Genomic DNA, 144,179 nt, shown 5'->3' on the forward strand with positions numbered 1-144,179 from the left:
GGTAGAGGTAAGATGAACACACAGGCTCAACCAGGCTGCATGGAGCTCCAGGGTTGGTCCTCCTGGCAGAGTCCCTAAGCTCAGGCAGAGGAAGACAGTCCCATCTATCCGTCTCCCTATGCAGGTTGGGTGGCTAGGATACCACCTAAAGCGTGTAGCATGCTGGTCAGGCCTACCTCAGGAGCATGACACATGGAGCTTGCAGTCCACCACCTGTGTATCCCTCCTCTCCAAATGTTTCTGCTGTCTTCCATGCAGGCTAAAGGGACATGGTCTTGTGCCAGCCCCATGCATAGGAAGCCTCCGGGATGTGTGGGATAGAAGAAACTGGAAGTGACCTAGACATTTTGCTATCCAGGCCTCAGCCTTTTTCAGAGAAATGAGCATGTCACCCTGCCAGAGGACCCTCCTCATCTCTACTGGAAGGCATGTGGTGTAGTTTGCTGGCCTTGCCCTACTGCAAGCATTCTCTTTTATATTTTTGATTGTGAGCCTAGCCTCTAATGGCTGAGCCATATCTCCAGCCCAAGCATTCTCGATGTGTGTGCACTTTATACATGGGTGTGCAAGCACATGTGTACCCGTGGATGCAGAGACCAGAAGTTGATGTCATCTGTCTTCTGTCACCTTCCTCCTTAGTGTTTGCGATAGGGTCTCTCATTGTCTTAGGTTTTATTGCTGTAACAAAACACCATGACCAAAAAGCAAGCTGAGGAGGAAAGGGTTTACTTGGCTTACACTTTCATATCACTGTTCATCATTGGAGGAAGTCAGGGCAGGAACTCATGCAGGGCAGGAACCTGGAGCAGGAGCTGATGCAGAGGCCATAGAGGGGTGTTGCTTACTGGCTGGCTTCACGAGGCTTGCACAGTCTGCTTTCGAATAGAACCCTGGATACCAGCCCAGGGATGGCACCACCCACAATGGCCTGGGCCCTCCCACATTGAGTACTAATTGAGCAAATAGATTTCATGGAGGCATTTCCTCAGCTGAAGCTTCTTCCTGTCTGATGACTCCAGCTTGTGTCAAGTCGACACAAAACCAGCCAATGCACTCATCAAACTTGGATCTCACTGACTGGCTAAGCAGGGTGGCCTGCAGACTCTGGGGATCTGCCTGTTTCCAAGTCCTTTCCGAAGTCCAGTGCCAGAGTTATAGAAATGTACCATCAAACCTGAGTTTTACTTGGGTCCTGGGGATCCAAACTCATGGCCTCAAGCTTATATGCCAAGTGCCTTACCTACAGGTCATCTCTCCAGCCCTGAAGAAAACATTTCTGCTCAGTGTAACAGAGACCAGGCTAGGGGCAGCAAGCCTGTGTGTATGTGCGGAGAAAGAGGCCTGTCCCCTCCTCTGCAGTGACAGCTCTGCCTAAGAACCTCTGAAGTCCAACACTGTTGTATCTCATGAGGCATTTGAGGGCGTATGCCCGCTCCCTCTGCTGCCAGCCACATACTGTTCTGCACACGTCAGGTGCCTTCCTATCAGCTTTCCAGTGCTTTCTGATAGGCAGTGCCCAGCCACAGTGGGGGCCATGGTGCTTGACTTTCCAGGGGAAATTAAAAAAAAAATTATAGCTATGAAATGTGACTCTAGATTATCAGTGCCGGAAGTTGGGCTTGAGGTCTCTGATGTAGGCAGGCTGGGATGCCCTGGTCAATGGCACTTTGGGGACGTTCCAGATGAACAGGTGAGCTTGGGAGAGGACTCTTGACAGCTGCTCTCAGTCAGGAGCCCAACACCCTTCCAAGGACTGTGCATGGGAGAGGCAGGCAGGCATGTGAAGTCTGGGAGAGATGAGTTAGGTTGGGAAGGCGCTCAGACCTCCCTTGCCCTGAGCTATCCCCAAAGACAGATTGCAAGCTATATGTGGTCATTCTCCAAACTCAGGGGTCTTGGCCAGACTATAGAATAGGGAGGAGAGGCTCAGCAATGGGGCAGCCACCTTCCCTCTCCTTCCCCTTCCTCTCCTCCCTTCCCTTCTCTACTCAACTTACTTCTTGCCCACTCCCCTCTTCCTTCCTCGTTCCTTCCCCCCTCTTCTTCCTGCCTTCCTCCTCTGGCTCCACAAAACTCATGTCATCCAAGAGCCAGACCCATGATCCTGAGAGACCACAGGTGTTCCTCCAGCCATCCAGAGGCTCCTCCACACCCTTCCACTTCCAGCCCTTCCCCGGGCTCAGGGGACCAGAGCTGCTTTTGAAAGGCCAGCTATACCCCACACATCTTCCCTTGGTTTCATAAAATTTTATTAACTTGACCTTTTCCAGCTCAGCATGTGGTGTGCAAACCCATGAAGACTCAGGGCCCACCCAGAACAACTGTGCCCACATCTCCCGTCTGTTGCCTTCTTTGGGTTTAAGACACCTCAGCTCCATCCCACTACGGCACCTGCCTCCTGCTCTCCTGCACAAGGCATGGAAGACTACATGGTGATCTGTTTGGGGAGCCACAGCATCCAGAGTTCTCAGTCAGGGCATGAGGCAGAGGAAGGCTGAGTCTATAGAAAGTGATGGACATTCACCCCAGGAAGGAGAGCCAGGGTGCCTCTGACTTCAGGACATATGTGGATGGTGACACAGGGTGGGAGAAGGGGCTGCTCTATCTCACAGAGCAGAGCTGGAGCAGCCCCTCACTGGAGCTTGAGCAAGAAGCCACGCATCTGTGATAGATGAGAAGCCCTTGGGAACGTGCCCTGCGGCACCCATGCACAAGAGCAAGCTTGGTGTCCTGGACTCACGAGCAACGGCTCGAGGGGAAACTGAGGAGAGTATGTCACTTCTTTGTAAGTAAGGGAGGTTCCTGATCCAAATCCCATGCCACAGGCTGGTGACTCTCAGAAGGCTTTCTTTCCTGCAGAGCTGGAAGGCTAAGACAAGGGCCTTCTTACCCTTCTCCTCTCAGGTCTGAAAGACAGCCATTCTGAGGAAGGACCGCCCCAGTCCAGCACCTGTCTCTGTGCTCTCCACCCTATACCTATGGCAGACATTGCGCATCAATCCCTGCTCACTCTCCCAAGCCACTACTCTTTAAGCACTCTAGCTAACCATTGGCAGTCAGCCGAGAGAGAAACAGAGGGGAAGCCTGCCTGCTTTATGTCTTCCACCTTGAGTTAACTATACACCCAAAATACTCATGGGACCTTGAGCCAAAATATCTGCAGGGTGCATTTTGGGAGGATTAGAGTGGATTGGAGACCACTGTGTGGTCCGTGAGCAGGAGGAACACGGTGCTCCATCCGGTCCTGATTAGGAGCTGTGGTGGTTAGCAGGACCAGATGGAGGCTAAAGGTGGGGAAGTCTGTGCTTTGCCCTTACCCTGGGTCTCAGGACACAGGGCTGCTTGTGCAGTGCAGGAGTCCACAGGCAGTGTGGGAAGTGTGGCAGTTCCCAGGGGCCTGAGCAGCTGCAGCCTCCACCCTATAGCCCATCAATAGATTCCCTTCACCCGCTTGTTGTCAGGGTCAAAGGGAGACTTCAGGTGAATCTGGGCAGCATAGGTGACCCCCATTCTCTCCAAGGCGTACTCCCCATTCTTCACAAAGTCCAGAGAGACCTAGAAGCAGAGGGTTGTCAGGGTTACTTAGTTCTTACAGGGGTCTATGGTTACCCACTTCTACCTCACTAATAAACCAACCCCTGTACCAAGGCCTCTGGACACAGAGAACTCCCAAGAACAGCAGATCACACACCCTGTGCTATGCCAGACAGGAACACCTAAGCCCATCAAAGCCTGGGTCCAGTAGCCAACAAGACCTCTTTCTCTTCACAACCTGCTCCTATGACCTGTTCTCAGCTCCCTGGGAAGATGGGTCTGAGGCAGGAGCCTGGGTGGATTTCAGAGCTAGACAAACATATCATTGCTATAGGGCAGGGACCAGTGGCCAGATGTGTTCTCCTGAGGGACAGGGTGAATGGAACAGCTTTCTGGAAAGCTTGGCCGTGGAGCACCCGCCACCTCTCCAACCCACATCTGGCTCCCTCTTCTTAGAAACCCCTCTGGAGCTGTTAGGCTTGGGAGCAGGCTGGGAAGAGCGCTGTGGCCTGACACTCCACTGTGCTGGATGGAAGACTCTCCTAGGCCACCCAAGGAGCTGATTCACAGTGAGGACTCCAGGCCCAAGCTGTAGGGGTCTGGGGTTTGTTCTCCCCACCCCCCTATTCCAGATGGCCTAGGATTGCATCTAACAAAAAGAAAAGAAAAAAAAAAGAGCAGAAAGGAAAGAAGAAAGGCAAAACACCCTTTAAAGCCAAGGGATCTTTAGGGGTGAGGCCTCTGGCATGTACTTCCCTGTGTGGTGGGGAGGCTGGTGGATCTCAGCACAGTAAAGGCAGGTATTCTGGGACCAGCTCAGTCCAGATAATAAACACCCAGGAGCCACAAAACTTGCCCTGGTTCCTTACTCTTACTTAGAAATGTGGCTTATCTCAGCCCAGCACTGGTTTATAAGCAGGATGGGGTTGCTTTGCAGCATCTGCCCACACTCATGGCATGAATATTCTAGAAGCCTGATCACATCAGCAGGGCATCAGCTTCTCATACCTTTGATCACCCTCAGTGTGGGCTCCTTGTCTGTGTGGGACTTATGCTGGGGCCCCTGGGCTCTATTTATCAGAATCCCAGAGTTCTTTTAAAGAAAAGGCTGTGGATTCTCCCCTGCTCACCAAATCTGGGCACCTGTAAATGAATTTCTAATTTTGCTTTTTCTGGGACCCAGGCTGTGACCTCTCAGTGGTAAAGTCCTGTGTAATCACAGAAGGTCCCAGGCTGGTTTACAATGTTTGATACCTGTCAATCAAGTTCCACCCACAGTACTGGTCCATACTGGAGGGTGAGAGCCTGTGCCCTTTCTATAGGCAAAGCTGGGGCTCTTAGAGAAACCCCTAGGCTACAGTCCCAGAGCAGAAAGAGTTAAGCCTGTGTCCTGAGCCTCCTGCTCCAGCATAGGACTCCTTCCTCCTTGCAACCACCCCCATTCTCACCCTCATCCCCACCCCCATCCCCACCCCCATCCCCACCCCCATCCCCACCCCCATCCCCACTCCATCTCCACCCCATCCCCACTCCCATTCTCACCCCCTCCACCCCCATCCCTACCCCCTCTCCACCTCTATCTCCACCCTCACTCTCATTCCCATCTCCACCCCATCCCCACCCCCATTCTCACCCCCATCTCCACCCCCATTCCCACCCCCATTTCCACCCCCACCTTGGCTTCAGAAGTCAGTCTACCCCCAGGCCTCATGAGAGTCACTAGTCTTTGCCTCTTCCCTAGCCTGGTCCCTCCTCCCTCCATTCAGCTGGACACTGTGGTCCAACTTGTCTTAGTGTCTGTCAGGCTAGAAGGCAGAGAACTTCTGGGGCTGGAGTTAGTGCACAGAAGACCTCAGTGAGACTTGGGCAAAGGTACACATCCCTCTAGGAATGCTTAGGCAGTGTGAGAAAATACAGCACTACCCATTGCATCTCTAACCCACGGCTGGAAAGTAGGAAGCAGGGAAAGCCCATCTCCTTTTCCCTGGGGACATAGCTGGAACTCTCCTTGTGGCTGGCCAGGCTCCCCAAGAATCTACAGCCCAGGTTTGGCTTACTTGCTAGGGTTGAGGTATTTAGGGTGGAGGAAGGGCGGGGATGATCTGCTAGCTTCTGGGACCAGAGAACATTTAGGCCTTGCAACTCCTTTTGATCAAGAAAATCCTGGGGGCACACTAGTCAGTTTCTTTTAGAGATAAAAGAAAAAACAAGCAAGAAAACTCTGCTGGAGACCAGGACTGGGAGCTTATCTACCCTTTCTGGCTTGCTTCCTCTTGTGTTCCCAGCATGCACTGAGGATCTGGTTGGGAAGGGATTAGGGAACAGGGTTTACTCACTGGCCCACCACTGGGGTCTCGGATGTAGCCATAGGCGATGGTCTTGTTCACAGTAAATCCAAAGTCAGCCCTCCGGACATGGCCCACCACTTGGCCATTTCTCCAGATGGCCTCCAGGCCAAACATAGGCACTTCCCTAGAAGAAGCAAGAAGATGTTTGGAACCATTAGTCTTTGCCTCTTCCCTAGCCTGGTCCCTCTTCCCTCCATTCAGCTGGACACTGTGGTATAGACTGTCTTGGGAACACAACCTAGGGAAATGAGGCAGCTGGACCATGCCTAGAAGCCCCACATGGGTACAGTACCCTACCAGGACAGTGTAGTCCCCACATGGGTACAGTACCCTACCAGGAGTGTACAGTCCTCACATGGGTACAGTACCCTACCAGGAGTGTACAGTCCTCACATGGGTACAGTACCCTACCAGGACAGTGCAGTCCCCACATGGGTACAGTACCCTACCAGGACAGTGCAGTCCCCACATGGGTACAGTACCCTACCAGGACAGTGCAGTCCCCACATGGGTACAGTACCCTACCAGGACAGTGCAGTCCCCACATGGGTACAGTACCCTACCAGGACAGTGCAGTCCCCACATGGGTACAGTACCCTGCCAGGAGTGTATAGTCCTTACATGGATACAGTACCCTACCAGGACAGTGCAGTCCCCACATGGGTACAGTACCCTACCAGGACAGTGCAGTCCCCACATGGGTACAGTACCCTACCAGGACAGTGCAGTCCCCACATGGGTACAGTACCCTACCAGGACCGTGCAGTCCCCACATGGGTACAGTACCCTACCAGGACAGTGCAGTCCCCACATGGGTACAGTACCCTACCAGGACAGTGCAGTCCCCACATGGGTACAGTACCCTACCAGGACAGTGCAGTCCCCACATGGGTATAGTACACTACCAGGACAGTACAGTCCCCACATGGGTACAGTACCCTGCCAGGAGTGTATAGTCCTTACATGGATACAGTACCCTACCAGGACAGTACAGTCCCCACATGGGTACAGTACCCTACCAGGAGCATGCAGTCCCCATTTGGGTACAGTACCCTACCAGGACAGTGCAGTCCCCACATGGGTATAGTACACTACCAGGACAGTACAGTCCCCACATGGGTACAGTACCCTACCAGGACAGTACAGTCCCCACATGGGTACAGTACCCTACCAGGACAGTACAGTCCCCACATGGGTACAGTACCCTATCAAGACAGTGCAAGCCCCACATGGGTACGGTACCCTACCAGGTCCTTGCAAGAATAGCCCAATAACTGACCTGGGATGACACGGGACAGCATGGGAGTGAACAGGGAATGAGTAGAAATCTAACTTTTTGCAAAGCTGACCAGAGCCCTGGGGCTTCAGAAAGGACCAATTTTTATCCCTGTTTAATTTAACTTCCTTTTAAAAGTCTATATTAATTATAGAAAATAGTAGGGGTAGAAAAATAGCTCACTAGTTAAAAGCACTTGCTGCTCTTGTAAAGGGTCATGGTTTGGTTCTCAGTACACAGGCCAGGTCTCATACTCTCCAGGGGAATCTTATGTCCTCTTCTGACCTCTGTTGAGACTCATTCTCATATGGTATATACTCACACAAACACATACACATAAGTAAAGTAACATCTAAAAAGGAAAATACTCTATTTTATTGTGAAATCATCATTCATAGACATATATACTCTGCTCACAATCACCCAGCTACCCTCTCTCATCCCCTGTCTACCCATATAGTCCCTCCCCTTCTATTTTCAGGTCATATATGTATGCATGCATGTATATATGTATATACATATATACACACATATGTATGCATGTATGTATATATACATATATGTGCACACGTATATATACATATTTGTATACACACACTAACCAAATGCAGCATCTGAGAGAAAACGTGAAGTATTTCTCCCTGAGCCTGGCTCATTTCTCTAAAGTGACCCCTAGTTCCATCCATCTTCCTGCAGTTAATACAAATTCAGGGCTGGGAAATGGCTCAGTGGGTGGGAGCAAGTGTACATGCATGAGGGCCTGAGTTCAAACCGTAACAATGGAAAAAGCCAGGTATGACTGCAGCATCGGCCTTGGGAATGGAGACCAGCAGATCCCGAGAGCTCCCTGGCTGGGCAGCATAGCCAAACCAGTGAGCTTCCCGGTCAGTGAGAGACAGCAAGGTGGAGAGTTAATAGAGGGCGCCTGATGTCCTCTGCTGGCCTCTGAGTAGACACTCATAGACACACATCCCATACACATGCACAATAAACACACTTCACAGAAATAAACGAACAAGTAAAACAAGCTGGGGGTGGCACACACCTTTAGTCCTAGAACTTGGGAGGCCATCCCATTGGACTGTGCATGGTGGCATACTCCTTTAGTCCTGGACCTCAGGAGACAGAGGTAGGCAGACCAGCATGAGTTCAAGGCCAGTCTGGTCTACATAATAAGTTCCAGACCGGTCCAGTCTACATAGTGAAGCCTAGTCTCAAAAAATAAATAAAATAAAATAAATAAAATAAAGTTCATCCACTGATGAGTACCTACTCTGGTTCTCTAGCTTGGCTAAGGGCTGCTCTCTCCCTGCATCCACACTGCCAATGGCTGTCATTCCTTTCCGTGGTGTCAGCCACTCTGAGGAGTGACATAGAATATCAGCATAGTTCTGATGTGCATTTCTTCGTGAGCCAAGACCTTGAGCAATTTTTCATATGTTTACTGGCCATTTGCATTTCTCTTCTTTTTCAGGGTCTGTCTTCACTGGATTATTTGGATTATTTGTGGGTTTGGTGTTTAATTCTGTTGTTGCTGTTTGCATATTCTGAGAATTCACTGCCTGTCAGAGGAATGGCTGGCAAGGATTTCTCCCATCCCTCATGCTCTTCACTCAGATCATGGCTTCCTTTGTGCAACCCATTTATCAGTTCTCGTGCTGAGTTCCTGAGCTGCTAGAGTCTCACTCAGAAAGGCATGGCCCATGTTTATATCCCGAGGCACCGTCCTGCAGTCTTCCTCTTCAAGTCTCAGAGTTTGAGGTGTTATATTAAGAGACCAACTACTTTGGGATTCTTTCCATGCAGGGGAAACAGGGGTCTATTTCATACATCTACGTGTGACTGTCCACTTTTGCTGTTCACTACAGAGGCTGCTTCTGTCTAGTGTGGCTTTGGACCCACCTTTGTTGAGAATCAAGTGACTGTATGAGTTCTGTGGTTTGTTTCTGGGTCCTCTGTTCTGTTCCATGCGTCTGCGGCTCTGTGCTTGCACCAGGACCATACTAGTTGTGTCACTATGGTTCTTTAGTATAGTTTAAGGTCAGGTATGAGGATACCTCCCTCATTTTAGTCAGGATTGCTTTGGTTATTCTGAGTCTTCCTTTTCCATATAAACTTCAGGATTTTTTTCTAGTTCAATGAAAACTTACATTAGAGTTTTTGATAAAGTTTACGCTGAATCTAGTTCATTTAACCAAGTGGACTTATTTTATACTGCTCTCGTCATCTACTTGTTGTTGTTGTTCTTGTTGCTGCTGCTGCTGCTGTTGTTTGAGACAGGGTTTCTCTGTATAGTCTTAGCTGTCCTGGAACTCACTTTGTAGACCAGGCTGGCCTCGAACTCAGAACTCAGAGATCCACCTGCCTCTGCCTCCCAAGAGCTGGGATTAAAGGCGTGTGCCACCATCGCCCAGTGGTCATCTGCTTTTTATACTACATTTACCTAAAGGATTTTTCTTTAGTCAGTGTACTATATTAACACTATAGTTTTCAAAAATTCAAAATGATAGACAAGATGATAAAGAAAGCCATTAACACCTAGAACTGTCAATGCCCAGATATGATAACACTTGGTGCCATCTGAAGACTGTTCTCTAGGGCTAAACTATTCTCAAAAATGACAAAGGTCAAAGCAGGTTCATATGCCCTCTTGGGTCTCCATCTCAGAGCCACACCATGTGGGTTCCACCCAGCAGATGACAGGGTCAGGATGAAGGTGTGAGGAGCGTGTCGTCCCCTGTCCTCTCCCATTTTCCATGGGATACAACAGAATGACTGAGCTTCCAAACTCGCCCATGGTCCCTCAAAGCAGCAAGTATATGACATCATGTGCCTGCAGTCAAGAGTTGCAGAGACAAGAAGGGAGCCCCTGAACAGGACAGCTGTCAATCTTCTGCCCTAGATCTAAGCACTGGCTTTCAGAAGCTTCACAGAGGTTCAGGGGACCATGATAGGGGCCCCACCCAAGAGGAGTGGGGAGTAAGGTGAGATCTCAGGAAGAAGTCACAGTATGATGACAAATCTTAATTCTTCTCATTCCCTCTTATCACATTTGACACCCTGAGTGAAGTGGCAGCATTTGTGGCTGCCTGTCAGCTGCAAAGCAATGAGCCCAAAGCCATCTCCTTTTCCTGGAGACAGTTGCTAGGAGAATTCCTATGGGTACCATTATAGGCTGCCAACACTATTCAATGTGTAACTCTGGCCCAAGTGGAACCCAGGCCTCCAGCATCCAAACTCTCGAAGTGACACGTTCTCTCCTTTCACCTCTGCCACATGACTGGGTATGAGTCTCTGTCTCTGGGACATTGTGAGCACCATTTATAAATGGAGGACATTCTACCTAGTCAAGATTTAATGGAACAGGTCAGGAAGTAGTTGCAAAGGAAAAGGGCCACCAGCTTGTAAGTAGGGTTTGCCCTCCTAAGTCACCAGGCCTGACTTTACTCAGCCCAGAGGAGCCAGCCCAGTTACAACACCTTTCTCTTTTCAATGGCTTCTTTAGAGAAGGTTGAGTGTTTTCTATGTCTCTGGGGCCCTGCTGACCACCCCCATCTCTGACCCACTTCTGGCCCACTCTGCCCTACGGGATCTGGATTTGCATACAAGTTCTGCTCATACCAACACAAGATGCGAATCACATAGATCTTATGTTGTAAATGTAGCTAGAGCTCCTGGGTCTCACTCTGTCTGTCTGCACTTGGATACTGTGAAGGGGAGGCAGACCTAAGGGATCTGCCAGTTCCAGGGGCTCTAAAAATGGTAAGTACCACCCTCACCCAGGGCCAGGATACTCACTCTTCCACAGTGAAGCATACCAGGCGTCGGCGGAGGCCTGTGGCACGCTGCCTCTCCAAGGCTTCGCGGCCTAGGAAGGGCACGGAGGTCTTGAGCTTGCAGGTGAAGGCCAATCCTGCCTCCAGGGGACTGTCATCGGGCCTCAGGTCTGCATGCCAGTGCCGATAGCCTGCAGGACAAGGAGGCTACAGGTGAGTGTCCAGCCAAGCTGTGCAACAAGTCTTTAGAAAGATATATGTGGATGCTGCCCACACCCACCCTGGCCAGTTCCTAAATCTCCACCTTCACTATTGCTTAGCAACCTGGACAGTCCAGGGAGATGGGATGGATCCTGGTCTCTAGAAGGTTCTCTGGATGAGCTCCTGGAGCAGACTAGTCCCATGAGATTTCTAGATTTCTATTTCCCTTACACTATTGGGGTGGATGTGGGATGGACCTGGAAGGTGGACTGAGCACCCCTAGGGAAAAAGCAGAGCCCACTCTGAACTTCTATCACTGTTTAAAGCATGCAAGGTGGCCACTTGCTAAAGTCATCCTGCTCTGGTCTTTACCTCTCAGGAGATACCTAGGTGTCAGTTGTGATAGAACCCCACCCCACTGAGGCTGCTCCCTCAGGATTCCAGGCAGTGCCTCACCTCTCTGAATCCAGGTGTGTGCAGGTATTAGCACCATTTCTGAGGTACAGCATTGGAGACCTCATGCATAGATAGGAAGTGGGGTTTGAGAAAATGCACAAGGCTGAGAAATATAGGGACTTATGATGTGAAAACATCAGTGACTGGATTGTCCCCAGCTTCTTCCTGGTGGCTTGGCTGGCTTCCCAGGGCCATAGCAACCCTGTGCTCACCTTTCTCGATGCTCAGGGAGTCAATGGCACGGTAGCCTGCATTGACTAGGCCATGCCTCACACCTGCAGCCATTACAGCCCGGTACACTGGCAAGCAGGATGCACGGGGGACATGCAGCTCCCATCCTAGCTCCCCAACAAATGACAGCCGGATGGCGCGGACCTGGGAAGACAAGGGCGTGGATCAGGCTGTTGATGCCCAGGCACAGACTGCCACTTGCCAGCAGTCCCTGAGGAGTGGGGCTTTCTGAGGAGTGTTCACATAAGCTGGGCTGAGGCTCTTCAAATGAAAGAGGAGAATTCAATGTAGAGAGACGGAGACAGTCTCCACCTACTGGCCTCAAACCTCAGGAGTGACCAGCAGGTTCCCTGTGGTCAAGCAAGTGACCAGAAACTGGGTGGGCTTAAACCAACAGAAATGAGCCCCATGTCTGTTCTGGGGGATTTGCAGCCTTAGATCAGAGTATGGCTGAGCCATGCCTGGAGGCTCAGGAAACACCTTCTTGGTTTCTTTCAAAGCAAGGGGCTCCAGTAATGCTCCACAGGTCCCTGAGTCATTCAGCATCTGCTGCACTCTTCCCACTACCAGTCTCTGTGCTGCTTCCAGCTCTTAGCAGGACTCTGACACTGGACTTTGGACCCACGGTGACTCCTTAGAGCCACATCTTAACAACTGGGACAATTGATGTTATCAACACGATAGAATTAAGAATCGCGCCAGGCATTGGTGGCGCACACCTTTAATCCCAGCACTTGGGAGGCAGAGGCAGGCGGATTTCTGAGTTTGAGGCCAGCCTGGTCTACAGAGTGAGTTCCAGGACAGCCAGGGCTATACAGAGAAACCCTGTCTTGAAAAAAAATAAACAAAAAAAAAAAAAAAAAAAAAAAAAAAAAAAGAATTAAGAATCAATCACCTCGGGGCCAAAGTTCAGGCATGTTTGAGGAGTTTCTAGATTGCGTGAACTACGGTAGGAATACTCACCTGAGTGTGGGTGGTGCCATTCCATAGGCTGAGCTCCCAGACTGAATAAAAAGAAAAAAGTGAGCTGGGTGCCCACATCTGTCTCTCTTTCTGTCCCTGACCATGGATATAAAGTGATAGCTGACCATCGTATCTTCCCCTCATAATGGATCTGACCTTCAAATTGTGAGCTCAAATAAATGCTTCTTTTCTTGTTCAAGACAGGGTTTATCTGTGTAGCTCTGGCTGTCTTGGAACTCACTCTGAAGAACAGGCTGTCCTTGAACTCAGAGCTCCACCTGCCTCTGCCTCTGCCTCCGCCTTTGCCTCCGCCTCCGCCCCTGCCCCCCCCCCCCCCCCGCCTCCTGAGTGCTGGGGCATGCACCACCACTGCCTTTCTTTCCTCAAAAATGATTTGCCAGGTACTTTGTCACAGCAGCAAGATGGTTGACTATGCACACTCCCTCATTCAGTCCCATCTGCCAGGACCTTATTCCCAATACAGCCACAACCACGAGTTCTGCCTTCATGAACCCAGGCTCTCATTTTAAAAAGCCTCAAGCCTCTTCCACCCATGGGAAGCAGGTGGAAAATTGAGATAGTTCGTGTCCTGGCTGCGCCAATTAAGGGTGCCAAATCCATCATTCTAGAAGCCACATGAATGAGCAATGTGGGTTCCAGAAACTGAGGCTCACAAACACGTGAATGATACCTGCTGTCCCTGGGCTGAGGTCTTCATACACATTCCACTTACCCATAGCCATGCAGGAAGGGCACCGAGGCCCATGTGGGAAGAACTGGGGTCTGGGAAGGCATAGCCATACCCACACAGCCAATGTGAAGGCTCCCTTTCCCAGAAGATACAATCTCTCCAAATATTTAGCTTAGGTACATGTACCAAGTCCAACCTACCCAACAACTGATGCCCACTTCCCCAGCCTTCAGGCAAGTTGTGGGATGTGTGAGTGAATGTCCCCAAGAGCGTACACTAGCCCAGGACCACTGCTCAGCTCATCAAAGGGATATGGGATGGCCCAAAACACCTCACAAATAGAGGTGGCCTGCTAGTGCTGCCGCCCCTGTGCTGGTGGGGGAATGGAGCCACCCTGCTGTCTGACCACAAAGGCAACACCTTATAAACCTGCCAGTCTAATCACACAGACACAGAGAAACTGGGTTCTAGAGGCCTTTGAAGCAGCATCACTTGCCTGGCCTTGTGAAAAAAGAAAACTCAAACTGATGCAGAAACTGTGCTGTTGACATTTCCCTGCCTCCTGTACAAGCTGTGGGTCCCTGACAAAGACCGCCTTGTCACCAGGGTGCTAATTTTAGACAGCCCCGAAGGAGCTTGGGGCTCAGAGCCAGCATCATTTTGAAGCAGGGAAAGTAATTTTTAAAGTGCACCCAACCTCCCTGTTGAGACATGCCTCATCCAGCCAAGCACACAGGTGGGGGATGCCCATGGGTGCTTGAGATCTGCTGACCTCAGTGGGACATAAGGTGGCTAACTTCTGGGTCTCCACTATAGAGCAATGTGGCCCATGGCAGATACCAAGAAGAAATTCCTGAGAGATGGTAGGTTCTTCTCCCAATGGCACAGTGAGAATTTGGAGAAGTCTGTGGGCCTTCCAGGTCCATCGATCATGAGTACCTACCTGGGTATCTTCCATGTTTTCCCCTTGAAGCAATAGAGTTAAGGGCAGGTCTCATTTCCTCCCATAGTGACACACAAAAATGGGACAAGGCTGAGAACAAACTCATTCTCCTCACCACTATGAGCCAGGCACCTCCCAGCCACCTTGAAGGCTCCAGCTTTGTGCCCTATCTAAGCACCGTGCTGCAGGCAGGGTTTGCGAGCAGCAGGGTTATAGAAAGCTCCATGCCTGGCATGTATTCACCTGCCTTCAAATGTTGGCTCAAGCACTGGTACAACTATGTTTATTGCTGCTTGAGGCACTTGGAAGGAAATGGAACCAGTCTAGATGCCATCAACGGATGATACATACATTCAATGGAATTTTATTTATCCATAAAGAAAAAATGAAAATATGAATGGATAGACCTGGAAAATGCTGTGTTAAGTGAAGGAAAGCCAGGCTTGGGAAACCATCAAGGACAAGGACAACATTCTGGTTCAGGTAGCTTTAGAGTTAAGAGAGTGCTGAAGATACAGCCCAATGATAGGACATCAAGCATGTCCTAGTATGACCTAACATGACCTAGCATGACCTAACATGTCCTACTATGACGTAGCATGACCTAGCATTCCTAGCATGACCTAGCATGTCCTAGCATGACATGTAATGCTAAGACACCTAGCATGTGAAAAGTTCTGGATTTGATTCCTCAAAAAGTACAAAATAAAGAAGGCTTAAGAGGAAGTAGCGCTTCTTGAAAGATGCTGCTGGCCATGGATGGAGCTAGAATTCTACACGGTTGACAGGAAAGGCCTTGAACCAGGTTTTGATAAAACCCTGGCCCACTCTAAAGATTCCACAATAAATAGAACCTTCAGTTTCAAGATACAAAGCCAACATACAAAATCATCTGCTACCAATGAACAACCCATAAATAGAAATTAAGCCAGCAATGTGCCATCCCATCTGCCATCCCAGAGATTAGGAGGTGGAGGCAGGACGATTGAGGAGTTTAAAGTCATCCCCAGTTACATAGGAAGTTTCAGGTCAGCCTGGGCTTCATGGGGGTGTCTCAAAAGGTTGAAAACAAAACAAAACAAAACAAAACAAAAAAGGAAATTAAAACAATGTCAGTCATACCAGTACCCAAATATTTAGGAATAATCACAGCTGAGAGGTGAAAGGATTTTAAGATGACAAACAAAGACAACCCATGTTTAGGGATTGGAGGACGTATTACTAAAATGCCTGAGCCGCCCAAAGCAGCAGGGAAGCCACACAGTCCTGGCAGAGTCTCACTGGTGTTTATTAAGTTGCAGAGGTAGAAAAACAACCTCTTAAAGCTCATACAGATTCTCAAATGACCCTGAGAGCCACATCAGATTTGAAAACTGACAACACTGAGGAATTCATTGGTCATTTCAGAACAGTCAGCAACTAGGCCATAGCAGTTAAAGCAGTTTGGTGCTGTCGTAACAGCAGAGAACCAGATTAACGAAACTCAGCAGAGCATCTGGAAGTAAATTCCCACGTAGGCAACTCAGTGAGCTCCATGCACACCCACACTTGGGGATACACATAACTAAAACACAAGTCCTGCCTGGCAGTGGTGGCAGATCAGGAGGTAAAAGCAAGCGGATCTCTATAGTTTGAGGCTAGCCTGTTCTACAGATTGAGTTTCAGGGCAGCCAGAGCTACATAGAAAAATCCTGTCTCAAAAACAAAACAAAATGTTTGTCTCACAAAAAATAAAAATTAAAAAAAAAAAATCTTTCAAACACAGCAGTAGTGGTGCATGTCTTTAATCAGAACAGTGGGAAAACAGAAGCAAGTTGATCTCTGAGTTCCAGGCCAGCCTGGTCTACAGAGTGAGTTCCAGACAGCCAGGGCTACACAGAGAAACCCTATCTGGAAACAAAACAAAACAAAACAAAACAAAACAAAACAAAACAAAACAAAACAAAACTCCCCCCCCCCTTTTTTTAAGCAAGCAGGGTGGAGACGGTGACTCTGGATAAAGGTGCTCCTGAGTTCTACTTCTAGGACCAACACGGTGGAAGAACAGAACTGACTCCTCCAAGTTGTCCTCTGGTCCTCACAGACAAGCCATAACCCATGTGTCCTCACACACAGAAAATAGTAATAATAAATGTAGTTTAGATTTTACAAAAAGCCAGACAAACAGAAGCTGCCGAAGAGGTAGAGAAATCAGAAGCTTTGTATTTGTTGGCAGGGCCATAAAATGGTGCTGTCACCATGAAGAGTGTGACACCCTCTTGAAATTTTAAAATAAACCTAGGTGGTATGGCCCAGCTTGTGTGTAGACACCACCCCAGGCCAGCCCCCAGCATGGGAGGCAGAGCTCACAGAGGGATTTTGCACTGCTATCACACACAGAAGCCCAAGAGTTCATTCACACAACAGAACAACAGTTACCTGCATGGCAGGAAGGATGCCCTGATGCCTGCTGGGATAAGGACAGAGCCCAGGCTGTGCTGAGTCAGGACAGTCACATAGGGGCTCTGTTGCAGGGTCCCCAGGGTGTTTGTTGCTCTCCAGGACCAGGCTTGAGAAGTGCTTTGTCTGATGGGTTTGAGTTTCAGCTCAACAATCTCACAACAGGATGCTTGTACTCACATTACTGGATAGAAGGCTTAAAATGGTTGAAGCCGGGAGTAAATCCAGTTCTCAGGAGACTGAGGAACAACCTTGCCTTTATAGATGGAGCCCATGTTCCTCCCTTCCCCCCCAAAAAAGTTAAGATGGTAAAAACCAACAGATCCCTTCTAGGGAGAGAAAACTGAGGCCTGAGGGCCTGGGTGAGGTGTGCTTTGTCAGTGTCTCAAGTACTAGAGGCGGAGAGGACAGATGCAGGCAGCAGAGCGAACCCAGGGAGTGGAACACAGTGGGAGCTCCATGCTGCATCCAGTGGTGAGTTATGACACAGATTCTGGAGGGAAGAGGGACAAGCAGAGCTACTGTGTGTCCCAACAGCTCTGGCGTATGTTTTGGGAGGAAATAAAAGCTGTTTGTTGAAGATTTGCCTATACTACTATGTTCATTGCAATGATGTTGTAATTCATGTAACCAATAGAATAATATCCAGCCAGGCAGTGGTGGTTCATGCCTATAATCCCAACCCTTGGGAGGCAGAGGCTGGTAGATCTCTGAGTTCAAGACCAGCCTAATCTACAGAATGAGTCCAGGACAGCCAGGGCTACACAGAGAAACCTTGTCTCAAAAATAACAAAACAAACAAAAAAGATAGTGCTTGTCCTTGTTAAATACAAAAAGCTAGCCACTGGCAGGTCAGTGCTGATCTAACTTGTAAAGTGTGGCAACCAGGCTTACCTCAGGGCATGAGAGGTGGATCATGCAGTGAAGGTGCTTGCCACTCAGCCTGGCAGCCTGAGTTCAGTCACCAGAATCCGTGGAGTGGAAGGAGAAAACTGACTTCCACTGACCTCCCTCCATGGTATGTGCATACATGTCCATATACTCACACACACAAACACACACATGATAGACAGATGATAGATAGATGATAGATAGATAGATAGATGTGGAAATGAATGAGTAACTGAGGCTATGCTCAGTTGGCAAAGTGCTTGCAGTGCAGGCATAAGGACATGAGTTCGATCCCCAGCTTCCATGTAACAGGCATGCAAGGAGGTGCACATCTGTAACCTCAGCGCTAGAGAAACTGAGATGGGAGGATGCACGGGCTCACTGGTAAGAGACCCTGTCTCACAGAACAAGACAGAGAGCAAATGAGGAAGATATGACGTGATCTCCTATGGACTCCACATGCGTGCACATACCCACACACTCCCATACCTGAATGTCCATGTGCACATATACACAAATATGGACAGTCACATACAATACACATACAAGAAAAATAGATATTGAGGAAACAGCAGTGGGTCGCCTGATGCAAACAATATACTTTGTGTCCATACATCAAACTAGCAACTGTGCCCCCCTATCACATGGCACCTTGCCACAGTACTTACCGTGGCACTACATCACCACACAGTACCTCATCACAACATGGTTACCCAACCACCACACGGAACCTACCATGAAGTATAAAAGAGGTACCACATGGGCCACACAGTACCGTACCACCACAGAACCCCACTATCACATGGAGCCTCATTAATATGTCAGTTTTTTTGTGTTCTATCTATTAAAATTAATTAAAAAGGACAGTGGTGGGGAATTCTCTAGGATTGAAGACAGTGAATGAGACTGTGTGAGCAGAAACCCAAATTCCTGCCCAGGAGACGCTGAATGGGGCACAGCCCTGGGGAATGGCAAGGGAGAGCTGTCCTGAGGAACCCCTAGTCTCACTAGAGCACTTCAAAACACAGCATCTTTAATTAGACCCCGAGGAATATCTCCAGCATGCCTGTCACCCAGAAGCCCACCCCTAAGTGACTGAACACTCATCAAGCTGAGCATAGGCTCAGGACTTGGGTTATTTTGGGAGGATACACTGATGAACAGAAAGAGAGAGAGAGCCCAGACTCTGATGGCGAGACAAGCCATCCTGGGGGTGTCCAGGCAAAACATCCTGTCTAAGGCTAGCTCTGCCTTCTGTTTGAAAATGGGCACTTTGAATTAGACCCATGAGGGTGAGGCTGCAACGAAGTCCCTGTCCCCATGCAGGGATACTCTAGAGTTATCACCTGGTATCCGTGTACAGACAAAGCACTGTAAATAAAAGAGCAACTTTCATGACTCAGTGGGAGGTGATGCTCTCCTGCCCCAGCTAGGACAATGGCCTGTCAAGGACCAGAGAGGATCTTATGTCAAGCAGAGCCACAGTGGCCTCCTGGGCTCAGAGCCTTGAGTGGTAGAACGCAGCCGGTTGAGAATTGTCTCTGAAGAGGCTAGTAAGTGGGTTGAAGCCTTGGAAACCTGCACAGCTAGACCATATCACTGTCCCAATCATCCAGGATCCTCTTCTCCTGGAAGGTCCTGGGTGTCTTGAGGGGAGAGTTCTGTCCATTCTCTGTGTTACTGAGGCCATCCCAGTGGTAACAGTTGCTCATTAGAATGGGCACAAGAGACCTCACCTTGCCACTCAGCACCATGTCTTTGCTGGATGCCCAAAAGCCCCCAATATAGTAGTCAACAGACTCAGCTCAGCCCAGCAAGGCGAATGCCCAGAATTTACAAGCAAATCTTCCAGGTCACCAGCCCAGGGCTCTTCACAGTGGAGGTTTGGCCTTATCTGTCCATTCTAGACAGTAACACTGAACCAGACACAGGTGTCAAACCCAGGGCAGAACAAGGCTCTGAGTCCCCATTCCATGATCACCTACCTTCAGATATCCCATTGGGTTAAAAACGCAGTCCCAGGATTCTAATCTTCCACAGTTCAGATACACTGTCTAGCCCTCTTGGCAGTCAACTGATAGGATAGGTGAGGAGCCAGCCACCCTGCCAGGGCAGATGCCATAAGGGCCAAAATCATAGGATGGCACAAACAGAGCTTTAAATTAGAGTCTGCATGGTTCTCCCCTGGCAACAGACCTTGCCTTTGAGTCTCAGATTTTGCCAGAAAAACTGTAGAGAAACAGCCTCTGCCTCCCAGGGCTCCTAGAAGCATGTCACAGACAATCACCCTGAAACACAAACAAGTAAGGAGCCCACTTGCTCAAAGCCTGGTAACATCTATGGAGGCATGCGACTATGAGGTGTTGGGAGGTAGACGTGTTCTATAACCTCTACCAATCCTTCTGGTGTAATGTTAGCCAGCATGGCTGCTCTCAGGTGACTTGTGATTGAGCCGATATCTATTGATAACACTGGTTCTATGCTGGATAAACACCAAAGTGGCCTCAAAGACTTTGGTGGGAGAACTGGATTCATCCTGATATTCCCAGATCCAAAATCTGAGCTCTGAGAGACACACCTCTACTCTTGAGTGTTGACCTCTTTGGTAAGAGAGGATCTGGGACTTCGGTCAAATGGTGAAGGACTCAATCATACATCTGGTACACTGCTGAGCTTCACACCAGCTATGTATGGAGAGGTTCAGAATTGCACTCAGCCTAACCTCAGCTTGAAGACCATAGTGGTGTCAGGACAGGGAAGGCCAAGCCATTCTTGGGAAACTCCCTGAACATGTGCCATGTAGAGAGTGGGGGCTCGAGAAGACAGGTCCTGTCTAGGCCTTTACAATCTCACTGTCCCACAGTAGTCTCCGTGTTTCCAGAACAGTAGGTGCATGCGCCAAACTCAGTCATTCTTAAACAAATGAGGACCCCCAGAGGCCCAAACCCACAGGAGAGGGCAAGGAAGTTGATGGCAGGACTGGAGGAAAGTCCATCCTAACCCTCAGGAGACAGCCAAGACACTCTAAGTGTAAAAACACTACCCTGGGAGAGAGCTCGATGCAGTACACTTGTCTGACTTGGATGCCCGTAGGGTGGGAGGTGAGGATGGTAGTGGTCCTCATAGTGATGGCACCAGTGTGCTCATGGCAATGATGCCGGTGGTGGCCACAGTGATGATGAGGGTGGGGTGGCGATGGCATCAGTAGTGGTGATGGTGATGGTGCTTGCGGTGGTGAGAAAGACAATGGCCATCATAATAATCAACACAACCATAATGCTGTTGGTCGTAAGGATGGTACTGGTGATGGTGGCAGTAACAGTGCTATGGATAGGGGGTGGCGATGATGGTAATGGTGGAGTTAGCGGTAATGATAACGATGGCAGCGGTGGTGGTGACAGTGATGCCGGTAGTGGTAATGGTGGTGGTGGCAGTGGTTGTCATAAAATGTAATAGTAATGATAAAGACATTGGTGGTAGTATGGTGTTGATGGTGGCTATGGTAATGGTAAAGGTGGTATTGGTGACTATAGTAATGTCTTTGGTGGCAGTGATTGTGGGACTGGTGGTCTGATGGTATAATATGGCAGTGGCAATGATCGTAATGACTATAATCCAATCTTCTAGAAATGGGCATAAGCAGGCAGTGCTTAACCCACACTGCTTGAAGACTCTCTCACGTGGCCGTCAGAGATCCAGCCATTCCTCTGAGGAAATTCCTATTCCAGCAGCTCTAACCTGAGATCCTTAAATCCAAGCAGCTAGTAAAAATGCCTGCATGCACAGACAAGAGCACTGGATCACAGAAACCTGGAGAGAAAGGACACATACTACTCCCAAATTAGTTCTAAACTCAGCACACACTGGGGTCACACAGGGTGACCCCATCTCATTCCAGCCATGCTGTGTTCCTACATTTTTTTCTGGCAAGCATTTATCCTCCACTGACAGCTTGAATAGTGGCAGGGAACACATGCCCAGACTGCGGATGCCGTATCTTTCTTGGCTGTGTCACGGAATTAGAGCATAACATTGTACGGCTGTCTAAGGAAGGAATCGGCAGATCTGTGCTGGCCTCATAGCACAAGTTTCTAGGCAGCTGTACTCTCTGTGAATGTGTTCTCACTGGTGCTCCATAGTTTATCAAATGCATGGGGTGTGAGCCTGTTCTATCCTGAGCAAATGGAGTCACAGCAGTGACAAGCTAAGGCTTCTTCGATGCCAGGAAAGAATCCAATTTCCTCCTGATTTGAAATTAATTTTCAGAGGGAAATTGCTTTATTGTTGTGCCTCATGGTGACTCCCAGCCTGGAGCCTGCTGGTTTGCTAAGAGAGGCCTGTTCTCTGCTTGGGGCGTGGGGTGTCCTCGGCCAAGGTGCCGAGAACACCATGTCTGACCCAGTACTGGCTGAGCCGAGCTCCTCCCCACTGGGGAATCTCGCTGGCCTTGAGGCAAATATGTGAGGAGCAAAGACAGCTGGTCTGTTGGCTGCTGAGTGGACACTCACTTTCCCCAGCCCCCTTCTTCCTCTAGGAATCCAAAGACTGTAGATGTCTGGCCCTCGGACAAGTATCTCAGAGAAGCACTATTGCAAAAGTCAGTGACGTGCGACCAGGCATCTCTGACCAGGTCCTGTCATGAGTGGAGTCTGGCATCCACAGCAGGGTCCTGGGCCTTGATCCACGGGATAGGGTCTGCGGAACTTGGCACTCACCAAAGTCATTGCTCACGTCTCTGCTTGACCTGGCATTTGCTGACTACACAGACACACACATTCCTCTCCTGCAGCTGGTGGGCTAGAAGCCAACTGATCTATAAATACGTGGCCTGGCTCCATGGTCTGGCCCCAGAGCCTCCACATGCTGATGGACAGTTCATCAACACAGTTGTAAGCCAGCACAAGATATCACTTAGAATATGAAATTTCTTCTAGGTCTCAAGAGGATTCAGTGTTTGAGTAATTATATGTGATGCACCACAAAGCACTTTGACATTGTCTAGACTTCGTACTACTGCCAGGGAAACTGAGGCCTAAGAAGGCTAGCATAAGACTTTTAAGACCAACATCTACCTCCCAGCTCTGAGGGTCAGGGTAGCGCAGAAATGTTGGTGTATACTAACCTTTCGTATCTGAGGCTTAGCTCCCTGTTCCCCACTTGCCTGTGAGCCCCACCTCTGGGACCAGGACAGCAGCTAGCCAGCTTCTACAGCTTGAAGTGCCACCAGAGGCTAAACTGTCACTTACTGTTGGCCAAGGAATGGAAAGGCTTGAGCCACTGGGATTTGTGTCCTGGGCCACACTAAGAGACAACTTTCCAGGTCAGCCCAAACCACAGCATCAACGCCACAGGAACAATCTTGTTCTCTTTGGTCTAACCCTCTTTCAGGCCCTTGGGAGAAGGTGGGGTCACCGGGACAGGAGTCCCTGGCAGGGCACAGTCTTACATAACCTCAGCTGCAGCCTGTGCCTCTACTCCTACTCCAGCCTGCCTGTCCCAGGAGCTTTGCTCACTAGTTACCTGGCAAGCCCCGTCTTCAGAGATCCTCCCAATCTGTGTGGCCATGACCTCTGAGGAAGCAGGAAGAGAGAGAATAGCTGGCTGTGATCAGGGACAGGCGTCAAATATTTCTGGATGGAGAACACACCATAGCAGACTTTTTTTGTATGTTAGTGAACCACGTGCTAAGAGGCTGGCTTATCTTCTTGAGGAACCAGCCCTCAGGCTCATGACTGCTGGCAGTCAAGAAACAACAGGACACTAGCACTAGCATCTCCATGTCAAACTTATCTTGCAAAGACCCTGTGAGCATTTCCAGGGACTCTCAGTCCATCATCCCCTGGGCAGTGGCAGCCATTCTCCACTGCCCTGAACTGCAGCTGCAAGCTCCCTTGAGCCTGTGGGTGGGGATGCACTCACAGAGAGCGGGCTGCACCTTCCTCCTCATCACTATGTTTGGCCCAGTCCCACAGGTGCTCCCAGCCAACACATCTGGAATTCATTCTAGAGCCAGGGGAGGGGCTGCTGGGGCGGGGCAGCAGTAAAATAGGAATAATACCATGGGTTCATATCCAAACACTAGAACTCTCTGATGGTCCACAATGGTGCCATATGTACATGGTACCAGGGGGTACATTGGCAATAACTGTCATGGGCCCAGCTTTGATGAGGCATTGCTATGTCTAGCCTCAAAGGCATGGGCCCATCCGATGGGCCCATTGTGTGACCAGATAGTTGAAATAGGACCCAGAGTCTTCCCATGTTGAATGTTCTCTCGTGTACCATGTTTTCCTAGGCATGTTATCCTCAGGAATCTGCAGGATTCAAGGCTTCCAAGCTCACTGCACGACCAGTCTCCCCAAGATAAGAACCCTGGTCTTGAGAGCATTGTCTTTTCCTATCCTACCAGATTTTGGACTCCACTGTAAAGGGATGTGGCCAAGAGTAAGTGGGTAGGGCAGGCTGTCTCTGACTCAGTGGGTTCACTTATCAGTTTCTTTCTTAGGACAGAAAATGCATAGCACTGTGTATAAGGATATCTGCCTTATATAGGCTGCTTCCAAGAGAAGAAATGGACCCCATGATGTTTGAACCTGGGTACCACTAAGGCAGGGGAGTGGGCACAGGTTCTTGTATGTTGCAAAGAGCAAGCACCATGAGAGAACAAAACGATGTGCAGACCACAGTCACTATGCAGAGAGCAGGGCTGGCATGGTTACAAACAGGCAGATGTTGTCACACAGCCTCTACGAATGGATGGATGAGCTTTCTTGAGTTTTCTCATGTTTTACAACACAGCTAAGAATTTGGTGACATGTGTTGGTCACTGTGCCTTTGCCACATGGAGAAGGCCATCTTTATGTAATCATGCCATGGGCTCTGGACCGTGACCCTATTCCAGGGCCGAGAGAAGCAAGGCCCAGTGAGGACAAGGTTGTGTCCCAAGGTTGTGCTGCAGAAGTGAGGTCTGGCTTGGGCTCGGTACTCAGTCTTTGCTGCACAACTATGGTTGGAAACAGAATGATGGTGTTTGTAGTGCTTGCTCGCTTGCTCACTTGCTTGCTTCTGTTTGTTTTTTACAATGTTGTGGGTTGAACCTGGGCTTTTACACATGCTAGACAAGCACTCTGCTACTGAGCTGGTAGAGCGGCTCTCTTTTTACTTGTTATTTTGAGGCAGGATCTTACCAAGTTGACCAGGCTGGCCTTGAACTTTCAATTCTGCCTTGGTCTCCTGCATGGCTGGGAAGACAGGTCTATGCTGTGAGCCAGGCCATGAGCATTGTTTCATATGTTTTTTATGCCACCGTGAGTCAGCTTGGCAGGAGACATGAATAGCCAGTGAATATATCCTCCCCAAACCAGACACCTACTTTGGGGCTTGGCCTGCCTATGACCCTGGGCAGGATGAGCTGTGTTGGCTCAGCCTGGGCTCTGGCCTAACTTCCAGGACCCAGGTGAAGACTCCCAGGCAGCCTGGGAGGGCCGTGGAGGCAGTCATGGCCAGGACAGGGTCCCATGGGAGGGAGCAGCTGGAGTTGGGAACCCCATGCCGCTCCCCCCCACCCCCCACGGTGGTCCTGCTAGTGGTGGGAGGATGCTGATCTTGACAGGAGGGAATATATTCCCACCCGGTCTTCCCTCCATGAACATCCAAACCACACACAGGCTGCGGCTATGCCAAGCCTCAGCACAGTGGAAGAGAGACACAGCTTTCCTCTCCTCCATACAGCAGAACCCAGCCCTGACCAAAACTGGACTCTGGATGCTGAATACACCAACACAAATACTACCAGGATGCCCTCATAAACAACCAAGCTGGAGTCGGAAGGTCTGGAGGCTGCCATATCCTAGGATCCCACCACACTATTCTTTAAGAGCACCTACCCTCTCTGGTCCCAGCGAACAGCTTTGCACTAATGAGGCCGGAAACAAGCTAGACAGGGAGCCCCCACCCCACTTCCTGAACCCTGGTGCAGCTTCCAGAGGGGAGGCGGAGTGCAGTCCACGTGACGGCCTTTATCACCCGTTCTCTCTGGCAGCATCCTCCCTAGCACTCAGCGCCACTCTGTTTATTTGCTGACAGGTTCCAGCCTGGTCCCAGGATGTCTGGCCCCTCTGTGGGCAGGAATCTTATTTTCCAACTGATAATTCTCCAAATCTCTCTACAAAAACCTAGAGATGGCCAAGTAGAGAGGACAGGACATGCCCAAGAGTGTCCTTGCAGGCATGTGTGTCACCAGCACAGAGCTTTGTTTTGGGGGGCATTGTCATTTGGGCAGCCTGAGCAAGACATCCAGATTCTCTAAAATCTGTTTAGAGAAGTAACCCTCATGCAGCCCAGCCTGGAATCCCTGCAAAAGCTGAAGAAAATAAATGATTCAGGATGACCTTAGTGGACAAGCCAGCCTTGCCAGGACTACAATACCAGGATGATATTGTAAGGAAGGTATTGTAAGTAAGATATTCCAAGGAAGGAGATGTAGCCTCCCCAGGGGATGTGGGAACCTGCATAGAACTGTCAGCTGTTCCCAGCCCTGCTGTTTCCAGGGAGTCAGAAAAGCCGTAGTCACTCTGGCTTAGACAGACATCATCTGCTGCTTTGAGAAGAGGACACTAGCCTAGCCGGGCGGTGGTGGCACACGCCTTTAATCCCAGCACTTGGGAGGCAGAGGCAGGCGGATTTCTGAGTTTGAGGCCAGCCTGGTGTACAGAGTGAGTTCCAGGACAGCCAGAGCTATACAGAGAAACCCTGTCTCAAGAGAGAGAGAGAGAGAGAGAGAGAGAGAGAGAGAGAGAGAGAGAGAGAGAGAGAGAGAAGAGGACACAAAGGTATCTGTGCAAGCAATGAAGGCTCTCCCCAGATGAGACTGGCACATGCCAGTCACCAAGAGGAAAACACATGACACAGCATCTTGATTCCATCATGCCCCTCTGAGCTCCCTCCAGGGTCAGCCTGGCCGTCATCATCTCTGACTGGCACTGGGAGTTGAGGCCCAGGGAGATGAATAGAGTTGCCTGAAGGTACCAGACTCCCAGGTCCACCCTACCTTTGCTAAAAGCTGCTGCCACCACACTCCAGACCCCAGAGGCCGATGGCCATTGCTACCTACCAGGTGCCCAGCAGCTCTCACCAGCTGGTGGGTGGAGAAGGGGAAGGCCTCATTGCTCAGATCAGCATCAAGCACATCCTGGAGAATGGCACGGCTGTGAACAAGGACAGTTAGTGAGTCACACAACCTCAGGGATTCCTGGCCAGTGGGGCCAATGCTAGAGGGAGGAGGACAACAAATGCTATTTAATCTATACAATCTGTTAGGTACAGGCCACAAGTACCACCAAGTGAAAAAGCCACCTTCCTGGGGGCTGTCAGGGAAGCCAGGCTATAGGTGAGCTCTGGTTGCAAGATGGCCAACTAAAATCCAACCACCCAGCACTCTGGATCCCACCTAAGTCACCATGGTGGTCACTGAAAGAAACTGGCAATGGTGCCTCTGCTTTATGTAGGAGAGTCAAAGGTCAAGCCCTGGCGAGTATACAGGACCCAGCTGGGAGCATAGGACACCTTACTGCACCTGCACCTCCATTACCACCACCATTGCTGTCACTGCCACTGTCACCGCCGCCGCCACCATCTATTGTATCCCCCATTGTATCCCCCAACCAAACCCAAGGTCCTGCCTGGAGTGGGTCTCAGCCTCACAGGTGTCAGAAGGATGTAGAGAGATTACAGTCCCATCCTCCTGGTGAACATGAGAACAGGGCCGTACCTAGTACTCATGGCTGGGTATCCTTACAGCAGTGGGCTCATCTTCAAGTGTCTCATCACAGTGGCTCATACTGTTCTGTTCACTGTTTGTCTAAACCACAACACGGTCCATTCTCACATTTCCATTGCCACTCTGAGAGTACCGTTGAGGTGCATTGTATTGTTCTGCACTGGCCTCAGCCAGTTTCCCTTTCCCACCTCCCCACTCCTCTGCAGCCCAGCCCCGGCCCTGCTGCTGTGAAATAGACAAAATCCTGCAGGCCCATGCCCCAAGGTCACCTACCACAAAGCCCACGTGCCTCCTCCCAGGTCACCTCTCTTGTGTCCCTCCATACTCCCGCCCTGCTCCTCATCATATTTGACCCTCTGTCACCCCTCAGCTCTTGACTCATCCAGCAGTCACCTCCTCTAGGCAGTGTCCCTAGATTCTCTCCCCAGGGGTCCTTGTGTGACTACAGAGGTGTCTGCCCGTTTTCCTCTCCCTTTGCTGTGCCCAGCCTTTTAAGCCTGGGGTTCCATGCCAACAAGACCCTACACCACCTACTGCTTGGTATGCAATTATCTGGTGAGTGGTGTCAATTGCAAGCATCTGGGCTCAACACAGGCAGAAGAGCAAGTACTCTAGGACTGGACACACCCCCACTTCTACCCATCAGGGGTCCCAGAGGGCTGCTGCAAGTGCTCAGAAGTGCAGCCAGCCCAAATCCCCACCCCACAGAGCTGGGAGCTACCACCCACGCCTGCCTGAGGTGCTCAGCCCTGCCTTCTGCCAAGATCCTTATGTAACCCCAGCCCCACGTGGTGCTAGCCCTAGAGGTTCAGTTGGGCTCAGCTCTGCTGCCTCCAGACCTCCTAGAACCCAGGTTCCCACAGCCCTGGGGCAGCCCCACAGCAGAGAAGTAGCCTGGCAGAATACAGGGCTGTGTTGTCTTCTTCATGGGGCATAGATGCTACAAACAGCCTCTCAAGAGGGGCTTGAAGAACTGTGACCAAGCCTGGGTGTCAGTCCCATAGGACAGCCACCGAGGTCTGCCAAGGGTACAGTCCTTCATTGGAGAAGAACAGGAGGCCTAGGGAAAGAGGCCACCTGGAGTCCTAGGGGCAAGTCCCAGCACCTCCTGGGCCTAGACCCTGGCTGCTAAAATGGAGATTTAGAAAATCCTCATAGAATCACAAAAACATGTATCTAGCACCCAGGGCCCATGCCAACAACTGTGACCATCCCACACAGCTTGTGTGTCCCCAGCAACTACAGGAGGCTGTTTGAACTGAATGAAGCTCATCAAATTGAGAAATGCAGCTGACAGAGGGGTCACGAGCCAGGTAAAGGCTCAGTAGCTGCTGTACTAGCTGGCTTAGGGATAGCTGATTTCCAGAAAGTTCTTCTGAGTAGCAGTTCATACAATACCTCCCTTGACCCAGGTGTTGTGCTAAGTGCTCCCTGCATGGCTTAGGAACTAGACCTGTTTGTGCTAGTGATGTTACTACTCATAAGGGGAAGAGGAGAGTCTTCTGGAAGAGGTGAAAAAGAGGTTGGGGAGGAGCTGCCAGCCTGGAGGCTGTCACCCAGCTGTCCCCTGGGGTTGCACCTTGATCAGACTGTCTGGTATCCTTCTTCCTTGCTGCCCCCCCAGCCCCCGCCCTGCACTCTAAAAATAGCCTGTTCCTGTCCAAGGTCACCATGCAATGAAGCTGGAGTCTCCTGCAGGCCAGGCAGGGCCTCTAGTGCAGCAGGTGGGACTTCACTCCTTCAAGTTGACATACAGGCTCCACTCACCCAAGGGGGAGTATTGGAAGCCACGCCCACAGCACCACTGGCCCCTGCAGCCAGATGCTAATCAAACCCTCTAAACACTGGAATAAACGGTTTGCTGGTCCTCACCCCTGTCCCTCTTTCCTCCTGGCCTCCAGAAAGGCGCTCAGCAAAGGGTTTGTCTGACCTGGCGTCCCTCCTGCTCTCAGAGCAGTGAACAGGATCTGGACTCAGCAAGAAGGGACTGGTTTGGTCAACCTCAAGGTGCCAGAAATAGACAACACAAGCAGGGTCTAAGCACACTAATCAGGGTCCCAGCAGGACACCCAGGGAGGAAGAGGTGTCACCAAACAACCAAGTTTGTCATACTGATCCCCTGGGGCTCTCTACTCCCAAGAAGTAGCCCCCTTCTTTCCTGTCTCTCCCTTCTTCCACTTCAGTCTAGGTGCACAGCTCCACCAAGCACGGCTGCATCTCTGGGCCCAGCACATGGCAGGCCCTGCTGGTTACCAAGGAACATCATCTAGTCCAGGTGCAGCTTCTCACGATGGTTTTGACCTGGTGACTAGCGTGTTGATAAGGATATGAGCACACCTGTCAAAAGGTTCCCCCTGTCCTTCTGCCTCGATTCCCAGAAACTGTGCGTCCTTGGCAAATGTCTCTACCTCTGTTCCATCAATAAGAAAAAAAGCATTCACAGCCACTGAGACGTTAGCCTCGTCACCTTGCTTAGACTGGGGGGAACTAGGAGATTCAGAGGGGGAACCTCCTAGTGCTGTCCCTGGAGTGCTGGATGAGGGCAGCATCGGCACCAGATGGAAAGGAAGCCCTTGTCACAGGATCTCCTTCTCTCTTCTTCTTTCCCCTTCTGCTCTCCCCTCTCTTTCTTTCTCTCTCTTTCTCTTTCTCTCCCTCTCCTCTCTTCTCTCCTTTCTCTCCCCTTCCCACTCTCTTTTCTCTCCTCTCTCCCCATCCTCCTCTTCTCCCTTTGTCTGTCTCTGTCTGTCTGTCTGTCTGTCTGTCTGTCTGTCTCTCTGTCCCCCCACCCCCTTGATCTTATGACTGAAAACAAGCCCTTCATCCCTTAGGTCACTGTTTTACAGATATTTCATCACGGAGCACCTCCCCCACCCCTCCCCCACCCTGTCTCCCAGCAGCAGCAGCAATGGAGGCCAGGCCACTGGCTGGACTTAGTTGGTGGCTGTTCACAATGCATCCACATCCTTTCTTCCTTCCTGTTTCCCCACACTGACCCTTCCCAGGCTCTACCAGAGTGGTCTTTCCAAGGTGCACGCCTGCTACACATCCTTGTGCCTGAGACCCTCAGTAGCACCCAGGGGTCCTTATGGGACTCCTGCATCCGGAGCAAGCCTTGCTTAAAAATTATAGGGTACTTGAATGGTGGATGGCCTTGTCTGGCATACAGAGAGGACCAAGCAGCCTCTCCTTAGCTCTCTATTTACAAATGGGAGGGGTCCACCCCTGGCCTGGCTCTGCCAACTTGTGGGGATGAAGATTCATAGCAACCAGAGACTCCAAGGAGTCTTCACAGAACACAAGGTCCTAAAGTCAAGCTGACGCTGGTACAGGGCTAGCCTAAACCTCATACTTTGAAAATTGCTCAGTCCCAAGCTGTCAGAGCACCCAGTGTTCAGATTATACCCATGAGCTGGGCTGGAGGGACTGGGGCCTAAGTGGACCCAGAGAACCCAGGTATCAGGTCCCTGTCCTCTCTCACCTGGCTGGACCCTGGATACTGAGCATGCCCAGATCTTCGGAACTATCCAAAAGCTGGCACCGGAACTCCTGGTCCTGCAGCACTGTGTTGATGTGGGACCAGTTGTGCTGGGCCACAGCCCCACCCACGGCAAGGTAGTAGGCATCCCCTGGAGGAGAAGCAAGAGGTTTAGAACAGGACCTTGGGACAGGGAACACAGTGAGGGACCCTACATTCTTACTGAGGAGTGTGTGTAGTTTGCTTCTGGCAATGAGCGGTATCAAGGGCCTCTACCTGCTTCTTAGAAAAAGGGTTAAAACTCTGGGACCTTCACGTCTGGGAGGGGGCACCTATCCTGCCTCAACCACTAAGGCAAAGTGGACTCAGATAAACATTTCTCCCTCCTCGATCTCACATCCTTACTAGTTCCCATCGTAACACACCCCTTACCCTTGGACTCCATGCCTTTGCCAGTTTGAAGCCCACTGGGCTTAGGGATGGGAGAGTTAGAAGCAACGCTCCCTGTGGGATAGCTCATCTTGACCTAGGAGATTAGCCTCTGAGCCTGTCTGAGGGAGTTTCTAGATTCAGTTCCTCACAGTAAGAAGACCCACCCAGACTATGGGTAACAGCATAAACTGGGGTACTAGACCAAGTTAAAAAGAGAAAACGAGCTGAGTCCAGCATTCATCTCTGCTTCCTGAGTGAGGATGCCACGTGGGCCAGTCTCCTCAAGGTCCTGCCACCACATTTTCCTCACTGTGCCCTCGGACTGTGAGCTGATGACTCATTTTTCTTGTAGATTCTTTAGTCACAGCAATGAGAGAAACAGCTAACACAACCCCATCACCCAGGGTGTTCACAGAGCAAACCCACCCTCCCCCCGGCTTCAGAAAAGATGACAAAAGTTCAGAGAGGAGACACGTGCTGGGAATACATGGAACCCGCCGTCCCTATGGCCATGGGGCATCTACAGAGCCACACAGGCCCTGGGACTCTGCCCTTGGACACCAGCTGGCTTCCACCAGACATTCTGGGAAACCACTGCTCCAGAGCTTGATGACCTTGGACAACACTGTGGCCTTAGATCCAGCAAACAAGCTCACCAACCTCCTGGTCCCATCTGGGATTCAGGGTTCACAAAATTGTCCGTCATTGGCAAGCGTGCTAGGGCTTGTGGCCATCAGGTATTTTTGAACCTTTCATTGTGTTTACCACACCCTGGACCTGGGTGGGTGGAGCCTGGCACAGGGGAGGCAGGGTGGGAGGCTTCTATGTGCCCCCATCTTTCTGACTTCCTTATTCACTGACTCCTAGAAGTTCCTCTGTGTCACAGTGCAGGTCCTGGAAGTCCCTGAGCCTCTGGCCCTGGTCACTTGCTTAGGCAGTGGGGATGTAACTGGAATCCCCTTATTGGGCTGCTGGGAGACAGCAAAGCCACGGCAGGCACAGGAAGCAGTGTCATGGAGGCAGAATGGCAATATTTTATCCACTCTGCTCCACATCCCCTTTAAGAGTCCCTTCCTGTTTGTTCTCCCATCTCGGGTGCTAATTTCTGTGGAGGAAAAGGGGAGGCTGGGACTCACTGCCCCAGTCACACACATAACAGAAGGAGATAAGCTGCAGCCTAGAAGATGCAGAATCCTGAAAGGGTCCACAGGCTGCTGCCTGTGAGGACTGGCACCTGAGCTGCTTTACTGTCTAGGGAAGGGATGGCTGACAGAAAAAGCCAAGAGTCTTGGCCTCTACCCAGGAGGTCCTGATGGAGGTTCTGAGGCCAGGATGACCTAGCCACCCTGCCTCAAAGCTTCAAGCTAGTGAGTCTCTTCCTTCCTTCCTTCAGTTGAGAAAAGGAGCAAAAAAAAAAAAAAAAAAAAAAAAAAAAAAAAAAAAAAAAAAAAAAAAAAAAATGTATCCAGGGAGCTATGAGCCTAGCACCTTCTTCCTTCCTGCAGACCAGCCTTGACTCCCCCTGACCCTGTCATTGTGTGCTAGAACACCTTGCCTGTTATTCCAGATCCATGCCAAAGGCCTCAGCCTCTGGGAAGCATCTTTCACAGAAGAACTTCTTGGCAGCACTGGTGCCTCCCTCACCCCCACATCCCATGTGCACCCCAAGTGGCTCCAGCCCCTGGCATGTTATCACTGGTATGGTCAGCCCATACTCACACCTCATAGCCTAAGGACCACCCAAGCTTTCCCAGAGAGCCTTTGGAGTCTTTGTTACCAGCCTTTGGAGCCCCTCGCTGTGGGAGGTGGCTCTAGTGAGCTGTGCTTTGACCCTGCCCAGTCCTTTCCCTTGTTCTGATCCTTGAGCTCCATGGCCAGGTAGTGTCTTCTCCTCCTGGACCCTCCCACCCTGCAGAGCTCAGAAGTAGTCTGAGTCTATGACAACCAAACCCAAGCACTGTACCTGTCCCTCAGCCAGTCTCTTCTCACCAGTGATGCACCGCTCAGAGTATCCTCTGAGCCATGGGTGGGCAGAGTCCTGCTTCCTCAAGTCTGACACCTTTATTTTGGAGATACCTCACAGGCACACACATCCATGGAAAGATGCAGTCTCGGAAGGCACACAAGCTCTGGCCAGCCTGTCCCACTGTAATATCTGTTTATCTTTTGGGGTTTCTCCTTTCTCCCTTGTACAATGGGCCTGGCCACACAGCACAGGGAGCCTTCAGGGGCAAAATAGCAGAGACACTGTGGGAGATATGAGAGAGGGAAGGAGGGGAGAGGAAAGGGGGTGAGGAAGACAATGAGGGAGAGGGGGAGAGAGAAAGAAAGAAAGAGGAGAAGGGGAGAATGGAAGGAGAGGAAGAGGGGTGATAGGTACAGAGGAAGAGAGAGATGGGAGTAGGAGAGAGGGAAGGAGGGGAGAAGGGAAAGAAAAGGAAAGGTGGGGAAAAGGGACAGAAAGAGAGGGAGGGGTAGAGAGAGAGAGAGAGAGAGAGAGAGAGAGAGAGAGAGAGAGAGGGAGAGGGAGAGGGAGAGAGAGAGGGAGAGGGATCACAAGCAGAAGGCTTCCTGTGGAGTTCCCAGAGAATGGTTGAATTCTGGACAGTGTCCTCAACCCCAGGCCAAAGGATATCTACCATGACCAACTCTCTCTATATCTATCTATCTATCTATCTATCTATCTATCTATCTCTGTCTCTCTCTGTTTCTCTCTCTGTCTCTCGTTCTCTCTCTGTCTCTCTCTGTCTCTCTCTATCTCTCTCTCGCTCACTCACTCATGTATACTTCAGCCCACATTCTGTTACCAGCCTGAGTGCCCTACCAGTTGGCATGACAGTGCTGGGCCTGCTTGCCCTGGGCAACCATCTCCACTCTGCTGCTCTACAGAGGAGACAGTGCAGGGCCCTGGACATGGCAAAAGGCAGATCCGCATGAGCCAAGGGGCAGAGTCCCACCCCAGGCTCCTCTCTACCATTTCCAGGTCTGGGGTGAGCTTTGTGGGTGGCAGGTCTTAGATGCCATTTTCATTATGTCGGTGTGTTTCTGACAAGCAAGTACACCTTTTATAATATTAAGAAAGATGGGCCGGGTAGTGGTGGCACACGCCTTTAATCCCAGCACTTGGGAGGTAGAGGCAGGCGGATTTCTGAGTTAGAGGCCAGCCTGGTCTACAGAGTGAGTTCCAGGACAACCAGGGCTACACAGAGAAACCCTGTCTCGAAAAAACCAAAAAAAAAAAAAAAAAAAAAAAAAAAAGAAAAGAAAAAAAAGATGAATTGAGATAATTTAAAATTGCCTCCAAGATTGACAGCTGCTTGGTACACAGCCTTGATCACATGTAAAATGTCACATTCTCTTGCTTTACTGGAGCTCTGAGTCATATGCATAATTAACATACATATTAAATATACACATACTTAATGCAATACATATTCACCACAGGACCTGTGTCAGTGCAGGATCTGTTTTCTCTGTTTTGGGCTGTCCCTGGGATCTACAGCCTCTGTGGCATAGTGCTCACTGGATCATATGGTCACACCCCCTGGGTGTAGCCTCCCACAAGCACTCAGCCCCAGGGACTCTACCGGGTGGGAGGCACAAGGTAATAGATCACAAAGCATTTTCTTGACAGATTCCAGCAAGGTCCCTATTGCCAAGATAAGGAAACTGAGGCTTGGGGGCCTGCATGCAATCTCCTGGCCCCTCTTAGCTCTTACTCATTCCTATAGTAGCTGAGGTAGGTAGGTTCGCCAGTCCCTACCTCACAAGTAGGGAAACTGAGGCTCAGAGAGCTAAGGTCTCAAAATTTAAAAATTACAAGAAAGGGTGATGAAGATGGAGCTCTGGGATAAAGCACTTGCTGAGGTGTGCTTGGTCCTAGGTGTAACCCCCAGTTAAATCAGACCTCCGGCCACAGCACACACAGGGATAAGGATTCTGACTCCTTGTGAGCATCCTCCTCTCCCCCTGCCCCTCCCCATGAGAGGGTCTCACTAAGACACAAACAGCAAGGAGAGCTAGGAGGCAGCTAGATCTCCATGGGTCAGCACTGCCCACTGTCAGCTTCTCACACAGTTGATACCTCCTCCCTGTAAACTACCCTTTTAGAAGTACCAATGCCTTTCTTAGAGAAGACATGCCCTCTCTGTTCCTTCTCTTCTCTGGTGAACACAGGCCACAGGGCAGGAGACGGAGCTGCCCCTGTGGGAACTAACAGGTAAGATCCAGGGTTGGGGTGACGGGAGGCGGTCTTGTGTAGAGGTGACAGCTAAAGGACTAAAGTGCCAAGCTGCCTGTCATTATGGGTATGCAAGGAGGAGTCGAAGGATACAGAGTGGGCACTGAGCCAAGCATCAGGGGACCTGCCAGGCCTGAGACAGGCAGTGGCTCACAGACTGAGACTAGCCCAGATGGCAGAGTGGAAAGAGACTGAGCTCTGAGGGGGAGATGTAGCCTGCCCTGGGCTTATGCTAGCCTGGGCAGCTGGACTGAGTGCACCCACGTCAAGGCTGCTCCAACATGCCACAACACCAACAGGTTCAAAGGCATAATTACAGAGTGCTCGGAGCAACAGCACAGCCACCGGAACATAGCCTGCATTTAGCCTGAAATGAGACAACTAATCTCCAGGTCCTGACCACAAGTGGACATGACAGGTAATTACATAGTCAACCTGGATAACCCTCCCTGACCTTCTGGACACTGGTGACTTGCCAGTCCTCTGAGCAGGTCACATCTGTACCAGTGCTGCTTCTCATGACAACCTTACCTTCAAATGCAGGGGCCAGGGGACTGGCCTGGGCGCCAGGGGCCAAGCGACTAACGGTCAAGTCACTCTCGGTGCCTCCCCGTTGGTTCAGCATGCATGTGTACACTGTTGAGCCTGGCAACAAGGACCCAGATGTGATCTCCACCGAAGCTCATTTCTCCTCAAAGCCTGGAGGACCCCACGATATGAAGTCTCCCTCACAAGGCCTCCTACCCTGTGACTCTATTACAGCCAACCAGATTACTGACGAGGTCATCCATGGCTGTCATCTGGGGAGGATTTCTTTGAAAATGTATGACTCCTCCCTCATCCCCATCATCATCACCCACAGCAGTGTGCCTGATATGGCAGAATCAATATCTGTGGTTATCCCACAGATAAGTGGTCATGTGGATGAACCGTAGGCAGGGAGAGGAATGGATGAGGTGAGTGGGGTGGGTAGACAGGTGGGCACCTGGGGTTAGTAGATAGGTAAAGTCTGGTAGAGAGGGGTGGAGGTGGTGTACAGGAGGTGAGCAGGTGGGCAAAGCTGATGGAAGAGTCACGAGAACAAAGCCCAGCTGCACATGGGGCTGCTGGGCTGTTAACTGGCTGCACACAGGGTGGCACAGGTTGAATCATGCCCCACACATCGACATGTTAGGGGTCTGACCCCAAAGACTTGTGGGTGAGACCTTATTTGGAAGTAGGGTCTTTATAACCCTGTGTGAGGCAAGGTTATTCAGATGGGCTCCAATTGAGTAGAACTGTTTACAAAAAGAGGAAAGTTAAGGCCTGGGGAGGGGACACTGTACATTCAGTCCACAGGAGCCACATGAAAAAGCCAAGCACGGTGACGTACACTTGGAATTCCAGTGCTGGGGAGGCAGAGATGGGAGGATCCCTGGAGCTCACTGACAACCAACCCTGCCTACTTGATAAGTTCCCAGTCAGTGAGAATACTTATCTCAAAAAACAAACAAACAAACAAACAAAAAAAAAACCAACCAACCAACCAACCAAAAAAACCTAAGATAGATGGTTCCTGAGTGGTGACACCCAAAACCACCCTCTGAAGCCCGTGGCATCAGAGACAAGGATGGATGAAATAGCTACCACCTAAGCCAAGCCAGTGATCCCAGCCTCTACCAAGCTGGAGGACACAGGCAGGAACCCACTCATAATCTCAGAGAAAGAACACTCAGCCAGCACCCTGATTCTGATCTCTGGCCCACAGGATCAGGAGTTAATCCATCTCTTATTTGAAAACACCCAGCTTGTGGACTTGTGACAAGGACTATGGAAAAGTGATGAAGATGAGGGCGGGTGGGTGGATGAGTAAGACAGCTGGGTGGGCAGGTGACAAAAAAAGTAGATTATCCCAAATATTTCATAGGATACACCACAACAAAAAATTGTTCACTATTTATGCAAGATTACATTTTAACTAAGCTTTATGGATTTTTAATTCTGGCAACCACACAGGGAAAGCACCATAATAATGGGGGGTAGGGGAGGGTGACTGGGCTCAAGTGCCAGGAGATATCACCAAGTACTTGTGGCCCTGCATCCCTTCTATGAGCAAAAAAGAAAGGGGTCTTAGGAGGGAAAATAAGGAAGGATGGAAGAGGGGGAAGACCCTGGGGTTGGGGTTAGGGACAGTGTCTAGAGGGCCAGCCAGCAGACTGGTTAGACCCAGGGGAGGAACAGCAGGCCACCTGCCTGCCCCCTCATCCCTGTGTCCATGGATTTCCATCTGACACTGAAGCAGGAGAGCAGTAGATCCATCCCACCCTGGGCCCAGTACCTGGGGGTCGGTTGACATCTGCTGAGAAGAGCCAGTCTGCAGCCTTCCTGGCGTCCACCCCCAGCAGGTAGAACTTCCCAAAGTAAGACATGTTGAATATGGCAGCAGCTCCTCTGCAGGCCAGACATTCCTTCTGGATCTGAAAGGCCCAGTGGAGGAGAAGCTTTGTCTGCCCCTGGGAACATGGGCTGGGCCTTTCCTGACACACCTATCCAGAGCATCTCCACCACAGCCCTCCCAGTCCCTCCGTCACCCCAGCTCAGGGGCTACCACAGAACAGAAAGCACACAGAGGACGTTGGGTACCAAGTCATAAGTAGGCTCTGTCGTTCAAAAGAATTGCCCTAAAAACCAGGTATGGTGGCACAGAACTAGGGTGGTAGAGGCAAGAGGACCGGAAGTTCAAGCTAGGAATGCAGCCTTCCTCTTCAAGAAACCAGAGAGAGAGTAAGCTAAATACACAAGCTAAAGGAAAGACGGCCAATACACAAAACCTACTACAGGTCTGTGCATTAACATAGAACAATCTAAAGAGAAACCAAGAAAATGATTCTTTCTTCATAGCCCCCAAAACAATAAAAATAAATAACTAAAGCAAGCTTGACAGCAGAAATGCAAAGTTCTTATTATAAAGAGTTAAAAATGTGTGTGTGTGTGTGCACATGTGTGTGTACGTGTGGAGACCATGGGTTGATATCTGGTGTTTTCCTCAGTTGCTCTCTGTGTTACTTTTCAAGACAGGGTCTCTCACTAATCCTGAAGCTTGTTGATTGGCTAGACTGGTTTGGTCAGTATCCTCCTGTCTCTGCCTCTCCAGTACCTGACTTTTATGTTCAGTCTAGGGATCTGAACTCAGTTCCTCATGCTTATTCATCAAGCCCATCATTGACCATCTCCTTGGGCCCAGGAAGGTTTTGAAAAAAAAAAATTATAATGACCAATGTCTTTTCCATTGGGAAAGACACCATAAGTGTGTGGCAAGCTAACCACACACTTGGGTTGATCTATAGATCTGACTTAGTCCCTACCACAGCCTCAGCTGGATCCTATACAGGTTAGCTCACACTAAAATTCACATGGAATTCCAAGGGCCAGACTATGTTAAGCAACCTTTAAAAAGAAGAACAAAGTTGATGTGGTCACACTCCCTGATTCCAACACTTGCTAGGGAAGGGGGAGGAGGGACTACAGTAGACAAAGTCTACTTTGTGGCCTAACGGGGTGAAGCTCCAGCTAGAAGTCACCTTGACTGAGGTGGAGATCAGCTTTTCAAAGAGAACCCCTGGAGAATTCATGGGGATACCGAGTCATCTCAGCAAATGGATACCCACAAGCAAAACAATGACATTTGAACACCTAATTGTGCCATGCACAAGACTCCAGACAAAAATGACAAACTTTTAACAGAAAACCCGGAAGTATGTGTGTGTGGCCCCAGCCAACTCTTAGACATGATGCCGAAGCCGTAGGCAACACAAGGCTAGGAGATGAATCAGACATCATCAAAACCTTACACATTTATGCGAAAGAACTAGTTTGTGTTGCAAATAGTTCCATAATGACAGCAAAAAGGGAATGGGAGAAACATATGGACTCTGCATCAATCAAACAAGGGGCTTACATCCAGGAGATGTATTTATTTTAGGCTTTGTGTGCATGGTGCATGTACATGTATGGGCTATGCCAATACGCAGTTGCAGGGGCCAGAGGACATTGGGTGCCTTAAGCCATCCATTTCCATCTTTTTCTCTTGTTACAAGGTCCCTCACTGATCCTGTGTCTGGGATAGAGTGGGGGATGGGGTGAATTCTGGTGACTGTGGGGCTTCCTTGTGGAGAGATGAAGCTGCCCCCAAGAACTTGCTGGGAACAGTGAATGTAAAGTTTTCAATCAATGAACTGGGTGCCATGTCTCAATAAAGCTGTTAACAACGAAAAAGACTACACACCTCTCCTAGCTACTCCTCCCAGCAACTGCTCAGCTGTGCCAACCTCACTTTCATTACTGAGGATACAGATGATTGTGGTGGGAGCCACTGCCCTGGGGCTGGACAGCCAGTGTGTGTCTGGAAGCTGGGCCTGTCCTCCTCTACTCATCAACAGTGAGATGGTTGCTACCAACTCTTGGTATCCCCAGGGCTCTGGAGTTCAGAGTAGTGCAGTGAAAAGCCTCAGAAATGTTCCTAGCATGGCCACAAAGAGCCCCCAATCATAAGGAGGATAGTGGAGGTCTTCAGTACCACACCCATGGCTGAGCCAGACAGAGAAACCAGCCTTTTAGACCTTGTAGTAGGTTTCTGGGCAAACACCAGACCTTGGCACAGCCTGCAGCCTCCTGAGGCCTCAGCTCCTCTGCCTCTCTCCAGACATCACTAAGGACTGCTCCCTGTCCACCAGGATTTGAGGGGCCTTTTCTGGCACTGTTAGAGCTGCTGACCCAAACCCAAACAGCTCTCCACGCTGACACTCGCTGTCTGCCTGGCTGGGGAAGCTGCCAATGTGGAGAACAAGTGTGTTTTTCATGCGCGGGGACTGTCTCTGGTGCAGTTGCGGAGGCTAGATGGAGCTGCTAAGCCAAATTGGCATCTCCCCCAAGCCTCCACACCCGCTGGGCCGAGTCCCACGGGCTGAAGAAGCTGCAGGTGCTGAGGTGCCAGACGCAGCCATGCACTCCCTAAGGGGTTGTGGGGACTGGGCACCAAGCTGGCCTGCAGCTGCTTTGCTTTATGGAGCTCCTGGCTTCTGCAACCACTTCAGAGAGCTCTGACCTGCTTTAATAACCTGTTTGCTTCTCACACAAGCATAGGAGAAAAGTGGTGGGACAGCTGGGCCCTTGCCTTCAGCATTGGCCATAATGTGTCATTTGAGTCTGGAGAGACACAGATACCAGTGACAATGACCATGAGGGTCCTGAGTGATGGCAGTCCCTGCATGTGAAGCCATATCCTAACGCTTTGCCCACAGTCTAGGGCCCAGGCTGAGGGCTTGGCTCTGCACCTACTTAAGATGCATCATGAGACGTCACATCACATGCATGGGATCACAGGTGCCTCTGGCATAGTGACATGCCCAGAGACAACTCTAGTCCTCAGAGGAGCTAGGGAGGCATGGTACGGACATGACCATTGCTCACTGTGTAAGCTGCCTGTGGGATGCAGGTTGCTGCTGCAGGAATGCCTGGCCCCCAGGCCTCAGCACCTCACCACTCATAGGCAGAAAACCAAGTACATTGGAGAAGGACCACAAACTTCCTGGACAGCTCACTTGGCCAGTTTTTGAGTCAATGAACAGATTCCAATGGTGCAGTCATCTCATCCCTGGTCCCTTCTGCTTTGTCTTTCCAGTGGCCTTGGGCGCAGGGCTAGCAAGCCCACCTTGTTCTAGACCTACTCCAGAGTTATCTGGGAAGAGAAGCCTTGGTTGATAAAATACCTCCATTCAGATTGCCTATAAACAAATTTGTAGGACATTTTCTTGATTGATATGTATGTAGGAAAGCCTAGCTCAGAAAGGGCTGCCCCACCCATGGTAAGTGGTCCCAAATCGTAGAAGATAGCAGACCAAGTAAGATGTGAGGAATGAACCAGTAAGGTTGGTCCCGCCATGGCCTCTGCTACAGTTCCTGCCCCCAGGGTCCAGCCTAAGTTCCTGCCCTTCATGATGGACTACAAGCTGAAAAATGAAATAACCCCTTCCCTTAGGTTGCTTTGAGTCGTTGTGTTTTATCACAGCAATAGAAACTTTAACTAAGATGCCACCCAAGCCAGGGCCTCAGTCCGGCCTTCTGCCGCCCTCCAGCAGCGGTACTGAAGGACCCTCGGATCTGGCTGCTGGCAAAAGTCCGGTGCAGAGTAGAGGGGGAAAGGAAAACATCACACGGCTCCCACACATCTGTGCTAGCCAGAAAGGGGGTGAACTTGCTGCAAGCAGAAGCCCCTCAGAAAGCCCAGGACCCCCGCAGGCAGCTCTACAGGAGGGACAGAAGGCAGCTGTGGGCTCGACCCAGCTCAGGCTGCTTACCATGTGGTGGTGGGGTGGGAAGTTGAAAGTATACTCATCACCTAGCAGCCTGCTGTAGGCGTAGTCCTTGTGTGCCTGGTTTCCGTAGGCCCCATAGTAGTCGTAGTCAAGGACCTGTTACAGAAAATGAGGCCATCTTTTACTCTGCCTTTCTCTTCCCTCCCTGCTGTAGCTTGAAGGTAAAATGCCCCCCTCCTCCACAAGCTCACATTTGAGCACTTGGTCCTCATCTGGTGGTGCTATTTGGGGGTTCTGGAGTGTTTCGGAGGTAGAGGATGGTAGGTTGAGACTTTATAGCCCAGCCCCACATCCTTTCTGCTCCCCACTTCCTGTCTGAAGACACATTGTGACCAGCTGCCTCCAGTTCCTACCACTATGCCTTCCCTACTATGCCGCTCTGGCCTGCTGATATGGAGGCCCCTCCCTTAAGCTGTTTCCCATGGCCGTTTGGGCACAGCAGTAAGGACAGTATCTCACACACTCCCTCCCTTCTCTCTCCTCCCTCCACAAGCAGGCTTGGGCCCACTGCTCAGCGAATGCTCACTAGACTCTGCAGATGCCAGGATGAACATGACACAGGCCTGGTCCTGTCCTCGTAAAGCTCCCTTGGGGGAAAGTTAGTGGATCTGTATGGCTCAGGTAACACAAGGATGCCTGTTCAGATAACAGCTTAATCTCTGCCTTGCTGGTTCTAACTGGAGAATGGAGAAAAGTCTAGATACCAAGTGAACTGGAGAGGAACTTAGCAACTGTGAGGGCTTCCATCTGATGCCAGGACATCAGGTGGAGGGTGAAAGTTATGGGTAGGAACCACCACAGAGATGGTGTCATGAAAATTCATGACACTCCAACCCCCACTGAAAGTGCCCTCAACTCCCAAGGAGGGCAACCCATTTTTGCAGATGGAGAGTCTGAATCCCAGATAGTTAAGTTCCCCCCAAGGTACAGACCAAGCTATGGAACCAAGGCATGAAGCTAGGCAGGAATGATTGGTGTCTGTGGCTATTCCCAGGAGATTCTGGGAAGGCTCCAATGTCTGGCTCCTCTTCACTGTCCCACCATCACCAGAGTCTGTCACATCGGTCAGATGCCTTCCCTGTCCCCGTCCTCTGTGACCTCAGGCTCTGAGTGGCTTCCTCCCCATGGTAGAGGTGATTAAAGGAGCTATGGGTCTCATCTTCCACAGCTGCAACTCTAACCCAGGCTTTACTCACTTCTCAGGGATAAGAGCTGAGCTCCAGGAGTGGGGGGATCTACCTTAGTCAATCTGTCATGCCCAGTGCCCCTGCCAGCCATGGCATCTTCCCCTGGTCTCTGAGGCCCTAGAAGGAATATCTCTTTTAGCCCTACAAGGTTTTCCAGACTGGATCCTAGGTAGGGTATAGTCTTCCCATGTGAGGACCAAGGGGCTTCCCATCCCACTGAGTACCTCTCCTAGCCTAAGACCTCTAGGACAGAGGCTCTGAACCCATCCTGCCTACTCTGCCTCCAGGACCAATGAAAGAAAAAACCCTGTCACTGAGGCCCCAAGTGTGCCTTTCAATGAATTGTGGACCTCGGTAACTGAGGAGATGGATGAGGGTCACACTGGAATGGGATGGGACACTGCATCAGCAGTCAGGGGTTAACTTGCACACACCTAGATATGTGCCTCAAAGCTTCTGTGGTCTGCTCCCAGGGGCTGTTCCTAGGAAGCTCTGGGGAGGCCCCTACAGCATCCCAGAGGCCAGCATGTAGGATGGTTCAGGGGATAAACTGACACACTTAGGCACAATTCCTCCCACTAACAGCAACTAACAGTTGGTGTTGCCAAATATACATTCTTGAACGATGTGTGGAAAGGGCCTGAATTCCTTCCAGAACCAGGGGGATCCTCCAGTCTGTCCACACTGTGGGTCTGTGCTGGCATCCAGCGCTTGCCCACGTGGGCACCCAAGCAGTCAAACCTTTAAATGAGCCTCACCGCTGAGGTGCAGAAGACTCTCTCAGCTTCCTGGGTCCAGACGACTGACTTGTTGCCATAGCCTGAGGCACACTGGATCAGCCTGACTTGGGAGCTGGGAGGATGCTCAGATGGGGAGGGGTATACATAAACTGGTGCTCTTTGCTCACCTGAGCTGTTTCTTGGGGGTTAAACCATCCTGGCCGTTCCCAGCCCTGTCGCTCTTGAAACACACAGCCTTGTCCAAGCAGTTCCTGGACGAAGACAAGAGACGGCCCATCACACAAGGCCAGACGCCACACGGGATGCAGAGCCAGGGCATCCACCACTCATACCCAAGAGTGCTCCAGGAAGCAAGGTCCCCAGCTTGTCACTGCTCCTCCCTAGAGCTCCCACTGTGCCCTGACCTCACAAGAATCCATAATCTAGAGAACGACCTGCTGAGCTGTGCCCCCAGAAGCACATATGCTGAAACCCAAACCACTGTGTCATAGTCCGGAGACCGAGCCTACAGGAAGAGCATTTAAGGTTACGTAAGGTTATAGAGTGGGTCCCAGTCCCAGAGGCCTGGTCCCCTTCAAAGAAGATGGGGACCTGCTGGGATGTGCTCTGCTCTAAGAGGACATAGCATGACAGTGGTTGTCCTCGGCCAATAGGGCCTTAGTCAAGAACCATGGCAGGGACACCTTGATCTTGAATCTTCCAGAAAACAGAGATGGTATCCCAAGAATACTGATAAAAAGTCTGTCTCTCCACATGCCCAGCCTGGCTACTCTCTGACACATGCCTGTACTAGTTAGCATGCCCTCTGCCACCCAGACCCCGCCTCCTGCACTGTTGCAGCACTGGGGCATACGCCCATGTCAATCCCCTGCACGTGTGTGTGCATGTGCGTGTGCGTGTGCGCGTGCGCGTGCGTGTGTGTGTGTGTGTGTGTGGACAGAGGACAATCTTGGAAGTCCTCATATACCATCTACCTTGTTTTATGAGACAGGGTTTCTCATTGAACCTGAAGCTCACTGACTAGGCCAGGATCCTCCTGTCTCTGCCTCCCCAGTACTGGGATTATTGAGGTACAAGGCCCATTTTTATATGTGCATACTTCATGCTTACATGCAAACACTGTACCAACTGAGCTATCTCCCCCACCCTGAGTCTGTTTTCAGGACATCTGCCTCTCCACTTGGCCTAAAGCCCTCTGGAAACTAGTCTCTTCCACCCAAACCCTGGCACAGCACCCCACACAGAACTCAGTAGAGTATCCCACAAGTGTCTGTTACCCCCATAACCCAAGGCCCTCCAGGCTCCTCAGCTTCTCCATGCCTGATATACCTCATGCAGGGAGTCTTTCCTCATATTGCGGCCTGCCAGTGGCTCATCGTGTGGAAAGACAACTGAGTAGTTCTTGGCATAGGACTCATGGCTGCGTTCTCGGATCCAGCGGGGGTGGTCTGTAAGCGAGTGATGGAAACGCCTGCCACCAATAAAGGGGATGGATCACCACTTGTGGACAACCTGTCAAGGACCCAACCTGCACCAAATCTGGGCCAGGGCTAGCCTCTTCACTCAGTCACAAACCACCTCTCTCACAAGTAACCCAGCTAAGGACATCATGAGACCAGTCCACAATTGATCTCTGCCATGTAGCGTAAGGCAACCATATGTGTGGGCTCAAGATACCCAGGTGTTGATATTTGGTCTTTTGCCATGTATTGTAATGCTAAATACTGGTCCTGATTTAAATTAAATATTTCTACACCAGCAGGGGAGGTGGGTGGGCCATCTTCTCATCTTACAAATGCAGAAATTATAGCTGAGAGAAGAAGGAGTAGCCCAGGGCCACACAGCTGGGGGTGTGGCCTCAAAGGGACCCATCTGCTCTGCTATAAGAGAAGCATCTGCTGTGGTCTGGGGGCCCCTGGTGCTGAGCAAGCTCTGGGACCGTCCCTTGCAGCTGGGGTCTAGACACACCTAGGACCCAATGCTGGCTGCTCTACACAAACATGTCCCTTACTGGGGATCTCTCATAGATGAAGGTGGAGGAGCATATTATGTCCTTGACCTAGTTATAAACAGGTAACCCATAAGGAAAAAATGGGCCGGGCAGTGGTGGCGCACGCCTTTAATCCCAGCACTTGGGAGGCAGAGGCAGGCGGATTTCTGAGTTGGAGGCCAGCCTGGTCTACAGAGTGAGTTCCAGGATAGCCAGGACTACACAGAGAAACCTTGTCTCGAAAAAACAAAAAAAACAAAAAAAAACAAAAAAAACAAAAAACAAACAAAACAAAAACAAAAAAAAAAGAAAAAAAAAAGAAAAGAAAAAATGGGTACCACAGAGAGACAGGCTTTGGTTCACACTGCCCCACTCTGGCTCTCTCTGTGTGTCTGTCTCCCTTGGTCTCTGTCTGTCTGTCTGTCTGTCTGTCTGTCTGTCTGTCTCTCTTACACACACACAAACTTGTAGTCTACAGTGGGTCCCCAGGTGTACTACACAGGTACAGGTGACCCCATCTAATCTGGTTCTTGCTGCTGGAAGAATAGCCCTGTGGCTCTGCCCATGCTGGAGAAGGACAGGTCATCTCACTCTGTTTTTCAGTGGGAGGAGTGTGAACAGACCCTTCCCTAAAGCCCCTTCAGCTGTATCATTTCTAGAACATTCATCTACGGGAGGAAAGCTTACGTGTGGCTGCAGTCTCTGAGGGAATTTAGAGCAGACCTCACAGTGCCAGAAGCCGTGTAGGGGGTAGCATTCTGGGGCTTTCAGAGCCGGCCATCTGTCTTTCTGGTGGCAGACATCACCTCCCTCATGGGTGCAATGTTCTCATGCAGCCAAGAGGAGACAAGCTGGCGAGGCTGTGGGACATCCTGAGCTGAGCCAGCAGTCCCTTCACCCAACTTTGTCCCTGTATCAGGTCAACAGGCAGCTGGGTTCCTTCAGGGGACTATTGGCCAGGAGCACATACCAACTGCAGACACGACAGGCCAAAAAACATCCTCTTGCCCAGCTGCTCAGTCCCTACGGTGCCCTGCAGTGCCTAGTATGGCCCCAGCAACAGACCACACTGCACAGGTCAATGTAACTATTCTAAGAATGGGACATGAAGCCTGGGTCAGACAGACCAGGCAGTCTCCTGCTTCTTGCCTGGGAGCCCTTGCAGCAGGCCATGGGGCCCTAGGATGTCTTCAGGCTCCTCCCATCAGCATTGACTCAAGATACATGATTCAGTGCTCAGAGCTTCCCCGCAGACCCAAGTCACTCTCTGTACCCACACCAGCCTGTCCATGCTGACTGCCCTGCACCATGGAGCACAACCTGCCCAGTGTTGAGCCTGACTCATGTCAGGCCTTGGATTGAAGGAAGAACCACCAGACTCAGCTCAGCTCCTAGTCCTACACACTTACAGTGATCCCAGCTGGGCCCTTCTCCCAAGCCTCAGTCTATGGCATAGACTGATGGGATTCTTTTGATGTGGATAATGGGTCAGATAGGACCTAGGTCAGGAGATCTTGGACACCACAGAAGCTGTGGACTGCCCAACCCAGGTGCTCCTCCATGACACCTACCAACCACTGCCTTCTCCCCTTCCACCCTTGATGCTTCTACTTCCAAGAGATCATCTGGATCTCAAGAAAGGATCCTTCCTAAAACAGCCCTCATTCCTTTGTCCTGCTGTCCCGACCCAGCCACCCTGCTTTCTGGCTCCAACCATTACACTTGCCTGATGTCGTAGCTGTACATGTCCTTCTCTGGGCGCCCATGCACAATCCAGTGGGCCAGCTCCTGTCCACAGCCACCTCCCAACATCATGCCTGGTGACACAGAAATACAGGGCTACAATCTGCTCCATGTGCCCCCACACATCCAACTTTAAGACCTATCTCCATGACAGGCCTACATAAACCCTGTTCTCATACCTGGGTTGAGGGGGCTACATGCCTTCCAGCAGGGCTGCACTCTTCCAGCAGCCCCCTCCATCTCTATACCTCCAGGGGATGCCTCCTAGGCTCAGGGATATGGAGCCTCACCCTCACATGCCCCCTCACCTGCACTGTTGAAGCCACAGCCAAGGAAGAAGCCTCGGAGCTCAGGAGCCTCCCCCATCAGGGGCTTGTGGTCGGGTGTGAAGGATTCTGAAAAGAAGGGAAGGCCTCAGACTCCTCCAGGTCTCCAGGACACTTGGGGTAGTCTGTCCTAGGACAATAGAGACTAGCAAGCCGCTCTTGGATATCTCCTTTGTTGAAATCTCCCATCCTTATAACCCAATGTAATACTGTTACCTTCAGGGAGTCTCCCAGATTGCTCCTGTTCTTGTTCTCCTAAGCACTTGACCTATGACCTAACCAGCTCTACCTCATGGGTCCAGATTCATCTCAGGAACAGTGTCATCATCCCACCAACAAGTGGTATTCCTCTGACCCAGCATAGTCTACAACTCCCCTCAATGAACTACCATCTTTCTGTGTCAGTCATTGTCAGCCATTGACCAGTGACCATTAAGGATGAGGACCATACCTTGCTAAAGGCCAGGTATGCAGGCTTAGCATGGAGGCTAGTCAAGTGCTTCATATGTGCTCTTGAATGAATGAATGAATGAATGAACGATTACATTTTCTTTGCTACCAGGGTGCCTCAGAGATTAGAGGAAATTACAGCCATAGTCATGAATTCTCTGTTTAACTCCTCAAGCAAGCCGACTTTGCCTTAGTTTCCTCTGTTGAACAATCAAGACCCAGTACTGACTCTACAGGGCCGGGTGAACTTACAAACAGTTGTATCCCACATATCATGTGCTTGGCCCTGGGAGGAAGCCTTGTTTAGACAAGACAAATTCCACCCAACAGAGTTGATCGAGCAGCAAGAAAGACAGAAAACAGATAAGCAAAAAATGAGGTTGTCTCATAGAAAAAAACCACGAGGTAAGCCAGATGCTCTCCGCAATCCTGTATGCTATGAACTACTATTACCCAATGTTTTATCACAGAAGAGAAAGCTGCCTGGCAGGGGTCAGATGCCTCCAGCCACTCAGCAAAGGCGCACAGATCCAATCCCAGGTTCTTAGCATCTGCCGGTAGAGAACTCACATACCCATCCTGTTCCCCAAAGGGTTCTTGGAGCCTGAGCTGCTGGTAGGCAGTATCTGAGCTCAGGGGCAACCAGACATGGAGCGAGAGGAAGGAAGCTTTCAAGTAGGGAGCTGAAGGACCAAGGGACCAAGCCCTCTTTCCTATGGAGACAGACTTTACAGGAAGGCCCATCTCACTGGTAAGACATGGAAGGCCAAAGCTGGACACCGTGCTGGACAACAAGAAGTAGTCCTTATACAGGCTGTGTGTGAGAGGCCAAAACAGAGGGTCTCCTGAGTGCTGCACTGCACACACTGGCCAAGTATGAGCTCAGCATTTCTCCCAAGATTCCACATCAGCCCGCACGAGTTCCGAAAGGACTTAGGGTGTGAATGAGCACACTCTGAGAGAGGGCTCAAATCCAATGCAGACCTGGAAGAGTCAACTGAATACGGTGGGGATCACAGAGAGGCTGCATTGAAAAACCAATGGACAAGTGGGAGAATTTTCTCCTCAGGGACAATGGCCTTTTACCCTCCTCGTAGAAAGTCTCGTCGAGGGGAAGAAGGCCTAAGATGGGGTTCAAGTGACTCTCCAGTGTCCTGTGTGAGGCTGGACTGTCTGAGTGAGGGTAGGGGCAGCCCTCTGAGTAGGACCATGTTGGCTGGAGAGGTGATGAGACATATGCCCAAGTCTACAAAGATTTGTGGGAGGTAGGTGTAGAGCTTTGGTCAGAGGGGAGGTGTGGAGTATAGGGTCCCTTAGATTTTAATATAGGCAAATCTGAGAAACTTAACTAAGGATATGGGAACTCCCAGCAGCATGGTAGAAGGATTTGCATTTGCCACCTCGGCTCTGAATTCTCAGCCTAAGCCAGTGAGCTCCATCTGCCCTAAGCCTCCCCAGAGTCTGGGACTGGGACATCTTTGAATCCTGGAGGCTCAAGCCTCTGAGTTGTCTGGCAAGGAGAAAAGCTACCCACCCCCATCCCTAACCTACCCTCACTGCTAAGAGACCAGACCCAAGTTGTCTCTGCAAGCATACTTCCCCAAAATAGGGCCCCATGGGGGAGTGACAGTTTCCAGGCTAATTAGACAAAGAGGGCCGCTGGGGACATTCATGCCCCCTGGGATTCTTCCTGTGTTTCTCACCATTGGTCCCACTCTGGCTGAGCAGGGACATGAGTCACAGCCCTCGCCCACATACCAGATAAGATGTGCTCTCAGCCTGCTCATGGAGGCTAGCTACCGACTCCATTTGGCCTCCCCGGGACTGCACCCAGTGCTACAGACTGAGCTGGCTCTATAGTCACAAGCATGCCCAGACAGTGACGGCTGGACTTCCCAGAAGGCCACAGCACCTTCCATCTGGGACCCTTTGTCTCTTGTCTCTCCTAAGATGGCCTGGCCACTTTGCCCCAAGGACGTCCCTTGGCCTCCTGGTTCCCCTTTCATCCAGTGACCAGCCTGTCTATGACTTCTCATCCCTATGCTACCTCTGCTGAGAGGTGTTCTGTCCCTGACTCCCAGGTGACACATTGTGGTGCCCCAGGGTTCCCACATGTAGACTGCTCTCGGTCTATCAAACTGAAGACAGTTTCCTTTTGGGCTACCCTGCATCTGAGCTTGACTTTCAAGGTCACCCTATAGAAGGGAGAAAACACACCTAGGAGATTCTGCTGAGCCATGTTTTTACCTGGCTATGTGTAGTTTCCACCTCGGCCCAGCGCTGACTGGCTCTGTGACAGCTGATGGTGATCTTCAGCTTGGCAGGATCTAGGATTACCCAGGAGGCTAGCCTCTCAACTGAGAGGAATTATCTAGTTTAGGTTAGCTTCAAGGCATGCCTGTGACAGGGTGCAGAAAACCTGATCTAAACAGGGACAGCCCCTTTCCCTGGGCAGGGGTCCTAGACTGAACACTAGCATCCATCTCTCTGACTGTGATACAAACTGACCATCTGCCTCAAGTTCCCCATCCAAGGCTTCTCTGCCATGACAGGCTGCATCCTCGAACTGTTGTGAACCAAAATAAACCCTTTCTCCCTTTAGATGCCCCTTTGGCGGCATTTTGCCACAGTAATAAGTAAAGTAACTAAGACAGGCTCCTTCCTTTAGGCAGACCTGTGTCTCCCCTGCCAGGCTGGGAACCAAGAAAAGGATTGACTTTGACAAGAAAGAACACAGCCCCTATGTGTGTGGGGATGCTGAGCTGTGCCACACTTATCCCAAAGGTGTGGCTGCCTGAATCTCACATTATATGTATCAGACCGTAGGGTCAGCACTGCCTCTGTTCTAGGACCCTCACTGTGGGATGAAGCCTAGGGTGCCCTGTGAACGGTGGCTACTCTGTGGATAACTTAAAGAGAAAGGTCTGGGAGCTAAACTCACCTTCTTCTCAGCTCCCTGGAGACCAGAGAGAAGGCCGGTGCTTGGGAACCCCTGGCCAGAGATCTCCCCATGCCCAGCTCACCTGAAGGCACTGGCATCCAGACTGACTAAAGGATGCCTCTCCTCTGGGCTCAGCCTCCCCACTCACCAGGGCCACAGACAGTGGACTTGATCCCCGTCTTCTCCAACACGGGGACACGGTTAATGGCACCTTCAATGTGCTGGGTGAACACATCCCAGTCCAGGTCAAAGAGGCCAAAGGCAAATTTGTCTGACACCTGCAAATGAAGCACAGAATCTGTCAATCAGCCAGGAGAAAAGCACTGATACTCCCAGGCCCACTTATGATGAAGCTTCAGCCCCTAGCCAGGTAGGGAAGCAGGTCAGACAAGACAGAGGATGGGATTTTAGGATGGGCAAGCGCAGCCAGTCATCGTACCACACACCTTTAATCCCAGCACTCAGGAGACACTGGTCTACACAGTGAGTTCTGGGACAGTTTGAACTACATAGAGACCCTGTCTAAAGAGAGGGAGGGGCCCTATCTCAGGGGCAAGCTGGAGCTGCTCCTAGGCCACCACAACCTTGGCAACTGGCCATCCAGCCCACCTGTGTCTTCAACCTGCCCTCTCTGACAATCCATACTACTAACTGTGCTGGGGTGCAGTCACCACCCACATCACACTACTCAACCCTGTGAACTTTTGCTTGACTCCCTACCTCTAGGCAGTCAGTCTTCCCAACCCTTTCCAGAATTAAAGAGGCATTTGGCCCAGAACCGCCATCTAATCAGTCTGTTTGTGGACAATATAGTGGACCTATGGTGTCCCCTGGATTGTCCTCTAGCCCTGAGGCTCCACTGTGGCCTTGGAGAGGGGCAGGAGGGGCAAGGAAGCCTCAGAAGGCCCATCATTGCTGCTGGTCAACCAAGGGCTGGGTCATTTCTAAGCTCTTCTAGAGTCCAGCATGCTGAGCTGGGAGGCAATCCCACTCTGGCTTCTGGTATACCTGAGTGCCAGCTCTCAGAAGCACTCAAGTTGGGTGAGGCTGAGGCACCTCTGTCTTTCCACCATGGGACCCTTGAGGGCATGTCTTACCTCATCCCAAAAGATAGGGTTGGCCTCATAGCCACCCACAGACAAGGCATCCCCCTGCAGACGGAGGTACACAGAAGCATCGTGATCCCGGACATTGGGCATGTTCTGAAAGGTAAAGAAGAGAGGCCACAGGCGTCAAGCAGCCCTGTAGCACTGCTCTGGGTGGACCTGTGGCACCTTCTCCTACACTGGAGATGAACAGGGAAGGAGACAGGCAGAGACAGACAGGAAGCCCTCGAAGAGACCCGGCTCGTTTGTGAGCAGCAATGACAGTGTTCGAGTTAAGGACGGCTTTCAGAAGCACTGTCATATTTGCAATAGCTAAGAACTCCTTTAAAATAATAACAGTTAGCCCTGCCAGTACCATCAACGGCAGCATTAACACGCCAAAGATTGCAGAGCAAAATAGCACAGGATTGTGGAGACCCCTGGCGGCCAGTGAAGCCCATGTTCCTGTCCCAGCAGGATGGTTCCCTGCCCCTCGGTACTGCCTCTTGGCCGCAGCAAGACACACATGTCTGCCCAGCAACTCCACTGCTCTCCCCATACGGTAGTCAGCTCTACTCTGGTGAACAATATGGCCCTACTCCAATTCTGTCCCCAACTTCTGGCCCCAATTTATTCTCCCCCCAGCTGCTTCAAACCCTGCTGGCTGCTTCCTTTTGGAAGTCAGAGTGACTGCTCCTCTGTTCTTGGTCCTCTGAAACACCAGCTAGATAAACATTATCGTAGCTACAGCTACCCCATGAGCTCCTGCTAGAGGCTAGTACCTTGCTCACCACATCACCTTGCTCTGCCTCAGCACAGGCCCACACACAATTACCACTCATGCTGCAGAAAAGGAAACAGAGCTGAGGCCACTCAGTTGGGTAGAGTGCTTTGCCAGCCAGTTTGAAATCACCAGTAAGTTCAATCCCCAGCACATTGCGAACTAGGCGTGGTGGTGCATAGGGTGATCGGGGGTTCCAGGTCATCCTTGTCTATCAAACTAGCTTGAGAGCAACCTGAGCTACATGAGACCCAGACAGTGAGGATGCACACATAAGTGATTTCAAACTGTGATGAAAATTTAAAGAAAGAAAAAGGAACCCCGAGGCTTAGAACAGTGACTGCGCTCTCCTAGGCTGAGTGGGAAGATATGGACTTCTAACCCACAGCCTGGGCTGTGGCCTTGTGTTTGGGATCTCATGGGGTAACCATCTCCCTGCAGAAGCAGATGGGAAGATGTTGAAAATATAAGATGGACAGAGACATACCTTGAATGGCCACCGGGAGGTTAGGACAGATCTGGCTAGAACCAAGGCAGCTTCTCAAAGCTAGGAGACTTTAGATGCCACAGAAGATGAGACCCAAGCCCTGATTGAGCCCTTGCCTGTAGCTAGGGCCACTACGGAAAGACAATATCCTGCAGCACATGGCTGCCATGTCCAGGGAGCTTCCTGGGCTGAGATGGGCAGGAAGACACATGGTACAAGCCCCAGAGCAAGCTCTCAGCCTCCGACTTTCCTCAGCAGCGTAAGACCACAGCCCTAGGCAAGCAAGTATGAGGCCTGGCTCTGCCTCCTGTCTAGCCCAGCACTAGGCATGGCTAAACTCACAGAGCCTTCTTTATGGAGGGATAGGGCCTGACAACTCTCTCATCACACCAGACAGTACCCTGCATGTCTTGAAGCATCAGGGATGGTGGCCTGATCCATGTACATACCCATAGGCACCTGGGGACCTTGCAGCTTGGCTCTGACTTTGAGATTCATGGGAGGAAGATAGCCAGCTGCAGGCTGTCCTAAAGCTTCCCAGACGTGGGGCTTTAGCTAGGAGTGAGGGGCAGTGCCCCTCAGTGGATACACTGTGGCTACCCTCAACCCAAGACACATCCACTACCCCCATTTATACCTCAGACTCAGCCTGGCTCTGGTAGAGCCCTTCATGGCTAGAGAGTGACCCCTGGTGGCCACATGAGGAGTTGGTTCTCCCCGCAGCACTGAACTTCAGCAGTCAGTATGGCCAGTTTTCCTTGCACACCAAATACAGTCCAAGGTAGGTGTCTCTGTAAATAAGGACCTACTGTGTGTCCAGAGGGAGTTACTCTGGGAACAATGAAAAGAACCCACCAGACCCAGGTATTTTCTACATTCACACTATGAAACATCTAGGCGTGACATCTTGGAGGCAGGAGGGAAGCCAAGATCATGCAATGGGGTGGGGGTGGGGGGTGGGAGGCAGGACCTAGGAACAAGGCTTCCTAGCATGGGCAAGAGGGGGTGTGCAAGGGTCCAAGACTCTCATCACTGGGCCCTAAACAAGAGCGATGTGGCCTCTCACATCAAATTCAAAACTAATGCCATGCTCTGTGACCTTCTCCATCATCCTCAAATCCCCACTGAGAGGTGTGGCCTTCTCCTTCTCCAGAGAGCTATCAAAAGATCAACTGGTCCAATCTCAGCTATGGAAGTCAGGCAACCCATGCCCAGCCACATTTGGTTGGCCTAAGGGAAGTCAGGTGAGTGTCTTTGTGTGATCCTTTAGGACAGGCTCTGCCCTGCACTGGGTCTCTGAACCCTGAAACTCTGGGGGGGGGATTCCCTTCCAGAACCCTTTGCAGCTTCTTGAGAGTTGCTCCTTTGCGTGTCTGTAGGACCCCATTTTCTCTTCAGGCAAAAACTGGGTCTCTCTCTGTTTTACCCCCACCACCTGGAGCAGGGCCTAGAACATGAAGCTGTTCCAGTCAGTGCTGGCTGGAGACAGGATTAGATGCCCATTGGGGAGGATTAACAAGTAGATGGATGATGGTGGAATAGGGGAATGAGAAGGTGAATGGGGAGGAGGGATGGGCCATGGGTGGGTGGACAGAAGGCAATGAAGAAGGGATGGAAAGGTGGACAGATGTACAAGGAGATGGGTGAATGGCTGGATAGATGGAAGAAGGCGTCGGGGAGGAACGGAAGGTGGGAGGGTGGCAAGAAGGATAGAGGGAAAGAAATGAATCGCGAGATAAAGGATGGGAGAGGAAGAAGAAGAAAGAGGGGCTGCAGATGGCTCAAAGTTAAGAGCACTGACTGATTTCCCAGAGGACTGGGGTTTGAGTCCCAAGACCTGCATGGCTGCCATGTAACTCCAAGATCTGAGCACCTTCACACAGACATATATGCAAACAAAACACCAGTGCACATAAGACAAACTTTTTTTAAAGGATAAAGGGATGGAAAGAGAAGGATGGGGGATAAAGAGAGAGGGGAAGGTAAGAAGAGGGGGTGGGAGAGTGATGGGGAAGCAGTGGATTTAGAAGGAGTGACGGAGGAGACACATAACTCCAGATGCCTGCAGGTGCACACGGCCCAGGGGTCACTCAGCAGAGGCTCTCAGAGAGGTGCTGAGTGCCAGGAACCAGAGTCATAAGAATGGACTCATCATGTTTGACTTCTCTGAAACTCAGGTCCAAGATGTTGAACAAAGCCAAACTGGCTGCCTATAGCAGGGTCTAGTAACTCTGGTTACAAGACCAGAGATATCAAGGAGAAGTCAGGCCCTGGTGACCAAAGTAGCCTGCACCATCAAATTTACAGCAGCATCTCATATTATGTCTGCCACCCCCCATTACACAGAGGAGGTGCCTAAGGCTGAGGGCTGTGCCATTTTACTATGTCCAAACTGGGTCTTAGGGAAAGTCCCGAGCTCATCAGCCACCGTCGCTTACCTGGATCCCCTCAATCCGCTCTGTGACAACATAGGCGTGGTGCATGGCCACCAGTGGAACCTTCACTCCTGCCATCCGGCCCACGGTGTTTGCCCACACTCCTGGAAGCATAATGGAGAGCATAACTCAGCTGCCACCAGAGTAAGAATGGGACACCTCAAAATTCCTGCTATCCTGACTTCCCACCCCAGAAGGGTGTACTTTATGGGTGGGCCCCGAGCTGAGAGCGTCAGAGGAACAGCGTCTCACCTGCACAATTGACGACGCAGGGTGTCTGAATGGATCCGTGCTCCGTCTCCACAGCTGCCACCCGCTGCACTCCAAAGTCATCCGTCCGCACACGGATGCCAGTCACTGCACAGTTTTCAATGACCTGAGGTGGGAAAAAACTGCACCCTAACCATGTGGGGCTCTCTGTCAGTCTGACCTCCATCCGTGACCCACTGGATGGAACCAGGATATTGCTTCTGTGAGGAACACTTCCTGATTCATTTGATCAGAGACATGGAAGCCACATTATAAGACAGCAGAGCCTACTCCCTTCCTTAGTGGAAAACTTGTGCAGATTGACAGGCGGGGGGGGGGGGGGATACTCATCCAGAATAGCAAAGGATTGCTGGCTCTTCTAGTAGGTAAGATTCGTTTGAAAAATAGAAAAATATCCGTACATCACTATGGTTTTTAATAAGATGTGTGTCTGTTTTATTCCTTCATGGAAACAGAAACACGCTAAAATGCTCAGTGTTGTGGGACTCTTTTTTTTTTACTTCCTCTATGCTTATTTGTCTTTTTGTGTGTGCATCTATGTGGTATGTGCATGTGCTGTGTGTGGTGTCTCAATGTGTGGAGGTGTGTACAGCTGCGTGCACTGTGCTGGTTGGCTTTAAATGTCAACTTGATTCAACTTAGAATCACCATGAGAGAAACTTAACTGAGGAATTATCTAGATCAGGTTGGCCTATGGATGTGTCTATGGAGAACTGACTTGGTTGTTAATTGAACCCATGATGGACAGCACCGTTCCTTATGCTGAGTCTAAACTGCATGAGTGAAGATAGCCAGGCATGGGTGTACTCATATCTATCTCTCTATTCTCTCTCTCTCTCTCTCTCTCTCTCTCTCTCTCTCTCTGATCCTGAGTGTGAGATGCTTTGAGTTTCTACCTTGTTTTCTCAACGGTTTGTAACCTGATTGTAAGACTAGTCAGTCCTTTCCTTCCCTAAGTTATTTTTTGTCAGGGTGTTTTAACACAGCACCAAACATGAAAGTGGGGCGTGAAAGCACATTTGGAGGTTAGAGGACATTGGTATCCTCCTCTGTCACTCTACCTTGTTCCCTTGAGACAGGCTCTCTCACTGAACCTGGAGCTCACTGCTTCCACGAGGATGACAGACAGAAAACCACATGGATGTTGGAAATACAAAACTAGGTCCTGAGAATCAAGTACTCTTATCCAGTGAGCCATCTCCCCAGCCCCTGTTTATCATTTTCGACAGTAAGTTTTTCTACAGTAAGTGCAAGGTTGAGGCAAAAGAAGACAGAATAATAAGAAGGGATCCAGAGATTTCTTTTGTGACAGAGTAGGATCCTTGTGAAGGGATGGGACAATACAGTGGACCCAAAGGCCGAGCGGTCCCAACTGGCCCAAGACCGCTTATATCAGGCCAAGGATAAAGCCTGTTCTCCAGCCTCAGGGTTTGTAGGGAAAGGAGGTGGGCTCATAGTGAAGACCCATAGTTGGCAATTATAGGTACCTGAGCTCCTCGAGCCACTGCTGCTCTGGTGAGGGTAGAGCAGGTGCCGGCGGGGTCCATGGTACCATCCTGTGGCACATACAGGGTCCCATAGAGGTCGTCCACATTCATCAGCGGATACAGATTCTTGGTCTCTGCCGGGCTCAGCACATGGGATTCTATACCATAGGCCTTGCCCAACTAGAAAAACCCAGAAAAAGTACCCGAGCCCATGAGAAGCAGGTAATCAGGCCACTTACCTGACCCAGGGCCCAACTTGCTGCCTCTAGAAGCCTGGGCAGGTCTCTATGCCCAGAGGACCCCTTAGGTCTTCTCCAGCAAGAAAATGAAGGGGTGGAGCCAGTGCAGAGGCAGGGTCTGGAGCCACACCCCTTTGGCTCTAGCATCTGCTCCAGTGGCAGCTTTGTAAGGGAAATGGGGGTGCTGAACACCTACTCCCAGAAATGAGCAGGTAGTAAACTGTGTGGTTGATTAGGAACTTAGACAAGAATGAGCTTCAAATGCTTAGTGTGTCATACTACAATCAAAATGACCCTCACAGTCTCTTATTTTAGGTCTGATGATTCCAGGTTTTCCCCAAGAAACACCAATATGCTCTCGGCTTGATGGTGCTGACAAACAGACCATGCCCCCATATGTAATTGGACCAAGGACAACCAATCCAATGGAGGCGATGGCCTGTTTAACAGAGCTCCACCCAGTCAGCAATGAGACTCTCTATGAGGGTAGTTTTCTTTTTGAGACAGGGTCCCATGTGTCACAGGCTGGCCAGAAACTATAAAGCCAATGATGAGCTTAAACTCCTGATGTTTCTGATGGGGTAAGAGGCTTCAGATTACTTCAGGAGTAAAACTCAGTGACTCTGAACAGTTCTAAATCTGAGAGCAGGTGAACCAGAGAGTTGGGGTGGAACCCAGGGCTTTGTGCACACTGAACAAGCACCCTACCAACTAAACCATACCCGAGCACTCTCCAGGAATTTTGAATGAAGAGTGTGGCCAAGGCTCTCCACCCAGGTAGCCCAGCCAGCAAAGAGCAGTGACAGGGTTTGAACCCTGATCTGTAGGCACTGGCTTCCAGTGCCAAGAGATTATTGTATGTACTCACTGCTGGGTCCTCCTTCATCTGGATGTATGCCCACAAAGAGCACAGCATCTATGTGCGCTCCCATGAGGTATGTCCCCCACTTTTCCCCCTACAGAACACAGTGCCCCACCTGAGCCCCCATGCAGAGAGCATGCCCGGCTTTCCCTAGGGCCAAACCCACCGACATGAGCCTCTTGTATTCATCCAGGCGCTGCCGGTTAGAGGCAATGAATAGGCCACCGTTCTGTATCCAGCCTGTATGCAGCCCAGTCTCCTTTTCCAGATCATGGCTCACCACTTGCCTTGTGTGAGCCAGAAGCTCTACCTCCACATCACTGGGCCTCAGCTGCCACAATAAGCCTGGGTCAGAAAAGGACACCATCAATCCCCTGCAGGGTGGTGTTACACCCCACCTCTTACAGAGAAATAATGAGGGACAGTGAGGAGCCCAGGGACATTAGGTAGGACACAGCCTACCACAGGTGGAGGTTAGGCCTATGCTGGGGCAGCTCCTAGTGACAAAAATCTAGGCCTCCCATTAGCAAGCATCTATGCTCCAGGCCTGGTAGAGTCTACCTAAGGTCTTGAGAGGCCCAGGCTAGCCTCAAACTTGCTATGTGGCCAAGAATGAACTTGAATTCCTCATCTTCCAATCTCTGGCTCCCAAGTGGTGACATCATAGGCCTAGGCCACCGTCCCTGGCTTTGAGAGGTTATCTCATAGGTAACCCTCATAAGCACCAAATAGTTGACTTCAAAGTCAGAGAGCAGGTGAATGGTGAAACTGAAAACTGACTGCACTCAGAAATCCCAGTCTCTAAGACAGCAGAGGCTGAGGCACAGAGGTCAGCAATGAAGCTACTGTGGCATGGAGGGGCAAGGCCTGACAGCCCAGCCGGCCTGGCCTTGAAAGATGGGCTTAAAGCAGTGGTTCTCAACCTTCCTAATGCCAAGACCTCTTAATAGGCTCTCCCTAGAACAGCTCTTCGGAGATTGAAGTCTGGCTGGCCTTCCACTCCACCATCCATCTTTCCTCTCCAACTCCCCTGCCTCACCCAGACTGACCCCCAGCTGTGTCCACCTGCCTGCCTGCACACAGGCTCCCACCTGCTGAGTGCCAGGTGGTCCCCGAGGTCAGTCGTTCTCTCTCCAGCAGCACCGCTCCACCTACACCCAGCTTAGCCAAGTGGTACAGAGTCTGGCAGCCCAAACTGCCCCCACCAATGATCACAACATTGGCTGTGCTAGGCAGGGGCTGGCTTGGTCCTTGGGGCACCACGGAGGCACCTTGGACCTCCTCTTTCAGGGTCCGCTGGTATGGAACACTCTTCTCAGTGGTGGGCCTGGCCTCCCTGGCTAGGGACCGTAGCCCCAGGTTCCGAGCAGATCTCCCTTGAAGACAGGTGGCAGCTACACGTAGGACCCGGCTCAACGAAGCCATGGGGACTAGGGCTCCTGTACCTTGAGGAGCCAACAAGAGAGTCAGGTTAGGTGGGGTGCAGTACAGACATTGTGGGGGTTAAGCCAAGTGCATGCCCATGTGCGTACCTGAGGCTCTCAGGCTACATCCTTGCCCTTCTTTCTGCTGTTTCCCTGTGATGTGTGTTCACTTACTAATCCACTCACCACTCCCCATTCACTCATATATTCCCCATTCACTCCCTCCCTCATTCATTCATTCCTTCACTCCTCATTCACTCACTCTCCATTCAGTCCCTCCCTCCCCATTCACTCATCCACTCCCACTTTCACTCACTCACTCCCCCATTCATTCATCCACTCTATTCACTCATTCCCTCACTCACTTGCTCCCCCGTTCACTCATCCATTCCTCCACTCATTCACTAACCCACCCTCCACTCACTCACTCATCTACTCACCCACTTCTCCATTCATTCATTCATCCCCCCCCCCCCCAATCCCCGATTACTCCCCCATTCACTCTCCAGCAAGCTCTAGCTGGCCTCAGGGGAGACAGCTCTGAGTAGGGAGTGGGTGTCAGAGAGATAGAGTTGGTGCAACTGGGACATATTCCAAATGAAGCCAAAGAAAGAGAGGTTATCCAGAGAGAAAGGGCATCTGAGGATAGAGGGATAGGCATAAGGGGCACTTGGAGGGGCACTGAATGTCCTCTCAGGGGCATTAGGGACACAGACAGCATGATATAGGAGTGAGAACATCCAGGGCCTGGTGAGCACAGATCAGAGTTTCCTGAGCATGCTGAAAGCCATGTCTAGCTCTGAGGTAGAGGAGGCCCTAGAGCTGCTGAGCAAGGATTGAGGTGAAAGACTGCAGTCCCAGAAGAAGCAAGACTATGTTGATAGGAATACGTGGGGTCATCTCCACATAGGGAGAGCCAGACAGCGGTGGGTAGCCATGGAGGAGGCAATGGGGCAAAAACCCCAAACTGGCGCTGGCAATAACAGACCCAGACAAGACCCTAGAGTAATCCCCCAAGACAATCCCCACCCAACCCCACATAAGCTGTTTCTCTTTCAGTGGCTCTCAATAAAAGCCACTCCCCTATTCACTCATCCACTGTGGTATCTAGACACTTACCCCAGGCATCTGGACTTCAGATGGGACTCCATCCTAGCTTAAGGGGTCTCACTTCTGTCCCCTCCACAGTCCTCCCTCAAGAGATCAACAAGAGCCTTTCCCCCAGAAAACCCACCCCACCCCCTTCTCCCTATTCATCAAAATGTAATGAGTTTGCTAGGAAACCAGGTGGTGATGGCACACACCTTTAATCCCAGCACTTGGGAGGAAGAGGCAGGCGGATTTCTGAGTTTGAGGCCAGCCTGGTCTACAGAGGGAGTTCCAGGGCAGCCGGGGCTACACAGAAAAACCTTGTCTCACACACACCAAAAAAAAAAAAAAAAAAAAAAAAGTCTACTAGGACTGATGGTACCCAGAGTGTCTCCTGGAGAGGATCCCTGCCCAGCACAGGGAAGAATGAGAGAGAGAGAGAGGCCTCGGTAGGCTTTCTCAAGCCCTTTCCTGGGTTCGGCAGTAAAGCCAAGGCTTTGGCTGAGTGGGGCTGGCTTCTTTAGGACTAATGACTGTTACCAAGTAGCCAGTTAACTAAGAAAGTCACTTCCATCATCCAGTGTGGATGACAAGCTCTGTGCATTCACTCACTCCCACAGACTTCTCCGAGGCCCGTGACTCTTACCTCTATTTTAAAGGAAGAGACAGAGGTAAGGGAAGCTTCCATCATGGACTTCTGTATGGCTGACTGAACATCCCTGTGTCTGAAAGCCCAATATTCCCCTGGTCCCTCCCAGCCTGGGGACCTGTGGCACCATGTCCCACTTGTGACCATGCTGAACCCTCACTGGGCACAGTAGGAGAACGAGTGGGTCAGAACCAAGCCACCCACCTCTGTACCCTACTCCAATAAGGCTATGCTCTGAGAGGCCTCAGGAGTAGGGAGGGGTTGGATTTTCAGGCAGGAGCTGTCCTTGCCCTTGCAGTCTCAGGCCGTCCCCATCCCTACAGTGACAGCTGTCAAGTCTTCTGTGGCTTCCATGGATGAGACAGGAGGTATTCCTCTCAGCAGAAATCTATACATACCTTTGTCCTTCAAGGTCCTTGGCTTTCCAGAAGCTCCTGAGAGGTTCCTAGCAAGGAAAAGTCAGCATGATATAGACCCAGTCGAGGCTCTGCAAGTCCAAGCAGTGCTTCTACCTTAGGGCACCACAGCAGGCACTGCATACCTGCCAGAGGAGCCTGCTTCCTTTCCAAACTCTGCCTGGTGCCAATGCTGCTGGCCTGAAGAGCTGCCACGTGCTCCTTCCTTGCCAATCCAGCTAACCACGGCAGGGGTGGGGGATGGGGCAGCCAGGCCCCCAGCCTGCTCCTCCTCCTTCAGAACAGATTCTTCATTAACCTGCCCTCTGGCCTCTGCAGCTCTCTCCCTCAGCTTCCCAAGGGCTAGGCGCACAGGATATGGGGAATGAGAGCCCAGTCACAGGCCTGAGGCCTCAGACACAGGGCCCTTTTGGAAGGCAGCATCAGGGTAGTAGGGAACCCAAGAGGGGAAGGCACTCCACAGAGCCCTCCCTAAGAGATCCCCCTCCTGCACCCCCACAGTTATCCATGGCCTTCCCATCTACCCCACGTCCTACAACCAGAAGAGGGAGGTCCCAGCTAGTGAGCAGCTAGCTCCAACCCTGCCCATGAAGAGGCTGTCAGAACACTGCCCCTCCCTTTTTTCCCAGGCTGCATCTGGGTCTAGCTGAACAGGCCACACACTCCCTTGCTGCTGGTCCAGCCTACAACCGGGGCAGAATGTACCTCCCACCACCCCAGCTTCCTGGCCAGCCCAGCTGGGACAGCTGCCAAGTGGGCAGTTCTCCTGGCTGGCCAGCAGAGAAGAGCTGTGAATCCGGGCCCAGCTCTGTGGATGATCTCTCTCTCTCTCTCTCTCTCTCTCTCTCTCTCTCTCTCTCTCTCTCTCTCTCTCTCTCTCTCTCTCTCTCTCTCTCTCTCTCTCTCAATTCCTTCCTCATCTCCAACCCAGGGGTCTCCATACTGCTGGGCAGCTCGCGTTCTCAGCCTTGCCTATCCAGGTTCCCCATACCCCCAAGCCAGCTCAATCTATAGTTGGCTTCGTGGGTAGAACCATCCCTCCTTGAACTGAGGCCCCTGGTGAGGTCATCTTGGCACTAGCCTGTGTTTCCAACCTCAGCTTGCTTGCTCCTGGGACCAGACAGGCCATGGAGGAAGCCAGGCAGCTGCCCACAGTCTGCCTGTGTCCAGGACATTGTGCCCATTCCAGGCATGAGTAGATGTCCTGAGTGAATCCAGGAAGAACCAGTATGTTCCAAAACTTCTGGATATCCAAAGAATCAGAGGCAGTACTACAGACGGGGTGCTGGAGTCCACAGCTACTTTGACTTGCATGGAGTTGTCCAGCTGTGTGCCTTGCTGTCAGCTTGCCTCTTGTGTGCATTTACTGAGCACCTATTGTATACAAAGTAGCTCCTGGGAACCCAGAGATACCTAAGACCCAGGTCTGGAGTACAAGGACTTATGAAACAGAAAGCAAAGATGGAGGGGAAAGGCCCCTTCATGGCTGCCTACGGAGCTGCTCATTTCAGAAGCGGGTAGCACAGACGCTGGTTAACCACTCTTGCCATAGATTTCAATCTCTGCCTGGAAGCTAGTTGGTTACTGGCCCCACAAGCTTGAGACTTCTCTAGGACAATGTGGGATTCTGAGATAAGGGAGAGCGAGCTCCCCGGTCCGCCCAGATGTAGCCTGTCCCAACAAACACAAACAAAGTTGAAGTCAGGCTCTGCTCACCAGACTGACAAGCTAATTAGAGAGACGGTAAAAATATTGCCCAAGTCTTCTGAGTCCCAGCGTCCCTGGTGTGTGAGGGAAGGACACCTAGTTAATATAGCCCTGGGGGCAGTGGCTGGGCCAGGCTAACTCTAACAGTTGCATAGTCACTGAGACTTTGGACAGGGGTGGTGGCTGGAGGCTGGAGGCTGGAACCAGTGGCTGGTCAGCTCTGTAGTTGTTCTTGACCCCAGCATGTTACCCTGCGCAGGTCAAGGAGAGATGGGAGGCTGTGCCTGTGAGTGCTGAAGAGCACAGGCAGGGACTGACGGGCAAGGTCCTGTTGACACTTGCATGGATGTAGGCTGCTCTCCTCACCTCTCCTGCCACCCTGGCAGAATTGTGGTCCAACCCTACCCTATTCCAACCCCCTCCACCCCACCCCACCCCCACAATCCCATTCCACCCTAGCTCAGCTATGTTAGACTAGAGTCACAGAACTTATGAAATGTCTCTTTATATTAAGAAAAATTATGGAATGACTTACGGTCTGCAGTCCGACTAACCCAACAATGGGCAGCTGTGGATGGGAAGTCCAGGAATCTAGTAGTTGCTCAGTCCCACGAGGCTGAGTGTTTCAGCTGGCCTTCTGTAAAAGCTGGAATTCTGAAGAAGCAGGTTACAAAAGATGCACTGGCAAGCAAGTGCAAGCAGGCGAGAAGTGAGTCTTCCTTCTTCCAGTGTCCTTATGGAGGCCTCCAGCAGGAGGTTTGGACCATAAACACCTTTGGACATTAAAGGTGTGCACCACCACCACGCCTACACCTAAGCTGTTCTTTATTTGCAACTTGCTCAATTCCAGGCTGGCCTTGAACTCAGAGATCTGTTTGCCTCTGTTTCCTGGGATTAAAGGCATGTACCACCTTGCCTGGGCCTAAGCTTTTCTTTCTTTCTTTCTTTCTTTCTTTCTTTCTTTCTTTCTTTCTTTCTTTCTTTCTTTCGAGGACCAACCTCTTTTTTTTTTTTTTTCAAACATTTGTTTATTTCATGCATGTGGGTACACTGTAGCTGTCTTCAGACACACCAGAAGGTGGCATTGGATTCCATTGCAGATGGTTGTGAGCCACCATGTGATTGCAGGAATTGAACTCAGGACCTCTGGAAGAGCAGTCAGTGCTCTTAACCTCTGAGCCATCTCTCCAGCCCAGGCCTAAGCTTTTCATGGCCACTATGCCTCAAGATCCAGACCAAAAGCCTGTGTCTTCCAGCCTCAAGATCTGGATCACAGGTGTGCCCTCCATTTCTGGATTATAGTTCATTCCAAGTATTGTCAAGTTGGGAACTGGAAATAGCCACCACCCCACCCCACACTATACTATCAGTTTTATAGCTTTCTTAGAACTTTCTGAGTATTTTGACTCTCCTGGTGTATGGAGGTTGTGTGTGGGGGGCATAGCCAAAAAAACGCACAGCTGTGTGGGTAGAAAAGCGAGGTGGGAGGAGGGTTACAAGAATGGGTATCTGGGAGAAAGGGAGCCTGTAGGCTGGACGGGGAGCTTTGAAATGTGTAACTACTTGTGAGTAGGGGCTGAGAGCACCTACAGGCTAGCAGGGACCTTGATAAGCTGATAGGCACCACAGGCATATGCTAATGGGAGAACCATATGTCCCTTTTGCCAGAGAGAAGGGAAATGGCCCCTTTTGGTAAGTGGGAAGCAGTTTCACAGGCTCCTGAGGAATGCTTTTATCTGCCCACCAGAAATCCTCCTGCATCAGGGTTGAGCTCATTTCTAGACATTTGGGCTGCCCTTTGGAGTTGGGGGGATTGAGTTTCCTTTGGAGCTGACACCATAGCACACTAGGAAGGGAACACGCTACAAGCAGGGTCACGGTTGATTCCATTCTCCAGAGTGGGGGCTGGCTCCAGGCCACAGCCTTTCCCAGATGCCCAGATGCCCAGATGCCCAGATGCCCAGATGCCCAGACGCACAAACTCAGCAAGGGTTGTGGCAGACTGGCTTCCCCTGCCGTCAGCATCCTGAGACTTCCTTCTAACCCAGCGGGCTCCCACCTGCTGATCAGCCTTGCAGGGCAGAAGGGTTGCAGACCACCCCTAACAGAGGAGAAGTCCCTAGCAAGAAGGTGCTGGAGGGAGAGTCTTCTACCAAGCTCCACATGTGGCCCTGCAAAGAGGACACTAGCAACAAGAAGAAGCAGCCTGTGGATGGTTCCCTATGACCCACCCAGAGGAAAGTAAACTAACAACAGGACCGCTCCATGGTTTTTATTGTAGCTATGAGAGAATTAACAGCAGAGGTAACTGTGAGAGTCCAGAGCAGAGAGAGAAAGAAGTAACTTGAACGTGGACAGAAGGTGGATCCTGGCCATGAGAGGAGCACAAAAGCGTGGGAGGAGGGGGAGGGATAGCAGGGTTATAAGGAGAAAGAGGCCCTGAGGGAGGGAAGCCCTGGCACTGGAGGGAGTTTAGAGCAGGGGAGGAGGTGGGAAGAGTCAGGAAATGTTACATTGTTACACTTTGAAATACATACTGGGCACTTGGGACACGCAGGGAGCCTGGAGGTCAGCATATGCTAATGGGCACCAAGACAGACATTTATCCCTTCTGGCTTTTGGAATTTGGAGAAATGGAGTCTCCTTTGGACGTGACAAGGAAAAGGTGCTCAGGAACCTGGATGCTCAACTCCAGTTGCTCAGTGCTGGTGTGAAGAAGCAATAGGGCCGTCAGCAGGCAGCTGTACATGTGACCTCTCAGAGGGAAAGGAATGGCCTAATTGTAGAGATGAGAAAACTGAGGCAGGACACAGCTTTGGGGTGCCATGTTTAAAAAAAACAGGCAAGTGGCTCATGTTTGTAATTCCAGCCCAATCCCTGAAGTTTGATCCCCAAAATCTATGTTTAAACAAAAGTCTGGGCACCATGGTGTATGCTTGTGATCCCAGCACTGTGGAGGTGGTGACAGGGGCTTGCTAGCCAGCCAGTCTTGACTATTTGGTGATTTCCAGGCCAATAAGACCCTGTTAGGGGGAAAACAAAAGGATTCCGGGTAAGTCAGGATCTTCCCAAGGAGCAAGTGGCAACTATCCCAGGACAGCTGAAGCTCCTCATGGCCCAGACATTTCAGAGAATGATGCTGGGCATCTTCCTGGCCTTGGCCAGTAGGTGTGAGAACTGCACCTCCCAGAGAACCCAGGACTTCTTGGCACTGCATCAGCCCCCACCTCTGGGTCTCTGCCCAGCTTGAGTTCCTTTGATGATGAACTGTGGAACCATAAGCAAAATAAACCCTTTCCTCCCCAACTGTCTGTGGTCATGGTGTTTCACCACAGCAATGGTGACCCTGGCTAAGAAGGCGCCCGCCCATCATTTTGTCCTGTTACATTCTCCATTAGCCTTGGGAGCTTTGCCTTCCCAGCTATTTTCCTGGACTCTGGGATTGCTTAGTTACCTGTGAAGAACACCTCTTGGCAGCCAGGGAATTGCACCACACAGGCAGGGAAGAGCACAAGCATTGTAAAGCTCTTTCTCTTACTAGGTTCGAATGCCCCCAGGTTCCTAGAAAAGGGAAGAAGCACCAAGAGTTGGGGCTCCGGTCTCCCCCAGGAGTCAGCCATTCCTGAAGAGGACACTTGGCAGGAAATACTGCACCCTGGTGGTAATTTGTGAGTTCTACACCTAAGAGAGAGGGACCTCATTAGGGAATGGGGCCATGGGTAAATAGGCAGGGCTGACCTTCCACTGGACTGTCAGCCTGGGCTCTCATATAGCCCTGCAGACACTTGGACCAGTCACCACCTCAAGGAAGTACTATCCACAAAGCAAGACAGAGAAAGGACCAATGAGAAGCGAGAGGAAAAGAGAAGCAGGGAGCCCACTTCAGTGTTCTCCCTCAGCCCAACCAGTCAGTTGGAGGGAGAGAAGAGTCAAATGATCAATGGACAACTGGAAGCTTGTCCAGTACACCTAATTCTGTGTGTTACACTGTATCCATTCCAGTATGGCATGTACTGTGGTCCCGTCCTTATTACCACCTATTGGTTCACACTTAGTAACGAACTTATGAATCCATTGGGAAGTAAGGCCTGCTGCCTGCTTCACACTCTTACCTTATGCTTTGCATGGTGTGAATCCTCCCACTACAGCCGAGAGTTCAAGCTACAGTGGGAAGGACAGGCCATTGCTGACTGTGGATGCTGAGGGCACAGCTCTCTGAGCCAGTCTGAGCAGTTCCTTCTGTCCCTCTAAGACTACTTTACATCTTGGGGCAGTCTGCAGGGTCTACCTGGTTATGCAGTACAATATACAGTACAAGCTCCTGTCGACACCCACCAGCGAGTCTTCCCACGCATCTGTGGAATCTCTGTGGCACCAAGTCATGTCCAGGATGCCCATGTTTAATGCAGTACTTGGCTGAGGTCTTCCACACTTGGTGGAAACAACTCCTCACATAGGCTGAGTAGAACTGGGGGCTTGGTGCCTCCCTGGCCCACCTGTCTTTGTCACTTATCTCAAGCCTGGAATCACATTGATTTTTGACTTCTCTAGTGAATGCAGTCAACCCATCAAAAGGATGAAGAAAGGTGGATGTGTACACTCAGGCATGCTGGGATAAGAACCCAGGGCTTAGAAACGAGACCACTGGGCTTGCCTATTCCACAAAACATTAGGCTCAAATGGCACCGGCTGGGTCTGCTCAACTTAAAACCTGTCTTCCCCACAAGAACAGCTGGCTTTTAAAAAATAAAAATGGACTCTCCTCCCTGGTTTGAGTCAAAAGCTAGTCAGAGTAAGGCAAAGGTCATGGTGAGAGAACCAAGAATATTCATGCAGCACAGCTTTCTGATTACAAGAGGCTGGACCTAATGATTAGAAGAGGCTGGACCTTGCAGAGTCAGTAATGTTGTTCTTGTCTGCTGGATTGTCTGTGACCCTTCTCAAGCAAACCATAGTCCCAACTGACCCAACTGGCCTTCGTATGGAGCTGGGGCTCAGGGAGGGGGCTCTCAGTACATCCACGTGGATCACTGTCAGGGAAGCATGTGAGAAGACACAGGGTAGTACCAGACCCAGGTGAGTACTGTTTGTCCCACAGAGCTCACACATGGAAATATGAGTTTAATTTTGTTAGGACACATAAAAGAACCAGAATGGAATCAGGAAGGAAGATAAAGATATCAAGTTGTGAGGGCAGGACAGTAGACAGAGAGGCAGACACTGCAAGATCTTCTCTTGAAGAGAGGCCCGCCTAAGTGCTACCTCCCTGCCCCAAAGCAGAGCCAGTCTCAGTGAGACACAACTACCTCAACCAGCGCATTTCACAATGAATACATTTGTTGCTCAAACTCCTTCCTAGGAGAGACATAAATATCTTCCCCTAAAGTTCCAATGACAAACCCAGGTTCAAAGCCACCAAAGTTCACCCATGGGAAACCAGAGGAAGGTGGGTGGGTGCACCCCACAAAAAAAGTTGCTCTGCAAGGTCTTCCCCAAGCTTTCCCATGCCCACACGCTGACCCTTTCCTTCCCCAGTCTCTCTAGTCGATATCCGCCATCTCCTCCCCAAGACCATACATGATCAGGACAGGACTGCATACAATCAATATAGGGGGTATGGAGTGGCCAGAGGTCCCTGCCTCTGTTAAGGGTTGTAAGCTCACCTATAAGGCCAGTTAAGATGGTCTTTTGAAAGGACACAGCTGAACTCTCAAAAGTGGCAGCTTTATATGTTCTGCCCAGAGAGAAATTCACACAGTTCACTTAACTAATTTAAAAAAGAGAGACGGTGGATGCCATGCAGGAATAACTGCAGTGGGCAGGTGAACTTTCTGAAGATGGTCCACTGTTTTGTACCTTGGAGAGGCACAGCCCTGGGAGGGGTTGTCTCTGGATTGCTTCTTGCTGCTCCTGTTTCTGTCCTTGTTTATCATTGCTGTTTTTTCATACATCTAACACGGTGTGTCTGGGCAGAGACCCTCACTGCCTATAAGATTGCCTCCTGGGAGACAGCTGACTCCACTGGGCAATTTCCCTGTAGATCAGTATGAAGATGAACTTTCATAAAATAATGTTTATATGAATTAATTATTTTACAGAATTCCTTCCTAGTTTTAGGAAGTTAGGGTAGTTGATAAAGAGTTTAAGTTGTGTTGCTGGAAAGCTAGAGTTAGAATTAAGAGCAGAATGAGCCCCTCCCTTGTAGAACAGTGAGGGCTGCTTTGGTTAGGAGTGCCTTGAGCTTTCAATGGCTTCAGGCAATGTACGGATGGGGAAATGTCGGGGGGCCACATGGGCAGCAGCAAGGCAGCTTTAGAAGCCATGGACTGAGAGAAGCCCACTAGTTAACACAAGCACCTGGAGAGGCAAAGCCCTGAAGACTTCGCACTGTGAGACGTTTCACTGCGCTTGCTACCTTCACGGTCACCACATCCCTCCTATGAGGTATGAAATCTCTAAGGGACATGCAGCCCCTCCCAGGACAGTATCATTGCCACTTACAATAGTGACTGATCTTTTCCCAGCATTGCTGCTGCGACAGACTAATGATTCATCCACCACGCTCAGAAAGAGATGAAATTGTTAGGTGTTGCGGCTCTCTCCACTCCACACTTGGCGGCCACTGTTTCCCAGTCTTTGGGTCAGGGTCTATCGAGAGAGAGAGAGAGAGAGAGAGAGAGAGACGGGATAAAGGGGAAGAGACTTGAAGAATGGAGACAAGACAGAGGTTCTGATCAAGTTAAATCTGGGGTATTTATAAGCTTTTGACACGTGCCTTGTAGGCGCGTGGATACCACGTGCCTTGCAGGTGTTGATATGACGTAAGCCTTACAGGCATGGATACCATGCGCTTTACAGGCATATATGGCATGGATAGCACGTGGACAGCACGTGAACTGCACGCCTTGCAGGCGTGGCTACCACGTGCGCCTTGCAGCTGGGGGCAGTAAACAGCAAAACAAGATATGTGGGATATCAGAGTGTGCTTCAGCTGTTGGAGGCTGTTGAAAAACAAGTCTCACATCAGGGTATATGGCTCAAAATGGCTGATAGCCGCTTTCTGCTAAAAGTTGGCTCCTAACAGTTAGCAATGACCCCCCCCCCACGCCCCCTTAGAAAGAATTTAGAGAAATAAATTGTTAGTGAAGTTAGGTTAAAGTTTTTTCTAATGGCTTTGACATAGAAAATTCTAGAGGACAATTTAGAGTTCAGAAAGGTACACTTTTGATTACTGAACAGGGATGCTTTTAAAGGTCAGGGAACAAGAACAATGGCACCCCGACTGCCACTGATTCACATGCCTGTCTTGTTCAGGCTGGGCTAGTGATCAAGGTGATGATTTCTTTCTTATATCCCTTTTTGCCCTCAGCTTCCTGATAGGATTTAATAAAAAGTTGTTAATGAGCAGGTGTGCACTCTAAGGATTTAAAGTAGAAATGATGGTTTTGTGATTCTCTTAAGATTTTTTACGAGATTTTTTAAAAGATAAATAATAAAACCATTGATCCTTTCTTTGAAACCACAAATTGCAGCCTGCCAGTATGAGAAAATTACCTTGCTTGCTTACATTTTGTTAATCTATAGCAAGTTGCTTAGTTACAAATGTCTGTGGATTCTTGGGAATATGTTTTTAACTTGTACTGTCATCATGTTCACTCATGTGCGGGTACTGGGAACAGATTTCTCCATGAATAATCATTGTAACTGATCACTTAACAAAAAATAGAATGTAATCACATTGTGATTTTTGTACTGCTTTAAAGATTTTGTTGAGATATATAAGCTGTGGGAGAAAAATAGTCACTGAAGCTTTGCTCCATCTGCCAAACGTATGCTTGTGTATGTATGTATGTATGTGTGTAGTGTGAGCTTGTTGGAGCCTTGCTTCATCCACTGTGTGTGTGTGTGTGTGAGAGAGAGAGAGAGAGAGAGAGAAAGAGAGAAAGAGAGAGGGAGAGAGAGGAAGAGAGAGACGAGAGAGAGAGAGAGAGAGAGAGAGAGAGAGAGAGAGAGAGAGAGAGAGATATTCTTCCCTCCTTTTTTTCCAGCCAGCCTCAAGGTAGTATTGCTGGTCCCAGTGAATCAAGCTATATTCCCTCAGAGAAAAGTCTGCCGAACGATCAGTCATCAACTCTACAGCCCACTTCAGTTTGCCTTGTGATGTTGAGGCTGGTCTTTGACATATTGCTATGATAAAACACCATGAAAGACAGAAACTATTTAGAGATGAAAGGGTTTATTTCAGCACAGTCCATCACTGAGGGAAGTCAGGGCAGGAACTCAGAGAGGCCAAGGGGGAGTGCTGTTTAATATTAGGTCTGCTCACACTGCAGTCAGGACCACCAGCTCAGGGTGGAACCACCCACAGTGAGCCATGCCCTTCCACATCAATCATGGATCAAGAAAACACACTATAGGCTTGCTCACAGGCTAATATGGTGAGCTTTTCTCAACTGAGGTTCCCGTTACCTGAATGACTGTGGCTTGTGTCAAATTGACCTAAAACTTTTCAGCAGAGAGGCTGGGCTCTGCCAGCCTAGAGGGTACATCATCCAGGGAAAGCACAGTGGCCAGCTGCCTGACAAGACAGCACTAGCCCATGGGCCAGTAAACAGCAGAGACAAAGTATTCCATAGACCATTTCAGGGAACAGTGTTTGCTTTATTGCATGTGAGCAACCACTTACAGAGTGGAGAGCCTATCGTCTTCGACTGCTTGTTAGTTAGGGACTGGAGAGAAGGCTCTTCCATTAAGAGCATTTGTCTATACACAATAGGACCCAGAGGGCAGTTAACAATCCCATTACTCTGGCTCTAGGTGGAAGGCCATGACCTCTTCTGGCCTCGGGAGGAATTGCATGTGTGTGGTGCACAGACATCCAGCAGGGAAAGATACATATAAATAAAAGAAAACAAACAAAACCCTCCAAAACCAAGCAACACCACAAAAGCTCCAAATGTGTAGCCACACTAATATTAGCTACAAATAAAGCCACGTCTCAACATGTCTGGGTTTTCCCAACATGAATATTTGGGACGTCTCAATCTGGGAAATCATTTCAAGTTTACAGTTATTACAGAGGCTGTATTTCAGGGAAATGAGAGGCAGATGGCTCTGGATTTCCTGGTTTCTTGTATACACCCAGAATGAATACTCCTTTCCTAAGAGGCTTTAGAACAATACAGTTGTGACTCTCATTAATTTGGTCTGCATGACTAGTTCAGAAACATGTGAATTCCTGCACCATATTTTAGGGGTTTCTAAGTATATGACCTAAAGGATAGAGTATGGATACATTTTTTCATTATTAAGTGGGTATCCACAGAGTAGATCATGACATCCATGCCCCCTAAAAAGTACTGTGTAGAACTGGCTGGCTGGGAATCCACCATGTAGCCTATGGTGCCTGGAGCTCATAGAGATCCATCTCTGTCTGTGAATTCTGGGCCCACAAGAGTGTGACAACACACCTGGTGACAAGAGCAGTCAAAGTGTGAAGACTTAGAAACTGATTTTTTAATTTGTAAAAAATTAAAATTTGTAAAAATTTGTAAAAAAAAAAATTCTCTTAATAGGAGCTTAAAGGAATCTCTAATCAGCTAGATCAATATAGTCAGTGTATATAGCTACAGCAAAAGACCAAAATAATGACCAGAACAAAAGAAAGAAAAATAAATATCAAAACAACAAACCAATGGAACAAAAAGCCTAAACCCAAAACCAACCCAAACAAACCCAAACCAAAATCAATCAATCAATCAATCAAACAAACAAACAATCGAGTTGAGCAATATTTTCTTGCTGCAGTTTAGCAACACTGAACTAAAACATGTGACCAGCCTTGAAGACAGGGTATAAAGGCAGTTTCAGAGGTAATAGCCTATCAGGACAATGGTTCTTATGCTTCTTTTGGGGCGTTTTAGGTGAAGCCTTCCCAAGGCTAAGGATTAAACATATTATAGGCTTTTGCACAAAGACTTTTAACTTTAGTTAACACATCTCATCTAAAGATTATTGGATGGCAGATTAAAACAAGTATTAATTTTTACTCTTGAACTTTTTCTCCTGAATTCTGGGCCGCTATGGATGTGCTTCTGCCTTCTCTGAAGCCCTGCCTGGTGCAAGCTCAGCAAGAGGGGTATCCAGCACACCTCTCTGTACAAACAGAATCTCTTGCCTATCTGGACCCTCATGTTACCTCTGCTCAAGTATTTCTACTCCTAAGAAGATGAACTTCTTCTTTATGTACACCAATAATTTTGTAACATAATATATAATATAATGTACACAATATAACATAGACTATAATTTCTACCATCCTAAGGGTTCTTGATGCTTTTCCTGGATACACAAAGCTCTCCTCCTGCTTTTTCTGACACATCCAGCACACAGCAGCACTGACTTGGATGTGCTATTGCTTCCTTGGCTGTGGAATGGCTGTTGAGCCTAATGCTCTTAAAGCTTTGTTCATTCCCAAGTAGGCACTTTTTACACTAGTTGCAAATAGTGAAGTTTCTTAGGTTCTTAGCTTGAACTATGATAGAAGCTCTTACTGTCCCCACACAGGTATGTCTAATAATGACTTGGTCTAGACCTATAACATTGAGAAATGAATAATGGCAGTTAAACAGTTGTAGCAGTAGAATTCTCTGAAATGCTATTTCACAGAAAGTTTTACAGTTACACTTTTCAGATGATCCCTCTGAAACTCTAATATGTCATCATTTATCAAAGGCGTTTTAAGAGTGGAGCAGGAATCCTAAGTTCTGTCTGTGACACTGGGTTTAACTTAATTGTGGATGATGCACTTCATATCCTGGACACATCCTTCATACCACACACAATGGACAGCAAGTATGTAGAAGAGTCCACACTATGTCATGCTCCATAATTTTAGGAGCACCCATCTTGAAAGAGAGCATAACCTCCTCTGTTATACACTTTATTAGCACACCACATCACCCCCAACTTAGACCATTTGCAGACATCCTTGTGGTTCAGATTAACCACATACTACTGATCATTATTCTCTCCAGTGGGATTCATGACTGCATGGTAAATAATTTGTAGTGTCCCTAGGTTCTGTTTTCCACCAAGATTCAGCAATATTGATTAATCTGAGAAGTTGAATTTGTCTTTCACATTGATATTTTAGCCATCTGAGGCTCATGTGTGAATCTCATCAGCTGCAGGTACAACACTGGTTGAAAGCTCAGGTCGTTCTCCCTGAAGGTCATGTTTGTTGTTGTTAACCGGTTGTACTGTCACGTGATTCAAAGATGAATTCCATATATGATTCCTTTATTCTTAGCTGCATCTCATCAGAATTTCAGGGTCTGGAGGCACCATCTTTGCCCTGAATGTACTACATCATGCTGCCTCTGGATACTTTTGGAATGGTGCCTTCTGTCCACATGCCTTTAAGCTGGCTTCACATTTTCTAACAATACTCAACATAGTTCTTGAGTGTCAGGGAGTTACCTGAAAAATTTCCAACCAAGTAACTGTTACTTCCCACGGGGTTTAACATTGTGTGGTAATTCATAGAATATACTTTATTGACCTAAGGGATGCTTTTTGATAATTTATTGCTCTCTTCTGGCATAATATATAAAGCATTTGATATCTGCTCTGTGAAGAAGAATTAAGTCTAGAGCAGGTATTCCTGTAATATGTTGACCACTGTGTGATTCTTTCAGCCAATTCTTTCATGCCTGTGTGCTAATTCAAGATCCAACAAATCCGTGGGGATTATCTTCTGTCCAAAGAGGTCAAATGTACTCAGAAGTACATGGATGCACTCACACACACACACACACACATACACACACACACAGAGACCTACAGATAGACATATCCATATTCACACACTAAATGGTTACAGCAAAGCTCCACCATGCAGGCTCTAAGTATTCCACACATACATACATACATATATAAGTAACACAATTGGTGGGGAGTAGGAACAATGTTCTAAGCCCCTCTAACACAACCTTTACATGTACACACATGGTCGATGGATGGAAGAGACAATTCTCCAGCCACACCACACCATGCTTTATTCTTTCCTCCATTGTTTATATGTCCCAGCAAATTCTTTCAAGCAGTATACAATTACAATGTGATTGTGTTTTAGTTTCCTTCCAGTAAATGATTATGAAAAAACAATGTGTTAACACATTGTTAACATTAAAAGAAATAACATTACTTATTAAGGTAAAAAAAAACAAATTATTCTTAAAAAGCTACTTACATTCATAACCAAGCAACTTATTATAGATTAACAAAGTGTAAGCAAAGAAGGTAAGTTTCTCAGCTAGTTTCTCTTACTTGAAGGCAGCAATTTGCTGTTATAAAAAAAGAAGTAATTATTTTATCATTTATTTTAAAGTAATCTTATAAAATTTTATTTATTTATTTATTTTTAAAATACATTTCAGATTTTATCCCCTCACCCCATTCCCCCCACCCCATCAAAGCCCCCCTCCTGCCTCCACAAGGGTGTGCCCCCACCTACCCCCCACTGCCCCCCACACCCTCGAATTCCTTCCTGCTAGTTGTTCAGCCTTCGTGGGACCAAGAATCCCCTCTCCCACCCATGCCCAACAAGGCCATCCTCCCCTAAGTATACAGCTGAAGTCATGGGTGCCTCTCTTTCTGATCCCAGGCTGGTGGTTTAGACCCTGGGGAGCTCTGGTTGGCTGGTACTGTTGCTTCATGTGGTCTGTTAGTTGAATCTTCATTGTTTCAAACTTTTGGGCTAATATCCGCTTAACAGTGAGTGAATACCATGTGTGTTCTTACCTCACTCAGGATGATATTTACTAGTTCCATCCATTTACTTAAGAATTTCTCAAATTCATTACTCCATTGTTGGTGGGAATGCAAGCTGGTACAACCATTCTGGAAATCAGTCTGGCGGTTCCTCAGAAAATTGGATGTAAGATTCTTAAAAGTATCACAAATCAAAACATTTATATAGTAATCAGTCATATCTACCTTAAATCCTCAAAATGTGTATCTACTCCTTAGCAATTCTTAATAAGTCCTATCAGGAAGCTGAGGGCAAAATGAGGGTATACAAAATCAATTAGCCCCCTTCCATCCTCAGTGAGAGTCCTGTAAGCCAGTGCTACCATGGTTTTGTTCTCTGAACAAAAAAGGTCCGTATCTTTAAGTATGCCTTTGATCTTCATGGTGTTCCCTAAAGTTTTCATATCAGAGTCAGTAGTACCAAACATGGCTACAGACCTTCACTAAAAACTTTATTCTCCCAAAGGTTTTCTAAGGGTGGTGGTCATTGTCGACAATCTACATCTTTTTTAGGGTGGGGACTGAATCATGATGTGCTCCACCACCAATGTCTGAAAGAAATCAAGCATTAATATTGTGAATGCCAGAGACACTGTCAGGTTAGGGACAGGAAGCACCCCTAATGTTTTCAAATAACTCATAGATTCAGAGGCACGAAGCAGAACAGTATTTCATAACAGCATAATGTCCTCAGGACACAGAGTCTTAAAGGCCATGCCACACCAAGGCCTACCCCTGTGGCTGTGGTAACCCATGGGCTGCATTCCATAAGTTTTATGTTATTTTTCATTCCTCCTGCATGGCTCTTGGCAAGTCACTTCACACAAACTGTGAAACTGGAGAATCTCCAGTTGTTTGCCTTTGGAAGAGCAAATGACTAATACAACGAGAGAGGAACTGTCCTCACCTCTAACCTACATTATCTTCAGCAACACTTGTGAATAATATGGGAACCACTTCAACACAGATCAGAAGAGATAGTATGATGTTATTGGGGTTTACTCTGTCAGGGTAGCATCATGATAGCATCACAGTATACCATGCTGGATTATCCATAACATATGGAGAGCTGAGAACCAGACAAATGTTAAGAAACTCAAAAAGGACAAAGATATAGGGGACCCACTTGGTTTTACCCCTCCTCCCAGCCTGAGCTCTTAAGTTCTTTTGGAGGACACTCAAGTGATGCTGCAGTTTTACTGCCAATAGGTGGCCAACTCCTTCTGCTTCAGCAGGTACTGCACTCTTTCCTCCAGTCTGTTATGCTCTTGTTGAGTAGATAATTGTGATTTGATGGAAGATTATAAGCACATGTGTGTCTATGTTACAGTGCGCTTGCACAGATACATGTACACTTGTGAACATACACAACTACATGTATGAACACAGAAAAGCACAGTGCATTACTATCATGTGTTCAGTTTCCCATTAATGCTAATGCAAGTGGCTATAACCTGTACTACTGTAGAAAAGAAAGTTAACTTTTGTCGGATGGAGAAAGATCACAGTGGGAGGAAGAGATAGAGAACTCTGACAAAGTGCACAGTCAAGTGGACTCATGGGAGTCCTTTCCTTGCAACAAGGCACACTTAGCAAGTTCTCCAGGCTGTATAGGAAAGGCTTAGTTCCCCAGCAAGGACCAGCCCCTTGCTCTCACACACTGCTTCCCTCTTGCTTTAAGAGAAACAGTTTTCTCCAAAAGGAGCTCTCTTAACCACAGAGCAATGAGGTCAGGAAACTAGAAAATCTTCATAAACAGGAGGCAAAGTAAAATTTTAATCCCTGTAAGGTGATTTTATCAGGGATTTGATTGGCTAACAGAAGGCTGATGATCTCATGGCCAAGTGATGTATGATTTCCTACCAAAATATACTTCATGGAAGGGCTGGATCACATTGTATATTTTCATTCTTTGACTGATGAACATGTAGATAATCTCATTTTGGGGCTTCTCTGAGGAATGCTGCTGAAACCCAAATAACCCTTAGTTTCTCTGTGGACACCCACTTCTCATTCCGGAATCACTGGGTCACCTGGAAACTGCAGTTCAACTTTCTGAAGAATTGTACATGACTTCTGCCAGGGCTCTATCATGCACTGCCAACAGCAATATCTGAAGGGTCCTCATCTCCCCCAAATTTCCATGAAGTCAATTTTAGCACAGTGTGAACAAGTTTGGGATAAAAGGAGTGACTGAGTGCTTCAGACACAGAGCTTTAGTGTATCAGGAGCCTAAGTGGGCTGCACTGCACTGAGACAGACCTGTTCTGACACCTCAGCATGGCTGTGGGAATTCTGCTTGTGTTAGAAGCAGCTGCAAGCACAGGGATTCTCTAATCTCTCAAAGAACAAAATCCAAGCCAAGTTCTAAAGACAAGGATAACTGAGCCAGTGTTAGGCAAAGGTGGAAAGAAAATGCTAGCTGGCATTGAGGATGAGAAGAAAACAGGCTGTAAGGGAGAAACAGTGAACCCCTGACCATCCAGTGAGCTGTTACCATTTACCCAGGACAGAGAAGGGACGCAACTGCCCAGCCAGCCTTTCTGCCTCCCCAGCACCTTGATTTGCCACAGCAGCCTCCCCCTAACCTTTGTGTACCCCATTCCTTTGCTTTCCTCCAAATAATTTTTATTGTAGATGAACATTTTTTTTTGCCTCTACAAACTCCTGAGAACTTTTATATTTACTTTTATATTACAGTTTTTTTGTTCCAGGGTGGACATGCAAAAAGTTGTGAGGCTCCATGCAATGTTCGATGAATACAGAGTGGTAAAAACCTCAGCGGCCATAGTACTTTCTCACCTAAGGTCAGTGCAATCATTGTTAAAGATGTTCCTTCTAAGAGCAACTGAACATAAACATATGCAGAAAACCACAAACATGTGTATGAGAACATTCATAGAAACACAGACAGACAGACAGACACATACACACACATTCACACATACAAGCAACCACAACCACAAAAGCTCATACAGGCATCCACACCTAAACATATGTTCAACATGAGTACACAGATATTCACCCATACCTGGGTAAACACATATTTGTGAATGTATGTGTGGTCATACACACAGACAATATTGTACGAAGACCTTCACACATGGTCATATGTGCACACACAGATACACACACATTCACACAGATAGAGGCTCCCATCTATACTCATACATCCACATGAATACATAAATCCACACCACAAACACAAGCACAAATACACACACACACACACACACACACACACACAAATACACAAATACACACACATACCTCCATTACCCATAAAGGCAGAAGAGAAGACTGGCTTTTTGCAGTAATCTATCTGCTACAGGAGGAGGTATTGGGTCTTCCATGCTGTCTACAAGGTTCTTAGATTCAGCCAGGCTCTCCTGCCCTGGATTACACATTATTTCCCCTTCCAAAGTTTTTGATCCTGAGATCTGTAATTCTAAATGGAAGTTACAACCTCTGTACTTCAAAGATGGAACATGTAACCACAAGCCTTCAAGAAGGACTCCTAACTAAGCCTCTAGCTAACTTAAGGTTGATCAACCTTAGTCTGCTCACAAAACCTGCCACAGATAAATCTCATGAAGAGAGGAGGGAAATGTGACCCATAGTCATTATCCAGCATCATTGAATAGATTGCATTGTAAAAAATATAAAAAGAGCAATAGGATCAGTCAGCAGGAGGCTGGGAGATCAAAAAATGACCAAATTCTACCACAACAGCCTATACTCAACAACACTGGAAAATATGGATGTGATGGACCTAAACCTCACAAAGATCCAACAAAGAAAGAGAACCTCAGACCAATTTCACTTATGAATATCAATGCAAAAATACTCAATAAAATTCATGCAAACCAAATCTAAAAACACATCAAAACTATCATCCATCATGATCAAGTAGACCAGGGATGCAGGGAAGATTCAATATATGGAAATCTGTCAACATAATCCACTATATAAACAAATTCAAAGAATAAAAAACACGTGATCATTTCATTAGATGCTGAGAAAGTAATTGACAAAAGCCAATGCCCCTTCATAATAAAAGTCGTGGAAAAGTCAGGAATCAAGGGCCATACATAAACATACTAAAAGCAATAAATAGCAAACCAGTAGCCAATATTAAACTACATGGGAAGAAAGTGAAAGCAATCCCACTAAAATCATAGACTCAACACAGCTACCCTCTCTCCCCCCATGTATTCAATATAGTACACAAATCCTAGTCAAACAATTAGACAACAGAAGGAGGTCACAGTAATATACATTGAAAAGGAAAAAGTCAAAATATCATTATTTGCAGATGATATGGTAGTATAATTCAGTAACCCCAAAAATTCTACCAGAGAACTACTAAACCTGAAAAACAACTTCAGTAATGTGGCTGGACAGAAAATTAACTTAAACAAATCAGTAGCCTTCCTCTACTTGAAGGACATACAGGAGAGAAAGTAATTATAGAAATGACACCCTTCACAATAGTCACAAAGACTATAAAATACCTTGAGATGACTCTAACCAAGCAAGTGACTGATCTGTATGACATAAACTTCAAGTCTCTGAAGAAAGAAATCAAAGCAGATCTCAGAAAATGAAAAGATATCTTTCCCATGCTTGTGGATTTGCAGGATTAATGTAGTAAAATGGCCATCTTGTTTAAAGAAATGTACAGATTCAATGCAATCCCCATCAAAATTCCAACTCAATTCTTCATAGAGTTAGAAAGAGCAATTTGTAAATTCACCTGGAATTACAAAAACCCAGGATAGCCAAACCTATTCTCAACAAGAAAAGAACATCCAGAAAATCATTGTCCCTGACCTCAAGCTGGATTACAGAGCAAGGGTGATAAAAATCTAAATGGTATTAGTACAGTACAGGCAGATAGACCAATGGAACAAAACTGAAGACCCAGAAATGAACCCACATACCTATGGTCACTTGATCTTTGACAAAGGAGCTCATATCATCCAGAGAAAAAAAGAAAGCATTTTCAACAAATGGTGCTGTTAAAATGGCAGTCATCAGGTAGAAGAATGCAAATTGATCCATTCTTATCTCTTTTTACAAAGCTCAAGTCTAAGTGGATCAGGGACCTCCACATAAAACCAGATACACTGAAAGTAATAAAAGAGAAAGTGGGGAAGAGCCTGGAGCACAGGCTCATAGAGAAAACTTCCTGAGAAGAACACCACTGGTAATGCACTAAGATCAAGCATTGAAAAATGAGACCTCATAAAATTGCAAAAGTTCTGTAAGCCAAAGGAGACTGTTCATAGGAAAAAATTGCAACCAAAAGAGCATTTGAAAGAGGGCTAATATCCAGTAAATACAAAGAACTCAAGAAGCTGGAATTGAGAATCAAAATAACCATATTAATAAATGGAATACAGAGTTAAACAAAGAATTCTCAACTGAGAAATACCAGATGGCTGAGAAGCACCTGAAGAAATGTTCAATGTCCTTAGTCATCAGGGAAATGCTAATCAAAACAACCCTCAGATTCAACATCAAACCAGTCAAAATGGCTAAGATCAAAAACTTAGGTGGCAGCAGATTCTGGAGAGGATGTAGAGAAAAAGGAACACACACTCCTCCATTTTTGGTAAGTTTGTAAGCAGCTACAACAACTCTGGAAATCAGTGTGGCAGTTCCTCAGAAAATTGGACATAGTAGTACCTGAGGATCCAGCTTTATCACTCCTGGGCATATACCAAAAAGATGCTCCAACATGTAAGAAAGACAGAGGCTCCACTATGTTCATAGCACCCTTATTTATAAAAGCCAGAATCTGGAAAGAACCCAGATTCCTTTCAATAGATGAATGGATACAGAAAATGTGGTACATTTACACAATGGAGTACTACTCAGCTATTAAAAACAATGACTTCATGAAATTCTTAGGCAAATGGATGGAACTAGAAAATGTCATCTTGAGAGATGTAACCCAATCACAAAGGATCATACATGGTATTCACTCACTGATCAATGGATATTATCCCCAAAGCTGGAAATACCCAAGATTTAATTGGCATACAAGATGGAGTTCAAGAAGAAGGAAGACCAAAATGTGGATACTTTGGTCCTTCTTAGAAGAGGGAACAAAATACCCATGGGAGGAGATACAGAGAAAAATTGTGGAACAGAGACTGAAGAAAAGGCCATCCAGAGACTGCCCCACCTGGAGATTCATCCCACGTACAGTTACCCAACCCAGACACTATCATTGATGCCAAGAACACTTTCTGACAGGAGTCTGATATAGATGTCTCCAGAAGGATATGCCACAGCATGACAAATACAGAGAATACCTGCAGCCAACCATTGCACTGCCAATGGGGTCACCAATAGAGGTCTTAAGGAAAGTACTCAGGGAGCTGAAGAGTTTTGCAGCCCCATTGGAGCAACAACAATATGAATCAATCAGACTCCTAAGCTCCCAGGAACTAGACCACAAATCTATGAGTACACATGGAGGGAGCCATGGCTCCAGCTGCATATGTAGCAGAGGATGGCCTTGTGGGACATCAATGGGAGCAGAGGCCTTTGGTCCTGTGAAGAAGGCTCAATGCTCCAGTGAAGGTGATCTCCAGGATGGGAAGTAGAAGTGGTGGGTGGGTGGAGGGGGAGTGGACACACAAATAGAAGCAGGGACTGGGGGAATAGTATAAGGAGTGTTCAGAGGGGAATCCAGGAAAGAGGATAACATGTGAAATGTAAATAAAGTATCAAATAAAAAAACTGATGAATGTTGCCTACGGACTCATGGAAACTTCTTAAAGGACTAGTCTGTTTTGTCAGCTCCACTTTGAGATCTCTTGAATATCAGCTACCTCCATTGGTTCCCTGGGCTGTGAAACACAGCAACCCATTATTCTGCTTCTCCACTAAGGTCCCTGGAACAAAAGGGACATATAACCTGTGATTAAATCAGATTTTCAGGTGAATGAAAGTCTTTTGATGAACCTTGAATACCTTTGGAGTAAATCAACAAAAAAGTTACTGGAGGTGAGTAGAAGGCTGCTGTGTCATGCACTTCTGCCTGAGAGTCAAGAAGACAGGCTGAGGGTTTATGTCCCTTCTCTACCCTTGATGAACAGTGACTGACCACTGGAAAGTCAGGTGACTCATTGTGTCTTCTCAGTATTCCAGATTGTTTTCTTCATTGTCTGCTACCATTTCCTTTTCAGCTTTGCCTACTTTTGTCTCAGTTAACTTTGTGTTTGACCTCAATTTTATTCTTTGAGAGACTGACTGGTTTGGAGTTGCATCCGCATCCAGCAGAAGTCCTACAGCTACCCTGAGGCACAACAACAGGCCTGACTCAGACAGCTGCTTTAGGCTCCTGAGAGCCTAAGCACACACCCAGTGTTCTGTGTACCACTCTTTAACTGCTGTTATTCAAAACCATTTATTGTGAGTTAAAAATTTGTCTCAATGGATTTTGGGAGAAATGGGCACCTTCAAACATGTCGCTGGTACAAAATGGAGTAGCCCTATGGAAAGCCATGAATAGAAATTCAGAAAGTAGAACATTATTCACTTTGACCCAACAATTCCATATTAAGAAGTACTTGTCCAAGGCACACTGGTGTTGTAGTGGTCCTCCTTAGACCAACTTGAAGGAGAAACTATCCAGATATCCATCAGCCAAGGAGTAATAAACAATGTGCTACAGCCCTTCCATGGAATATGGCTCACTGTGAGATAATCCATGCAAGCATTTGGCCTTCAGTTAGTCACCTTTATCTTACTCAAAGTGTCCCCGACACAATCACATAATGAAGAGAAAATGTTGTTTTGGATCCTGGGTATGGGGAATTGCTAGTGTTCTTGGCTCTTCGTTTTGGACCAGAAGTCATTCAGGCCACGGTAAAGGAAGGTACCAGTGGATGGAGCTTCTCGTATCGGGGTTAGTATAAAACAGTGAGTAACAGCAAGAGGCTGGTCCAACACCATCATGTGATCTTTTGCTGGGAAACAAGCCTACTCTACATAGCCTTGGGAACTTAAAACCAGCTTTGGTAATAGACCAAGAACCTTGATTCCAACTTTTGTTTATGAGTGGAAAGTACTCCATTTACACAGCTGTCTATATGCTACACCCCCTGTGTACTTATTCCATTCAAGGTTTATTATTTATGCATCCATACCATCCTGGGTGTTCAATTATATTACCATTACTGTGAAATTAAACATGGTACTGCAGTGTACTATGCTTCTATGACTGAACACAAGTCTTATGTGTGTTCTGGTGTGTGAGTTTGTGTGTGTGTGTATTTGTGTGTGCACATATAAGGCACGCTTCAATTAAAAATACAGTCTTCTAATGATCAGGACAAGTAAAGATGGGAGGAGAGACTGTAGAACTCACTGAAGCAGAAAGAAGTGGTCACTCAGGAAAAGGACTTGGAAGAAACCATGTAGAAACATTTCCCTGTCTCCAAGATGAGGTAGGAACCCAGGGGCTAATCAGGCTGCCAAGATGTAACTCAAAGAACTGTGGGACCTGGTGACATTCTGCTGAGATTTTGTGACCCACTCTTGCCTGAGACTTCATGGTATATCCAAGGGGAAAGAGAAGGTGTGAAAGGAACTAAAGGATGGCTTAAACCCAAAGGTTGGTGGTGGACACCAGAGCGAAGGATCACTCTGGCAGAAAGTATTGGCAGGGCTCTGGTAACTAATCTTCAAGAGGCTAACTGTCTGGGGCTCACAAAACATTCTGAGTTGCTTAGAACATGGTATCTTATAACTAGACTTGACAGGCTGGTCCTATATATGTAAGCAAGAGGTCAGGTTTGTAGAAAAGGAAATCTAAAACAGAGACACTTGTCCCAGAAGTGGGCATATATGAGGGACTGAGGAGGAAGAGGGGATGTCACCATGACAAGGACATAGAAGACACACCATGCTGGAAAGGTGCAGGTGAGAGACACAGCCAACATGTATACAGGGGAAATGTGGCCCCAAAAGGGCTGCCCAGCAGGGTCCAGGAAGTGAATCCAGAGCATCCTGGCAGGTGGTGAGAAGTTCACTCACATGCCAGGGAGTTAAGAGTGGCTGAATTAATTACTGCAACAGAATGTCATTTGAATAATTTATTAATTAGCATCAGCTGATATCACAGACAGTGAAAATCAGTTATTTTAATTGAACTTGATTTACTCTTTTACAATTGAAAAGACTGTGTACAGCTCTAGACTGTGTACAGCCCTTAAAGAAGAATGTTGCTTTTACATAGACAAGACAGGGGGATGGTTAAAAAGAGCATGAAAAAGGCCAGAAAACGTCTTGAGAAAAGACAGAGAGAGAAAGAGAAAGATGAGAGCTTGTACAAGAATTGGTTTTCAACCTCTCCATGATTGTCAACCCTACTCCCTTCCATCTTGGGACCATTGATTGTGTTATTTTTGCTTATTTCTTTTGGTCCCTGGGCCTTAAATAGGCTGACTAACTTTGTGAAACAAAAGATAGATAATCTGATAGCAAAATCTATTTAGATACATTAAGTTAGCTATGGGGGACCATGAGACTCAAGATGAGGTTGTTATTCTATCCAGGGTGTTCCCAAATCCCATCTCCACCCAACCTAAAAGAGGGGACTTCCACCCCTAGACCAAGCAAGGAGGGGCCACCCAGAACTCCCTCTGTCTGGCGATCTGAATTCTTGGATAGGCTGCGAGGCTAAGCACTGCAAGGGAATATAAAAAAAAAAGTTAAAAATATGTTTCTGGGTTTCCTGAGGGACAAGCCTGACTGCATAGGGGTTGGTGTCAAAAGTATCCTCTCTCCAGGATAAAGACATCAGGGTGGGTATGGCCCTCATGCCTCAGTGAACAACAACAGGAGGACTGGAGCCATTACAAGGTCCCCTTTAATTACTGGAGGTCAGGCCTCTATCCCCGCCTTGGCAAGATTAGAATCGCCATAGCCCTTCTTTACTTGGAGAAGGGAGGAGATGTCAGGGGCAGCCCTGCTTATATACTGAAGGCCTAAAATCAGCCATAAGCCTAAAATCAGCAATAGGCCTGACTTATTTGCCTGCTAACACAAAGTCTTGGGTCTCTATGGAAAAAACACTGAAACAGAGAGCTATAAACTATTGTAAACAGGCAGCTTTTGTTGAAATCTACCAGCCTGAGTAGTCATAGACCTGGTAAATAGGCAGCCTTTGGCAGATAGTACCAAATTAGATAAGAACAAGTGAATCATAGGCAGAGTCATAGTGACCTGACCCCTGAACCTTTACCCAGCTGATACCCTGTTCTGAAAGATATCTGTACTCCCCCTGAACACCTATGCTCCTGTATCATCCTCTTCCCCACATCTTGTATTTTTGTGTTTATAACGCCCATGTTAAAAAGTAAAAATTATGATTTGATAAAATACACACACACACACACACACACACACACACACACACACACACACACACAGTGTTCCCCTGGTTCTGCTGACTTAGCTCCTGACAATCTATTTTCTTGTTCTCAGAAATACTTTGAATTATAAAATGTTATTGTGGTTTTTGATAGTATGCTGGGTAAAATAATCTTTATTGATCTCATTTTAAACATCAAAATTTGTAGTGAGTTAAAATGTCCTTTAACATAATTATAGGTCATATTTATTTTCATATTGTAAAATGTTAGTTAATCTGTTGAACATTTTAAAAAACTGGATTCCTTTTTGAGAATTTCATATATGAACACTGTATTTACATCATTTTTCCCTTTCTCTCCTTCCTCCCACTTTTCCCAACCCCCCATACTTTTTAAATACATCTTATTGTTTAGTTATTGTTTATATATGTATACTTGTATAAGTATATATGTTTGTACAAATATTGATAAAGTGTTTTGAAAAAAATTATTTTTCGAGGGCTCCCTTCAGGTATCTAAAATATTGTTGGATCCAAGACAAATCTTCTTACAATTTGTATTCACTTCACCTGGACTCTGCCTAATAATTGCACATATATTTTTTCTTAGAGTAAAAGCCTCAAATTATTTAAAACTCGGTAAGATGGTCTTTCAGAGTATGGACAAAATAGTAGAAGGCATCACCTAGTGAACATTAAGTCAGTAAATTCGTTAAGAATCTGTTTTGTGCGTAGTTGGGACACTGGAAGACAAAGAAGTAAACACACCCCTTGAGAGACATCATCTTGTAAATGAACAAAGACACCATACAGTAAATACTGTGGCATTTAATAGCGCCTGAGAGACAGTAACCTAGGTCTGCAACAAGACCAAAGAAGAAGAATCTCAAGACTGGTTTGTCATCAGAAGGATAATTAAATCTCTGAGATCAGGCTGCAGGCAGCTAAACCAAAGCCAGTAGTGTAGCCACCAGGAGACATTTCCAGCTGTCCAGTGAAAGATTTTGTCACAAGAATCAAATTCCTGTTTCTCTGTCAGTATAGCTTTCCTTCTCTGTGTGTTTCATTCAGGGCATCCTCCTACACATGCTATCCTAATCTCCAGCTCCATGTCTGCTCTCCCTGTACCCAACCAACTGTACCTGCCAACAACTTCTTGACAGCCAGGACCAAACTGCTAACAAGGCTCAGGAATCAGTGGGGCTTCACAGCCTGAAGATGGGACATCAATGTATGGCTCAGTACCATTACCCAAAGACAAGTTCAGAATTCATCCGAATCCTCAGGAATTAAGCTACCTCTAGATGAATACACTCATTTTCGTCAAGTACACTCCCAGCACACATAGAACCCCGTTTTGATTCATAAAAGGAGATATAGTTTAGGAAGATTGGCCTCTGTAAAATTTAATTTCTCAATTTAAATACAAAACTGTATATATACACACACAATATACATAATACACACACACATATATATATATGTATATGCATATATACATATATATATATATATGTGCATTTGAGCATGTGTGGGCCTTCTTTTGTGTGTATTTGTGTGTGTGTGATATGTGTGTACATTCTTTTTTAAATTTTTCTGTTGAATGTTTTACTTGTATTTCAGATGTTATAACCTTTCCACATTTCTTACCTGCTCAAGAACTCCCTATCCCATCCTCCCTCCTCCTGCTACTATGAGGATGTGCCCCCCCATTCACCCTCATATTCCCCCACACAACCCTGTGATTCCACTTCACACCACTGAGAGTGGCTAAGACTCAAAGAAGATCAAAGACTCAGAGGATAGTAGATGCTGGTGAGGATGTGGACAAAAAGGGACATTCCTCCATTATTGGTCGGATTGCAAGATGGTGCAACCACTATGGAAACCAGTCTGGTGGTTCCTCAGAAAACTGGACATAGTAGTACATGAGGATCCAGCTTTACCACTCCTGATAATATACCCAAAAATATTCCAACATCCAGACCTTGAGCCTCAGTGCTAACCCAAGAAGCAACACACACCACAAATAGCTCTGACACAAGCAAGACAATAGAAAAAACTAGCTCCAGTCAGAGACAGCTCAGGTAGCACTAAGGAGACCCAGATGACAAAAGGCAAGTGCAAGAACATAGGATTCAGCAACCCAGGGTATTTGATATCATCAGAACCTAGATCTCCCACAAAAGAAAGTCAAGAATTCCCCATATCATCAGGAAAGCAAGATTCAGATTTAAAATCACTTCTAATGATGATGATAGAGAACTTTAAGAAGGACATAAATAACACTGTCAAAGAAATTGAGGAGAACACAGGTAAACAGGTAGGAACCTTTAAAGATGAAACAGAAAAATCCATTAAAGAATTACAAGAAAACACAACCAAACAGGTGAAGGAATTGAACAAATCCATCCAGGACATAAAAATGGAAGTAGAAACAATAAAGAAATCACAAAGGGAGACTACTCTGGAGATAGAAAACCTAGGAAAGAAATCAGGACTCATAGACACAAGCATCACCAATAGAATACAAGAGATAGAAGAGAGAATCTCAGGTGCAGAAGACACCATCGAAAATATTGACACAACTGTCAAAGAAAATGCAAAATGCAAAAAAGTTCTTAACCTAAAACATCCAGGAAATCCAGGACACAATGAGAAGACCTAACCTAAGGATAATAGGTATAGAAGAGAGTGAAGATTCCCAACTTAAAGGCCAATAAATATCTTCAACAAAATTATAGAAGAAAACTTCCCTAACCTAAAGAAAGAGATGCCCAGAAACATACAGGAAGCATACAGAACACCAAATAAATTAGACCAGAAACAAAATACCTCCTGTCACATAATATCAAAACATCAAATGCACAAAACAAAGAAAGAATATTAAAAGCAGTAAGGGTCTGCAGGTTGAGTCTTTGCTATTCCAAGCTTTTGGGCTAACGTCCGCTTAACAGTGAGTAAATACCATGTGTGTTCTTTTGTGATTGAATTCTGTTTTCCTGAAATAGGACGGCTGGCTTGTTGTTCCTACTAAATTACTGACATAGCCCAGCAGACTCATGTGTATGGCCAAGAGTTTAGAATCCAAGACACCCAATGACTGGAATACATTGTAGTTTGCAGGGCATGTCCCACGAGTCTTTCAATTGTATTTTTGCTTTGCCACAGTTATGAAAGAGGAGAAAGGTGTTCTATACAGTGCTGTTTCTTAAAGCATTACTTCCCCAAGTGCTTAACATTAATATTAAATACATTCCCTTGATTTACTATCGAGATGTTGATGCATCCCCCACCCCATCAGAACAGCGTAACCCAACTTGAAGTGGACTTCAATTCCACGACTACAAATTCCTTTAGTTGCTTTCACCGGAGTTCCTTACTTAAAAGCCTTGACTGTTTTGGAGAAAATCGGAATCCTACCCAGATCCAGAAAGAGTATGACGTTTCCACGTTTCCAAAGACTTTAAATGAAAAAATTCCACTAAGAGACCAGCCCAAACAGCAGGAGGAGGTACCAGACATTCATCCAGGGAGGCAAACTTGTGCAAACTGCCAAGTTGGCCAACTTAGAGGTGAAACTCAATCTGACTGCAAAGTTGCCCAGCACCCTATGCTCTATGCCAGGCCCATAAGAAGTTGGAGAGATCCCCAAGGGGCTCGCCAAGAGCCAGTAGGGGCTGAAGGGGTGCTCAGAGCTGTGCTACCCTGAGCACCTCCACCAGCTTTCCCATTCCTGAGACCTGCCTCACCCCTCCACGGCCCGCAGCAGATTCCTAAGGCCTGCTAAGGCGGGGGCATGGGGCTTGGGAACAAGACCCGGGACTCACTCACTCACCCACTTCTCTATGGGATCCTAAGGTGTGGTGCTCTCTGCCCAGAATCCCAGTCCCATGGGGAGACTGATTCTCTCTGTAGAACACAGCCCGCTCCGCTGACTCCACCCGTCTGCCGCCGCAAGCACAGCGCCCCCTGCAGGCGACTCGATCCTGCTCACACCCAGGGTCGCTGAGGTGGTGGTGGGAAAGGCATCACCAGTGATGATCCTTCTTAAAGCAAGGGGACCTGGAATTACCTGGAGGGCTCACTGGAAACCTACTGACTCCTGGGACCTGTTCCATTCTGGGATCATGTCTGGAAGGTTGCTGGGTGATACTGTACTGATCCTAGGTCACACTTGGAGACCAACTGCTCTGTAGCTCTGGTTGGTGTCCAGACATGTAGCAGTTTCCCAGAGAACTAGCTGTTAGCACAGTCAAAGAATGAATCTGAGTTAGTGAGTGACTTTTACACCAGATTTACACCTTCCCACCTCACCTTCCAATCTCTTCTATTAAGGACAGCTTCCCAGAGCACTCAAGTATTACGAACCAAAAAAGAAAAAAAAAGTTGCCTTCAATGTCTGAAAAATTCAGAAGGAGGAAGTAGAGAAAATGTCAGTGGGTAATCTACTCCTCTGAAATGAAGCCGTCCTCGGAAATTACTGACTGAGATCTCAATAACAGCATCTCAGGAATTTCATGCACAGCATTCCCAGACTAGGCTGATTAGGAAATGTAAAGAAAAATAAATGCCTGCCAAGGTTTTCCATGATTATCCTTTTTCTTGGCAGCACACCAAATGCTAGATGTTTTTAAAAAATTATTTCATTTCTCTTCAACTTATTTATTTATTTTTTGAGACATGGTCTCATCATGAGCTTTGCCTGGCTTACTACTCACTATTCATTTATTTATTTATGTATTTATTTATTGTAGGTATGTGTGAATGTGTGAATGAATACACACATGGAGGTCAGATGATAACTCAGTGGTGGTCACAAGAAGCAAGGGTGGAGGGGATTTCAAAATAACCCATTAGCTAAGACTTTAGTGACCCTTCCACAGAGTTCTGCAGATTCAACTCAGATTCCAGACACTGTAACTCCCATGGTGGAGCTGGATCTTGTGTTTAATGTGACTCTGATTTGCAAACTTCCCCTCTTTCAGACATCAACATCAGCCTTCTTCTGCGTCCTGAGTGCTGGAATTAAAGGGATTTTCTGCACTCCACTGTTCTGCATATTGTAATGCTTCTTAGAATATTGTATATTGTACATATTGTAATATGCATATTAGAAAAATTTTGAATTCACTGACTTCCATCAGATAGTTTAAAAAACCTTTGAGGATTAAGTTACCCTGGGCTGACACCTTGTGGTAAAATAGACTCTTGCAGTTTTATTTCTAAGGATAGTAGAAAAATTATTAAAAGGAGCATTAGAGAAACTTTTAGTTAGTGGGTTAAGGCTCACAACCACAGGGAAAAGGGTCCAGTTCCCAGCACCCAGCTTGTACTTCAGTGTCCCCTTTGCTGGCCAGAATCTTCATAATAAAGATGATACACCAGAAGGTTAAATAAATTAGGTCCTACAAACAAGTCTGTACCCCCAAACTGCACTCAAATACTTTTTTTACATTTATTTATTTATAGTAGGCATGTGGATGAATGTTACTGTATGCATGTGGAGGTCACATGATAACTCAGTGTGGCGGTCACAAGAAGCAAGGATTGAGAGGATCTCAAAATAAATCTGTAGCTCCAACTCCAGAGACTTCTCTCCTCTCACCACAGAGTTCTGCAGATTTAACTCAGACTCCAGAAACTGTAAATCCCAAGGTGGTAGGAAACTTCTACAATTCACCTTCTGAGCTGTGTCTCCAACCCAAGTATTGTTTTTAATGTGGTTCTAGGTCAAGGGCTTCCCAACTTGATGAATCCTTGTACCTTTGAAGGATAATTTATGAAACCCTATAGAGTGTTGGATGCCATTTTAGAGGTGAATGGAGTAATGTGGTATAAAAGGAAAAGTAGAGAAGACACTACTGAGACTGATTATGTTGGGAGGGCCCAGATAAAGAGAGGCTGAATGTGATTGGCATATTTTGTTTCATTTGCTGAATATCACATGGAGCCCATTGAGATACACATTAGTGTGGCTAAAGAATTAAAATTAAAAATAGCTAGTGGGGGTACTGATTAGCTCCAACACAGGTCTTCTGATCCTGACACAATCTGATTTTGATTTTTCCATACATTTCTGCTTGCTCAGGGCCTTAACATTCCTAAGAGAGGATTGCTTACACACAGCAACACAGACCTCTCCTCCGCAACTTTTCTGAGTTCTCATAGCAACTTAGCTTCCCACTTCATGTTTTAATTTTAAACACAAAACTACCTAAGTGTTAATAATGCATAGTTTAGGGGGTTGGTCAGGTGTAGCTGAAATACTAAGTTCTATACCCAGGTTGCTGAAAATGAGAGGATCCTCTTGTATACCAGCCTTGGTTGTATAAACCTTGATCACCAATTTAAAACTATTGGTTAAATAAAACTGGCAACATCCAATTACTGGGGGGAATAGAGGGAGGTAGAATTTGAGCTACTGGGATGTGTGTGGGGGGCATCACAGGTAGGGACTACAAGGAGAAGAGAGGAGAGAAACAGGAAGAGATAGATATAAAGATAGAGATAGAAAAAAGGCAGAGGAGGAAAAGGAGAAGGAGAAAAAAGGAGGAAGAAGAAGAAGAGGATGAAGAGGAATATGAGTGAGGAGGAGGATAGGGAGGAGGAGGAGAAGGAGGAGAAAGAGGAGAAGGAGGAGAAGGAGGAAGAGGACAAAGAGGTGGACTAGTGTTGCGGTAAATCTCTTGCCCATAGGGAAGTTCAGTAAAGAAAAGACACAAGTCAATAAATATCAAATGAATGCTGCATGCCTAGATTGGGCAGATTTACCATTAAACTACACTATTCCCCAGCTATGAGAGCTCTTAACAACTTGCAGTTTCCTAGGTCAAGGTCTTCTTCATCTTCTCTCCTTCCACCAACTGCCAACAGCCCCAACGGCTCTTCTTCTCCTCTCTCTTCCCCTGCCTCTGGCTTCTCCCACTCCTCTTCTACTGCCCAATCACTGGCTGTAGCCTTTATTTAACAAATTTGATTGGACAGAAGGTTTACAAGATTCACTCCTCCTTCACAGCCCCTCCCAGGAGTGGAATTACCATGACAACAAGAGGCTAGGGCTATCCACCACATTTCCCCCTTTTTGTCCAATAAAATTTTTTTTCTTTTCACATATTAATTGAACACTAACTATATTACCATGTTGTGATTGTTAAAGTACAAGATAAACCTAACACCGAGTCCATCATTTTTGTTAACTAAATAGAACCTTTGCCATCTCTCTCAATTAAAAAACTTAGTTCTGAACCTGGCTCATGTCATGTCTTCAGAATGAATAGCATCTGAAAACCATCCTCTCAAAGTAAGTAGCCTGGGTTGTCTGTGAGATTATAAATCTTCAACCCCATCAGAAATCCAGAATGACCCAGTTAAATAAAGATATGGGAAGCACAAAGCGTGGCTTCTAAAACTCAACCAATTTAAATAGACCACTGAACAGCTAGATAGTTCCTTATTTCAAAATGTTGGAGCATCTGGTCTTCAGCCTTCTGGCCCAGGATCATCTGACAGACCTGGTAATGCAGAATTACTAAGGGCTGATTACTCTGTCTTGGCAGATATAATCAGTCGACTATTCCGCAAGTGTGTTTCTTTTTTGCACAATATTTTGTCTGTAGATGAAAAGAGGCAATTCTTTCCTAGTGGCTGTCATACCACAACTGGAGTAACTCCAAAGATGCTCAATTTCTTCTTAGAATCCAAGACTGGGAAGCTGTCAGGATCAGATAGGTCTCCAATAAAATAAATGTTTATATAAGAATGTTTGCAACATCAATTCTATAGATTTCTGACATTTTTGAAAATCAACTATGTAAGGCAATCTGAACAGTTGTCTGTTAATTCCTTTCCACTATTTCTAATTAAAATCTAGAAAACATCCTAACAGTAAGCAATGAGCCATGCAATTAGCATAGGCCTCTGACTCACAAGCCAACCATCTCAAATCAGGTGGGTTTTTTTTTTTTTTTGATTAAAAATGACTGGGTCTAAACCTTGTATTTCTAAATAAGATATACAGGCACAATGCATACATGAAAGTAATATATTAATCCCACTTTTGTATTAATAAGAAACTCACGCCAGTGAAAACCCTAAATTTGTATAAAATAAATTCCATATCAATGTAAGAGATTATAATTTCAACCTTACCAATTGATTTCTTACCAATGTAAGATATAGCTAATATATATATATATATATATATATATATATATATATATATATATTTAATATATATATATATTTAAAACTGGGTCTAAGCTTTGTATTTCTAAATGAGTTATACAGGCACAATGCCTATATAAGAGTAAAATATTACTTCCACTTAATTCCTGAGATTTAGCTCTCTAATTCCCTTCCTGTCTGAAGCTACATTTGTAAAGTATTCCTTAAATTACAACACATGTATAATTTACAAAGTAACCAGAACCATCCACCCCAACATAAGGAACTTGGGCCATGATCTCCTTTTGTCTGCTTCCAGCTGAATTGGGGCGAAGAATTCCCATCTGGGGGCCCAAAGGGAAACAGGAAAATTGGCTTAGTCAAAGGAGAGCTAGCTGGCATCATTTGCCTTGAAGTCACTGTGTACTGAGAGAGTTCATAGCTTAGCTGACACCATAACTGTTACAGTCAGAAAGGCTGGACAGGCAAGCTAGCTGTTCTGGAAAAGTTCTGGAAGCAAGTCCTTAAAGGAAGCAGCTTCGATGCAGTTGCAGTAGAATCAAGCACAAAGCTGGAATAGGAGGTCCCAGAGACTCAGAATCCCTGAGTATAAATCATGCTAAGGCTGAGTTTCTCTTCTTTCATCCTGTAACATATAAAACTTAAAAGCAACAGGTAGTTTTATAAAAACATTCACGTGGAACATGTAGGGCACACAGCTTTGTCAATGAAGATCAATAAAGAAAGGCCACTGCCCTCTTCAGGTTAGTTTGATTACTTAATAAAACTATATATAACTTATATACATGCCCTCATAAAGGATGGCATGTATTAAGTCATGAGAAATTATTACCCAATTAAATGTTCTTGGCTTTGTATTGACATTTTAGTCCCAGCCAGTTAAGTCCATATAAGAGACATAACACCATATATACATCACCCATTTGGTTGGTTGAGTTAGTCTCCCTTTTCTTCTGTGTCGACTAGTGCTTCAGGGGGTCTCCCTTTGTCATTTCTGATCTTTATCAACTTGGAAGGAACCCACAGCTTTTCTTTTCCTGTGGAAACATAAACATAACCTCTCCCCTCACATTTCCCACTTTCCATTCTGACGTCATAATATCCTTAATATAAACAGGTTGATTTATTTCAGTAGTTTTTTCCACCATCCAATGTCTCTCAGCAGCTGTGGTGTTTTGTTCATTAGCATTAAAAAAATTTAGAGTTAATAAAGCACTATGTAATCTATCTTTGGGGGTTCTTATTGATCCCTTTTGCCTATTAAGCATCTCCTTTAGAGTTCGATTAGATCTCTCCACAACTGCTTGTCCTGTAGGATTATGTGATATGCCTGTAACATGTTTTATATTATAATATGTAAAAAACTTCTCCATCTTACTAGAGATATATGCTGGACCATTGTCTGTTTTAATTTGTATGGGTATTCCCATAATGGCCATGACTTCTAACAAATGTGTAATTACAGAATCAGCCTTTTCTGATGCCAAGGCAGTTGCCCATTGAAATCCTGAATATGTGTCTATAGTATGGTGCACATATTTCAGTTTACCAAACTCTGTAAAATGAAAGACACCCATTTGCCAAATGTCATTTCTTTGGATACCCTTAGGGTTAGTTCCTGTAGGCAATGGAGTTTGGTTATATAATGAGCAAGTAGGGCATTGCCTCACAATTTTCTTGGCTTGTTGCCAAGTAATAGAGAACCCTTTCTTTAAACCTTTGCTATTAACATGATGTTTTTTATGAAATTCTGAAGCCTCTAGCACTCTTCCTATCAATAGCTGGTCGATATCATTATTACCTTGTGCTGGAGGGCCTGGCAGACGTGTATGGGATCTTATGTGTGTTATATATATTGGGTTACTTCTATTTCTAATAATTTGTTGTAGTTGAATAAATAATGAGGTCAATTCAGAATTATCTTGAATAAGTTCAGCAGTCTCTATGTGTAAAACAACCCTTTCGGCATATTGAGAGTCAGTTACTATATTAAGGGATTCTTGAAAATCTGACAATACCATGATTATTGCATATAATTCAGATTTTTGAACTGACTTATAAGGACTCTCAACCCCCTTACTTATGTCTTCTGATTTATATCCTGCCTTTCCTGATTTGCTAGCATCAGTGTAAAATGTAGGGGCTCCAGATATCAGAGTTCCTTTTAAAATACGAGGGATAATCCAATTAGTTCTTTTTATGAACTGAAGCCGCTTGCTTTTAGGATATTTGTTGTTAATCTCTCCCAAAAAGTTACTACATGCTCTTTGCCAATGTTCATCTTGTGCCCATAACGAGGTAATTTCTGCATTAGTAAAAGGTACAACAATTTCAGCTGGGTCCATTCCAACTAATTGTCTAAGTCTCATTTTTCCTTTCAGTATTAATTCAGAAACCTTCTCAACATAGGTTTTTAACTTTTTACTCTGTTTATGAGCTAAAAATATCCACTCTAGGATATAATCTTCTCCCTGCATAAGAATTCCAGTAGGAGAGTGAGTAGAAGGTAAAATAACTAAGATGCAGGCCATTTTTGGATCAATACGATCTAGATGTGTATCCTGCAGTTTTCTTTCTACCAAGGCTAACTTCTTCTCAGTATCAGGAGTCAATTTCCTAGGACTATTTAAATCTTTATAGCCTTGTAAGGTTTGAAATAAATTACTTAGTTCTTGAGTGGTCAAGCCAATTGCTGGTCACAGCCAGTTTATATCTCCAAGTAGCTTCTGAAAATCATTTAGGGTTCTTAACTGGTTTCTTCTAATTTGTGCCTTTTGTGGCTTAACCGTTTGTAGACTTATCTTATACCCTAGATAATTAATAGACTCTCCTCTTTGTATTTTTTCAGGGGCTATTTGCAATCCCCAGCAAGGCAAGATTTTCTTTACTTCATTAAACATTTTTTCCACGATATTAATATCTGGATCAGCCAACAAAATATCATCCATATAATGATAAATAATTGATTTGGGAAACCTTTTGTGAATTATCTCCAATGGCTGTTGTACAAAGTATTGACACAAGGTAGGACTATTTACCATTCCTTGTGGTAAGACTTTCCAATGATATCTCTTTACTGGGCAACCTTTATTAAAGGTAGGTATTGAGAAAGCAAACCTTTCCCTATCACATTCATGTAGAGGAATTGTGAAGAAACAATCTTTCAGATCAATCACTATAATGGGCCAATCCTTAGGCAACAAGGAAGGCAATGGGATACCAGGCTGCAAAGAACCCATAGGCTGAATAATCTTATTAATTGCTCTGAGATCTGTCAACATCCTCCATTTGCCAGATTTCTTTTTAATGACAAATACTGGAGAATTCCAAGGACTGGTAGACTCTTCAATATGCTGAGCCTCCAGTTGTTCCTGGACCAGCTGTTCTAATACCTGTAATTTTTCTTTTGTCATAGACCACTGCTCAATACAAATGGGTTGATTAGACAACCACTTTAGTGATAATGTTGTTGGTATCTTGGTAGCAATGGCTCTTTGGGGTAGAGCTAAATTGTCGGCCTCTACCATATGTTGTTTATGAACAGCTTGGACAGTGTGAGACTGCCTTAAATAACGTTTCTTAACAAATTTTAAATTTTTATTAGGAGCCTGATGAATTTCATGATTAAACATTGACACTGAGGGGATATTAATCTGGGTTTTCCACTGTTGTAATAGATCTATTCCCCATAAGTTAATGGCTATATCAGTCACGTATGGCCTCAATTTTCCTAGCTGACCTTCTGGTCCTATACATTTAAGCCATCTGGTGCTTTGTTTTATTTTGGATAAAGTTCCAAGTCCTTGAAACTGGATGTCTACTTCATGAAGTGGCCAACTTTCAGGCCAAGAATTTGGAGAAATAACAGCGACATCTGCTCCAGTGTCAACCATCCCCTCAATCTCAATATTATTCACTAGTATTCTTAGTTTTAGTCTTTGATCTTCTATAGAAGTTAGCCAAAATATTTGCTTTTGACTCTCTGTGAGGCCTTCTGAATTGTCTATAAAACCTTCCTCAGCCTTATCTGGTCTTACAACATTTGTTTTTGAAGCAGTGACATTTAATTTTCCTGGGAAAGAGAACTCTCTTTGTCTGGCATTGGGGCCTGCAAGAGCCCCCCCTGGAAGTTTTTTGGCAGGGTATTGCCCCATTTGTCTGTTGTTGCTCTACAATCCTTAATCAGATGTCGGCCTTTGCCACATCTTTGACAAATTCCAGAAAGCTTAGGCCCCCATTTAGTATTATTTTTATTTATCCTGTTGTCATTTCTGAGATGACCCCATTTACCACAATTAAAACATTTGAAGTCCTGGGTCAACTCTAGGTTACTGATTGCAGCTTTTCCTATTACTGACATATCAGCTGAGTGAGATCCAACATCAGCTGTGTATCTAATCCATTCATCTATTGATGCTGACCTTGCCCTCAGTGGTCTGATTACTTCCTTGCATTCAGCAGTTGCATTTTCAAAGGCTAAAGACTCAATTATTGCCTTTCTTGCTACTGAATCTGATATACTCCTTTCGACAGCTGAGGTTAGCCTTTGTAAAAAGTCAGGGAAGGTTTTTTTTTTGGCCCTTGTATGACTTGAGTAAATGGTTCAAGTCTCTTCCCAGATTCTGCAACTTTGTCCCAGGCATTTAAGGCTGACAATCTACACAATGCCAGAGTTTCTTCATCATATACAGCCTGCACCTCTATTTCAGCAAAACGACCTTCACCAAGGTTTATGGAAATGTCTCTTCCTCTGGCTCTATTTTTGTCGTGCTATCTCCCTCGCCTCATCTCTCCACCATGCAACCCATTGTAAATTTGCTGCAGGTTCTAATATAGCCCTTGCCATATCTTTCCAGTCTTGGGGGATTATTCTATTTTTAATAGCCCAAGAAGTCAGAATTTGTTTAACAAATGGTGAGTGCATACCAAAATTAGTGACACTCTCCTTAAATTTTCTCAGATCTAACACATCCACAGGTTGCCATTCAAATTCCTCATAACCCTGTGGGTAAACAACGTTTGGAGGTCTTTGTTGTACAGTAACCGGATAGATCAAGGTGTGTTTTCTAATAACTCTTGGTTGATTTTCTGTATTTACTTCTGTCTTAACCTCAGTATTTTCCTCAGCTAAACATTTAAATTCCTCCCTTAAGGTTTGTATACATGCTTTATATGTTTCTTTATATTGTAATTGCTTCCATTCCTCATTATTTTCTCTCTGTTTCTCTATCTGATCTATTAACTGCTGTATCTTCTGTTCGATCATCTTTTCTAGCTCCTGTAACTTCTGTTCTAAGCCCTGCTTCCATTCCTCATTATTTTCTATCTGTTTACAAATCTCATCTCTATCCTGTTCCGAGCCCCTCCGTGTTCCCTTCGCCCGCGAAAAAGACACGTGAGGCAGTGTTCGGGTGGTTACTACAATGAGGCTTTACTTCTTGTATAAGCAGAAGCAGAAAGACAGAAAGACCGGAAAAGGTACTGCTTAAATACACCCTAGAGTGACATGTTCACTTCTGATTGGCTGTTCACTCATTACCCATAATACGCTCTGGGATGGGCAGTGACTTTGGCGCGCTTTTTGCCTTTTGCACCTGCACAGTCAGTTGTTTACTAGTGGGAGGACAGGATGCTCGCGCCATCTTGTAATGGTGAATGCTGACACGCTCACTCGGCCCCCAACATCTCCCCCTATCTATATATTTAAGATGGAACAGCCTATTGTCTATGAAGCGCGGCACCAACTCAGTGAGGGAAAGCAGAGGCCTGATCCCCTGTGCAAAATGAGATATTGTAATGGGTTTACTTCCCATACCCATCTCGATGCCTTTTGACGGGGAAAGGGAGCCTCCACCCTGGGGCGCCACCAGGGGAGGTTTCTTGGCATCAAACCTTTGTGCAATCAGGCATACTTTCGGGAAATCTATCCACACTCGTGGAACATTCCCTGTCGAGTACCCACTTGCAAACACCTCTAGATATTCAGGTACCACAGTTATTCAGGCAAGGGCTGGCTAGACTTAGACTTCTCATCGACCCAGTGCAATGGGCTGAACCCTTGGGGTGTATAGACTGAGGGTCTCAGTCATCAGCTACTTTCTTAGCCTAGATAGCCAAATTTCAGGGGGAGATGCTTGCTCAAGTCTATGAGTGCTTGGGTGATAGCGACCTTGTCACGTTTTTGTTGGGCTCTGAGCTTGCAGACCAACCATCATGAACACTAATCCACAACATAGGGCTGCACCAAACAGGCCTATCCCCATCCTTTAAGAAAGAAGGAAAAGGCAGAGGTAAGCCAAGAAGTAAAATCGCCAGGAGTAACGGGGTCCACTCATGTTCCATCAAGGCTCAAGATCCGGATCTGCAATTGCTGCTGCATCTGGTCCAACTCCCCAGTCCAATTCCCTTTTAAATAAGCAGAAAGATTATGGCTTTGAATAAATGTATCATTTACAAATCTCAGAGGTGTAATACCTAGATGTGGGGTTGCTGACACGCAGCTCATCTGAACCACATCCATGAGCTGCTCCACATGGGCTTGGAGCAAATCACCTCTCTGATTGACCAACAGAATGTCTGATGCCAGGTATGCATCCACTTTCTGTAGAATGGTCAAAGCCTCAGCGGTCTTTTCTGAGATTTAATTAACAACAGTAGCTGCTGTAACTTTATTAACCATGCCTGTGTCGGCTGTCACAGTTGCAGCTGCAGAGATGGTAATATCAGTGATAATGGCTGCAGTAATGCCAAAGTCTCTTTTATGTCTCAGTAATGATGTAGTAGGGAAAGTTTCAGGATCAGCTTCTACTGGGATGGGCACAAAGGTAGGCACGTGCACAACCAAGGCTAGGTCTAGTGATCCATTCCAGCATTGTGCTAAAAAGCATGTAACATTCTTACAATCCAAGATATCAGAATTATTCTGAAAGTTGGATAACATAAAGAAAAATGTGGGGTCCACACACACCGACACCGGTTGTGCAGATGCATTCCTAAACACCTTATTAATTTTAATGTTATTCAAATGGCTAGAGATATTAGATCATGTAGCTGAAACATTTTGTACTTCATGAAATATACCATTCAACAAGACAAAGGCAGATACACCCTTTTTTAACATTCTAAACAGTGGCTACAACACATAATTTAATTGTGTTGAAGCAGCGTAAACTCAAGAAAATACACATATGATTTAATTACATATACTGTCTTCTCAATAGATGAGGCATCTGTAAATATAGTAAATATAGCAAACATCTTTTCTATGGTCTGTATGCATAGTAAATTTTAGGAAATATAAAAGCATGTATAGAGAAAACTGTAACATATGACTATCAAATTTGTCTAAAATTTTTGTCATGTAATAGGCCAAATTTAATAATTCAATAACCAATTTAATTGCTATTTGGAATAAAGGAATAAACCTTTTATCCAAAATGTTTTTTAGGATTTTATCATATAATCTTGTATAAATCCACATTAATGGTTTCTTTTATCAAAGGGCTGCTGTGGACATATGAGTAGTAACAACACAAACAGCCAACAATTTATCATAGTCTATATAATTTATCTGTTGATAACTAACAGCTTATATTATTTTCAGCAAAGCTATCTCTCCTTTATAGTTAATTGTCAAGGGGAATTAGGACTTGCATCCCTTTGAAAATATCAAATAGAGGTTCAAATCCTCCTATGGTAAGCTTAAGATGAGGTTTTAGCCAATTAATATCTCTAAACAACTTTTAAAAATCACTAAGAGCAAATCAAGATTAAAAGTAAACCATTTTCTTTTTGCATGTACACTCACAAGCCAGAAGATGGCATCAGATCCCCACCACCAATGGTTGTGAGCCACCATGTGGTTGCTGGGAGTTCGGCCTTTATATTTTAAATTAAGTCTAGCCTTTAAAGGCTGAGCCATCTCTCTAGCCCCAACTATCTATTTTTATTAGAATTTTCTGTGTCACAATCTGATTAGGATATAACTGAGGTCTCAAATACTGAAAGACACTGTCTTTGAATCTTTTTTGGAGCAACAAGTACTCTAAAAATTTTTTTTAAAGCTCGTTTTATTGGAGCAAAGGCTTGCAGAAAAAACTTCTTTAGAGAAATCCACTAATAAAGTATCACACAATGAATAATATACACTAAAAGATTTAACCTCTTAATTTTTTGTATTAAAGCAACAACAATATTTATATATATAAAATGTAAAACAATTAACCATTTTCTGAAGCAATTATTTTTAACAAATATCGCTTCATGGGCTCTTAAAAATTATGAATAAATTTACTGACTGTAAACCTCTCACCTTTACCAGAAACGTAAAGGGATGGTATAAAAACATCTTTTATATCTATAATAATTCTATAAGCATTTACTGAAATGGCAGCTGGAGTAGACAAGTTAGGCTGTATAAATCTTAAATTTGAACTTTATTTTGGATTAATTTAATAACCAATCTTTTTTAGTCCAATGAATATATCGGATAAAAGCCAACCTTATCCTCTAATAATTTTTACATATATTAGAGGAATCCTAAGCATCTCATTTTTAACAACTTTGAATATAAAGGAATTAAAATAATTTGAACCATATTTTATCAGCAGGTACAGTTATACTCATGGAGGGAAGTAGGCATAATTTTAATTTCTGCAGCATAATTATAACTCTCAGCCTACAGACTGTTGTAAAGTCTTTGGGTCTTAGATTTATCCTTCTTCTCACAAGAAACAATGAAGACAAAAGACGAATTCCGGTAAGCACATTTCTAGGACCAGGTGGTGAAGACCCAGAACAAAAGGGATGTTTAGCACCTGGGCTTCTGTAGCTCAGTCTGTATTGTCTTAATTCAAATGTAAATGCGCTTAACCTCCCTCCGGCCTGTTCTCTGAGGCTTGGCTAGGCCCGAATTGTGCGATTTTGACTTTAACTTTAACTTTAAACCTTAAATTTAAACTGTAAACTTTAAAAGACACGTGTTGTATCTTTCCTCTATAAACATAGGCAAATCAAAAATTTTCAAACTCTCGGTTGGACTACCAACTGTAGCCAATGGAATATTGGCAGTTTAACTATGTTTTTAAGCCTCTTTTGTAATATTAGAGTATAACCATATTTTTGAGAAACAAAACCAATCTTTAACCATGTAAGCAATCTATTTTCTCTAAAATCAACACCAAGTAGATTACCTTTATGCTATAAAGTTTTGCTGCCACAAAACAAAGTGTAAAAATTTAATGGAAAACTTGTAGCATTATATAACTCAGGCTGTTGGCGGGTGTGTCGAGAGCACGGGCAACCAAGTAACACTCAATAGCTGTAAACAACGGCAGCACTGTAGAATTTGAATGTACTGGCATGGGAACAGGCCAAGATCTAACTATGGCCCATAGTGGTATACTTATCCCCAAATTGAACATCAGTATCAGGAGAATCAGAGCTGTCATCTTGCAATCTAGCTTCATTCTTCACAATCTGCACCAGCTGTGTAGGGACCCAAATTGGATTGTCTTCACCTGTGGAATAAACACAAATAGCTCCCCACCCTGGCCATGACGGGGCCTATTGCGTCCCTGACCTTGGAGAAGGGCCGCAGCAAGTCCTGCCTTAGTGAGGAGGCCTCCCAGGCCGCAGCAGGCTCTCAACCAGTCTTGTAGCCCCTTGTTCCTATGAGGGACAATGGCTGCACGGCATTCAGCTGTGGCATTTTCAAAGATCATCTGTTCTATCACTGGCATTGCTTGCTCTGGTTCCCCAAAGATTCTGCCATAAAGGAGGGTCCTTTTGTCCTCCACTCTCTCTCCACCAGCCGGTGGAGGGTCCTTAACCTTAACAGGCTCTGCAGTAGCCCTTGTTTCTTTTGAGTACTCCTTTCTTTCTCCAGGCTCTTTGGCCTTATCTGTTTCTCCAGGCTTTTTGGCCTGATCTCCAGGCTCTTTGGCCTGATCTCTAGGCTCCTTGGCCTGATGCCAGCTAACACGCTCTGGTTCTGGTATGCTAGGGTGGCCCTCTCCAGAAACCTCTTGACTTGCACTAATAGCTGAAAGCAAAAGTAACGCAAGCAAGAGGCTAGCTAATGGAGCTGCGGTGGTGAGTGAAAGTCCGCTCGCAACGAAGGCTTCCACCCCAGGCATATCTCCCAGAGATGTACCTCATTCCTGTAGTCTTTTAACCTGCCCCAAAACTTGGGGGTTCTCCGCTGTGCCTTGAAATTCCTGGGTTTCGACGCCAGATGTTCCGAGCCCCTCCGTGTCCCCTTCGCCCGTGAAAAAGACACGTGAGGCAGTGTTCGGGTGGTTACCACAGCGAGGCTTTACTTCTTGTATAAGCAGAAAGACGGAAAGACTGGAAAAGGCACTGCTTAAATACACCCTAGAGTGATGTGTTCACTTCTGATTGGCTGTTCACTCATTACCCATAATACGCCCCGGGATGGGCAGTGACTTTGGCGTGCTTTTTGCCTTTTGCACCTGCACAGTCAGTTGTTTACTAGTGGGAGAACAGGATGCCCACGCCATCTTGTAATGACGAATGCTGACATGCTCACTCGGCTCCCAACACTATCCTGAACCAAAAGTTCTATTGTTTCTTGTAATCTCCTTTCCAAGGCAAAGAATTTTTTATCTAGAGCTTTGTCTTTTGAGAAGACATAGTATATCAAAAAATGAATATTGCAATACTGATAAATAATAAAGTGTTCCCTAAGTTGATTCCTGTCAAACCATTTGAAATATCATCATATAAAGCCCAAAAGATATCCATTATTTTTGTCATCTTTAAGTATCAAAATATGTTTCCTTTTTATATTAAAAAATTATCAGGTTTGCAGTCCTCAATTCACTGTTTTTACCTGAAAACTACCTTGCAGACAGTTATATTCTAGGATCACCAGTCCCTCCTTACAATTTATTACTATAACCTTTAACTTTAACAAAGAGGTGGACTAGCAGGAGGAAGAGTAGAAAAAGGAGGAGGAGAAGGAGAAGGAGGAGGGAAAGAAGGAGAAAGGAGGAGGAGAAGGAGGAGGAGAAGGAGGAGGAGAAGGAGGAGGAGAAGGAGGGAAGGAGAGGTAGGAAAAAAGGAGCAGGAGGAGGAGAAGGAAGAGGAGGAAGAGGAGAAGGAGGAGGAGACAAAGAGAACAAGAGGTCTCCATTAGTCCTGATGGATTAGCAGCAGGTGCCAGACTGAGATGGATGCCTCTCCAGGATGCCTGACCTCTGGAGCATCAATAACCCAGAAAATTTCAAATACGTATTTGGGGAACACAGTGAAATAGTAGCCAGATCTTGGGGGTCAGTACTTAGCATTTGAATACATATTATTACCAGATCAACCTCCTACATATTCCTTCAGTCTATTAATAAGTACTTAAGAACACTGTGTTACAAGAAAACCCCGAGAATCAACTAATATGCACTCACAGAAGCTCAGAGACTGAACTGAAAAGCAGGGAGCCCACATGTATCTGACCTAGGCAATTCTGCATATGTTATGGTTGTGTGTAGTTTGGTCTCCTAGTGGGACTCCTAAGTGCAGGAGAGGAGGATGTCTTTCTCTCTCTTTTGCCTCCTTTTAGGACACTTTTGCCTCCTTCTGGGTTGTGTAGTTCCAGATTTGATATGAGGGGAGGTGCCTAATCTTGGTGCAACTTGATATGCCATGTTTGTTTGATATCCCTCAGAGGCTTGCCTTTTTCTGAAGGTAAATGAAGGAGTAGTAGATGGGGCGAGAGCAGAGATCAGGGGAGGGACTGGGAGGAGAGGAAGCAGGGGCAACTATGGTCAGGTTGTAATAATATATGAGAGAACAAATAATAAAATAACACTGTGTTACATGCAGTGTTGTGTTACAACCCGTAAATTCAACCTAGTTACTAAGAATCCTGCAAAGACATTGTACTTGGAAGACAAATATCTATAATCAAAGTGCAAGGAAACAGAAAGCAGAAAACAGGGAAGCTATGTTTAATTTACTCCAAGTTTGAACTTTCTATCAGCTTCATTATGCTGTTTGACATCCATTTGAAATGTGGGCTTATGTTCAGCATACTGATGCAAATCCCTCTGCATCCCTTAGAGATAGTAGCCAATGACTGTCTGTTTGTATGTATCTATAAACATATGGAGAAAGGAATGCATGAACTGGAGCTATGTTTAAACACAGGACAGACTTTTGTTAAAGAGAAGAGGAAACGGAGACAAATCTGCTTCTCCATCTTCTCTTCCCTTACCTTGATGGAAAGCCAAATGATGCTGTGCACTGAGGATGAACTGGGGAAAGGGCAGAGTGAGTTGTCACCATGGTCTTCCAGAAAGCAAGAAAGGGTAGGGAAAGAGACAGGAGGTAGTTGGGGCAGCAGTGGACTAACAGACTCAATAATGGGAACACAATGAGAGAGGCATTCAAGATGGAAGGAAGAGTGAACAAGCAAGGCAGGCAGTGAAGAAAGGTGAGGTAAAGCCATGCACAACACAAGGATGGTCTTTGAGCAGAAGCTCAAAATTCTATGACTTTATTGAATATGTTTTCTGGACCAATAAACTGGTATCTTCACCCTCTTCTATTTCTATTATTCTATTATTTTTGATCTTCTCATTGTGTCCTGAATTTGCTGGATGTTTTGGGTTACAGGTATTTTACACTTTGTATTTTCTTTGACTGACTTGTCAGTATCATTTATGTCATCTCCTATGCCTGAGATTCTCTTTTCTATCTCTTGTATTCTGCTGTTGATGCTTGTATCTTGATCTCCTGATCTCTTCTGTAGGTTGTTCATCTCCAGGTTGCCTACATTTTTGATTTGTCTAAGGTTCTTTTGTTCTGGTTTTTTCTTGGTTTTTTTTTTATTCATGTATATTTTAAATGTTCTCTCCCTTACCAGTTTTTTCTCCTTAACACCCTTTCCCTCCACCCTCTGCCTCTATGAGAGTGCTGCCTCCTCACCCATTCCTGCCTCAGCACCCTAGCACTTCCCTACCCTGAACCTTGAAGCTTCCACTGGACCAATCTCAGCTGTTCCTTTCCTAGAAAAGTTCTCCCAGAGCCTGGAGATCCTGTGGTTTATAACCAGGATACTGATCACAACACCCAAAGAATGATCTCATTACAAAACAGCCATGAAAGGCAAACATTTAATGAAGATATACATATGGGCACAGTGTACCTTGATGATCCATATTGTATTTCATCTTACCTTAGCTTGTGTAACTACTTTTTATTAACTCGTTAAAGAGCTAATCTATCCTCTCATTAGTCATGATACATTTGTCCTACTCTGACATTTGATACTGGGTCTGAAGAACACAGTGAATTACTTTTAACAATTTTGAAAAACACAAGATTTTTGAAAGCAGGTTTTAATTTTTTATTATTTAGATATTGCCTCAAGGGAAAAGAACTCCAACTTCTGAAACAATCATGCTAATTTACCACACTACAAACCAGTCTATCCTTCCCAGTTAAACCAAATTCTTCCAGTTCCTCTTCATCCCAAGCTCAAACCTATATAAGTACCCTTAGAAAACACTATGGCCCTCTCATAGATTGATTTGATTGATTTGTGAATTGAAGCCTCAGTCTCCTAAATCTGTGACCTTGTTTAGTAATAGACTGTATGGTGGTTTGAATAAGAATGGACACCATAGGATCATATGCTTGAATGATTAGTCACTGGAGAGTGGCAGTATTTGAAAAGGATTAGGAGGTGTGGCTTTCTAGAAGATGGACTTTGAGGTTTCAAAAGCTCATGCTAGACCCAGTTCTATACCTGCCTCTATGCTTACAGATCAGAATGAAGCTCTCTACTAGAGTTCCAGTGTCTGACAGCATACTGCCATACAATCCACCATGATGATAATGTCCTTAACCCCTGAAACTGTAAGCAAGCCCTGAATTAAGTGCTTTCATTTACAAGAGTTGCCTTGGCTATGCACAGCATTAGAATATTATCTAAGACAGACAAATTACAGACATAACAATGTAAGATGGGGTCCTACAAGGGTCAGATGGATCTCTGCCTTTGTCACTATTTTCCTTTTCAAAAACAAATTCCTGGCAAAAATGAAATTAGGAGAAGTCTTATTTTGGTTCACTATTGGGTCATCATGGTGTGGAAGATGTGATGACAGGCACGTAAAGCTGCTTGCTCATTTCTTAGCCAATTAGGAGAAGGGGTAAATGGAATTTCAGCACATAGCTAACTTTCTAGCTTTCTCCCTGTCTCCTTCTGAATTGTGTTTTAATTAAAATATATCTATAACATTCCCTCCTCTTCACTTAAACTACACCTGTGTGTCCTACTCACTATCAACTACACAGTCTCTTTTAAAAATTACTCTTGTTATACACACTAGAATAAATATATAAGTGTAGCCTGATAAGTCCATGTATTGTTGTCTACTTGTTGATGTTTTGTTATTCTATTAGAGATGTCTATTGTGTAATAGATAACCAGTAAGAGGGCTCATGCTGGGGAACACTAATTCTACCTCTCTCACCTGCTGTTAATTGCCCACAGCTCTTTATTTAGACCTGGAGCCATGTGAGACTACTCCATCCATGTTGGCATGTCAGCAGATGTTATCATTGTTCAGGTCTCACTCTGACTACCTACCCATAGTGTCCTGATCAGCCTACAACTGATCATAATTAGTCGATCTAGAGATGGGAAGCAAGGTGGATGGCAAGAGCAAAAGAGATGTCAGCCTGTATTGAGAGTGTTAAAACAGACTCTAGGGGGGCAGCTTCAGTGAGACAGCTCATTTAAGGGGAGATCAAAGGTTATTTAAACCTTTGGAGGGTGAGTAAAAGCTTTCAGGTTGAGTGTATATCATTGGCTGGGGCCAGTGTGCTGAAGATGCCTCATTAGCACAAGGAGGAATTCCAGGTGGTGCTGGACATGACCTTATAAGTTAAAAGGAAGTTTACCCTGGCTATTTAGCTATATGATCTCCTATGGTGGGCAAATGTGAGGTCATGGATCTACATGCACTGCGACAATTAGGCTTGGTCATTTTCACAATATTAATCTTACCAGTCTGTGGTTCTGTGAGATCTTTCTACACTCTAGTGTCATCTTCAATTTCTTCAGTGTTTTAGACATTAGATGTCTTTTATGTACTTGGTTAGATTTACTCCAAAATATCATTTGCTTTTGTAGGCTGTTGTGAATCCAATTGTTTCCTTGATTTCTTTCTCAGGGTACATTTATCATTGTTAAATATGCTGGCTAGTTTATGATCAACTTGACATTAGCTAGAATCAATTGGAAAAAGAGAGACCCTCAACTGAGAAAATGCCTCCATAAAGGTGGCCTATATGCAACTTTATTGGACAATTTCCTGATTAATTATTGTTAGGAGTGGGTCCAGCCCAATGTGGGTGTTGCCAACTGAAGGCCTGGTTCTGAATATTATACGAAAGTAGGTTCCATAAGGAGTAAGCCAGTGAGCAATGTTTCTCCATGGGTTCTATTTCAGTTTCTGTCTCCATGTTTCTGCCTATGTTTAGAACATAGTCTTCCTTGTGACTTCCATGCAAATGAGTGTTGTTACAGAAGCAGAACCTAAACATAACAAGTGGACCATGAAAACCACCTGAGACAAAACATGGTTGCAAGGTGAGCATCATGACAAAGTGGTCATAACAGGTGGTCATCAACACAGGTGTTGGTGATTTTCTTTAGGATAAACAAAGGCATTTTTGCCATTCTGAAACAGCTAGTACAGAACCATTTGAGTTAAGGTTATTGGTTGAGTATAGCCCAATCCTTGAGATATATTTAATCCTAAGCAGCAATGAATATAATTTTCCTTCACTATAAAATGGTTTTCAAACCTAAGATGGAGGCAGGCTGGTTGATCAATATTATCTGAATGGCTATTTGTTGTCTAGGAGAGATTCGAAAATGTGTGAATTCCAATAGAAGGAGTGGGAGAGAGGATCTTAAAAGAGTTGCAGGAGAGGAAACCATAATCTGAATGTATTGTATTAAAAAACATTTTCAATAAAAAACATAGAAAAAGAAAGAAAAATATGTCTGCATTCTACTTTCAATTTTAAATTATAAATAAAGCTAAATTCAAAACTAAAAGATGGCAGATGAAATTTCTAGACCACATGAAAAATATCCTGGCAACATCTACCATCCCTCTCCCTTGCTAGTCTTGAACTGAAATACCACCACAGTCCTGTGTCCTCTGCTGCAGGCTCCATCCCCTGGGTTTGTATGAAGCTTACTCTAAACACTGTTTTGATGGTACTTCAACATGATTTATTTACCATCTTTAATAGAGTTCTCAATTCTGCAATTCATCTGATAAACCCAATCTGCATTGTCATGCGGGAAGAGACATGAGAGATCAATTCCGACCCTGACAATAAGAGATCCAAAGGCATGATCAGGAAGCCACTCTAATGCCATACATGGAGGCCTCAAATTTAAACACTGAGCATGCCTACCCCAAGAATGTGACCCTACAGGTCTCAAGAATCTTCTCTCTTTGGTTGGGTGTGATCCAGTGCAGCTAATACACCACTCAAGGAAGGACAAAAGTCCAGGCAGTGGTTTGACAGATGGCTTATCCACTTGAGAATTTGTTTCTCAGAGTACCTAAAGAGTAATTATTAACAATCTCCTGTCACTTCAGTTCCAGGCAGAATCCACTGACCTCTTCTGGCCTGGCCTCTGGAGACTTGCAAGCATGTAGTGCAAAAATCTACAGCAGGAAAAACACCCATACATATAAAAGAAATAACTCAAAAACAGAAACAATACCTCCAAATTTTTTTATAAAAAACATTTTTTTATAAAAGCATCAAATACATTGTCCAGACCAAGAGCAAAAAGAAAAAGAAACCATCATTATCATTAGAACAACAATAAAAAAACCAAAGGTTAAAAATCTCAAACCTGAAACAAGAATAACCAACATCTCCAAAAGGGTCTTGAAATTCATTATCTCTGTTGGGAATTCATAAGTGATGCTATATTTCAAGAAAACAAGAGGCATACAGCTCCATGATTACTGATTTCTTTTATACTCCTTTATTGAATATATTTATTTCTTGGGATATATTAGAGAAATACACTTGTATTTCTACTTTGTTTACTTAATCATCCATATAGTAGTACAGTTTTAAATAGCTAAATTTGTAACAACAAAGATACAGCATGGATACATTTTTCATCATGAAGTTGGGATCCACAGGTTTTGACACACTATCCATATCAAAAGCACAATTTTCTGTGTATCTGTGATTGGCTGGGAACTAATAATGAAGCCTAAGCCACATGCTACTTGAAGATGTCCATTCCTGACTGATACTTCCAGTGTTAGAAGACAGTGAACCACACATGAATACAGAAGGTCTCATGAGGGAAAAATTAGTGATTACATTTTTATCCATGAAAATACATTAAATATATTCAATACCAACTTAAAGTGGGGGAGTCAATATATATATAGTATATAAAATTAGTAAAACAACAAATTAATAACATAACAAAAAATAAATAAACAACAATACGTCAAATGAAAACAAAGAAACCATATACTCAAAGCAATCAAAATTCTAACCAAATCCAAAACATTATAATTGAACTAAGAAGCATTCTTTAGCTGCAGATTTTACAGCACAGACCTACAGCCTGTTACTGGCCTTGGAAATATTGTCCAAAGGCTGCCAACAATGGTAATAATCTCTTCAACATGTGTTCTCCTTGAAAAGAGTTGTTTCTGAGGGAAATCTTGACCTGGTCTGCCTGTTTGAGCTTCAGGAGGAGTATTTCAGACCTAGGGGAGGAAGAGACAAAGGACTGTTGAGGACCTGCCAGGTCAGCTATCCAGCAAACACCAGGTTTATTGAACAGGACAATCCAGTATGACCTTTCAGCCTAAGATGATTCCCTGTATCCCCAAAGGAGAAGAGCCACAGAGCACCTGGGCCTGGGATTTTTCTCAGATTTAAAAAATGGCTTGAAAGTGAACAGTGAACTACACACTGTGCTGGAGTTAAAATAAAACACCACATTTCTCCAATGGTCCATATATATTATACTGAAGAATAACTGTGTAGCAATGTCTGAATCAAACACTATACAGAGGCCTTCTGGGAACCTAGCCACCATTGAAGTGAAGGCTCTTATTATATCTGGAGTGCAGGAACCTACCTGGTTCTACTTGTGAACCCCTCCATCTGTGACTCCCCAGAGAAACCATCTCACAGGAAATCCATGCTCACTGAAGAGATACTATAATCAGCAAGAGTGTGTAAATCTTCCCAAGGGAAAGCCTTGAAGTTTAAAACAAATATTCATGAATGACAAAGCATACCCCTGCTATATTTATAGTTACTGTGGTATTATGTGTGGGGTGACTTAAGGGACAATAGGCTCAGGTCATACCAGAGAGCTCAGAAGGGAAGAAAGACTACACAATCAACACAAACTCTGTGGATCACAAGAATGATCATGGACAGGAGTTCTTTTAAACTAGATCAGAACAATATTCTGAGCTGCTCCTAGGTGACTGAGGCAGAGAATCATGTGGAAGGCCTGAGACCCAAAAATACAGTTATACAGGTATAGGAAATCTTCTTGGCTCCTGCTATCCCATCCTAGTACCTCATATCTCAGAGACAGCAAAATGATCCTGCATTGTTTGAGCACAGCAATGGACACACACACACACACACACACACACACACACACACACTAACGCATACATAGACACACACACAATCACACCCAAAGACAGACACACACATTCCTGAACACACAAAAGCACATGTTCATACATACAGTTGCAGAAACATTTTGACTTTCCCTGTTCATGTTAATATAAGAGATCATCCCGGACACTATAAAGCCATAAGAAATAAACCCTTGAATTGAAAAATCCTGGAGAGATATCTCAGCGATTAGGAGCATTGATTTGTTTTCTGGAAGTCCTCAGTTCAATTCCCCAAAACCACAGGTAGCCTACAAACCATCTTAGTAAAATCAGATGCCCTCTTCTGGTGTGTCTGATGAGAGAGACAGTGTACTCACAAACATAATCTGAGTAAATTAAAAAAAAAAAAAAAAAGAAAAAAGAAAAGAAAACCTTGAATGGGACATGAACATGGTAGTCATAGCCTATAGACAGCTCAATAAAATAAATGCTTTTCCCTAATAAACAAAGGATGGAAATACGGAGTTTTGTCCTGGTATGCAAACCTGCTTAGGAAGTTCCTAAGGCTGTGCACAGTCGGCTTGGTTCACAGCAAAGGCACATGGGATCGGTGTGAACAAGCAGGTTCCTGGCTCTTGCTCACTGTCTCCCAGGGACTCTAAAGTTAGCAGCATCTTCCAACAGGCCCTCGATTTTCCACAGCCTGTGTGGCTTGGTAACCAAAGCTATGAGCCCAGACAACTAGGAAATCTCTGTAACCAGGATGCAAAGTGAGACTTTTTTTCACATAAGGAGATTCTGTCAGGGATATTTTGTGGAAAATAAGTCTGACGAGTTCAAGACCAAATGGTGGTATGTATGATCACCCTAGGCAATAGTCCATGGAAGGGCTGGACTACAGTATACTTGTTCACTCCTTGACTGAAGAACATCTGGATAGTTTCTACTTCAGGACAGCTCTGTGGAGTACCACTACAACCATGATTTGCCCTAATTTCTCTGTGGACACCTACTTCTTGTTCTGGAGTCGGTGGGTCAATGGGGACTACAGAAACTGTACAGTTTCTGAAGAGTTGGACATGGCTTCTCACAGGGCTGCCACATTTTATATCATCAGCCATGTCTGAAGTTCCTCATTTCTTCCAGCCCTCCTTGAAGATGATTTTAACTCAAAGCAAATCACTTTTGAATGACAGCCTTTACAGAGTACTACAGACAGAACACAGGGTGAGTGCTTTAGACTACCAGGAGCCTAAGGGGCTGTCTAAGGCAGCCTTGTTCTAGCACCTCATCATAGGTATGGGCCTTCTGTTTGCTGCAGATGAAATGTCAAGCAACTCAGTGTTTCACAGCATTATACCCAGGACAAACTCTAAGGCCAAAGATAACTGAGTCAAGCTTAGGCAAAGTTGGAAAAAATGGTAGGAGGTAATGAGGAAAACAAACTAGGATGCTGAGAAGATGCAATGAGCCACCTGACCTTCCAGCAGGCAGTCACTCTCCACCAAGAGCAGAGAGGTGGACACAGACCCTTAAGCAGCCTTGTTGACTCTCAGGCCCATGGATTTGACACAGCAGCAGCGTACTCACTTCCATGTACTAAAGTGTTTGTTTTTCTTACAAGTGATTTCAATATGGGTGAATAGATTTCCCTCTATAACCAGTTTCAATAGTGATAAATAGATATCCCACTACCAATGGTTGACAATCTGTCTTTACACCACTATTTGTCTCCTTTTGTTCTATTGAGCTAGGTGTAGCAGCATGATGACCTGCTGCTCTGTTTCATGTTTCCTTGATGCAAAGTGAACTGACACTGACACTGTGTTGAGCCCCACAGTCCCATCTTAGAACAAGAGGCTGGTGTTCAGGTCCATAAGTTTCCTGTGAATAGGACCACCTTAGGGCCACCTTTTGTCTCATGTGTGCAGCCAGCTGTTGATGAGCACCCCTTTGTGCCCCATATCCTGCTGTGCTTACAAGAGTTACATGTCTGCTTTGTGGTTGTTCCTCACATGGGTGGGCCTCCAAACCCCGGGCTAGGAAATTGTAATGAGTGAAGGAAGGACTGGGAAGGGGAAACTGAAGTCACATGGTAAGATTTCAGAAGAGTGGGCTGAGCTAAATGTGAAATTATTTACTTTGAAGTGTTGGCAACATGGGTTCTGTTTGTTTGATAAAGGTTTGATTAACTCAACTGTGGGTTATGTGGAGCCTTTGTGTCTTGGGTAAGACCCATCCTGGCAAACAAACACCCTCCTCCTTTCCCTGCTGATTTCAACTGAATGACAAGAAAGCTCATAAGAAGTCACAGTGTCCAAGTTGTGTATCTGACAGGTGGAGCAGACAGCATTAGCTTCTTCTAAGTTAAGAAATTGTTTTCTTACAATAGCTACAAGAAAACTCAAAACAATGAAACTTGTAAACATGTTCTTCCTCTCTGTGAGTTATGAAACCTTGTATTAGTTACTTGAGACAAAGTAATTCGAGGAGCTCTGCCTGGGTGGTGACAGAAGATTCAAAGATGCTGGTCAGACAGCTTAACCAAAACAGAAAGCCTGATCAAAACCACATGTAATTAACTGGCCTCTCTACACACACATCTATATACATATTGTCACAGACATGCATATGACTCCCCCCTCCCTCCACACACATACCAGAAATCATAAGTGAGCAGGAAACAGTAAGGAGACCAAAATGCAGGAGGAAGCATTGAATGTAGACTGTGAATATCTAATGTTTCATGTGAGACCCAGGTTTCTGTAATCAATCCCTTGGGGACTAAATAAAACTTAGTAACTTCTGCAGACTAGGTTGAGAGAGTTTGAGAAATCTTTTTCTTGAAGCCTCACATCTCTCACCCCAACCCTCAGCCTGAGAGAAGTCTTTCAAACATCCCTGTTCATCCACTCAGCTCCTGAATACAAGCTACAGGAAAGAACTCTAGCAACAATGACAGAAACCAGGACTGATGGATGAGCTATCTGTCAGGCTCTGACAGTGTGAACCAAGGTCTAGGCTCAGTTAGGAGACCATCTTGCAATGCATGGGTTGAGGAAGAGAAAAGACACAAGACCTCTACCCCCACTTTTTTTTCTTAAATAAATTTTTGCTAGATATTTTATTACATTTCAGATTTTATCCCTTTTCTTCATCTTCCCCACCCAGAAACTCCCTATCCCATCTCCCTCCTCCTCCTTCAATGAGGATGTGCTCCCACTGACTCCCCCATATACCTACATGACCTTGAATTCTACCACACTGGGGCATCTAGCCTTCATGGGACCAAGGACCTCCTCTCCCACCTACGTCTGAAAAAGCCATCCTCCCCTACATATGCAGCTGGAGCCATGGGTCCAAAGCAAATGAGCTACAGGCCCTGACTTCATCACTCAATGTTCTGTGCTACTGCAAAGGAGTCAGCCACATAGAACCCCTCTAGTATAATGGCATATAGGTGTGTAATGTGTGTTCACCCCATCTATCTTAATGAACTGAATCTTGTAGTTGATCAGGAGTGTGTGCTTGCCAATCATCCAGTTTTTGAGATAGCCTAACTCCACAGAAATTCTTGTAAATGATCACAGATCGACTGGATTAGACAGAAGAGTGCCTGGACAAGGTGGAGGATGGTTATCTGGGCTTGACATTGTTTATGGTTAGACATGAGGGCAACCTGCTCCTAAGCATCCTCCATGCATCTTACCTGTTGGATATGCTTGGAAAATTTGTCATAGATCTTCATGCTGGCCTCCACACATATCATGTAAGTCCTTTCCAAATTGATTGTGTTGTCCTGGGCTACTTCCTTCAGCCACGTAGTATCACTATGACAATGATCAAAGGTGGCAATTCTGCAGAGAAACAGCAGTGGATTTATTAGGTAAAATGAAAAGGATTTGGAATAATAGTCAATCCTAGTATAGAAATGAATTTCATTATGTGCTTGTGGTTTTATGAGAGCAGCAGGAATAGCAGAGTGATTTCAATAAATGAAAGCATGAATTTCATTGTATAGTCTTACTCTTTGATTTCATATTTCTAAAAGAGATGAATTAATGATCAGAAAGTTTAGAAAAAGCTATTTAACTATCTAGTGAACTCCTGAAGACACAATCTGCTTTCCAACAAATTATACTTCTCTGTCCACTGTGTTTTGTGCCAGTCAGCAATTCATAAAAAGTGTGTTGAACAATTTGTTGTTTCCATAGGGACTAATGAGAAATAAAAATCTTAAAGACTCAAATGAAGACCACAGAGTTTTTCCTATCATGTTGTTTTTGAACCGCTTGCTTATTTAAGTCTTTTCTCATAGCTCCAAGTGTGCTGGAGGAGAAGCTTCCACTGCTGTCAGATGTTCGGGCTCTCCTCCTCATTGTATACAGAATCATCCCCACAGTACCCACAGTTGCCAGTGTCTAAGGATGAGTTCTCTTGTCACCTGACATAAATCATTCTTCTATCCAATATCTTTCTAATCATGCCACCTAGAAAGAAAATGGCTCTGTAATTCCTGCATTTTAAAACAGCCTGAGTGAACCGGCAAGAACAGTTTTCTGGATAAACATTACATTACACCAAGTGAGAGAGCTAAATGGAAAACTGAAAATAATTTTGTTTTATGGAGTATATGCTTGTGACTTTTAGAATTGCACTTTGAATATTTTCAAATGGTAACTGTTTGGCACCAAAAATTCCTGCCACCTTTTAAATGATGTAGCAAGAAACATTGCTATTGATCTAAAGTGAGACAACTGATTCTTTACACAAAACAGTTTATTTGGTTGAAGCAGTCAGTCACTGATTACATGGTGAACTCTCTAGTAATCTACCTATAAAAATGCTTACAAAACTACTATTATACAGGCCATCATGACTTTTGCTTTCAAACTCAGAAGCACAGGTGTTAGAAAAGACCAAAAGGCTCTGGGGATGATCTGGTCCAGTTGATTCATAGAAATGCAGGACCCAGGGTTTTCTGGGACCTATGGAGGTTATACAGCTAAGCACTGATAATTGGTCAAGTCACTTCAATTGTACTATACAGCTTCAGCTACAGGCACCTGAGCACAGAGATCAGCAGATTAGAAAGGAGTGCCCTTCCCAACACTAGGAGATTCAGAATACACTTAAAGTATATAGATTTTATTTATTACCTTTTATAGGCATTATTTTACCAAGCAACTGTCATCTTCTAGGTTCCACTGAGGTTTCATTTACCACAGTTGTTCTGGGGTTGTAATATCTTTACTGACCCCCATGAATGCTATAAAATAGTGTGGCCTCAGCCACATAAAGAAAGAAAATGAAAGTCTGTTCCCTTTATGATACTATTGTTTTGTTGTTGGTTTGTATTTGAGACAGGGCTTCTCTTCTCTGTGTATCCTTGGCTGTCCTGGACCTTGCTCTGTAGACCAGGCTGGCTTCAGCCTCAGAGATCTGCCTGTGTTTGTCTCTCAAGTGCTGAGAGTAAAGACGCACACCACCATTGTCCAGCAACAATACTTTTGTTTGATGGAACAATATAAAGTACTTATTCACTTGAGAACTAGAACAGAAAAACACAATGAAGATTCAGATAGTGAATAAGCTACACATTTAACTAGCCTTCAACCAGTTCACTAATGTCAATTATTCGTTCAATGAATGACCTGTTGTTTATATGAAACATAAAGGATTAGCTCTTTCTCTTTTCTTCAGGAAGATTTTACTCCAAGTCCTCAATTAGACAAAAGCCTGCTCCCCTTAAAGATAAATGGAATTATTATTGCAGTTTTCAGTTTTAGGCATTGATTCTATCATCAAGGCTTGAGGAAGTTGATAGAGAACTTCAGGAAGATAATGTTTCCTAGGCTTCCACGTTAATGATGGAATCTGTAACAAAAATGATCTGCTTTGTATGCTGAAACATTCCTGAAGGCAGGAAAGAGAAAAGATACAGTCATGAAGTTTAATCCCAATAGTTACTTCAAGGCACAAAATGCTGCACTGCCAGAGTGTCCTTTGGACAAGTCCTGATGGCAAAAGTGGCTACTCACCTATTTCTGATGGGTATTGAGTTGTGTTCAGTCACTGACAAGCCCACTTTCTCAGTCAACCCTGTGGAGAGGAGCTTGTTAAAAGTTTTCCCAAACAAACAAAAAATTATTCCTTAAGAACTTCATGGAGCCTGATCGAGTCTTGGCTTTGCACATCTTATGCATGACAAACAGGACATCATAGTCTCCATGGTATTTAATGAGCTGTAATTCACTTCTAGAAGGTTATACCTCTAATCTGTACCTTGTCCAGTGAAAGAAAAACAAGTTAGGCACACAACTGGTAGGTTGTTGGAAAATATTCCAAATACTTTGGGATTTTGGACCACCTGTGATGCCTTATTGAGTGGAAAGTTATTTTCAGGAGTAGATTATAATACTTAGAATGTTTCCAAGTTTTAAAGGTCAGCTTTTTCCCTGACAGCAGTATTGTGTATTTTCTTACTAAGGTGCTCTGGGAATTCCAGAGTTCCCTATCTTGGGACATTCTGGAGGAGACTATAGGTTGAGCATCCATCATATGAAAACTCACAGTGTTGAAATGCTCCAAAGTGCAAAACTGGAGTCTCTTCATGGAAACACAAGTGGACCTCACATGAGGGTTTGCACAGAAATGTCAGGCATAGTAAATATATTCTAATTGTACATTTCTATAGTAGCTTCTCAGTATATAGTCCTTGCTGACTTGGAACTTGCTATGGATAGCAGACCTCCAACTCAGAGATCCACTTGTCTCTGCCTCCCAAGTGCTGGGACTAAAAGAGTGTACCACCACATCTGACAGTAAGTCATAATATGTATATTAAATTATCTTCAGGCTAAGCATATGTATATGAAGTGTAAGCGAATCCTGAATGAGCTTCCTGTTTAAACTTTTATCTTATCTGCAAGATATCTTATTGTGCTTATATAAATTAGTATACTTTTATGTTTAATATGTGGATTTTAAAAAGCCCTACCACACAAAATATTTGTGGTTCTAAGTGTTGTTTTGCAATGTAAGATACACAAATCTGTTTTGATTGGTCCATGGAACAGCCATCCTCTGGTTATAGAAACAGGCAGATGACACAGAAATGGCCATTCAGAGTGAATTCCTCTAGTTGGTAAGTTACAGTCCTCTTTTGATATCATCTCCAGTGGAAGAGAGTGAAGAAATATTCTCAACATGTTTACCAAGTTAGGATGCCACCCCATGTAAGACAGAAGATGTCTTCACGTGAACACAAGAAAGCAAACACAGAAAAGCCAAGCAAGAAATAAGGAAAGAAAAGTGACAAATCCTGCTGACAATAGTTTAAGTGCCCAAGGACAGGTCACTGCTCACTCAGTTACATAGTTAATACCTTCCTCTTTTTTGTTTGTTTGTCAAATTGTTTGTTTAAGTTGAGTTGTGTATTGACCATTGCCATTTGAAAGACTTCTGGGTAATACCATGCCATTCAACAAGTTCTTAGAAGGCAGATTACTACATAAGCATTAAAGAGGAGAAAGAGAAGGAGAGTCCAAGCCTGCCTGTGAGATGCTTACAGTCTGTCTTCAGGATATATTACTTCATGCCATTTGCTGACTTTAACCAATATTATAAATTGAGTGGTTTGGCATGAGGTACCTAGGAATAGAGTAGCATGCATTGTACTAAAGTATAAGAAACAGTTTACTCTAAGTTTAGAGTGTATTTTAGTCTGGTGGTTCAAGCTGGAAGACAGCTATGTGTAAATCTATCCCTGTTCACTGTTAATTCATTGACCACACTGAACAAGGTGATGACACCTTGTGGTAAAATCGACTCTTGCAGCTTCTATTTCTAAGGATGGAAGAAAAATCGTTAAAAGGAGGGTTAGAGAAACTGCTAGTGAGTGGGATAAGGCTCACAACCACAGGGAAAAGGGTCCAGTTGAGCACCCAGCTTGTCCTTCAGTGTCCCCGTTGCTGGCCACAATCTTTATAATAAAGTTGATACACCAGAAGGTTAAACAAATTAGGTCCTACAAATAAGTCTGTACACCTAAACTGCACTCAAATACTTTCATCACATTAATTTATTTATTGTAGGCATGTGGATGAATGTCACTGTACTCATGTGGAAGTCTGATGATCACTCGGTGTGGTGGTCACAAGAAGCAAGGGTTGAGAGGACCTCAAAATAAACCTGTAGCTCCAACTCCAGAGACTTCTTTCCTCTCACCATGCAGTTCTGCAGATGCAACTCAGACTTCAGAAACTGTAACTCCCAAGGTGGTAGGAAACATTTGCAATTCACCATCTGAGCTGTGTCTCCAACCCAAGTATTGTATTTAATATGGTTCTATGTCAAGGGCTTCCCAACTTGATGAATCCTTGTGCCTTTGAAAGATAATTTCTGGACCCATATAGAGTGTTGGTGGGCGGGCCGGCGGCTGCATCGGCAAGGTTCCAGGGTTCCAAAAGCTGGGAATCAGGTGGAGAGACCATGCAACACGTGGAGTCCGGTTTTCCAAAGCTTTATTGTTCATGACATGGTTAATGGATGTAAGTGGTACGTGCTTCCCCCGCCAAAGGCCAGGGGAGTCTCATTTTATAGGGAAGGAAAAAGGGGAGGGAATAACTTAATTAGCTACGCCCCTGGCCTTTTGATAATTCATTAATATTTAAATCTCTGGAAGTAGAGACTTGTTAATCACGCCCTCTACCTGTGTCCTACGTGACTGAAGGTAACAGGTTAAATGGAGTTACCTCATCCAAGGCCCAACATCCCACCCTCTTTTCTTTCATATAAACAGGGGTGGCTCTGTATCGTATGTAGTCTGCAAGGTACAGTTTAATGAGAGATGTGGACCCTGTGGAGTAGTCTGGAATCTGGGAGCATGGGGAGATCAAACCCAGTGCTGTATCAAGGGGGCCTAGGAACAGAGCTGAATATCCTACCATCCCTTAAAGGGTCTCCGGGGTTCAAAGCTCGTTCAACCAGGCTATGTCCAAACCATCTCTTCACGGCCCAACATTTCAGTCCTTTTTAGTGAAAATTTTGGATGAGGTGGTCAAAAGAAAACACTATGTAGGCCAGAGGGTATAGCATAACTAAGTCAAGGGTAATGGGAATTGAGGGTAGGGTTTGGAAGGCAGGGAATCATTGAAATAATTAAATACAGGTTAATTATTTCAGTTTGAGGGTAATGACATCTGATTAATCTAAATAGACATTATGTCTTCCTCACTAACATGTAACTTTAGCTATGTGACTTTGGCAAAAGAGTTAATTTGTAGCTGGAAGGTCTGGATCTGTCTTCTGTAGTGAGCATCTCTGGGTTCTGGTGTGCATCTATGGAGCCTGGTGTGGGTCTCTGGATCTCAGCATGTTCTGGGGTCTTCAGTCAGATGAGATGGCTGGAAGAAGGCAGCTTGGCAGGTTCCAGGAGGTGGTGCCGTCTCTGGATCTCAGCATGTCTCTGGAGTCTGCAGTCAGATGAGGTGGCTGGGAGAAAGCAGCTTGGCATCTCAGGCAGGTTCCAGAGGATGGCTGGACTCTGTTGGATCTGTGGGTATACCTGTAGGATTATCACAGTATGGAAGCAGCATCTCCAGTGGGGAGATGTCTGTAGGCTGGATACTGAGCATTAAATTGCTTGGGACAAGCATCTTATGGCCTGTCGTTAAGATCCTGGAAAAGCAAAGGTGTTTGAGGAAAGTTTAGTCTTGGAAGGTATCTTTGAGTCTGTTTTTGGATGGCTGAGGGAGAAAAACAATGTTAATTTTGTATCTGGGATTGGCAGCAACAGTTTGCCTGTAAAAGAAATTAGTTGTTAATTAAGACTCAAGAAATGGTGATCAGCACGTTGACTTAACTGTGGAAGGAAATTAGATGGCTTTTAAACCTTGAAGAAATTATAAAGGTTGAAAAAATAATGTTGGACATCTATCACGAGTATTAGAGAGAAAAGGCAGCATTAAAATAGAAAAAAATAACAAAATTTTGGTTGAAAAAACACAAGCATTGTTGTTCTAGGTGTTCCTGTTAGGAAGAAAAGGAAACGTTTAAATTTTTTGGTTGAAAAACAGGAAAGTTTGTTGTAGGTCCTCCTGTTGGGGAGAAGCAGTAATGGCGGGTTTAGAAGCAGTGGGGGGAGGGGACAAGCTCTGCCATGTGGAGTCTGGGTGCTCTGGCAGAGAGGTTCTGTATTCCTGCTTTTCTTTTTCTAGCTGGTAAATTTTAAATGTAGAGAAGAGGAAAGGCCAACTTTGAAGAAAAGTTTAAGGCAAGCAAGAAGCATTGGGGAGGGCTAAAAGTCAGAAAGAGTGAGAGTCTGTGTCTATGGGAAAGACACGTGGAAGTTGGATTGGAGTCAGGCAGCTTTGAGAGAAACTGGCAAGCAGCAGTGGGGCAAGGGGTGCAGGCAGGATTTTAGATCTGCTGCTTCAGGCAAGCTGGCTGAGCTAAGTAGCTTTAGTCAGCTGCAAATGACTGAGGGGAAGTATAGGCTGGCTAAGGAACACTGGGCTGGGTAGCAAGCAGGGTTCCGCCCTGTTGCTTCAGGCAAGCAAGCTAAGCCAAATAGCTGTAGCCTGTCGCATATGACGGGGGAGTAGGGAAAGAAGCTACCTGGCAGGGCGCTAGGGGCTAGAGTTTGGAGTTGGTGATTTTGAGAGAGAGAGAGAGAGAGAGAGAGAGAGAGAGAGAGAGAGAGAGAGAGAGAATGGTCTCAGCCGCGAGAAAGAGTCTCTCAGCCAAGGGAGTCTTAGAAAGAGGGTTACAGCAGGTGCTGTGGCTAGAAGGACAGCTATTAGCTGTGGAGGAATCCCCTCTGTGGAGCTGGGGGGATGGGAAGAGTGGGGGGCTAAGAAGCCGCTGCCATCTTGTCCTTGAGCTGGAGAACACGTGGGGAGAGAGACCTAGTTCTTTTGTATTAGGCAGGGGTTAGGCTATAGCTAAGAATCAGAAAGAGAGAGGGGGTAGGGTGGACAGAGAGAGATGTTATTCACGGTTTTTGCAGACAGCAGCGGGGGCTCTTGTGGAGCTGGCTCTGCACACGTTGTCCACCACCTGTGGGAAACAATGTAGGCCCGTGCCTGGGTGCACGAGTGTGGATCTCTGTCGCTGGTCTGCTGGTCTGCACCGTCCTTTGTCAGAGATAGGGCTATTGTAGAGGAGCAGGGGCTAAGCAGGGCACTCACAGTGCACAAAGCAGACTCTGCAGTAGGAGTCTCTCGGTGGGAAATCTCCGTTTTGGGCCCAAGCCTTGGGCGACAGGTGGGCGAGGCAAAACGGGAGAATGTGGGGGTTGCATGGGCAGCAGATCCATACGAGATTGGCCTCCATCTGGGTTCTTAGAACTCTGGCAGAATGGAGGCGGGGAGCGCGCGGGGCGCACTGAGAGAGGACCAAGAGACTTCACATCTCACAGGAAGTATACTTGCTTAGCAGATTCAGCCAGGATTTTTCTTATAGACGCATAGGTGGTCGTGCCTCACGTTGGGCGCCATCTGTGGGGAAGAAATCTCGCAGGCGAGGGGGGGGGGGAAGGGAGTCCGGCGACAGAGTCTCAGGGCAGTCTGGCATCAGGGCTTCCCGCGACGCCAGCGGAAGATCCCACATTCATACGGCTGTTGGTGGGCGGGCCGGCGGCTGCATCGGCAAGGTTCTAGGGTTCCAAAAGCTGGGAATCAGGCGGAGAGACCATGGACACGTGGAGTCTGGTTTTCCAAAGCTTTTATTGTTCATGGCATGGTGAATGGGTGCAACTGGTACGCGCTTCCCCCCCCCCCCCCAAAGCCAGGGGAGACCAGTCTTATACAGAAGGGAAGAAGGGGAGGAAATAACTTAATTAGCTACACCCCTGGCCTTTTGATAATTCATTAATATTTAAATCTCTGGAGGTGGAGACTTGTTACTCACACCCTCTACCTGTCCTACGTGACTGAAGGTAACAGGTTAAATGGAGTTACCTCGTCCAAGGCCCAACAAGAGTCCTGTAAGCCAGTGCTACCATGGTTTTGTTCTCTGAACAATAAAACCTCCCTAGCTTTAGCTAATACAATTAAGCCTTTGTGATCTTCATAGTCTTCTCTAAGTTTTCTTTATACCAGAGCCAGTGGTAAAGAACATGGCTACAGACCTTCACTAAAAACTTTATTGTTCCAAAGATTTTCTAAGTGTGGTGGTCATTGTCGACAATCTACATTTTCTTTAGGGTGGAGACTGAATCATGATGTGCTCCACCAACAATGACAGAAATACATCAAACATTAATATTGTGAATGCAAGAGACACCGTCAGGTGGGGGACAGGAAGCACCCCTAATGTTTTCAAATAACTCATAGATTCAGAGGGATGTGAGGGCAGGAAGCAGAGCAGTACTTCATAACAGCATACTGTCCTCAGGACACAGAGTCTTCATGGCCATGCCACACCAATCCTACCCCTGTGGCTGTGGTAACCCATGGGCTGCATTCCATAAGTTTTAAGTCTTTTATCCTTCCTCCTTCATGGTTCTTGGCAAGTCACTTCACACAAGCTGTGAAACTGGAGAATCTCCAGTTGTTTGCCTTTGGAAGAGCAAATGACTAATCCAATTAGAGAGGAACTGTCCTCACCTCTAACCTACATTATCTTCAGCAACACTTGTGAATAATATGGGAACCACTTCAACACAGATCAGAAGAGATAGTATGATGTTATTGGTGTTTACTCTGTCAGGGTAGCATCATGATAGCATCACAGTATACCATGTTGGATTATCCACAACATATGGACAGCTGAGAACCAGGCAAATGTTAAGAAACTCAAAATGTTAAAAGATATAGGGGATCCACTTGGTTTTACCCCCTCCTCCCAGCCTGAGCTCTTAAGTTCTTTTGGAGGACACCAAGTGATGCTACAATTTTACTGCCAATAGGTGGCCAACTCCTTCTGCTTCAGCAGGTACTGCACTCTTTCCTCCAGTCTGTTATGCTCTTGTTCAGTCATTAATTGTGCTTTGATGGAGGATCATAAGCATGTGTGTGTGTGTGTGTGTGTGTGTGTGTGTGTGTGTGTGTGTGTTAAAGTGTGATTGCACAGATACATGTACACTTGTGGACATACACAACTACATGTATGAACACATAAAAGCACAGTGCATTACAATCATGTGTTCAGTTTCCCATTAATGCTAATGCAAGTGGCTATAACTTGTACTACTGTAGAAAAGAAAGTTAACTTTTGTCGGATGGAGAAAGATCACAGTGTGCAGAGAGATAAAGAACTCTGGCAAAGTGCACAGACAAGGTGACGCTTGGAAGTCCTTGTCCTTGTAGCAAAGCCCACTTAGTAAGTTCTCCAGGCTGTATAGTAAAGGCTTGGTTCCCCAGAAAGACCCAGCCCCTTGCTCTCACACACTGCTTCCCTCTGGCTTTAAGAGAAACAGTTTTCTCCAAAAGGAGCTCTCTTAACCACAGAGCAATGAGGTCAGGAAACTAGAAAATCTTCATAAACAGGAGGCAAAGTAAAATTTTAATCCCTGTAAGGTGATTTTATCAGGGATTTGATTGGCTAACAGAAGGCTGATGATCTCATGGCCAAATGATGTATGATTTCATACCGAAATATATTTCATGGAAGGGCTGTACCACACTGTACATTTTCTTTCTTTAACTGATGAACATTTAGATAGTCTCAATTTGGGGCTGCTCTGAGGAATGTTGCTAAAACCCAAATGTCCCCTAGTTTCTCTGTGGACATCCACTTCTCATTCTGGAATCACTGGGTCACCTGGAGACTACAGTTCAACTTTCTAAGGAATGGTACATGACTTCTGGCAGGGCTCTATCATGAACTGCCAACAGCAATATCTGAAGGGTCCTCATCTCCCCCAAATTTCCATGAAGTCAATTTTAACACAGTGTGAACATGTTTGGGATAAAAGGAGCTACTGAGTGCTGCAGACACAGAGCTGTAGTGTATCAGGAGCCTAAGGGCTGCACTGCACTGAGACAGACCTATTCTCACACCTCACCATGGCTATGTGAATTCCGCTTGTGTTGGAAGCACCTGCAAGCACAGGGCTACTCTAATCTCTCAAAGAACAAAATCCAGGCCAAGTTCTAAAGACAAGGAGAACTGATTCAGTGTTAGGCAAAGGTGGAAAGAAAATGCTAGCTGGCATTGGGGATGAGAAGAAAACAGGCTGTAGGGGAGAAACAGTGAACCCCTGACCATCCAGTGAGCTGTTACCATTTACCCAGGATAGAGAAGGGACACAACTTCCCAGCTACCCTTTCTGCCTCCCAAGGACCTTGATTTGCCACAGCAGCCTCCTCCTAACCTTTGTGTACCCCATTCCTTTGGTTTCCTCCAAAAGATTTTATTGTAAATGAACATATTTCGCCTCTACAAACTCCTGAGTACTTTTATATTTACAATTACAGGTTTTGTTTGTTCCAGGGTGGACATGTAAAAAGTTGGGTGGCTTCATGCAATGTTTGATACAGAGTGGTAAAAACCTGAGTGGCCATACTCACCTAAGGTGGGTACAATCATTGTTAAAGATGTTCCTCTCATGAGCAAGTGAACATAAACATGTGCAGAAAACCACAAACATGTGTATGAGAAAATACATAGAAACACAGACAGACAGACAGACACATACACACACATTCAAACATACAGAAGCAACCACAACCCAAAGAGCTCTTACAGGCATCCACACCTACACATATACTTATCATGAGGACACAGATGCTCGCCCATACCTGGGAAAGAACATATATGTGAATGCATGTGTGCTCATACACACATACAATATTGTACAAAGACCTTCACACATGGCCATATGTGCACACACAGATACACACATTCACAAAAACACATAGAGAGAGGCTCCCATCTATACTCATATACCCACATGAACACCACTGGTAATGCACTAAGATCAAGAATTGAAAAATGCGACCTCATAAAATTGCAAAACTTCTGTAAGCCAAAGGAGACTGTTAATAGGGAAAAAATTGCAACCAGCAAATTGGGAAAACATCTTTACTAACTCTGCATTTGAAAGAGGGCTAATAATACAATATATATAAAAAACTCAAGAAGATGGAATTGAGAATCAAATAACCATATTAATAAATGGGATACAGAGTTAAAGAAAGAATTCTCAACTGAGGAATACCAGATGGCTGAGAAGCACCTAAAGAAATGTTCAACATCCACTACTGGGCATATACACAAAAGATGCTCCAACATATAAGAAAGACACAGGCTCTACTATGTTCATAGCAGCCTTATTTATAAAAGCCAGAATCTGGAAAGAACCCAGATTCCTTTCAATAGATGAATGGATACAGAAAATGTGGTACATTTACACAATGGAGTACTACTCAGCTATTAAAAACAATGACTTCATGAAATTCTTAGGCAAATGGATGGAACTAGAAAATGTCATCCTGAGAGATGTAACCCAATCACAAAGAATCACATGTGGTATTCACTCACTGATCAACACATATTATCCCCAAAGCTGGAAAAACCCAAGATTTAATTGGCATACAAGATGAAGTTCAAGAAGAAGGAAGACCAAAATGTGGATACTTTGGTCCTTCTTAGAAAAGGGGACAAAATACCCATGGGAGGAGATACAGAGAAAAACTGTGGAACAGAGACTGAAGAAAAGGCCATCCAGAGACTGCCCCACCTGGAGATTCATCCCACATACAGTTACCCAACCCAGACACTATTATTGATGCTAAGATAGGGGATATAACTGTGAACAACACCCTGCCTCCTGCAGACTTTCTCTGCTGAACTAACTCTATGCCTAGCTACAAAAGGAAGGTCTTAGGTCTTCACCACATCTGGCTGGACTGTAGCTTCCCCTCCAGTTTAATGGAGCAGGGACCTTGAATGAGTCCTATTGTTTCTGACCATCCACTTAAGTGGAACTTAGGTCCTTTCTGATTATGGGCAGTGTGCTCTTTTCTGCATGGCTGATGGTCAATGTGATCTTGCTGGTGCTGCAGGTGCACTAAGGGTCTTGGTCCTATGGTCCTTCACCCCTGCATCACTCATATTTGTGCTCTAAGTGTGACTGTGTGGCATGGCAGTAAACAAGACACTGGGCAAGTGTCAGTCAGTCCAGAGGTGCTGGCTGCCTAGCAGCAAACCCAAAGTCTACAGGAACTGCTGCCTGACCCAGGCAATCATTTATGTGAAGCCTCTTCCTTCATGCTCTTTTTTGTGCTGGTCTACACATGATAGGTACTGGAGTGCCAGCTGTCTTGAACACATCTCTTCTTCCACTCAAGCCACATTACCCTGTGCTTGGGGAAGTGCTGGCAGTGCTGGTTATGGATGCCTTCTGCTTGGATTTCTTCTGGCTCCAGTTTGCTGGCTTTGGGAAGTTCATGCAGAACTACCCGGAAACTTGGTGCTTCATCCAGATGGTCCACAAGAATTAATGGGAAGCTTATTTGGATTAAGACTATATTTTCATCAAATCTACCTTCATTAGTATCCTGAAAGAGAAAAAGAGAATGGGACCCTAGGGATCTATTCCAGGACTTACCAGCTGGGCTCATAGCAACACTACAGAAGCCCACAAACATGACAAAGGTGAGGTCACACAGGGTCATAAGAGCATCCTGCTCCTTTTGTAGAGTACTTCCTAGGGTCTTATCATACCCATACACCCACAGGATTGTTATAACCAGAGTCACAGGCAAGAAATAAAGAAAGACTTTCTATAATTCAATGAAAACACAGATGCAGCATACCACAACTTTTGGGACACAAGAAAAGCAGTGTTAAGGGGAAAAATCACAGTGCAGAGTGCTTTCATAAGGAATCTGAGGTTATCTTAGCCTAGCAACTTAACAACACACCTGAGGTCTCTAGGACAAAAAGAGGCAAACCTATCTAAGAGGAGTAGACAGCAGGGAATACTCAAACTCTGGGCTGAAAACAACCACACAGAAACAAAGAGCTAGATACAAAGTGTCAACAAGAGCAAGAGCTGGTTCTTTGAGAAAATAAACAGGATAGATTAACCCTTAGCCAAACTAAGTGAAGGGCACTGAGACAGTACCCAAATTAACAAAATCTGAAATGAAAATGGAGACATAACAACAAAAACAGGAAATTTAAAATTCATCATGTCTTCCTAGAAAAGCTTATACTCAACAAATCTGGAAAATCTAGATGAAATGGATGATTTTATACACAGATACCACATACCCAAATCAAATCAAGATAAGGTAAACTATCTAAACAATCCCATGTCCCCTATAGGAGTAGAAAGAATCATTAAAAACCTCCCAATGAAAAATTCCCAGCACAAATGAGGCCATTGGTTCTCTAATCTGGAATGAGTCTGCACAAATCATCTTTGAGGCTTTGAAGACAGGTGATTTTGGTTCTAACCATAGCACTTCAGGATACTTCCAAACCTTTTCATCTATAGGCCCATGAAACAAAGTTACTGCAAAGGGTGTGGAACCACACATTGTAGGCCCATGGAATCACAGTGTATTAGACTTGTCCAAGCTATTGGACCCTGTATAGTCAGGTTGGTCTACTTGTTTAAGAGCTGTGGTGGCTACAAGGATTCTAGTGAAAGAAGCAGAGAAGTTAACTCTGGGTTAGCATCTTATACTTACATTCACCCCATGCAGTTGAGACTCTTCTCAAAGGAACACCAAAACCCTGGCTGTTTAATGCACATGTGAAACAGTAGCAGGTCCTATTTCGGAACCATCCTGGAGTCTGGTTTGAAAACCCCGCTGGCATCAATCTTGCCAGATGATGACCCACAGATGCTCATCAGTAACTGTAAGAGGAAACAAACATGATGAAAGAGATCGGTTTAGAACTCATGGAAACCCCCAGATATCATGTAAGAGTCTGATGCATCCCTCAGGATGGGTGGGAAAGCTTCATTAAACATGGAACCAGGTACACAGGGGCTTCAGTATTTATTACAACAGAAACGATTTGGACCTAAGACTTATAGCCAAAATATATGGTGAAAAAGAAGACCTGTTATCAAGTATCAGGATGCCACTATGCTTTAGTTACTGCATATGTGGATGTTATGATCTATAGGAAAGAGGGCTTATCACAGCTGGTGGGAAGGACATTCCCTTTCCCTGCATTGCAAAATGGTCTCTTAACCCAGTCTAGACCTTGGTTCACAGTGACAGAGCCTGAGAAGCAGCTTGTCAGTCCTGTTTCATGTCAGTGTTGCTAGGGTTCTTTCCTGGAGCTTCTATTCAGGAGCTGACTGGATGAACAGGGTTGTGTGAAGAAAGGCTTCTCTCTGCCTGAGGGTTAGGGTCAAAGATGTTAGGCTTCAAGAAAAAAATTTCTACAAATCTCTCAACCTAGTCTGCAGGAGAAGCTGCTCACTAAGCGTTTTTAGTCCCTAAGGGATGAATAGCACAGTCCTGGGTCTCACTTGAAACTTTAGCTTTTTTACATTCAATGGATCCTCCAGCATTGAGGTCTGCTTACTGTTTCCTGCTCACTTATGATTTCTGGTGTGTCTGTGGTGAGGGGGATATGCATGTCTGTGCCAATATGTATATTGATGGGTATGCTGAGAGGCCAGTTAATTACATGTGGTTTTGCAGTCTTTCTGCAAATTAAGCCCAGATCTCTCACTGAATCTTAACTTCCTGCTTTTGGTAAGCTATCTGACAAGCATCTTTGAATCATCTGTCACCTCCCAGCAGAGCTCCTGGTATTATTTGGTCTCAAGTCACTGCTACAAGGGTAAGCTACTCATAGAGAGGAAGAACATGGTGGCTCTCTCCACATTTTTACAGATTTTATTGTTTTCAGTTTGTTGATATTGATGTAAAAAACTACTTTATTAACATGAACGAAGCCAATGCTGTCTGTTCCAGGTTCAGACACACAACTTGGCCCACTGTGCTTTCTCATGAATTTCTTGTCATTAGGCTTAAATCCCTAGGGAGAGGGAGGAGGGTGTTGGTGACCCAGGATGGGTTTTATCCTACAAACCGTAGGCTCCACAGTAAAGCACTAGGTGAGTTTTCCAACCCACTATACTTATCAAACAAATGGAACCCATATTGCCAAAACTTAAAAGTGAATAATTTCATTTTTAGCCCAGCCCACCCTTCCCAAATCTTACCATGTGACCTCAGAATCCCCTTTCCAGCCCTTCCCTCATTCATTACAAATTCCTATCCCTGGGTTAGTTGGCCCACCCATTTGCGGAACAACCAGGAAGCAAACATGGTACTCATGGAACCAGAACAGGATATGGGGCACAAAGAGGTGCTCAACAACAGCTGCACATATGAGACAAAAGTTGTTTCGAAGGATTTGATGTCCTATTTAAATGACACTTGGGAACCTGAACACCAGTCTCTCATTCTCAAAAGGGAGTATGAGGCACTTAGAGAGAAGAGGGCAAGATTCCAGGAACCCCAGTGGCACATAGGATGGTTCCCTAGTCTGGTGGGAAAGCAGTGGGTTTGGTTGACTGACCACTGAGGCCATCTCACCTGGGTTCTTATAACTGGCCATCTGTTGATCTTCAGAATCCAGTGGCCCCAGATACCAAGCTTCTTCCAGAATCTCCAAGTCTGGGTCCTTCCATGACCCAGAGACTTTCACACAGCACTCTTCCTCTCAATGCCTACCATATGGTGGCAGCAAGAGGAGCATCTGCATCTCCAACACTCAGGTCATGGGGACAGGCACCCTGGCTGGTAGTGACATTCCTGGCTGTTTCTGTAAGGGCCTCTCCCTCTGCTCTACCTCCCAGGCTGCCAATGCTACCCTATCACTCTAGGCAGAGGAGCTCCTGGTCCTGTGACCACCACCCCTTCCAGCTTTATGGAATGAAGAGGTGTCTAAGGATGCCACTTCCAAAATTATCTAGGACCAAGATCATTCCTCCTGCTCTATGGTGCCTCACTCAGAGAGGCTCTGGTCCAGCCTTCTCCCAGGACAGAAAGAAAGGCACCCCATTTATTGTTTTGTAATTAGAGTCTTTTATAATAAAAAGTTTTAAAGTATACTTATTATAAAAATAAAAAGTTAGACTTCTTTGCCTATCCTGTACTGAGATAACACCCTGGAAATTCATGGTGTGTCTTATTGGCTTCACCATGAGGATTCATGAAACCTTCAGTGCATCCCTCACCTGACATTGTTTTGCTGAGTATTTCATGGACACGACTTTGCTTCAGGACACTTCCCCCTCACAGTTTTGTAGAGTGCTGCATTTCAGAGAAATCATTGCATGCTAATTCCCTAGCTTGCTTTGAATGTCATTAGAAATGTTTTAATATCACATGAACTGTAATGTGTTGTAAAGTTCATGGATAATAAACATGACTAACTGTCTTTTTAATGGTGCTACCAGGGTCTTCTGAGAGGGAGCCAAGGTAGGTTTAGAGAGCAGAATATGTTTCTACTTGAAGCTTCCTGGAGGATGTTCTTAAAACCCTCTTTCTTAGGATCTTGAATTGTGTGGACCAGCCCATCTGTATAGAGCTTATTAATTCTTGTAGGATCAGCAAGTATCTGCATCGGAAAAGTTCCTGAAACAGAAATAAGTACAGGCCTGACCAGCAGAACCTGGGTTTTTTCTAAGAGCCTACTACACAGCTTAGGTCCAACTCCCTTCTCAAGTGTCAGGAAATGTGCTGAAACATAGCAATCTTTGGATTGATGTGTTTGTCTCTGTGCGTTTCTATGTGTGTCTCTCTGTGTGTGTCTGTGTGTTTCTGTGTGCTTTTGTGCATGTGTGTTAGCAGTTGTATGTTGTGTATTTCTGTATTGGTAGGTGCTTGTTTTAGGTGTTTGTAGTATGGTTTCTTGTACATACAAGTGTGTATTTAGGTATGTCTCTGTGTGTGCATGTGTGTGTGTGCATGTACAAAGGCATGAACTGGTTTGTTTCTGAACATATGTGTACATATTCATATGTATCTATACATATATACACTTGGTCAGCAAACATCTTAAATGATAATACAGTCCAGCTTTAATGAGAAAGTACTCTATCAGTTCACTTTGCATCACAGAAACATCAAATACAGTAGCAGGTCATCATGCCTCTCCACCTAACTCAACAGAACAAAAGGAGACAGATAATGGTGTAAAGTCAGATATTCAACAGTTGGTAGAGAAAAACTATTCATCACTATTGAAACTGGTTGTAGAGCAAATCTATTTATCTATATTGAAATCATTTGTAGGAAAATAAAAGACTGTGTTACATAGAGGTAAGTAGGAGGCTGCCATGTCAAATCCATGAGCCTGAGAGTCAACAATGCTGGCTAAGGGTCCGTGTCCCATCTCTGCTCTTCTCTATTAGCAGTGGTATCACGTCTTTCTTCATTAATATCCCTTTTACAGTTCAATACTTTCCCTTGGGAAGATTTGTATACTGCACATTCTTGCTGATTATAGTGTCTCTTCAGTGAGCATGGATTCTAGGAGATGGATTCTCTGGGGATTTGCAGATGGAGGGGTTCACAAGAGGAACCTAGGCAGGTTCCTGTACTCTAGATATAATAACAGCCTTCACTTGAATGGTTGCTAGGCTCCCTAGAAGACCTCTCTACAGTGCTCTTTTCAGACATTGTTATGCAGTTATTTTTCAATATAATATATATGGACTATTGGAGAAATGTGGTGTTTTATTTTAGCTCCAGAACAGTGTGTAGTTCACAATTAACTTGTAAGCGGTTTATTAAATCTGAGAAAAAATTTTAGGCCCAGATGCTCTGTGGCACTGCTTCTTTGGGGATACAAGGAAAGACCTTAGCTCAAAGGTCATACTGGATTGTCCTGCTGAATAAGCCTGGTGTTTGCTGGATAGCTGACATGACAGGTCCTCACCAGGCTTTTATGTCTTGCTCCCCTATGTCTGAAATATTCCAACAGAAACTCAAACAGGGCACAGAATAGGTCAAGGTATCTCGCAGACACAATTCTTCATCAGAAGCACTGATTGTGCAAAGCAAGTAAACCACCATTGCATCTCATCCCTATAACCATGGAAATCATGGGCTGAATTTTCTTCCTTTCTTTGGGTAACTATGTATCATAAAGGCCTTTATTTTGTCTAGCCTCTGGTTCAGCAAGAGTGCATGTTTGGAAGGCTTCAGAGAAGTGCTGAGGGTCATTAAGATCTGCTGGTCATCCTGGAGGGGCCTGAGAATGCAAATTTTGCTTGTCCTCATGGGTCATCCTGAATAATTTCATGGAGATAAGTCAAGCGAATTTTAAGGACTTTGAGGTATTGTCTGTAATATGACTCCTGCTTTGCTTTGCAAGGACTTGTCCAACAGCACCCCACCCCAATTGGGGCATAGCTACATTCATCTTGAAGACATTATTACCATTAGTCACAGTCTTTGCACTATATTTCTAAGGCCATCAACAGACTGTAGGTCTCTGTTGCAAAATCTACAGCACGAGAATGCTGCTTAGCTTAAGAACTGTGTTTTGGTTTTGGTTACTTTTGATTTCCTTGAGTATATGATTTTCTTTCTTTTCATTTGAAGTTTTGTCATTTATTTGTTTTTGTTACTATAATTAATTTGCTGTTTTGTTAAGGCTATGTACTACATACTTTGACTTTCCTACTTTAAGCTTGTACTGAATAAAATTAATGTATTCTTATGAATAAAAACATAGTCTCTAATTTTTATCTCATAAGAACCTTCTGTATTCATGTGTGGTTCACAGTCTTGTAACACAAGAAGTACCAGGTAGGAATGGACCTCTTCAAGTGTAATGTGGCTTAGTCTTCATTATTTGTTCCCAGTCACAGCTACACAGAGAATTGTGCTTTTGGTGTGGATAGTGTGTCAAAATCTGTGGACCTAACTTCATGATGAAAAACATATCCATGCTGTATCTTTGTGGTCATAAATTCAGCTATGTTAAAATGCACTACTCCATGGATGCTCATGATGAACAAACAGAGGAGAAACACAAGAGTGTTTCTCTAATACATCCCAAGAAATAAAATTCACTAAGGGAATATCAAAGAAATTAGTAACCACAGAGCTGTGTGCCTTTTATTTCCTTGAATGGTAGCATCACTTATAACTGCAAAGCAGAGATCATGAATTCCAAGATCATTTGGCAGATATTAGGATTTTTGTTTGTTTGTTTGTTTTGTTTTGGTGGTGGTGTTGTTCTACTGATGATGAATTTTGTTCTCTTGGCCTGGAAAATGTATTTGATGATATTTTTTTAATTTGGTTAGGGTGTTGTTTCTGTTTTTGCATTATTTCATTTATGTGTATGGGTGTTTTTCTTGCTGTATGTCTGTACACTACATGCATACAATTCTCTCGAGGGCAGAAGAGGTCAATGGATTACACCTGGAGCAGAAGTGATGGAGGATTTTTTTAAATTTTTATCTTATGTGCATTGGTGTTTTGCCTGCATGTATGTCTGTGAAAGTGCCAGATCATGTAGTTATAGATGGTTGTGGAGTTGGCATGTGTTGTATAAGTTGGCATGTGGAGGCTGGGAATTGAACCTGGGTCCTCTGGAAGAACAGTCAGTGCTCTTACCTGCTGAGCTATCTCTCCAGCACCAGAGATGGAGGATTCTTAATGCCACTCTTTAGATCTTCTAAGAAACAAAGTCTCAAATGGATAAGCCATCTATCCAGCACCTGCCTGGACTTTTGTCTTTCCTTGTGTGATGTATCAGCTGCACTGGATCACACCCAACCAAAGACAGAAGATTCTTGAGACCTCTAGGGTCACATACTTGGGGTAGGCATGCTCAGTGTTTAAACTCTGAGGCCTGCATGTAGAGCATTAGAGTGGGTTCCTGATCATGCCTCAGGATCTCTTTTTGTCAGGGTTGGAGCAGATCTCTCCTGTCTCATCCTGCATGACAATGCAGATTAGGCTTTATTAGATGAATTGCAGAATTGAAAACTGATGAAACCTTCTCTCCTGTAGAAGTTCAATTATAGGTTTAGCTAATGTCTGGTGAAAGAAGGCATGTTTTATTTAACTGGTACTTTGGTTTCTCAGTTGGGGGCACACAGTCAACAATCACCCTTACTGACATGGGTTCTTTTCCTTAGTGATGTCCCTCAGCATGGTACCATGCAGACATATGGCTGGGCATCTCTTCTGGGCCACTCTGGCCTTCCACCCACAATCTCTAGGCAGTGGCTGTCTGTCAGCATGCACCAACAACTCGCTGCAGGTCACCACCTGTCTATAAACTGTTATCCTTTAAGATGCATGGCATTACCACACAGTTCTTGCTGGACTGTTTGCCTGTCCTGCACCAAAAGGTTTTTGAGACCAGACATTTCATTTGACTTTGTATTTGCTGTGTCTCCCATCATTGTTCAGTTTGGTTAAGAAATTAACAGTGAACACCTATATATTTATGCATCACTGTCTGCCAGCTTGAGCCACCAGACTTAAAATACACTCTAAACTTAGAGTAAACTGTTTCTTATACTTTAGTACAATGCATGCTACTCTATTCCTAGGTACCTCATGCCAAACCACTCACTTTATAGTATTGGTTAAAGTCAGCAAATGGCATGGAGTAATATATCCTGAAGACAGACTGTAAGCATCTCACAGGCAGGCTTGAACTCTCATTCTCTTTCTCCTCTTTAATGCCTATGTAATAATCAGCCTTCTAAGAACTTGTTGAATGGCATAGATTTTACCCAGAAGTCTTTCAGTGGCAATGGTCAATACACAACTCAACACAAGCAATCAGTCAAACAAAAAAGAGGAAGGTATTAACTATGTAACTGAGTGAGAAGTGACCTGGCTTCCAGTGCTTAAGCTATTGTCAGCAGGATTTCTCACTGCCCTTCTTTGTTTCTTGTTTGGCTTTTCTGTGTTTGCTTTCTTGTGTTCACGGGAAGACATCTTTTGTCTTACATGGGTAGTGTTCTAACTTAGCAAACATGTTAAGGGTATCACTTTATTCTCTTCCACTGGGGATGATATCAGAAGAGGACTGTAACTTATCAACTAGATTTGGCTTCCATCCCTAAGCAACTCAGTGTGATCACATGAGTTAACTCTTGATGGCCAGGCTTGTGTCATTTGCTTGTTTCTATAACCAGAGGATGGCTGTTACATGGTACAATCAAAACAGATTTGTGTATCTAACATTCCAAATCAGCACTTAGAACCACAAATATTTTGTGTGGTAGGGCTTTTTAAAATCTGTGGATTTTAATATGTAACATACAAATGTAATAATTTATATAATCAAAATAAGAGACCTTGAAGATAAAATAAAAGTTTAAACAGGAAGCTCATACAGGCTTTGCTTACACTTTATATAAATATGCTTACCCTGAAGATAATTTAATATACATATTATGACTTACTGTCAGATGTGGTGGTACACGCTTTTAATCCCAGCACTTGGGAGGCAGAGACAAGTGGATCTCTGAGTTGGGGGTTTGCTATCCATAGCAAGTTCCAAGTCACCAAGGACTATATACTGAGAAGCTACTATAGAAATGTACAATTAGAATATATTTACTATGCCTGACATTTCTGTGCAAACCCTCATGTGAGGTCCACTTGTGTTTCCATGAAGAGACTCCCGTTTTGCACTTTGGAGCATTTTAACACTGTGAGTTTTCACGTGAGGGATGCTCAACCTATAGTCTCCTCCAGAATGTTCCAAGATAGGGAACTCTGGAATTCCCAGAGCACCTTAGTAAGAAAATACACAATACTGCTCTCAGGGAAAAAGCTGACCTTTAGAACTTGGATACATTCTAAGTATTATAATCTACTCCTGAAAATAACTTTCCACTCAATAAGGCATCACAGGTGGTCCAAAATCCCAAAGTATTTGGAATATTTTCCAAGAACCTACCTGTTTTGTGCCTAACTTGTTTTTTTTCCCCCGTTGGACAAGGTACAGATTGGAGGTATAACCTTCTAGAAGTGAATTAAAACTCATTAAAAATGATGGAGACTATTATGTCCTGTTTGTCATGCATGAGATGTGCAAAGCCAAGACTGGATCAGGCTCCATGAAGTTCTTAAGGAACAATTTTCTTGGTATAGGAAAATTTTTAACAAGTTCCTCTCCACAGGGTTGGCTGAGAAAGTGGACTTGTCAGTGACTGAACACAACTTAATACCCATCAGAAATAGGTGAGTAGCCACTTTTACCAACAGGGCTTGTCCAAAGGACACTCTGGCAGGGCAGCCTTTTGTGCCTTGAAGTAACTATTGGGATTCAGCTTCATGACTGTATCTTTTCTCTTTCCTACCTTCAGGAATGTTTCAGCATACAAAGCAGATCATTTTTGTTACAGATTCCATCATTAACGTGGAAGCCTAGGAAACATTATCTTCCTGAAGTTCTCTATCAACTTCTTCAAGCCTTGATAATAGAATCAATGCCAAAACTGAAAAATGCATTCCTAATTCCATTTATCTTTAAGGGGAACAGGCTTTTGTCTAATTGAGAACTTGGAGTAAAATCTTCCTGTAGAAAAGAGAAACAGGCAATCCTATATGTTTCATTTAAGTAACAGGTCACTCATTGAATGAATAATTGACATTAGTGAACTGGTTGAAGGCTAGTTAAATGTGTAGCTTACTCACTATTTGAATTTTAATTGTGTTTTTCTATTCTAGTTCTCAACTGAGTAAGTACTTTACATTGTTCCATCAAACAAAAGTATTGTTTTTGGACAATGGTGGTGTATGCCTTTAGTCCCAGCACTTGAGAGAGAGACACAGACATATCTCTGAAGCTGAAGCCAGCCTGGTCTACAGAGCAAGGTCCAGGATAGCCAGGGATACACAGAGAAGGGAAGCCCTGTCTCAAATACAAACCAACAACAAAACAATAGTATCATAAAGGGAACAGACTTCCATTTTCTTTCTTTAGGTGGCTAAGGCCACACTATTTTACAGCATTCAAGGGGATCAGTAAAGATATTACAAACCCAGAACAACTGTGGAAAATGAAGCCTCAGCAGAACCTGGAAGATGACAGTTACTTGGTAAAATAATGCCTATAAAAGTAATAAATGAAATCTATATACTTCAAGTGTATTCTGAATCTCCTAGTGTTGGGAAGGGCACTCCTTTCTAATCTGCTGATCTCTGTGCTCAGGTGCCTGTAGCTGAAGCTCTATAGTACAATTGAAGTGACTTGACCAATTATCAGTGCTTAGCTGTATAACCTCCATTGTTCCCTGAAAACCCTGGGTCTTGCATTTCTATGAATCAACTGGACCAGATCATCCCCAGAGCCTTTGGGTCCTTTCTAACACCTGTGCTTCTGAGTTTCAAAGCAAAAGTCACGATAGCCTGTATAATAGTAGTTTTGTAAGCATTTTTATAGGTAGATTACTAGAGAGTTCACCACGTAATCAGTGACTGACTGTTTAAACCAAATAAACTGTTTTGTGTAAAGAATCAGTTGTGTCACTTTAGATCAATAGCAATGTTTCTTGCTACATCATTTAAAAGGTGGCAGGAATTTTTGGTGCCAAACAGTTACCGTTTGAAAATATTCAATGTGCAATTCCAAAAATCACAAGCATATATGCCATAAAACAAAATTATTTTCATTTTTCCATTTAGCTCTCTTACTTGGTGTAACGTAATGTTTAGCCACAAAACTGTTCTTGCTGGTTCACTCAGGCTGTTTTAAAATGCAGAAATTACAGAGCAATTTCCTTTCTGGGTGGAGTGCTTAGAAAGATATTGGATAGAAGAATGATTTATGTCAGGTGACAAGAGAACTCATCCTTAGACACTGGCAACTGTGGGTACTGTGGGGATGATTCTGTGTGCAATGAGGAGGAGAGCCTGAACATCTGACAGCAGTGGAAGCTTCTCCTCCAGCACACTTGGAGCTATGAAAAAAAAGACTTAAATAAGCAAGCAGTTCAAAAAGAACATGATAGGAAACACTCTGTGGTCTTCATTTGAGTCTTTAAAATTTTTATTTCTTGTTATTCCCTGTGGAAACAACAAATTGTTCAACACAAATTTTTTTTTGAATCGCTGTTTGGCACAAAACACAGTGGACAGAGAAGTATAATTTGTTGGAAAGCAGATCGTGTCTGCAGGAGTTCACTAGATAGTTAAATAGCTTTTTCTAAACTTTCTGATCATTAATTCATCTCTTTCAGAAATATTCAGCAAAACAGAGTATTGCTGTAGTAGGGACACATTCTGCTGTTGCCCCAAAGTGAGGGAACAGAGGTGTGCATCAAGAGCCATGGATGGCAAGAGAGTGGAGGAGCTGTTGGCCAAGGCAGAGCAAGAGGAGGTGGAGAAGCTGCAGCTCATCAAGGTGCACAAGGAGCTAGAGCTGGAATTCGACCTGGGCAACTTGCTGGCTTAGGACCACAATCCCCCCGACAGTGCTGCGCCAGGCCAGGCCTTCGCTGGAGGCTGAGCTGCGGGCCCTGGCTAAGGACAACATGCAGCTTCTCATCAACCAGCTGCTGGCAGCTGCAGACCATGGAGCACATGGAGGAGGCGGTGGTACTGCGCTTGCTGGAGCCTGCCACATGCCTGCCCTGCGAGAAGTTGCTGCCCTGGCCACTGCCCCTCACCCGCTGGCCTTAAGGGCATCCCATCAGTCCCAAAAAGAAGACCAACTTCATGTGGGATGAGGTGAGTGGACAGTGGGGGTGTCTTGGGGCTACAAGCACGCACAGGATGACATTAAGGAATGGCTCATCAAGGTGCCCAGGAGTGCTAACCCCATGGAAGACCAGTTCACCAAGAGGATTCAGGCCAACAAAGAACGCATGGCCAAGAAAGAGATGAACCTTCTGTAGAACCTGGCCTGTGAGCACAAGATGCAGATGCCCAGCTCAGCTGGGCTGCACCCTAAGGGACACCAGAGTAAGGAGGAGCTTCGTTGGGAAGCTTCCAGGAGCGCCTCCCCAAGGAGAAAGCGCCCCAAAGCTCTGGCAAGAAGAGGAAGTTTCAGCCCGCCTTTGGGGACTTCCCAGCCAAGAAAAAGCACCAGTGGGAGCTACTTCAAATCATGAGCAGTAATAAACCTCAGCTGGACGTGACAAGGGCCACCAACAGCAGATGAGGGAAGAGGTCCAAGAGGAGCCTGCCAAGAAGAGGAAGATGAGCCAGAAAGGCAAGAGAAAAGAGGGCCTGCCAGGACCTTCCTGCAAGAGAAAGGGCAGCCTGCCTGCTGGGTCAGGGAGAGAAAAGGAAAGGAGGCCTGGGAGGCAAGAAGCATTCCAGGCCACCTGAGTCAGGGGGCCATAAGACAGGAGTGCCGCGCCAAGGTGTGAAGAGGAGGAAGTAGCGTTCTCACCTCTGGACCTGTTCTGAAAATCTAGGACTGTACTAAAGGTTAAGTTGTGCGTGCTGCAGGCTGGCTCAGGAGGTGGCTGCTGTCCTCAATGAGATTGACATTGAAGTGACACGTTTGCCTCCCCAAGAGAGTCAGTGCTGGACTATGAACTAATGGAGACGCTGACTGGAAGTTAGTGTATTTTGGAATGTGAGAATTATAGAAATGATATGGTCAGAACCAGGAGTAAGTTAAGGCCTGCCTTTTTTTCTTGACTTTGGATAGTGGGTAAGAGTTGATCAGATTTCTGAGTTATAGTAGATTGGTTTCAACATTTTTGCATTATTTTTGTAACAAACCTTATATATTTATCAAAGCAAAGGAGGATGGGGGAAAATTATGTCCACCTGTGATTTACAAGTATTGTAAAGGTATGCTTTAACCTGATGTTGCTTTTAACTTTTACTGTTGGTAGGGGT

At 45.8% G+C, this 144,179-nt stretch overlaps 1 protein-coding gene, 1 long non-coding RNA gene and 1 pseudogene across 3 annotated transcripts; 1 reads left to right on the plus strand and 2 right to left on the minus strand.

Annotated features, from left to right (window-relative positions):
- Positions 1-2,232: 2,232 nt before the first annotated feature.
- On the minus strand, positions 2,233-65,050 carry Sardh (sarcosine dehydrogenase). Of its 2 annotated transcripts, none has more exons than XM_076928326.1 (22): positions 64,874-65,050; positions 62,614-62,660; positions 60,145-60,498; positions 59,220-59,398; positions 57,953-58,132; positions 56,448-56,571; positions 56,199-56,299; positions 52,505-52,609; positions 51,556-51,685; positions 47,999-48,085; positions 47,674-47,764; positions 45,287-45,428; positions 44,125-44,208; positions 42,013-42,126; positions 37,995-38,133; positions 36,209-36,322; positions 31,009-31,156; positions 26,862-26,955; positions 11,804-11,966; positions 10,957-11,125; positions 5,871-6,006; positions 2,233-3,555 (listed from the first exon to the last, which is right to left on the minus strand). In XM_076928326.1, exons 3-22 carry the CDS (start codon positions 60,476-60,478, stop codon positions 3,430-3,432), a joined length of 2,760 nt encoding a protein of 919 aa, XP_076784441.1. In that variant the 5' UTR covers positions 60,479-60,498; positions 62,614-62,660; positions 64,874-65,050; the 3' UTR covers positions 2,233-3,429. The 2 variants fall into 2 exon arrangements, with proteins under 2 accessions (XP_076784441.1, XP_034352104.1); XM_034496213.2 differs by lacking the exon at positions 64,874-65,050 and adding an exon at positions 62,757-63,189.
- Positions 65,051-67,152: 2,102 nt separating this feature from the next.
- Positions 67,153-67,975, minus strand: LOC143441237 (uncharacterized). The gene is made up of 2 exons (XR_013108455.1): positions 67,793-67,975; positions 67,153-67,361 (listed from the first exon to the last, which is right to left on the minus strand). It is a non-coding gene; the product is annotated as an uncharacterized LOC143441237 (long non-coding RNA).
- Positions 67,976-142,653: 74,678 nt separating this feature from the next.
- On the plus strand, positions 142,654-143,712 carry LOC117702674 (ribosome biogenesis regulatory protein homolog; annotated as a pseudogene).
- Positions 143,713-144,179: the final 467 nt, after the last annotated feature.

The sequence above is a fragment of the Arvicanthis niloticus genome, chromosome 2, assembly GCF_011762505.2.
Source record: "Arvicanthis niloticus isolate mArvNil1 chromosome 2, mArvNil1.pat.X, whole genome shotgun sequence".
Taxonomy (NCBI): domain Eukaryota; kingdom Metazoa; phylum Chordata; class Mammalia; order Rodentia; family Muridae; genus Arvicanthis; species Arvicanthis niloticus.

Bases quoted from the DNA above. Each gene is read 5' to 3' on its own strand.
- Sardh (XM_076928326.1), bottom strand. From the start codon at position 60,478: ATGGCTTCGTTGAGCCGGGTCCTACGTGTAGCTGCCACCTGTCTTCAA. The intron at 59,399-60,144 runs GTGGGAGCCTGT...TTTCTGACCCAG, and splicing joins GACCACCTGGCACTCAGCAG to GCTTATTGTGGCAGCTGAGG. The intron at 6,007-10,956 runs GTGAGTATCCTG...TGCTTCTTCTAG, and splicing joins GTATGCTTCACTGTGGAAGA to GGAAGTGCCTATGTTTGGCC.